Source organism: Metopolophium dirhodum, chromosome 5 (genome assembly GCF_019925205.1).
Source record: "Metopolophium dirhodum isolate CAU chromosome 5, ASM1992520v1, whole genome shotgun sequence".
NCBI lineage: Eukaryota > Metazoa > Arthropoda > Insecta > Hemiptera > Aphididae > Metopolophium > Metopolophium dirhodum.
The window spans coordinates 33604042-33748220 of NC_083564.1; the positions used below are offsets into that span (position 1 = coordinate 33604042).

Sequence of the window (144179 nt, forward strand, 5' to 3'; positions counted from 1 at the left end):
CAATAATTTAAAAAATGTATCAATTGTACGCGCTAATCTTTTACATATTAATTTATCAAAAACTATTTATAACATTTCGTTACTATTACATAAAAAAAAAAAATAATAAAATTACTCACAAAATGTTATTTAATGTAATTTAGAAAAATCTTTGAACGTTGAGTTTCATGGATATGCAATGAATATTATGCATGATAGGTCTCCACCGTTATTCTTGCAAATTCCTTTCAATCAAAGGAGAAGCCATTGACTCTTTATCATATTTTTGTATTCTCATTCAATGCGCTGGATATGGGCCCCGGTTTGGGGGGTTAGAAAATAGACACTTTATTTATGGATAAATCCAAGTTCATTCAAAGACACGTCATTTACCACTGTGGATTGTGGTCTCCAGGTCTACTTCTTTCATAATTTACTTTGGACAACATGGTTTACCAAATTGCGTGTGATTGTCGTAGTTAGCGGAAGGTCGCCCAAAACTAAGGCTCTGTCAAACAGAACCCGTTATTAACGTCGCGGTATTTTCGTCGCGTTATTAACGCTACTGCTAACGTTGCATACGTCACACAGAAACCAAAGCGTCGCGTCATAATAGGTTGATAGGTTGATAGTAGTTGGTATTATAGCTGGATATAGTACGTTTGCAAGGTATAGACGGTAAAGTCTACATTAAAAATATGTTCAGTATGGAAGTTCAGACGGAGAAGAACTTTTACTTTTATATGCATAGCTAAAAGTCAACAAAAGAGGAAGCAAATTTAGGTTCATGAAATAAATAAAAAAAGAAAAAATTATGACAAATACCACCGTTTATGTCGTGAACTGGAGTCACATGAAGACCGTTTTTATTTGTTTTTTACGATACCGTTAAGTATCCATAGTTTAATAATTGTAAAAATGTAATAATATTTAAATAGCAACGCGTATGTATTAAAAACAACACCGATAACAGTACTGAAATTACTGTTTTATCGATAAGACACAAACTGTTGGTAGGTAGTTTATAATGGATATACATTTCGAAAAAGTTCTAATGCAATAATAAAAACAAAACGAAAATGACGTTTTTGGATGCTTATAAGTTATAATATATATTATATATTATATATAATGTTGTTACGACAGTATGACATGTCATTTATTTTTAACGTTATATATAGTGGGTATACCTACAACTATATCATGTTACGTGTAATTTATTAAATTGCTAAAGTTATGTTTCGTTAGTTTGGTCGATAAAATATTATGTGTCTTTGTAGAACAAACAGATCACACTTGTTGATCTTATTAGTGTGACAATGCGACATTATTAATAACGTATTAAACGTAAGTACCTACCTATACCTACTATATTAAAGTCGAAAATATTTTTAAAAAATTTTTTAATTTTGCTTATTCGATCGAGTGGGCTAAATTCGAAAACACGAACTTTTTAATATAAAAAAGAAATTTAATTTGTTTCCGACTCTGACGTCCGACCGCAGCCTCTATTTTATATTGTTTACACAAAAATAAAACAATGTGTTTTTTGTCGAGTGACTGATTTTATGGGCAATTACACAAATGCGGCCCAATAGATCGGAAATCGGTTTGATTGTATTACGGCGAGGAATCAATATAATATTATACTGCTACGAAGTCGATGTTTTTTTTCGATACGACATCGGAGTATAATAACGATGACGGCGACCGTCACCAGTCACCACCGATATTATATGATTTCCACGCTTAAATATGCTCGCCGCCGGAGTGGCAGTGGTTTTTCCCCCGTGAAATTTTACCTCCACCCCTTTGCTGGTGAATTTGTAGGTATACTATCTGTAAAATATATATAGGGACCCTACAGTGAGTTTTGATCAACGGTAAAAAAAATGCTAGCGAATGATTGCCTCCCCCTCCGCACATTTATGGCCGAAATTCTCTAGAGAATAATTATTAATAATAATACAATTGTATCTCCACGTAACATATTTCTCTAGTATAGATAACAATATCATCTCAAGTAAAAATTCACTTGTATTGTTCTCTGCGATAATATTGGAGTTTGAATGTGGAATGAATATTATTAAGTGAGTGGGGGTGGGGGAGGGGCCGTTAAAATATCACTGGAGTACAATATGATTACGATTACGATTGCGCTTATGAATATCATCATTGTCTATACCGAATTCATCGTTCGATCGTGTTTTGTTTGAGAATTTGTGTGTGTATAGTTTCTATAATTTTATGATGCTGGTTTTAATGTGTTCGTTCACTTGGTCGATCTGCAGAAAACGAATTCCCGTGAAATATAAATCTAGGCATATGATTCAAGCGGAGTAAAATTACGGTCGCACAATACTTATATAATATATGTCTCGCTGGTTCGGTGTTGTGTGTAGGTATTATAATATATATATGTTATTTTTATTATCATCCATCCTACAGCATCAAGGTTATTAGCTTGCAAAAAAAAAAAAATAGTTACATATAAATAATATAATAGTTTCCTTAGATTAAGTTGTACATATTATCAATAAGTTTTAGAAATGTGATGGTTTTGTTGGTGTTGTCTCGGATTGGGCTGAGGGCGCTATAATAATATATTTTTATCGAAGACATTTGTGTTCAAAGACGAACAAAATTATTTATTTTCATTGTTTTTCGTAAGATGGAGCAAATAATATTAAGTCGAGCAAAAATTCGTGTAGTGAAAACAAATCTGTTGTTCGTGCCGTGTTGGCCTAAGTACAGTGTTCGCACCTTTTAGCTTGTCTCCGGTTAGTCTTTTCTCATTTATATTTATTTTGCGCCATGATGGATTGAGTTATTTTGAACGCTTGCCATTTGTTGAACACTGAAATAACGGTTGTGTACACGCGTCTAGAAATATTTTTAATGATGCACTTCATTAATATAATCCGATTGAACGTGTAACTGCCAAGTGTTTTAGCGATGACAAAATTCACGGTCGATTTATCAATTGTACAATATATTTGGCAAACATATACAATTTAGTAAAGCGAAGATTATTGATTATCTTCAAAATTACAACTGGCAATCATAATAAACGATTATATATTTTAAATTTAATTGTATTAATTTAATTGCTTAAAGTAAAATTCAAGTACGAGATTCATTTCTATGTAGGGATAAGAATATTTTTACTTTATTTTTAAATCGTGTTATATAAGTCTTCAACGTTTAAGTTTAAACAACAGTTCGGTCTAATTACGATCATTAGATTCTTTTTTCAAAATTTTCTTGTACTTTAAAAAAAAAAATAGTAATATTAAATCATATTTTTCAACTAGAGCTCCCTATTTCACGTGTAAACGTTTTCATGTGTTCACGTGTTCACGTGAAATTAAGGTTCAATTTATATAACCCGTTGCTTAAAATTGCACGTGTATTTACAATTTTATTCACGTGACTCTATGATTTGGATAATCCCGTGAATACGTGAATTTATATAATCACGTTCATCTATGAGACATGTATAGTATGTATAGTATTATGGTGTAAACTAGGCCTAACATTTAGTATAACTGTTTGGTACGCTCAGTAAATAATAATATTAATAATTAATGTTAATAATTTAATGTTTATTAATATATATATATATATATATATAGAACTACATGAAATAAACTTAAGCAAATATATAATGTAATAATAAATAGTGAATAAATAAATAGTAATCTAAGAAATCATAATAAATAGATAAAAAAAAATAATAAACTAAAAACACATCTTATTGATAATTTTTAATTATTTTTTATAATTTAATAATAGGCTTACGTCCATGTGATGCCCATCTTAACTCAAAAATATATTTAGTGCAACAGTTCTCGATTTTGATATAAAAATATCAGCATGTTTACATTTTTAGTCAGTAAACAGGTCCTTTTCGAAGTAACTTTGTTTCCAGCTGTAGAAAAACATCTCTCGGAGCTGACTGACGTGGCAGGAATAGCCAAATATTGCTTCGTTAATTCTGCAAGAGCTGGATATTTATTCTGTCTTAATTTCCACCATTCAAATGAATTTAGATCGAATCGTAATTGAGGTTCAGCTATATAATTTTGAAATTGAATACTTATTTCATTATTGTCTATAATTATATTTCCATACAAAAATTCAAGATCGCTCCTTTGAACTGGTGGTTCTTGTTCCAAATTAATGTTTTGGGTTCTAAATTTTTCCAGTAAATCCTTTACAACCTTTCGAATTTCTCCTCTTGCACCAATCGGTTCAAACTCTAAATCTTTATACCGAGGATCTAGAAAAGACGCGATTTGTTTGACAGAGACAGAACTTGTTTCATTCCAGTCAAGTTTAAATCGTTCTTTAATTTCGTGTATAATTATACGTTTAAAATACGTGACATTTTGATCATCATTTTCTTTTTCTTTTAAATGATTTTCCATTAATTGGGTGAGTAATGGTCTAACTATTGACGCTGGAGAATAGTTCTCAGAACAAAATAGATTAGTCACAATATAAAGTGGCTTAAGAAGATTTACGAGAATTTCTATTTTGAACCATTGTGATTCTGTAGTTTCTAATTTCTGAGCAATATATAAAGACGTAACTATTCTGTCTGTTAATACATTTAAAATTGAGGTTCTATTTTGTAAAAGGCGGTCTAGCATTAAGTATATTGAGTTCCATCGTGTCTTACAACATTGTACGAGTGACTGATGAGGAATTCTTAGCTGTTCTTGTTTTTTAAATAATGACTGTTTAGCTACATCTGAGTGTTTGAAATGCCTAACTAAAGCACTGCATAGTTTTTTTTTTTTTTTTGGGTAACCCTCGGCAACATAGGCCATTGGGTGTGGGGGAGGGCACTGTAGGTTTTTAAATTGGGTAGGTTGGTACACGTGTGTGTTGTGTTTTTGGCAGAATTTCTAATGGGGCACCCGTAGGTTTCTGCCATGCCCCGGGTGAGGGGATGGCGGCACTTGTTCTCCGGACACCGTGACTTGCACGGAGAAAAATGCCGCCCGGTGGTCGAGGATCGAACTCGAACCGGCTGTGCCGAATCCGTCACGTTAGACCGCTCGGCCACCTCGTCCCCCACTGCATAGTTTTATGAATTCTGAAAATGTTTCATTTTTTAGTACAGTACTAATAGCTAATTGTAGACTGTGAGCTGCACATGTCACATCCATGTTTTCATTGTCTATAGTAAGAGGTAGTAACTTGATAGCATTTACTACATTTTTTGCGTTATCTGTGGTAACAGTTGAAACTTTACCATTGATTTCCCAGTCATCGAATATATATGTTAATTTTTGTGCTAGATTTACTGCTGTATGTCTTTCTTCCATCTCTTACGTGGTTAAAGTAAATGATTTTGATAACCATTGGTTATTTATTATGTGAGCAGTTAATGATATATATGAGTTTTGTGCCATTGAAGACCAACCATCAGTGGTACAAACTAAACTTTTCACATTTCTTAATTTATTTTTTATTTTGTCCTCAACTTTTGATTTCAATGAATGCAGCCTTTTTTTTATTGCCTCATGTCTGTTTATTTTATAATTAGGCTCTACAACAGCCATGAATTGACAAACCCCAGGACTCGAGCAAAACGATATAGGTAACTGATTCATTGCAATCAATGAAACCAGTGCCTGGTGAATTTCTTCTGTTCTTTCATAATTACATTCTCGATCAACACCAGACCCACATTTTTTAGGAATACAACGACGTTTTCTAGATTTATATTTTTCGATATTTTCAGAATTTGAAGCAGGTGGTGTAAGATCATTAACTAGAATTGTATCATCGTCCTTATTGGTAAAAGTTGCATTATTCAGTGCAAAATCTACTTCTTCTAAATCATTAGATACACGTTTCAACCCCAATTTCGATCTACAAAATGTATTGATTTATATTATAAATATTCATAGATTATGAAAATTTGACTAAAATAGAATATTATGCTAATGTATACTAGGATGGTCCTTATTTATCAAATTTTAAATTTTTGATGCAGGACCCTCCCATTTTTTTAAGAGTTATGAGAAAATAATTTGTGGTGAATTTGGTTAGGTAAGGTTAGGTAAGCTTTGGTTAGGTTAGGTTAGGTACCTCCTTCCCTCTTTTACCCAACAAATAAAATTTTATTGACAATTATAGAGAAAAAACCAAAATAATTGAAAACTAACAATGCCCGTAAACAGTATCATAATATTTTCAAAATTGTATGGTGTATAGAAAAAGAGAATATAAATATTCAGTCAAATTTTCATGTATCTAAAGTAATTCGTTTTTGAATTATAACAAAATAACAAAATCGCTACATGAGAAATCGAGTGAATATCCAATATTGTAAAAATATGAACTTCAAACGCTCATAAAAATTTAATTTGATCGCTTGTGGACATTTTTTTTTTTTGATAAAGGTAGAAAAACTAATGAGAAAACTTTTATTACATTTTCAAATCTTAGATTTAAAAAGAAAAATTTTTATGAATTCTAACTCAAAATAATTTGCTAGATTTCGCGATTTTTCCGTATTTTTTCAAGATTTGAACTTTAATGCTTATAAAAAAAAATTGTGACTAAGCATTTTTAATATTTTTTAAATCGCATTGTAACAATATAATATGAGCTTTTTATTAAATTTGCAAGCTTTTTTACTCAACAAATAAAGTTCTATTGCCATTTATATAAAAAATATATAAAATTGGAAACTGTAAATGTTTCTAATCAGTTCAAAACAAATTTTTATGTATAGAAAAGGCTAATATAAACATGTTTCAACGGGATTTGATTATTTCATATTTGCATACATCGATGTCAATATTTAGGACATCAAGTTTTTAAGAAAATGAACAATTATTTTATTTGAATAAATAATGAAAAATATAATTTATTAATTACCTCTTTCCTATAGATTCTTCTGGTGGTTTAATACTATGAACATTTTGTAAATGTCTTATTAAAGACCCTGTAGTGCCACCCACACAAGAATATTCATTATTACTTTCACTGTCACATAAATCGCAAAAGGTTAGGTTAGGTTAGGCGATCACCTTCACGTTTGGCATAATCCCATACCCAACTTTTTCTTTTCACCATTTTGTCAAGAAAACTTTTATTTTTTAATGAATACGATCACTTGATGGTTGCACGCAAACTAAACGAGTCGTATACTCGTATACTACTTTAAGGTCTTATTATCATCAAGGTATCGATGAAGTAGTTAGGTATATAACTTGTAACGATCAGTAAAAATTATGCTATCACACATGAGTTCTATTTTCGCAACCGCGGACACCGTTAATTATCACGAGCACATAAAGATTTCCCGACACACCACTAACTATCCCAACAACCAGATAAGATAAGACAAACGCAACGGGTACAACAGATTTCTACGAGTACTCACGTCTTCGTTTACATTGGTTAAATTCATAATAAAAGATCATGATTCATGAAGCTAATAAATAAAATTATAAATACATTTGTTCGCCTGTTCACGTGTTCACTTAAATTTGATTCAGATACGTGTTCACGAGATTAAGCTTTCGTTGATTCACGTGTATTAATCATACGTGATTTAATTTGTTTCATTCACGTGATCACGGTGTACGTGAACACGTATATTCATATTCACGTACAAAAATGAGACCCCCATTTTCAACACGTTATTTTTATTTCAATATTAATGATAATATTTTAGTAAATTGAGTATTAAATGTGTAATCAAACGTCGCTAAGCATATTGTACCACAGTATTAAATAATTATAATGTTCCATATATTTTTAAGTGCACACCTAGTAACCAATTTTTGATTAATTTTACGTACAATTAAGAGATATTTAAATATTCTCAGCACTTAAACTATTCATATCAATAATAATAATTATTATTAAATTTAAAATGTAAACTGAAATAATGGTGTTTCATACTTTTTAGATAATCCTATAATTATAATAAACTGGTATATATGATTTTTTATGATTTTATGGTATTCAATTTACTATTTAGGTATGAATTTACTATACCTAGCTATTAGGCTGCAGGTATATCTAAATCTAATTTCGATATAATATTCTATAAAAAAATATAAAATGTGATAAAATAAATAACAAATTATAATATTGTTAAAAACCATAAAACGGTAAGTAACTGCGTAGTCGAAAGCGTCCGACGACCTAACCATCACAAATAGTATTATTATTATTTACAGCGGTTCAATATTGCAAAACAAATCACTTTTGTAAAAGATTTTGTACGTATTTGTGTGTACGTATCATAGTAATATTGAAAATCGATTATAATATAATATCATTTGTTAATTATATACCGCGCAGTCTGCCCTCGCGTGTGACCATCGGAGTTCAAGGGGAAAGAAAACAATTTGATTTATTAAAAATGTCTAGATATCAAAAACGAAAAACCAATCAAGTGTGGCGGCGTTTGAAGGAGAATTTCCATATTAAATATAATATTAAGAATTTCGAGACATCAAGGAAAGTCCGAATGTACCAATATTCGGTCGTATCACCGTGTTCTGGTTTTTCTGCACACGGCAGTATTATATAGGTATAATACGTATAGTGATTCGCGGAAAATACATTAGCTCACGGAATCTCTGCGGTAACACACATATTTCACGAAGGCCGGAATAACATGACAAGAATTTTCCGCGATCGATAAATAACTATTATAGAAATATAATATCGCTTTCCGAAATTGTGTTTCATTTTCTTCGCGGAGCGGGTGAGCCCTTATTTTTGATATCGACCACTATAAATTATACGTATACAATATATATATATACAAAGACTTAGAAAAACCGCGCGACATCGTCGCATACCGTATACCTGCGTATTAATAATATAAGAAAAATGGTTATGACTTACCTGCCGAGTTGTACAACATTATATCGTATTATAGAGCTCTCCTCGCAATATACAATTATTCTGTTCTTAGCCACAGCAGTGCTATATTGGCCATTACGATGTGAACAACAACTGTGATTAAAATATATATGAAATCACGTCGACGTCCGTCAAAAAAGTTATATGAATAATATTAATAATAAATCAATATTATGGGGTGGAAGTATTATACACACACAGTTATTTTCCGTATACGCTCGTTCCGTTTCAACCTCCCGCAATTATTTTTGTCAATCAATATTTATATATATATATATATTTAAATCTTTTTTACAAAACTCCGTGCTAATAAATTTGTTACTCGCGTACTACTGCACCGTCAAAACTCTAACCATGGTTTTGACCTAAATTGTGTTTTCAACCCTCGGTGTTTTACCTTTGGCCGTAATGTCGAGAAAAATCCATTCAGAAATTCGGCTCCGCCTCGTCTTCGACGCACGCAATGCCGTCACACGGAACGAGCTATATACCTATATATTACATGGAGAGAGGTATACACAGTCGTTTCACGCTGTAAATGTACAATAAATATTTATGGTATACATTTTGCGGGATACGTTCGATTCGTGGTTAATGTTTTTTGTACGGCAGTTAATTTTCCGAAAAAAGTAACAAATTTGTAGCTTGGCTGCGATGTCACGTGGAGTATTTATAATGCAAGGGGTGGTTCTTTTAACTTCATATCGAAAAGTATTAAAACATTTTAAAAATATACATATATTATTTTATTTTTTAAATATAATTTGAAGTCGTTACGAAACATCATTTTTTATTACCTATTTGTATTATTGTTTTTGTATGGTTATAACTGTTGAAGGGCTTAAATTTTTAAACGATAATATACATATGTTTGATTTTGTATCCCAAATCAAAATATTTTTCAAACACTTCAGTGTATAAAAATTAAATTTCGAATTATTAGATAATTATTTTAGTGATAGGTTATACCCATTTCAAATATATTAGATAAACGGAGCATTATAGATTATAATATAAACCGAAACTTTAAAAGACTCTTTTAAGACATCAAAACTAAATACTTATCAGTATCTTGTTATAAGTTCATACGGTTTTAACTAGTTAACTATGTGTTCATTAACACACGTTAGAAATTCGATTTTTATGTAGGTATTGAAATTCTTAAAAAATATTCTGCTTTGGTATTAAGAGTATAATGTAAAATTATGTACTGCAAGACGTGTATGCTGTCATCTGAAAAAGTAAAACATAAAAATAATAATGATAGAAATAGTAATAATACCTAAGTTATAATTGTTATTAAAAATGTAGTTTTACAATGACTTCAAATCATGTATTAAAAATGTTTCCAGAAACGTTTATACTTTTCGATGAAATGAGTGTTTACTTTTAAAAGAAACACTTTGTGTAGACGTTAATATAAAATATTCACTAAGAATTTACCCTTTATCGACATTTTAATATCATGGATAAAAAAAATAAATATAAACAAGTGCTGTTATACTATACTTCCGAGAAAAAGACAAAAAGTGATATCAAATTACAATACAGCAATACAATCAAATATTTAATAAGTCCGACACGTAATTTGTCATCTATATACAATATACATATTGTATATCGTAAATTATATTTGTATAGAATGTTTACAATAGTATATAATATATATGATTTTGTTTTTTTTTAATATCGCAATATAATATTATATTATCATCTACATAATATAATAATAGTGTTTTTTAAATGGAAATAGTTTCATCAGTAAGATATGCTCAACTGGGATATGTCATGTTACATAAATTGTTACAATATAATATAATATTATAATCTATAATTATAATTAATGAATAATAGTAATAATTAACAATTAGCGCGAAAAGCACGTAGTTACAAGTTGAATACAAACACTCGACGTCCGTTTCCTTATTGTATTTGGTCGTTGAAGGGGGAGGCAGTATTATGTAATGACGGGATATTGTATCGTACGGGGGTTCTCGTTGGGGCTTTTGGGGAGGAGTGTGGGTAGGTGTGAAAATTTGATGTCCACGGCGGCGTTATGTATCGTTACATCGTATACGTATAATATGTACAAGGCACCCCGTCGTTTAATTGATCGTCGCGTGTTTGCCGTCGGTCTGGTCGTTAGAAAACGCCCGAGAATGACCTCGAACGAGTATTTTTTTTCAAAAAATATACACCTATATGGTATTACGTTCACGCACGAGCAGTCGTCACGCGTCCGGCGCCCATTCGTGCGGCATGAAACGGACGACGAGCGGCATCACGACCAACATCATCAGCAGCGTCGTGTCCAGAGACTTGGGCGGCGGTGCGGGGTTGCAGCCGTCCGCGTCGTCGCAACTCTGCAAACAGCCGTCGACATACCTGATAAAAAAAAAAAAATTTACACATATAGGTACATCCGTGTATAATATATACCTGCTAAGAGTCCTGAACACATAAACGATTAAATTGAATAAAAAAAAAACAAGACATGGCCGTTTGGCGTCACCGAAATGGCGGATTTAACGGGCAGGTCGTTTCGTAGGTAAACGCAGACTAATATGCGCGGCCCTACCTATATATGTTATTCTGGAGCTCACCTTGATATTACAGCGAAAAGGTTTTGTGCGAGGTAGCCGATGTGTCGCGTGGCACACGAATATGAATTTTGCACAAATCGCCACTTAAGGTTTTGCCGACCATCGTTTCAATCTTAAATCCGAGGCCGGGCAAGTTAATGATATTTTATACTGGGTAAACTTAGGTTGACCGAAAAAATTTAAAAAAATGTAGGGTTTATACCTATAGATTAGGTACCAATTTATTATTTTATTCAGTTAAGCCAATAGTTGTATAGAAACCACCAAAATGTTCTATGCTGAGTTGAGTTGATTTTTGTTAGGTTTAACAATAGCCGATAGATATATTTTAAAATAAATGTCTGTATACCATATAACATATGGTGCCAAAACGAGATAGTAGGTAGATAAAATGTAGCACGCTACTTGATATTTTTTCTATGCAAGGAAAATCTACGAATCATAAATATGATTTGGGAGGGGGGCAGGGTTACCATGGTAACAATAAAAATGTTATGAGATTTACGAAAATCGGTCGGAAAAAAATAAAGTTGCAGCCAGCTCAAAAATATATTAATGTTAAAATAAATTATTCTTATTGAACAATTCTGACTATAAATATGACAAGAGGTAAATTTGAGGATTATATTATTAATCTTCTATTACGTAGCGTACTATCGTCAATAATTAATAGTTTTGTTATATAATTATTTATAAATTAATTAATAATGGATTTGATTGGTAGTTACTCTTATTTATTAAGTTAGTATCATTAAAAATCAATTAAGTTAAACGTTTAGTTTTAAATGCAAAAAGTTAAGTTAAACATTTTAAATTAAACCATTAACATTTTTAACTAGTTTATGCTAGTTATTTAAATAATTAAATCCACCACCGATGAGTATATATGATATACCTGCCTAATATATTATACATATCGAAAGCCATTGAAAAATACGACGCCCCAATTCAAAACTGCAACAACTCAAAATATTGGGTTATTGGGTAGGTGTAATGTGTTTTCTATATTATTGTTTCTCTAAGTAACGTAATGTTAATTATAATATTGAAAATGCTCTTTCGTGGTCAATAATATAACTATATTTTATTGCATTTTTGAACTGAAATCGTCATATAAGATGGTCTATAAGATGTGTACAAAACTCGGATTTGTTATATCTCAAGTTGTTGCAGTTTTGAACTGGGGCGTCGAATATTACTATTCCTCTATTTTAATTTTGCGATCTGTTGACGATTAATATTGTAACCTAACCTCAAGCACTATGGAATATATTACTCTCGCTCCAATTCTTATGGGTACAGAACGTTTCGCAGCAATCATCCGCACAGAGTTTCGATATTATATATTTTTTTTTATTAAAACGACCGGACATTCGTATTATGATAAATTATCTGTACTGATCACATTGATTAATTATTTTTATCATATTTTATTGTATTCCGCGGCCTATTCATACGAACAACGTGCAAATAACCGTGCACTACATCGGACCCAGTCGATCACACGAAATCGTTGTTTTTGTGGGAATACGTTGTGAAAATGTGCACATTTCCAAATTAATCCTAATTAGTCCAGACCGTTAAAAACGTACGCAGGTGGAATAACTTATTATATTATGACGTACTATCTGCGGGTGAAGTACAAAAAGTATGCCGAAGTAGTCGTCCTAAATGTGCCAACGATCAGATGTAAGTACTATATATGAATAGTGATTCTATAGGGTTTGAACGTACAACACGTTGCGTCATCACCTTTTCGTCACTTTATTTGAAATTATATTAGGTGTTTACTATATTAATATAATATTCATATATTATTCTCCAATTTCAAATAAATGTTTATTCATTTGAAGGAAAACAATAGGTACGAGTTTTTATTTTTATATATTTGTACTGTTAAACCAAAGATTATTGCTATTCGAATACTGATCGACTGACTGATTGATGTCGTCACGGTACGACGAACTTTGATTTGTGCATGACGTAACAATAACATCAAAATGGAAACGAAATACGAAAACGCTACCGTATAGTACGAGAGACGCGAAAAATATGCCTCGTCGTTGGTCGCGAATCGTAATACAGTATTATAATATTATGCTACAACAAAACACAGTCTATTGTACTGGAGCGAGCAAACGAATTCGTCTATACCTCTATTGTAAGAAGCCAGGAAATCGAGTCGGCGAACAAGTACCACGGTGACTGGCGTCGCACAAAAGAAAAAATAAGTATAATAAACCAGGGAAAATGCGTGATTCGTGTACGAAAAAAAAAATGAGACCGGAGGAAAATCGATAGAAAACTTATGTCTCCATTCTTTGGCCGGAGTGAGATTGCGGGAAAAATAGAAATTAATGAAACATTAAGCAGTAATTTCATGAATTCGAACGGGAACGACGGCGGTGTTAAGGGAGAATACGCAAAACTAGCTGGACAGAACACTCCAAATAAGCGCAAACACAACTGTTTGAATATTTAATCAAAATTAGTATTCAGACTTTTAAGATATTTACATAAATCAACTCTGCAGCGTATAAATTGGTTATCTCTAGCTCTGACAATAAAAAACAAACAAAAAACAACGATTTTTATATAATTTGTAGGATAGTTATTATTGTTTTGAATTCGGAAAAACAAAAAAAAATTCTATATTATATTTTAATAATATTATGGTTCTCTGATATAAAATAATAATTAACCAAAACCATACTGGAAAATATTAACATGTTATTATTATAAATAATACTTGTTATAGGTAATAAGTTATTACTAATAACTATAGTTTTAATCAACAAATAACATTGTCCTCCCTTATTCTTTGTGTTAAGGCCATAAAAAAAACGGTATTAAAATGTATTTCTCTTTCGATGTCCCTTAAGTTGATTTCCTTTTACTATTTTATTATTAAATCGTTTTGCTCTTTATTGTAGCAATATTACCAAAAAAGTTTACAACGGGCATGTAATACATTTTAAACAATATTTTGCTCAATCGGTTATCGATTAGAAACAAAAAGAATCAACGACTAACGCAAACGCACCTTATTGCGCTTCTTTCAAATAAATCGGTTTGCGCAGTAATATTTATTAGTTGTATAATTTTATTATACATACAGGGTGATTTTCCGAGCATAATCGACCCCATTCTTTTTTCATCAATCAGAATTTGAATAAAAATGTGGGTTGGCGTGATCGGTGAATCTCTCTGAGATATTTTCCTTCTATATTATAAAATTAAATCCTTACTTGTCATCGAAATAGAATCCTCCACAATGCGACATCCGAATAATTTCTGTGTCTGTGGTCAAGGTGCCGCTATCCAATGCACATCCTCTAACCGTAACGTGCTGTCCGGTAGCTTCTAAAAAAAAGTAATATAATTTTACTTCACTATAGTATAATATATAGTGCACGCCTAGAAAAAGACCGTCACAATTCAAAACATATATGGTTTAGAGAAACACCAAAGTAAAGTTCTTAAGTGAATGAAAGACACGTGCCTCAAGTGAATGGAAATGGCAGTAGAAAACGATAAGACACCAAGAAAGTTTGTCATTTGACCTGACTGAGTACAATCTATAGTAAGTGCAAGACTATTGCAATTTCAGGCGTGGTAGTTTTGTATTCGAGCAATCCGGTCAAATTACATTTTTGTATAAATATGTAAGAATACCAAAAATATAAATATGTTGGTCTTGAATCGTTACTGCTATTAGATAAATTAAATAATAATAATATTTAGTATGGAAATAAATTGCTTTGAAAATTCCTGAAAATTCGTAAAAAAGCAACACCGGCATGGTACAGTTTATAGTTCTCTACATTTTACCCGGCCCGTTTCGAGATGTCAAAATATGTAATACGTTTTTCAATAACGATGAATTTCGAGTTTTAGTGTCAGTTTTGAATTTCGAGCATCAATCGTGTGACAAGTAATATAATATAAGTATACATTATACGGGACAAATGTTATGTAAGTTAATTCTCTTTGGACCATAATTTATAATAATATTATGATGTAATCGTAAAAACAAATCAAGAAATATCATGTTTCATTGTTTATTATCTTTATAAACGTCGTACACAATAAATTTAAAAGAAATATGGGCCACTTAAATATACCAATCTCGTCGTCAAATCATAATATGCAAACCGTCGAGTGATTGCGGCGACTGGCAAAATCAAGAAATAAAAAGCACTCAGAAGCTCATGATGGTCATGCTCGACTCGTATCGTTCTGAATATTTATACCGAGGCAAAAGAACGCGAAATAAAGTAATTGTCTGTTTCACAAAAAATATTAAAAGACATCGTATAAGCAGTCTTATTCCACCGTCATTCATCAGCAGATATAACGTCATATACCACTATACCGTCGAAGAGTAATTCGTTTATATATTTTTTCTACCTATATTTATTTTTTATTACACGACGAAACATCGAAACAGGATATTTTAATTATTTTTTTTTCGGGGGGAGGTAGATAACACACGATATTATGATGTACGTAATAATAGTAATATGATATTATCGTATCGCGACATCACATTATGGAGGAAAAAAATTGAGCACTATGATAAGAGGCGTACGTATAAAACACTCACTGTAGTAACCGGTGAGCTTGATGCACGCGGTAGCCGGAAACAGACCGTTGCGGCCTTTCCGCCCACCCATGCACGGCGACTCCAAAAGTCCCGAGCTGAAGTTGTTGTGGAACGGATCGTCGCAAGCGCGGTTCTGCCATTCCAGGGAAACGCACTTGAAGCAATCGATACCGGCGTCTGAAAACGATAGAATGGCGTGCCGATTAGACATCATAATTATAATAATAATAATAATAATAATAATAGAATTTCGGTTATCTGCTGCTGCGCCCGTACACGATAATAATAATTATACTGCGCGTGAGTTATCGTGTTGTCGACTCGGAATTCGAAACGAATACCTATATAGTAGGACTACCTATACTGACGCTGCTTCTGCTTATTATATGTATCTGTGTACCGGTCTTACGCACAACGGTGACCTGTATTATAAAGGTTAATACTGGAGCTTCGACATAATGTACGAGAAGAGGAGGGAAATATTTTTGAGAGAATGTCGTATATTATGCACCTTTTAGTCATACACGCATTGTCAAACAAACAAGTTATAACACTGTATGTTATTTACCATTATAGTAATATATTATGAGAAAACGTAAAACGTATTAACTATTGGTCGTCAGACAATATCGTATGAAAAGAATAGTAAAAATAATACGAAATTATCTTAAAAATATTCCCGTCTTAAAATGTTGATAATAAGTCATTTGAAAGGTTACCTAACATAAATATTAACCTAAATGCCAATGTTACAATTTCGTGAAGTATATACATTTTGGTAAATTGCTATTATTGCCAATAAGTAAGAATAAATATGTACTTATTAGAATTGGACATAGATGTGTGTGTATCGCGTAGATGAGTATTCCTTCTTCAAAGAACACCCACGTCCATAAATCGTTTGTTAAAATAATGCGTTTAACGTGGCCAAGAACCACTCAGCTGGCTATACTCGTATAGACGAATACCTATTATAGTACTAGTGAAAAACCACACAAAGATATGAGCTTTGATCTTGCAATATCGCTTTTATTTTTTTCGTATCAATAAAAACCTTATTATTGTTTAAAAATACATTTTTTTCAAACTTGTAAACTTTTTTTACAAACTTGATATCAAAAATATAAAACAATATTGCACATTGAAAGTTTTGTCAATGTGATTATTTACCTATAAACATAGCCTCGGTTAGGCTAGCTCGGTTCTTTTCTTCACCAAATCGTTGAACTGTATTTCGTAATTTCGCAAATAACTCCCAAAGGTATACTGACTACATATAATAGTATAATACCCACTTATAAGTAACTTAAAATTGGTATTTCAATAAACTATCTAAACATTTTAGTTTTGAATTTTCTTAAAACAATTGGATTAAAATGATCAGCTGTTAAAAAGTTAATGACACGTTTCATTCTCTAGGAAAAAAACGATTTGAGATGATAGGTTTAAGTGGCGTGACGAAGGACTTTATTCGAGGCACGCGCCTCAGTTTAAATACGGGTGTCCTGGAGACTGGGATCATCTCGCATATAATTTGAGACTTAAGTACACACTAATTAAATGTTTCTCAGTTACCATACGCAAATACTTAACTATACTATTATAAACACCTATTTATAATTATTAACATAAATTACTGTGCCTCCACCGTAAGTTAATAAAATACCTACACCTATTTATTGGTTGTACTCGGTGATTAAATCTAAAAAATAAAATCATATAGGTAGCTACTATACGCGTAACGATAGCCGAACCGTTTTTATAAAAAACGCACCTAATTATTATTGCAGTAAATTATTTTATATTTAGCGCCAAACTATAGTTTTTGGATTAATTTGTCATATGCAGAAACAAACGCGGGATATATCATGTCACAGCAGGAATTACGAGGTTTAATAATATAAATAAAAGAGGTGAGCGAAAAGCATGTTTTGTACGTTTAATGTGTATATGATGTACCCGCAAACGTCGAAAATAGAATATAATTCAATATCCCTTTTTTTCTCGTTTTTTTTTTTTACAAAATATCGCGAAAAATCCATTTGCACGGGAAACCATTATGTATACCTTTTCACACCCTTTTTGTTATGTAAAATATATCATTTCACTAATACGTATTCAATGATGCTATACAGATAAATATGATATTATTATTTTTTTTCATAAAATTTGATACAATGCTATCGTGTCATGTATTTATGGCGCTTGAATATTTAAAAAAAAAGTTAGAGTTCAGCTTATATTATATAGATGGTATATGTTAATGTTCTGTACATAATATTTTATTATACACCAGCCTATTCACCAGCAGGTACTCTATCAGAATAATGTGCAGGATAAATATGAAGATAAATCCCGTTCTATATAAAGCTCGGAAATAAAACTTTTTTTTAAAAACTCTAATTAAACGTTTCTCGGCCGTCAGCTGTACTTATTGTATATAGCTATCGACTTATTATTGTACGATATAAAATAAACTTGTAGACTTTTTATTAGTTATTTTTCCTCTATACCAGTTATTATTAATAAAACCCGACTGCGGCTGAAATTCGAATTTTTTTTTCCAGGCGTGTTATTATTAACTTTGCACTTATGTGTATAAAGATAAACATCATCGGTAGGTTCACCGACGTATTGTATATATAAGAAGTAGCGAGCGTAACATATTGTTTTAAAAAATAACACACGCGAGAAATTTATATAATGTATACAAAATAATATTAACTTTTTACCGAATCGTCAAAATAGTTTAGACAAACATTTACATAATAATACAGTATAACATCACGATGATATTGCTTAAATTAATTTTTTTTCTCGACGTGTTAAAATTTGTATCTGCATTGAACAACTCGATTATAATCTTAGAATTTTTTTTTTTACTTTCAATAAACGCTTTCATTTTTACCCACCCAATCGTATACTCAAATTTCATAGCTGATGTTCAACCAATAACCATACTGCTATGATTTAATATATTGCGATATAGGCATTATTATAATTATTTATAAACCTTCTGTATCGGTTTACAATTACTGCATGTAATATTATACGAGCGATGAAAATTGACTTTCGTTCGTAAATAAGTTTTACAAAGTTAATTATATCCATCGATGTATGTTTATAAACATATCAGTTACTATAATAGTATATTTTAAGTGGATTAACGTTTATCCTGGTCTTGTGTACCCCTGCACCGTAACTTCAGATAATGCAAAATAAATATAAATTTACGATAATTTTGAACACCGTATACGCATAATATATTATACAAACACATTGTTATTATTTTTTAATAAAAGTTTTCACTCGCTCTGCACGTAGAGACAAATTATATCATATTATGTGCATATTATGAGCGGATATAATATAGGTACACTTTATCGAAGTACAATTTCCATGATTGGCAAACATTTTTTTTTTTTTTGTTCTTTTAATAATATTTAATATCAATATGCAGTGCAAACTTATAGACGATTTACTGTGTTTCATACTTTCATGATTAATGAAATCATCAATATGACTTTTAGAAAATGTTTGCTATAATATTATATTTAATATTTATACAACATGGGAGATAGTGCATAAAAAAATCTCTCGTTCTGAGTTATGGGGGGGGGGGGGGCTTCTATATACCCCCATAATACGCCACTGACATAATATTATATAGTATGCGATATGTTCACGCTGCATATTTAGTAATTACTTCAACAAAGAGAGCAGATTTTATTTAGAAATCATTATAATACTGTTACGGTCTCACAAAATACCTACTTGATGCGAAATATACGTCCGAATAACTAACCCACGATAATGTCGTGTTAAATATAATAATTATTGTACAATTTTTATTACCACCTTACTTTGAACGTCATCCCGTCAGCAAAACGGTAGACCCACGTTGTTTTCAAATTATTTTAATAGTTTAATTGGAATCGGTGGCTTAACATATTATTTTTTCCATATCTGTCGGGTTATCAGACTTTTTTACCGGACGACGATTCACACCATATTCGGAACGTCGACCGATTTCACGCCTTTTGTTTATCCCTCGGAGGTTTAATGTTATTATCCCAAATAAATCGTACGCGTTTATTTTCGTCCCGTCACTGCAGATATCCGAACGACGGATCGTTTGTTTTAAGGTTTAACACTCGGTAGGTATACATAATTTAGAAAGATTTACGACTCATCATGCATCGCGCACAGATAATATAAACAAATTACAACCAACTGAAATGAGAAACTATGAAAATACACCGGGAGTTGCCAAAAATAAAAAAACCAAAAACCGAAAAACGAAAAAAAAATTATACTCATGTCGTAAACTCCTATAAGTAGGTATTAATATATTTCATCTTCCTATTGGTCGCGTAATTGACTGATTCGCTGCCGTGACGTTTGTCTCATACGAATAGCGATTTGTACGATATTGTGCATATTGATTGACACAGATGCTTGACACCATCAACGCACCCCGTCGACATATTATTTGTTTCGTTCCATTTATCGTTTTAGGGTTTAACACTCGGTAGGTATACATAATTTAGAAAGATTTACGACTCATCATGCATCGCGCACAGATAATATAAACAAATTACAACCAACTGAAATGAAAAACTATGAAAATACACCGGGGGTTGCCAAAAATAAAAAAAAACCAAGAACGAAGAATGAAAAAAAAATTATACTCATGTCGTAAACTCCTATAAGTAGGTATTAATATATTTTCTCTTCCAATTGGTGGTATAATTGACTGATTCGCCGAGACGTTTGTCTCATACGAATAGCGATTTGTACGATATTGTGCAGATTGATTGACACAGATGCTTGACACCATCAACGCACCCCGTCGACATATTATTTGTTTCGTTCCATTTATCGTTGTCGATGTAATATATTTTATTTTAGTCTGTACGTCCACTTAATGAAAATAAATAGCAGATTTTATTTGAGTTGCACCCTTCAGCAGTGAAATATTTGATGGGAGAGGTCTATGAGTGGATTGCCACCATTATAGGAGAGTTAAACTTGTGGTTATTTGTATGTATTATTATGGCACCAGTATAGGCTATACAATAATATAATAATAAATTGTCAGAATACTGGCATTAAATAATTAAACCGTGGCATTGAATATATGTCATTAAAATCAATAAGTCTATCGATGTGGGCTTGGAAGAGAAGAGCCGTCCGTTTCAAGAACTTTATTTGAAAAAAAATTAAATCTTACCCTCTGGTCGATCTTCATATTATACGCCATGGACGGGTTGTACTATATGCAGCGACAGCAGTCCGTTTAAATTACTTTCCCCGACCACCGCTTTCGCAGCAGGTGTCAGAACATGCCAACAATTATTATAATCTCAACGTAAAAAAGTGTTGTACCACCGTCGTCATCACACGAATTCGGCGAATAGGTATACCTACAGTGAAATTTGGCTATCTATTTTCGGACCGCGCGCGTAATAATATCGGGCGTTAAAAAAAAAAAAATGTACATTTAAATAACATAAAAAAAGAAAAGCCCCACGCGTCGCCGGACAAGGGTTAAGGTCTTGGCAACAATTTCGATTACGTACTGGCATGAACACAATACTGACGGATTCGAGTATACACGCGAGCATCGGTGTAACTTCGTTCGAAGATTTATTATGTCATTATATATAGTTTTACGGACAGTGCCGTCGGAAATAGTAGATCGATATATTATTACTATTGGTATATTCGATGTGTGTGTGTGTGTGTGTGTGTGTGTGTCGTATAATATGTACATATAGGTAGTCATTTTTGTTGTTCGTTAAATTAATTTGAGTTTTCGACGAGTGCGGATGACGTAAAACATTCCGTGATAACAATATTTAAGTATTTACCTGCTGCTACGGGACGAGCAAATTAAATAATAAAAAAGAGGGGGAAACGGTAAAATATATTAATATAACTTAATATTACGACGACCGGGTATTTTCTTTTTTTTTTAATCACCTGGGAATACAAGTGGCATTAAAATTCACAACCGTGAAAAAATAATGACTCAACTCTAAAATACCAAAAAAGTCTTGGGAATTAATAATCCATTTGCAGGGTTAAAATATTATTTTGTGAATTGTATTTCATTTTGATATATGAATGATAATTATTATCAACGCGACGGCCAAACATTACTCCAGTAATAGAACAATGCGACATCTCAGAATAGTGACACTATTAATTGCTCGTTCTTCAAATAATAATCAAAGACGTTTTGGCATTAATCGTATTGAAACAGTAGCTACGCAACTGTTATATTCCAAATACGATTATATAGACTTTGCTAATTGCGATTTCCCCCAATAGGTAGTATAAGATAATTAGAAAATTGTGTTTTTTAAGTATTTGACGATGCGAATTTTTATAATATTAACAAATTATATATCATATATAGGTAGGGCACCTGGGACCAGGCTGAATGACCAGGATTTTGACACTCGCAAATATTCTGTCTATATTATTTAATATTATGCATTTAGCCCATTACAATAATATTTAACAATCATTGGTGTGCGACGACATTAAAAATATATAACATGCGACCGGAATAATACCACGGTTAGAGTCGTTTATAATATTATAGAACCGTATGGGTATACTTAGGTAGGTACAAGTGTGTGTGACGAGTGTGTGCATACAATATAATATAGGTATATATTATTATGGTGGCTTACTGGCGTCGGCTATGCAAGACAGGGTGCAGATGAGAGCGGTGACGAATGACGTGATGCTGTTGGCCGAGAGCATTTCATAATAATAATATTATTATCGTCGTGAGATCGCTAACTACAATAATAATAATATTATATTGTTATTATCATAATACAATGTCGTATAGAGTATAATATTATATTATGCGTTGCGCGTGTGGCGAGGGGAGACGGCGCTTGGCGCTTGCGACCACTGCGTCCGGCGGCGAAAACGGTACTGAAGTCGGCGGCGAGCGGCGACGACGGATTTCGCGTGCAAAGGCGCACGGCGCGTGCGACTGTGCCGCGTAACGCCGGCGCGGCGATTTCGGCGTACGCGCCACGCGAAACCGCCGCGTCGCGCCACTTACGCCGCCACTGCCTTTCGCAACGCAACCGCCAGGCCTTTGCGTGCGGTTTGCGTATTATGCATTATAATAATATGTGTGTGTGTGTGTGCGAGTGTTTACAGAGGTGACTTTGTGCATACCATGTGTGCGTGTGTGTGTGTGTGTACGCGTGTGTGTGCGTGTGCGTGTGCGTACGCTCGCGGGACTCAACAGTTAATAAGTAAAACGCACACGCCATGTGCGCCCGCCAACGCTGCCGCTGTCAGTGATCAATAAAAACCTGACGCGGCGACGGCTACCACGGTAGTGGTGGTGGTGGCGGTGGCGATGGTGGCGGTTACGTTATCTGTTTTATCGTTTGTCCGGCCACGTATATATATATATACGTATGATAAATAATATAATACATTACGAAAGGGTGTGCGTAGGTCTGCGTATGTATATATATATATATAGGCTTCGACGACCTTTGTGCGCCGACGACCGTACCTATAATATGTCCACCACCTATACCACGAACGTCTCCATCGTATTATTATTATTATTATATTAAACTGGCCTCTGCGAGAGTCGGCTGCTTTCCGCTTTTGCTTGCCCCAGACGACCGACTTTGGACAGAGAGAGAGAGAGAGGGTGAGAGAGAGAGAGAGAGAGATGTTATACTATTCCTATATGTATTACAATCGACCCGATGGAAGCAGTATCGTTATGACATAATATAATATTACGTACAAATGGTAAAACGATTTTCAAAAAAGTTTCTTTGTAGTAAATATTGTGTTATTAAAAAGTATTATAGCTGATCCAGCACGTCGTTGATCGCAAAAAATTAAGTAATGTCAGACGATTTACCGTGTCTTAAGCTCCGTTAAATGTAAGCTACACGTGTTTTTAACACAGTCATTTGCAGGGTGGTTTTGGCTAAATATAAAATACAGTTTTAAAATTATACAAGTACAATAATTGTACAATAATAACTATTTAATTTTCTGTACCCGCAATGGTAATCCTATACAAACAAATAAAATATAAGTTTTTCACGAATCAACAAATCCTTGTGTAAAAAAAAAACAAACCCTTCTTTAAAATGGTCAATTTAAAAAAAATAGCTTTGAGGTGCATATCCTACATTACCTATGTACCAAATTTCAAAAACATTAGTGCGATAAACTTCTGAACTGCTTACACACACACACGCACAAACACACATTTTATTAATATAGATAAACGGTTTTAGACAAAATCTTAAACAAACGAATCGTATAATATTATGTATATATAAATAGAGTTTCTACTTTTTTCTATTTTTTTTTTTTTGAAACGAGAAATAAACTCACAAATTTCGACCAAATCTAGATTGTTCGATTTAAACCTCAGCTTAGTAGTGTTTGTTAAAAAATAAAATAAAATGAAATAAGTTTGCGTATACTTAGATTCGTCCCCTTGTGTACGATGTTCGAACCAACCTGCAAGCGCAGGTGAATCGGTGAATGTAAAACACTACATAATACCATTTATAAAGGCGTCTCGGAGGTGCCGTAGTAGGTACTTCGGTCGGCGGCCTCCCTATCCACAAATGTCTATCCCCCGCGTCAGCCTCATCCCTTCCTCTCGGCGTTACCGGCTACGTATGAGTGCATTTTCGTATAAAAGGTTGTGATAGGCAGCATGATAGTGCCTCGTAAGACGATTATCGAACCTTCCGCCGAGAAAAGTTTGTCGAGAGTGCGAAAAATAAAGAACGATTGAAAGAACAAAAAAAGATCGGACAAGACACAAATATAATATATAAAACAACATTATATCGTTTCCCTTACCTCACAAGACACTTAATATGTCATTATAGAGAACGGTGTGTTGTGATTTTAAATTATTCGAAAGCGACGATACAATAATAATATGTATAAGTCATCGTTTGTCACCGAAGCAAAGTTCTCCAAACGATTCTGAGATTAGCTAAAAACACACATTATATGTAGATAATATATTATACTTTGCAGACATGTTTTGTTTGAAAATCGAAACGGTTTGACGGTTTTCTGTAGTTTTTCCTCGCAAAAACCACCTACTTCGATAAATCGAAAAACGAACTCTTCTAAATGCCGACTCGAGTCCTATATTTATTATTACATAATATTACACGGAGGACTTCGTAAAACTTTACGAGCACAGCGCTCCTTCTACTCCGTCGCAGTAACCACCATAATTTATTGCTCGCTGAATAGGATAATAATATAATTGAAACTTTTAAAACTCGCGATTCTCTTTCACTCAGAATACAAAATACGAACGACAGGTGTGACATCCGTCTCCTTTTCTATTCGAATTGCCTATATATAATACCTACGCCATTCGTTGTATATATTTCCATTTTTTTTTATCTATATTATTCCGAATCGATCGCATAATATAAAATAAATATTCGAGCCCACGATTCTTTCGTTGCAGTAAACCATACGCAGCGATGCGTATATTGTATTCTGATGGCATCGTAAAATGTGCACATATATAATAATATAGTATAGTTAATCATCCTTTTCGATGTCTCTGTGGAAAACCGAATCCTCGCTCGAAATAAAATACGTTCTGCTGCCTATACAGCACGAGCACAACGGCCTTGACGACGTATATATCATATATACATAGGTACATATATACACACGCACATACATAATATATTCATACGTACATACATATACAAGGTGTAACAGGAATACTTAGACGTATGACAAAAATTGTTAAAATTATATGATTAGTAAATAATTTAAGAAATATACAAATATACAAATTCCCCAAAAAAAATATTTTGAAAAAAGTTATTACGTTCCAAATTCTTTAATCAAAAAAATATTGATATTTTAAAAAATTCTAAAAATTAATCTACTTGACTTAAATAAATGTTTTTACTATCAAAATTGTTCTCATAATCAGATTCACAAATTGGCTATTTTGAATATATCCAAAAAAATGTAAATATTTATTAGAACATAAGTTATTTCAAAAGTCAGTTCTATCTGTTACACCCTGTACACATACATGCATACGCACATACAAATTATATACATACACGCATGCATAATGTAACTGTGCACTATTGTACTTTTGTGTGTGTTGTCTACTGGGTATTATAAATCATAATACGTAGATATATACGCTCAGCAGTAGTCGCAGATTGATATATTATGCTAATCATATTATAATAATACTAAAACAGCTGCGATTGCAGTCGTACCGGAAAATTTGAAAAATTATGATTTGCTCCGACGGCGAGCACATGACGACGACGTATATGGTACAATAATAGTATAATATTATATACAGGCCGGCCCGCCGTGTTTGGCCACGTCCTTCCGTTCGACCGGACACGGAAAAGCGGGAAAACGCGCCGTCCCGTCCTGTATTACTACAATAGCGACAACAGGATATAATAATAATATATACAATATAAATGCATATGATTTTTGCGTGCGCGTGGGACGGAACAATAAATCAAGCGAAAATGTTCTCCGTATTGATGGGTTTTGTATAAACACGCGTATATATTGTTATACGGTCGTGTTTGCAAAGGCTTTGAGCTACGCCTGTGTTGTACGCATGACATATATATATATATATATATATGTATATGTATATGTATATACAGGGTGATTCACCATGCACGCTCACCTCCTTTTTTTTCTTCAATAATACAGTTATTCAAAATCTTATTCTTTAAACTTTTAAATGCCTACTTTGAGACCATATTTTCAAATTCGTGAGATTTTCTCGCACTACTTAAATGTCCTGTGGAGATACAAACTTCTGTTTTTTTTAAATGAGAACACCCCTATTCAACTATATAATTTATACGGTAGATAATTTTTCTGAAATTTTTTATGTATCAAAAACAAAATTCGTACGAGTAGTTTTCGAATTATTTAACTTTATGTTCTAAGGAAAAAAGGTTAGGTTATGATTTAAAACTGTATTTTTTACTCATTACTATTAATCTATCAATATTAATAATTAATATTTTATAATAATGGCCCAAGTATAGTAAATACTATACTCTATTCAGAATAAGCCAGGGGGCCACGGTCAAAACTGGTTTTGTAACGTAAATCTGGTGTTTTCTTATTGAATAGACTATAGATCCAATTTTACGTCTAATTTATATTTATGTTAAACTATTTTTGAAGACTATTATCCTTAGTACAAACATTTTATTAACTAAGAAACTACTCATTCGAATTGTAAAAGTGGTACATCAAAACGTTCAAAAAAAATATCCACTAATTAATTTGCAGTGAAAAAGGAGGTTCTCATTTGAAAAACAAAAGTTTATATCGCTACAGGACGACACTCCTTAAGTAGTATAAAAAATTCATGAATTTGAAAATATGGTCTGAGTATATATTTAAAAATTCCAAAAATCAGAATTTGAATAAATTTATTATCATAGGAAAAAATGGGGGTGAGCATGCTTGGTGAATCACCCTGTATGTTATATGTTTGCAGATGTCTATATTAGGTTCCTATAGGAAATCTGACGCGCTAAGTTAAACAGCCAAAACGCGAATCCTTTTAGGATTTTCATTTGTATTCGTAATATGTATACATACAGTAATAAGGGATTATTAAAATTGCATTTTTGCGGTATGTCCGATCATAAAGAGATTTGTGTATGGATATAGTAAATAATGTCATATAATACTATAGTTAATTATAGTGGTGTATACTGTACATGCGTGGGCGCGAGGCTCTCGTTTTCGACGTCGAAGACATTTGTGGCGCCACTGCCAGACGGTTATGGCATAACATAATATATTATCTACTATGGAATTTAGATAGTTACGAACGCTTACCTAAATAAATTATTTACTAACATTAAAAATATTTAAAATAATTATATTTTAATATAACTTATAACTAACTAATGACTTGGCGGAGTCCTGAAGCCGTTTAACAACTGTACTTGGCCGCTTATGATTTTGTACCTATATAGATAACTTTTTAATCAGTTTTCCTATACGAAATCTAAATTAATTATTCTTCAAAATGTAAAAGAATGGAATCTTTTTGACTTTATAAAAATAAATGGAATTTTTAATTAAGCTGTCACAGTGCACGAAAAAATCATAATAGGAGGGAGGGTGATGGGGCCTCCGTGGGCTTTTTTTTTTAATATTCCTCAAACTTATCTGGACCCGCATCCCCCCTCATACAAAATTCCTACGCACTCCACTGATCATGAACAATATCACATGCACATCACTGACGGGAGTTTGACTTTGATAAAATTCATTGATAAATTTAAAATTTGTATTCGGTGGTATATTTTTGCTTGGGGTAGTTTGTCTAAGACCATGAGGATAATTTGTCGATCACTCAGGTGGCAGTTTATATCTATATATTGTATAATATTATACTTACCGCGGTGGGATTTGGCTTGCCCTCAGCTTCCGTGACTCAAGTAATCCTCTTCGGAGAGAGACTATATTATTATTATAATCAACCCGGTCGAATCGTAATCCTATAATAACGTATCGTACACATAGTCAACTGATTTTCAAAAACGTACCATTATTCTTATCATGGTCATATATTATTATAAACGGTCTTAAACAAATCAAAAACAAACGAATCCAATATTATGATCATAATATGTTCTCTGTTTTCTTTTTTTTCTAAAACAAAATAAACTCACGAATTCCAACATGTCCGGAACAAGGCGTCTTTGCGAAAGCTTTGAGTGACGCGTACGTGAGTATAGAATATATTATGTTTATATTATATAAAAACCAACGCGCTAAGCTATAATAACAGTTGAAACGCGAATCTTTTAAAGGATTTTTTTAGGATTTACCGTAATGTGTACACGGTGGTGTGGCAATAAGGATTTCACGTTTGCATATTTGCGAGGATTTTGGTGCACTCATATATTATTTATAATATATAATATTTTATTTTTGGTACCAATAACCACATATAATGTAGGTATCAATTATTTAGGTATACATATTATATTAGCCGTAGAGCTTCATTTGTAAGTAACTGTAGGTTGGTTTTTGGAATTTGTAAGTTCCTTGGAGCTAAGTTGTGACCGAAATTAACTTAATGGAAGGGTCTAAATCTCCCCTCCCCACTTAGTTCATATTACACAGGACAAATTGTAAGTTTCAAAGCTTAATTTGTAAGTTTGTTTATGGAATTTGAAAGTTCTCCACAGCTAAGTTGTGATTAAAATAAACTTTATTTACTTACGTTTAATTTCTTACATATTATTCTCTACAACTTACAATTTTTCCGGTCTAATTTGGACAAGGTGCGGCCCCCATTACTCACTTCACACACGTACTCGTAAATGAGTATTCAGTGTTGAACACATTCACTCCCAACACTTTTCAAATTTTGTGATATATTTTCTAGTTGTTTTCTCAAATTATTATTATCGTTGGAAATACTAAGTCTCAAAATGTTGACTTGATTGTTTTAATCAAAACCTGGAAAAAAATGTAATACTAATTCAGAAGTATGATGATATCACTTTTATCTGCGATATGTGCACCCTTCCCGTATCTTAAATTTATTTGATCGGATTGTTTGCTACTTTTCTAATCTTGTATAATACTGTAATCGTAACGCGCATCATTTTTCAATAATAATTGTTCATACTCACACTGAGGTTTCTAATTATATAATTGATTCATTGGTGGCGTACGAGTTATCTTTAGGTTATTGTAGGTATTAATGTACTATCTATGACAAAAAGAAAAAAAATTTAATCAGATAAACAAATACAGTAGGTACACAAAACATGACATGATAAAACCAGTAGTTACATAGCAAAAATTGTTTATAATGCTGAAACGCAAATGAAAAACAAAATATTTTCTTTTTCTTTTGTTCATTTAATACGTAAGTTAATCTGTTTAAAATTTAAAAATACAACTTTTTTATTTTTAATGAAGTTACTATACTATGTATTTTACAGTTTTACAACAATTTTATTATTTTAACTATCTACTTTATATAGACAATATTGTATATTTTCCATAGGACCCCTAACAGATAGTAATTGATTATACATTTCTTAGTAATTGATTGTTTTGATAAATGTTTAATAACTGTTTTCAAAATTAGTTTAATAGATTACTCTAAAATAATTATTGATAAAATACGTCATATATTTAGTTTTTTAATAGATGGAAATTACTAATGAGTAAAAATATAATACAGTAAATAATAATCAATGGTTAATTTAATAATCTTTTGTTAGAAATCAGTTCTTAATTATTTATCATCGATTTTTTCAAAGGCCTCATGCCATCGTGTTATATTATTTTTTGTAAACAACAGCTTTAAAAAAAGTCTATTGACAAACAATACAAAGTACACTCGTCACTCATGGGTGTCATCAGTCTATGGATGAAATTTCATATTTTTAATACACTTTTAGTTGAGTACCTATACATATACTAGTATACCTTATACATCTGCAGTTTTCTCTAATATTATATTATTATTATCATAGGGTTTGTTTTAATTTAATAACACTTACTTTTGGTCGAATTTTTTTTTGGTCTTCTAAGGTTCAAAACATAATGCAATTATATATCTTTAGAATGAAACCACATTTCAAATATAAACTAGATATTTTAAACATATTTCACAAAAAATGGACGCAGAAAGTTCATTTTTTTTTAATAAATTCAGTTTAATTTTTAAACACTATCATGTCACTATAGCTTAAAGTATGATTAAAGTGTATTACACAAAGTTTTAGGTAGTCCAATCTATGGTATTAACGTCAGCGTTTGCGATTCATTAGGTTAAAAACTTGAGACGAGTAATAATATATTTTTAGAGCTTATTTATAAGAAACTTATCGTAACTTTAAGACCGAAACTTTTTCAGAGACTCTTGTAGCAGAACCAGAATAGTTATAAACATTTCCAATGTATACTTTAATAAAAATAAACTTTTGACTTCGGCATGTTTATGAAAAACTTTGATAGAGAAATAACATTTAAGTATAAATATTCAAATACAAATTATATAAAATTTTTGAGTAAATTATTGAACATTAACTTTACGTTTAGACATTTTTTTTTAACGGCTACGGCTGCGTCTTAAATAAGAGATAATGAGATAATGAATTAAGGGATTTTCACTGTGTAAAATAACATTAAAAACTATCACCCAAACCTTAAGCGGATAACGTCCATAACGAACACTATATATTATATTAATGTATTACACATTTGTCTAGTTCTAGTTCTTTTTTTTTTTATAGATCTCTAAAGCCCGGCGACTATGGCCATTAGCTGATTGTGAGGTTTTATGATTGTAGATAGTAGGGTTTGTAACGGTAGGGTTTTTACACGTGTGTGTCATGTTTGGCAGAAATTTTGATTGGGCACCCGTAGGTATCTGCCATGCCCGGGTGGGGGATGGCAGCACTTGTTCTCCGGACACCGTGACTTATCCGAAGAAAAATGCCTCCCGCGGCCGAGGAATCGAACTCGGGTCGGCTGCGTCACAGCCGACGCCTTAGTCCGCTCGGCCACTCCGTCCCCCAAGTTCTAGTTCATATAGTAATACTACTGCAATTCACAACAATATGCAATCATAAATATTATAATTAATAGTCATTATACGTATGCAATAGGCATATTGTGTTATGTTTCTAAATTGCACAAATACACAGTTGATTAATACGGCAACAGAACCATTTGTATAAATATGTTTATGATTAGGAAGTATTAATATTGTTCTGTTATTATAATAAATTGCACGATGAATTAAAATTCCACGTACTACATAATTTAAAACGTATCATATTTCATTTATAGATATTATTTAATTATTATATATTTCTACTATGCAATATTATAAACCAATCAACTACACAAATTATAGCTGTGGAATAAAAAACAATATCTAAGTCAATCTTTCAGGTCCATAGATAGTGACCGGTATAGCAGTTTGAGAACCCGTGATGTTAAAGGTCATTCCACCATGCATTTGAAGTTTCATTTGACTTTAACACTCGATATACAGAGTTCTATTTATATGTCTGACACTTCTAACTTGTCCGAAATAACTTGTCAAATACAAATATTGATCACATAATAATGACTTGTCGAGTACTTTTAAAATTAAGACTCTAATCGAAAAAAATATCAATATTGAGTTGAATAAAATCGAAAGCATTTTAAATTGAACTGCCAAACGTTTTAAATTTATTCTGTATAGAAATATAGTTCACTGTTTATATTTTTTAATCTTAACATTCATATTTTTTTAAACTCCTTGCCGATGGGACGGAAGTGAGTATGGATTTTGAAAATAATTACTATAAAATATCACGAAAAGTGTAATGCCTGCCTTGAGAACACTCGATAATAATTAATTATTTTTGGACAGAACTTGCGTGTCGTGGTAAGTAAACTGTATTCTGTAAGACGTTATAATTTATAATACACGTCAGCGGTAAGAAATAATTAATTAAATTTAGTTCACCCGACTCAATATGCGTGCATAATAATTAATAAGTACATTAAAAACATTAACACTGAAATCGACACATTTGTAAAATGTATACAAAATTTAAATCATTATGTTTGTAACAAAATAAATCGATGAACGGTTTTACAGACGAAAATGTATCAATTCCGAGTGAAGTGGAATTATGTTTACAATAAAATAATATTTCATTCGAGACAATAATTTATTCAATTATACTGGAGACTGAGTGGGGTGCAGCTGGACATGGAGTCCATTTACATAGCTTTCTCGTCAACCACCTTCTGAGCATATAAAAAAAACATTTTCATTATTTTCGTTAACATTATGTACGACGAAGCCTGAACATTATTTTTCAAATAAGAAAATAAAACTATTTTATTAAAACAAAAAAATTGGCCATAATAATATAATATACCTGAGTAGACATTGGCGCTCGTAGGATTATTTCAGGGGTGGGGGAGGGACAAAATGAAACTAGATTCTTAAAACGTATTATTCGGTACGAACATAAAATGATTGAATAAATACGAGTATATGGATTCAAAACATTTATAATTTTTTTTTGCATTCTTGATTATTTTCTAGGGAGGAAATGTCCCCCCTGCCACCAACCCCCCAATGAGCGCCCTTGTTAGTAGATACTATATTATAGTATTATAATATTATATTAGTAGCGGTTGATATGACTACATTATCGTCTGCAAGTATAATATTTTATGTAAGTATATCGTGTAGGCGTATTACAATATTTGATTCATTAATAATATTATGATTATGAAGTATTAAGATACTTTTCCCAAACTATGTTCCTACACCTCCTCATACCTAATACTTTATACACATCTTTGTGTAATATAAGTAAGTACTTACACGTAAAAATAATTAAAATCTTTATATTTTTTGTACATATAATTATATAATTATTTATTATTGTGCATAAAGTAAAATATATTAAAAATTCTATACCTACGCCCGTATTCCATGTTATTATAAATTATAAAATATAATATCAACTGTAGGAAATAAGTGAACGGAGTTATGAGAGGATTAAAACAATAGAAGTTAAAAAAATAAATAGCCTCCGCTTAAAAAAACTGCCAACCAGGAAAACAGTCTTCTGTTTGCTTCCCTCTAAACACAGCCCTGTATACGTTTTCCAGTAAGAAAACAAAAATAATAAAACGTTGGTACGTTTTTCGCAAGACTGTCTCGTTGCGAAAATTGCGTTCTTCAAATGGTTTTTTCCCTCGACCGTTGAGTAATCACTTTTTATTTTATCTTTCGTCAAGGACCAGAACATGGGTAACTTCACCTAATGCACAAACATTGGATTTAGTGTATTTACGTTTTCACGATTTGTGTTTTATAACTTCGTTGGTTGTGTGCTTTTATTTTCTATTTGTTTTGCTCACCTATGTGTGAATTAATTTGGCACACGTTACGCCGGTATACAGGGTGATTATTTTATCAGTTAACACTTATTATCACGAACAATTTAAATATTTTTGAAAATATTTTTCTTAGATGATTTAAAATCATCATTATAAAACAATTTCGACAAAAAAATAAAGAAACGTGTTTTACTATTTTTTTTTCATTATTGTTTAGTTTTTTCTATATTTTCTTCAACGATAGCGTACATTTTCAATTTTATAATACTCTGTAGTAGAATATTGTCTTTAGAATATTTCAGTTTATTTATGAATTGAATTTCAAACGGAGTAGTTCATAAATCATTTGTAAATCTATACGTATTTAAAGTTTAGATGAGCCCGAGTGTGGACTGACATTATTTTGGTATGTGCCGGCACAGCTTTACCAGTGTATCACATTTGGGAAGTCCACTCCGTTCGTAAAAACTTTAGATACTTTTAGAAACTCTTAATACATAAAATAAAACAAATTCATTGCTCGTTCAAAATTCCACTTCCGTACAATTACTGCAATTAAATTCTCAAAAAAATATTTTTTTTTTGAAATATGAATTCAAAAATGTATGTTGTCGTTCAAAAAAGGCATAACAATTAAAAAGTAATAAGTATTAAATTAAAAATGATAAAAACACAGTTTTTTTCAAAAATTTATTTTTTTATCACCCAATTTTTAATTTATATGTATAACTTGTCGTATTCATACGGTTGTTTTGCATACCTAGTGGCAATATAATATTCAGTATAGCGACAATATAAATACGATTGTGCGTGCGTGACCGAATACGCGATGTGCCTTATTTAAATGTTAAGTTATATATATTTAAGTATAGACGGCGCATAAAATCGTGAAAATAGAAAATTATTAAATTATTCATAATATACCTATACCTATTAGGTATAAACCTATTCTTTATTTTATATCAATATCGATTCATTATAACGGTACATTTTTTTTTTAAAATCCTAATATCATCACTATACTCACCATAATAGTTACAGAGTAGACGTAATGTAATTTAATGTTTATAATAATTTAAACTAAAAAAATAATAAAATATCAGTGAATATCGATTTCATTTTTTTTTTACACCAAGTCACAAAGCACCTAATTAATTTTTATAACTTATAAATATGTTATTAGATGCATGCAACTTATTTACTAATGAAATAAAGATTAAATAGATAAATAAATAAATAAATATTATAGTCTTGTAACGTTCAACTACCTATTCATAGAATAATTTTAAATGATTTTGAACAAAATATATCTCAGTTATTATACATAATTTGCATTTTGCATTCCAAACTGCATATCAATAGACTAAACATCTCTGGAAATTTTATAACTGTAGAAATATTTTTACAGAGATCCCACGCTGTACATTGTTCTAAGAAATCACTTGGGAGATTCCACACTGCATTACTAAATAATCAATACATGTCTTACACAAATAACTTGTTTATTGTATAATATATATATACCAAGGTATATATTTACCAGGTAGATGAATGTATAACATTATCTAGATTATTTAAGGAAGCTTATTTTATCATAAATATGTAACACTAACTATCGTATAATATTATATATTATGAACCGTTGACATAAATAAAGCGATTTTTTGATCAGAGCCGTGTGGCATCGACGAAAAGTTTAAGATTTTTCATTTTAAATTTAAAACAGCTGGTGTTTGGTCACATAATTTACTCACAATTTTTTTTTTGCTAGTTCTCGTGATTTCTCCGAAAAACTACCATATTATAATACTGCAGAAGAAAAATAGTATCCGTCTAAAACACAATCCGTGTTTCGAAATCGGTAATCTATGGAGGTACGGCGTGAAACGTTTCGGGCAATTTTACAGCCTAAATAAAATAATATGTCATTCCGCTGAAAAAAGCTGTCCAATCGCCGAATTTTCCAAGTGGTAGTAGGTAAATAATATAATATAGTGGCGAGATTGAACGACAGTCACACTCAGCACTCATATGTGTACAGTATGGACCGCAGTCCGATGCTAATATTATTATTATAACAAATATTATTTTTACGTATTTTCAATTGAAATACATATATCACATATAGAATGAATGAAATGTTTTAGTAATTTAATATATTTGATGAATTCATCGCTTGACTATACATAGTAAACACGTATATATATATAGGTACCTTCTATTTTATATCGACCAGCGACTAAAGTTAAATATTAGAATTGACTTGTCAAACAAAATAATATGTGATGATAGATATGCACCCGAGAGTGACATTCCAGAAAATTAGTTTCTCACAAGATATATCATTATTTTATGTTCGTGTATAATCAGAGCCAACAAATGACAGACTTTTCATAATCTATTTGACATGATAATGTGGTTTATATACATCGACTACGCGCACATATAATATTAATCGTTTTCTGTGCAAAATGGATAAATCTAAAACAACAATTATGTCTTCTTTATATTTTACGCGGTACAATATTAACGATATTTCTTGTTTCGAAAAGAATAATATATTCTATTTACAAGATTATGATACAGATGAACGGAGTTTGCTGAGGAGGCTTATATTATGTATTCAGAAACACTTAATAATATTATATTATATTTATACTGGTTGTTATATACAATAGTGCATATTGCTATTTTGTTGTATAAAATCGAGACTGTTTAATTCAAAATTCTTACACCGTTTTAAAAGAATATCTTGTTTATTATATTTTACTATATTCGTATTTTAATTGGCTTAACTTAGTTTTTAGTTGTTTTTTTGGTTAGTTTTATGGGCATTATAGCTCTTAACTTAACTGCGTAGAATATATTTAGTAGGTAACTAAGTTAAAGCATCCATTTTAAACTTTTTCTATCAATTTAACATACATTAATTTGAAAAATATCATTAACTTGCCCAGCCTTGCATATTAATACATATATTATATTCTTATATGACCAATCAAATGTATTAATATAGGATAAAATTTAATATTATATTATACATTGATTATAGTATAAGTTATAGCAGTTCAGCCAAAATACATTTCATGCATGTGTTATTATTTAAAATAATATTAAACATTACAACTATGGTAATTTTATTTTTATATCTCACTGTCTTCACATGATATGTATAACTATGGATGTAACGTGCGAGTGTCTAGATATTATATTAAAAAACTCAAAACTATTCATTTTTTATTTAGCTTTGTAATTTGAAGTAACTTAGAGGTTGGAATTTCATCGTATAAAACAATATAGCTGTGCGCAAAATATATTTAATTATATTTAAGGAGGAACTTAGTATATTTTTCTATATATTTCAAACTTTATAGTATTCTCAATATTATTTTAAATAAAATAGTGAAGTTAATAATATTGCAGCACTTACCATGGTTTCGCCACGAACTTTTCTATAAAATTGTTTGTTATTGTTATTTTATATTAAAAAGAAACACTGTATAAAGTTTAAATTTAAATGCTACTTAGTGTACAACAATATTGTGTTTTACAAGTTTTATTATTATAATGAAAATTACTTATTGCTTTCACAATGTTAAAATTACAAACATTAAAATAAACTGAAATCATGATTAAATCATTTTATTATTTTATTAGCAATTAATTTTGAGTACTGGAAAGGCTGCCCAATATTATTATTTATTAAATTTAGACAGTAACGAACACTATTAAATTTCAAATATATCACTGTACCTTCCTACTTCAAAATATAAAACTACTAAAGTAGTATACTTCTGCTTGACTTATTCATTAAATATCTACAAAAATTAATGTAAAGCATGTTAGTGCAACATTTATGAAAAGGTTTCAAAATAAAATATACTTTTTCTTTGAGCAATCATAACATCATAAACCTATTTCATCAAAATTAAATAAATAAAAGAAAAAGATATTGCATACGAGTCTCCGAAAAATTGTATGAATTTTCAACAGGAACCGACGACTGACACATTTGATTGTCCTGTATGAACTAAATATATTTACATAGCTTAATGTAAAACATCGCATCACCGAATAGTGTATATAGTGCATTAATACATCACAAAGAATAGATTAACTACTGAGTGTATATTTTGGCAAAAAGGATATTTTGTTGATAAATGTAATAAGATATTCATGCGTACTTAAAGTACGTCATAAATTTGCAAAAGAAAATTTAATATAAATTTATATAATTGAAATTATGCGTAAATATTAATAATGTATAATTGTTCTCATATTATATAAATCCAGCTGGTCCATTAACAATTCATTCAAATTATATTTATATCTCATCGTTCACATTATCACAAACGCGTAATAAATATAATAGGTTTGTGCTTTCAAAAGCGAATAGTGGGATATTTAATTAAACTATCGAAAGTATTTATTATTATACAATGACGGATGAACGTCATGTAATAAAAAAAAAACCACAAAATATAAATTAACAATTATTTGAATTCTATAAAAGATTATAAATATATATATTGTTTATAGCTAATGTTAAATTTTCCATTATAAAAATAACAAACAAAATAATTAAATTGAAACATAGAAATTATATAAATCGATGGAGCATTTACATGTTTGTAGGTATATTTCCTACATGCTACATGTCGACTTAAGCTGCAGCATATATCACAAAAAATTTAGGTTAAGATTTAGAACACTTAAAAACGTTCTAGTATTAAATATGCTAACATTTTCTCTTAAAACGATCATCTAACAAATCTTGGCCCAAGTTATAATATCTAGTTTAAGAACTAATAATATAAAATAATTATTAAAATATTGCAATTTGGATTGCGAAATGTATAATAATAATATGAATGTAATTTTATATTGTCAAAGATGTCTTTAATAGTCAAAAAGTTAAAGATGAGATAACATGTATTTTAACTCTAACTTACCTTAGCTTTCTCCAGTTGATTTTTAAAATATAATACAAGTTAAAATCATGTCTATAATAGTATAATACATATTATCTAAGACATAGTTAAAACGAATTAATAAATTATCGATATACACTAAATTTAAATGAAAATAAACAAATTAAATATATTCCTTGACTTAGTAATTTAGTTGACACAAATATGTAAATACCTATACCATTACAGCTGCAGATGTGCAATAAAAATAAATATCAGGATGATTCGTCTAACAAAATGAATTGTTCGGAAATCTGATTTTAGCGGTTGGTGCTTTGTAGCGGTAATAATATATAACTGTGTCAAAAGTTCCTCCGAGCCCATATCAGTGTCAAAACAATGCCGACAACCGTCGAAAAACCGTCGATGGAATTCAATCTAATAGTATATGGGTTTAATACTATATGCTCCACTCAAAATCTCTTTATCGAATGTTACGAATTCGAAGAGACGCCTCTACCAAGTACAGATATTGTGAAGGGTGGTAGGTAATCGGTGAGTGGGCGGAAATGGGATAAACAAAAATTACGTTCGCATCTGACAATATAATTACCATCAAGTTAACCGCCATGATTACAATTTGCAAGAACTTGTAACGCTGCAGAGCAAGCTGTCGACATCGCTTTGCGTAAATCGAAAATCATTAATATTCACTCAAAACGCATAGGTTATACGTACAATATAATATAATATAATCGTGCGTAATACCACCGTTGATTATAAATTATAATTAACGGTAATACGCATTGAACGCCAGGGCCCAAGGGTTATTATATAATATATAATATATATGTATTATTTCGTGAGGCTGTGAGGGTGAATATGTATAATATTACTGGTGTACCAGTATACGTAGATCAGCACCTTACACGTTTGTATCAGACCTAAGTGGAAAAAAAGCACCCCTAGAGAAACCTACCACACAATAGATAAAGCTATAAAACAATGTGTTTTAAGCTTTTAGAAATTGCGTTTTGACCTCATTCCGACAATGCCACATTAATCAGGTATAAATATTTTGTGTAAATATAAAAAACAAAACGATGATAAATTCAACTCAGACAGATCCTTTTAGATTTTTCTAAATAAAAAAAAAATTGTATTTTTAATTTTTCTATTATTTTGAATACTATTATACAATTGCTGTAATATAAACTTCAAATCACCAAATACATAATATTATATATTTATAATCACAGAAACTATTTTTTCATTACTATCAAAAATCATATAAACTTAAGCATCTGTCTGGTTGACGTGCGAGAATGAGAAAAAATGTCCTTGTCAGAAAATCTAAACAATCTAAATGTCATGAAATAACTGATGGAGTTTTGTCTTGAATCCATTGTATAATATTTATATTTCATAACAAAAAATAACATAATGTCAAAGGTATTAGTATAAAACTCCACATCTATAATTACTTAAGAGGACGTTACACCTAGATTTGTTGTTTCCGTCGTAAAGTAGCAAGTTGTACGCTCAACAGAAAACGTTTAGCTTCGTTAGTCTAAAAATTAAAGTGAATTGACCTCTTATAAAATTTAAAGGTAAGATTTATTATCTAAGCAATCTCATTGGTTTTAATTATATTTTAATTTTGAAGTGAGTTGTGAGTATTTTAAAATTGTAAATTGTTTGTACATTTTAAAATACTCCTAAAGAGTGCCTAGATAATAATCTTACCTTTAAATTGTATAAGACTTCAATTCACTCTAATTTTTAAACAAACGGAGTTTACGTGTTCTGCTTAGCGTACAATTTGCTATGTTACGCACTTGTAAGACGGAGACAAAAAATATCGGTGTAACGTCCTCTTAAGTAATAACAACAATGACCTACGTTTTAATTGTATGCAATATACACATAATAATATAGTTGCTATATGCATTTAAATTTAGTTATTTTTTATCTATATAGAATATACTTTGAGATTTTTTTTAAATATTTTGTTAACAAAGTGTAGCGCAATAATAGGAGGTACGCCTGTGTTTTTAATCAAAATAGAAAAAACACAACTACATATTATGTTTTAATTATATTTTCAACTACCTCAAAAAAGGGTAAAAGGTAAATAATAACCAACATAACAATAAAAATCACGTTAAGTTTAAAGCAAATAAGTGTCTTTAACAAATGTACATGAAAAATAATATGAAAACAATTATGTTCCGTTGTATGTTTATTATTAATATAATAAAATTATGTGATAAGATACTATTAAAAATTAAAAAACGTAGTGTTGTTCAGTCGTTGTTCAGCCGGTCCACAAATATAACAAAGGACCCAATCAAATAATTACTCAGGGACCAGGGTTAGGACAACATTTTAATTTTTTTTTAATTATTATTCTAAGTTAAATTACCTTAATGGCTTAATTATATAAAAATTGTGTAATATTGTAATACTATTTATAAAGTTTAATTTTAACCAAAATATTCATATTGAACGATAAATGATATAAAACAATATTCAAACATGAATAAAAAAATGTATAAATACTACTTGGTTGTTAATTTTATCTTTGCGTATGTTGTAAATGATCTACCACCTGCAGTGGCGTCGGAGAAGGGGGGAGAGAGGGGGGCATTAACCCCTCAGATATAATTCAAGGAGGGCAAAAGTATATACTTTTGACACCCCGTCCCTACTACATTCAAGTTATAGGGTATACAGTCGTAAATTAGATACGTTTAATTTATACGTTTACGTATTCAAAATTGGTCTCAATACTAATCGATAATACATATTTAGATTTATTATTTTATTATTCTATATTTAGGTTTAGGAATAAAACTGGTAACATATAAAATGACTTATTTTTTTTTAAATTCATTCATCAAGTATAACATTTTTTACTGCAATATAAATATAGTAGAAGATTAAATGTTAATATAATATTAACTTGTTTATATTAAAATATTTGTGTCTACGGTATCTTGCTACTTTGATAGCTTGGTGTAGTATCTACATGTCTAAATATCCAATTTCCGGCTCATAATGTGTCTAAAGTAAATCCAAAACTGCATGTATATTCAAAGTTTTACACCCAAATTTACCTGAAGCATTGACGCCAGTAAAAAGTACTAAAAACCTTTAAAACTTAAATTCAAAAAGCCACTAAATCTAATCGTAATATCAAGCTGTGAGTAGTGACATGCAAATGAAACTATTATCCGAAAGAGATGTCAGTTGAGAATTGCTTTTAACACACATGAGTCATGACTCGTGAGTAATTTAATTACTATTGGTACATTTTATATAAAATACTATACCTCTTAATCTTTATATTCGACTTGTATACAATTTGGTTTTTGAATTGTGAAAAAAATCATATTGTTTGATTGTAAATTAAATTATATTTAAAAGTCACGGATCCGTTGCATATGGATATGGTGGGGTGATTGTGACAGTTCCAGTACTTATGTCATATATTTTTCGACTTAACGTCGTCACGTTAATTCGGACACATTATTTTAGATAATACATTACAATGCAGGCGGTATCTTTCATATTATATTTCACATTAATAGCTATGATAAACTAAAAGCTATTGTTATTATATTAGTCGTCATGACGACACACAGTTAAAATAGTTTTATATATAGAGTGAAAAAGCATACAAAATTAATATAGTATAGTTTGTTAAAGTATATTAGTACGACCTCCTTATACGTAACGTCTATATTGAAACGAAAATTTCAATATTTAACTAACCATATAATTTATAATTAGTACCAATACTAAAAACTTTTCATAAAATTAACCCATTTTTAATAATAATATTTTGATAGCGAGTAATGTAGGTTTAATATTAAACATTCTCTGTGAGTATAATATTATACATATTATACTCATGATAAAGAAAACATAATATGCCTAGATTAATTTAACGATGTTATATCATTATTAGTTATAAAACCAACTAACACTAGTACAACTTTACGAAGCTTTCTGATTATCTGTATAATAAATCGTTAAAATGGTAACCATTGAATATTCGAAATAAAAAGAGATTAATGTATAGTTAATACATTCATGACAATAGTCATACTTCAGTCAATATTGTTCAATGATTTACTTCTATACAATGAAATTAATTTTTTTTTGTCTCAAAAATTGAATTTTTAATGCGTCATAATAATGTCATGTGTTTTTATAATTTTATTGTACTGTAGTCTAAAATAATAATAAAAAAAACAGAAATATCATTTATAACTTATTCATAACTCATAAACATTATAATTAAATATAACGTAACATCGTATACAAGAGAAAATAATATAATCCCTTATTTTCTTCCCTTATAAGTTATAACTCATTAACAGTGTATTTATAATAAGAGGATGTCAGCGCACTATTTGTTTTCTCTCTCTGGCCCACGCGCAACATAGACAAAACGCATTTGCGCAGAATCGTTTTTCTATGTTTTTAAGTAATCTTAGAGTAAAATCACCCATTACAAAAAAGATAGAGAATAATATTTTTGAGGGAATGACATATCGATTTCTCGAAATATTGTTTCAAAACAATTAAAACATCATTTAAATTTGCAAAATTTTTTTGTTTATTTTGAAACTTGAATACAAAGTCAAATAACAATAAAATATAAAATCAATAAGTCATTCCCTCTAAAATATTATTATCTATCTTTTCTGTAATGGGTGATTTTACTCTAAGATTACTTGAAAACATAGAAAAAACGATTCTCCACAAATGTGTTTTGTCTATGTTGCGCATGGGTCTAAAAAGAGAGAAAACAAATAGTGCGCTGACATCCTCATAATATGCATTTGTTACAAATAACTTTCACATCGTGAACTAAAATGGTCTAACCAACTACTTATATCGCAAGTAATACACCCTAATGTTTCATCATGCAGCGCATAATATTATTCCAAGTTGATATTGCAGTTAATACCGGAAAATAAACCCTTGAAAGTGGTGTAGTTAAATAGCCTATTTAATGCGCCGTGTCATCATTATTAATATTAATATGTTATTGTCTGTAAAATACATTTAAAAAATAATATATCATTGGTACACGTCAGTAATTTTCTATTACCGGGAAAATAGACTCGATGGTTGTACAAACGCTGAGAGGAAAAAGCGTAGGAATCTTGTGGAAAGCGTGCATATCTAAATCCAATGGTCTATTTCGTACAGAAAGCTGGTAATATTTTCCATGTTTTGTTTTTTATATCAAATTGTATAATTTTATTGAAACAATACTATGTGTTTGATTTTTGAAAATAGTTATAAGTTAATTTTTAAATTTGAGTAGATTAATTATTATAACTAGGTATATCTAGGCAAAGATATCAAGTTATATTAATAATCCAAAATCAAAACGAAATACAATTTTACTCTATAAAAATGTTTATTTAATTGCTCATTAAAGTTTCCAAAATTGTTTTCATGTTTGAATTATAATAATACAATCGTTATGATTTTTATACCTATAAACCATGTAAAGGCACTTATAAAACAGAATTAAATTGTAATTAGTATAACACATTTCTAAATGCTCATAATAAAATACACCTATTTATTTAATTTTGGGCGTTACTAAAAATAATAAATATATATATATTTTTTTTAAACAGCTTTTATAATTTTACTGAACAATAGTCTGCTCAGCTTTATAAATTGTTAATAGTTATTGCATATGCCAACGGGTAGCATACGAGTATACTTATCTATCTATGTATTACACTTATTATGGATTTTCTAAATGTTACAAAATAATTCCTACCATAGATAGCAAATACTTATATTCACGGTAATATATTCATGTGATTTGTCTTTTATCTGATTGTCTTCCAAAGGTAATTCTTTTATATTTACCAACCTATATACTGTAAAATAATAATAATAACAATACCTACACCGAATGTATTAAATCATTTTACTAAAGTCTCGGAGAGCAAAATTCAAACAGATATATATTAAGTATAAATCGAACATATTCACGTGTAATGTTAAACATATTATAATAATATGTACATATTTGTTTTGTTTTTTATTTTGGTGCGTTGTCGAAAATTGGGAATATATTCTAACTATATTATACAACAATAGTGAGTACCTATATCATCTCTAATATATACATGCAACATCGGCATCTGAAATTCCGCTAGGGATTTGATATCGGAGGTTCAATAACCCTCCTGGGAACGCACGCGAGATCGTAACAATTCAGTGCCGGTCTCCTTGCTTCCTTATTGGATTACACGCGCGCTCGTGCCCCCGAGCACGAATATGCTTCAGCGTTCGGGCATTCAGTGACGCCATTACCACAATAATAGTCAAAAGAGAAAACAATTCTCATCTTGTTGGTGAATTCGACGTGACTCTAATATCATAATAATATCATCGTGCGTTGTATATTTATATATAGGTATATACGCATACAGTATACGTAGAGTTATTATTTACCATAATACGACTGTATTATGTTTAAAAGCGAGTGATGGACAACTGCACAAGATCTGTAACAGATAGGTATACTGAACTAGGCTATTTGTTTTAATATAGATACGTATTCCTCGGAGATTGTATTTTTCAAAACAAAAAATTAAAAATAGGTAGTTTATAAAAAATAAATACGTTAAAAATATTTTATAGGTGGTACGCGGTATGGCTCTTTGTATAATTATGAGTTCATAAAATGTGAACCGGCTGGCAGTATCGTCATAGAAAATAGTTTTTTATTTTAAATTAATTTTTCGTTGTACGTTATTTAGAATTAGAATGATTTGTATTTTAGATTTTGAGTGGAGTGATGATAACGATGTGTGAGTTTTTTGTGTCTGGAGAAACTTTTTAACTAGAAAAATATTTCAATTTTCTATTTTAATATTTTTCTGGTAGGAAAGTGAATCTAGATGGTACTTTGAGAGGGTCAAAAATAAAAAACTTAGTACTTTATACTTTATAAGTAGAATGATTTGAGGGCTTCTACCACCAACCACCTAGCCACCTCGCCACCCTTCACCATCACAATTTTTATCCGCTACTATAACCATCTGTAATTATAACCCCCCCCCCCTCCCCAATATATATACCTCACCACCCATTTGTCCACGTAACCTAAATTAGTTAACATCAATTTGCATAAATGTAATATTTACATAAATTTGCATAATTCAATATTTTATACAACATAACATTACATAATAATATTATAATATTATATACGCGCATGTGCAAAAGTACATGTGTGTTTATTTCAAACAAATAATATGAAATAATGTAAAATAATATAAAACGTATTCTTTAAAATATTATAAAACTCCATACGTACACAAAAACTATAAGTATATTATTTAGCCTTGAGTTCTACATACATGTGTTAACTTGCACATACACCCACGCACAAACTGTCTAAAAGACCCTCAGACCTTTTTCATTATCTGCAGCATTATATGTTTAATAAATAATAAGGATTCTTAATAACCCATCCTTGATAATGTTACGACTTGCACACAATCCTACATACAATAAATTGCTCACAATCTGCTCCACCAGTTAAAGGTGCATATTATATGTTTCAATTCAGTCAATATTGCGATGGAACCTCGGGGCTCAGTTTTAGGGCCTACCCTCTGGAATGTCACATACAACGATCTGTTAAAGACGAAGTGCCTCCCGGGGCGCATTTGGTCAGCTTCGCTGACGACCTACTGTAGTCTGAGTGGAAAAGACGGATGAACTCTTATAGGACTTCTTAAACCCTGTACTCGAGAACATAGACAGGTCGAGGCCTTCAGCTTGCACACGACAAGACTTAGGTAGTCATGCTAACCAAAAGATGAGCTCCTTGGCTCAGCATCGGGGGTTACCCAATAGCCCTCAGTAAACGTCTCAGATACTTGGGAGTTATACTCGACTCACGGCTCTCCTTCGGGAAACGAAGCTGATGCTTTTCTCGTAGCCGGAATGTCACCTTATCGCTACGATGAGGGACAGGATCAAGATCAAGGTGTCTCAGGATCCCTTACCTGGGTGACCCCCCCTCCTCCCACCAAATCCAGAATCAGGAAGGAAGAGAGGAAAACTACAATCAACGAGTGTCACAGGAGGTGGATCCTTTCCAAAAAGACTCCCTAGACCCACCGACTCATTCCCAACATCGCAAGATGGGAAATCTGAACGGTTCCGAGAGTCCCGTGGACGTAACACATGACCGGAGGACTGAGCGTCTGGCGGACGCCTAACATAAGGCTCGTTAGCGCCACAAGTTCAAATAGTACTTCGATTTTCAACTTTAGTAACATTCTCTTAACACTTTCTAGTGGTAAAATTAATATGGTTGGTGCATTTGAGAGATCAAAATTGAAAATCCTTAGAAGTGTTCAAACACGTAGGGAATAACAAAAAAAAAAAAAATTAAGGAAAAACAGAGCCAATATTTAAGTATTTCTAACTGACGTAATTTTATTTACTATATAACTATAATTAAATTTATCTTAACTTGTTAATTTTCCGTTGGGGTCATCAGTCACGGATAAATAATAATATATAGATAGGTATATAATTAATAGTTATTACTTTTTCAGCATTGGTTAGAAATTGGAATAAGATATATAATATTTATATTCGTTTATGGCTTTTGAGATTTTAATTTGGTAAGAAATAACAATGAAATCACCGAAAGCGGCGTTGCCGTATTAATATTATATTATAGTCTATACTCTATTGTCATAATAGCCGATAGGTTATATAGTAACACAGCGCGCAAGTAATATTAATATTAATAATATTCACAACGTCCTCGCTTATTAACACCATAGAACAATACAATATGGGTTAGGTTTAATATTATGTTTCTTTGTTGTCTCGTAAATCGAGATCGATAGTTTACGTGTTAAATTTCGATAGTACGGTTAAAATTGTGTTTTTCAACGGAAGTCTTTGCAAAACATTAAAAACATTGTTTACATTTTAAACATTAAAATATATTATATCACCCACACATACACTCCCACGCTTGTATAATACCTAAGTTTTTTTTTCTATTCTCAAAGGTTGTGTGAAAAAATAGTAAATATCCGATAGTCGTAATTGATTACGGAAACATCGATTTATTATGTGGTAACAAACATCGGTAGTTTGTGAAATGATAATATTGTTTTCATAACAAAATTGAAAACATTATTTCCTTATCAGTTATCATTGTCACACGACTTGTTGTTTATAAACATTGGACATTCGCCATTCGCGGGTTTTCGATTTTGGACACGATTTGCGAGAGTTAAAAACGAACCTCATCGGCAATATGGATTTCGAGGAATCATTCATCAACGCTCAGGATTTTGACAGCCTCGTCCAAGTGGTAGGATACGCGTGTTTTATCTATCGACTCGGGTCGTTGGATGGTCGTCGTTGTCGACATAATTATATTAAAATTTATAATATTAAACAAGATGATGGTTCGATTATATTACAGGAACAAGCACAGGAGATGAAAGAGAGCACTACGACGACTCCGCCTCCAGTGGCCAACAAACGGGGACGCAAGCCAGGAAAGAAGTCCAGCGACAAAGTGGACATCAGAGCCAAACTAGGTTAGGTTCTAACCTCTGTGTAACCTAAACGTTAGTCTTTGTTATATACTGTTTTTTTTTTTTTTCATACAACGTTAGAGAGGAGCCGTCAAAGCGCCCGGGAGTGTCGGGCAAGAAAGAAGTTACGCTACCAATATTTGGAAGAGTTGGTGACAGACCGCGAAAAGGCGGTTGTATCTCTGCGACAGGAACTGGATAAAGTATATTATTATTATTATTATAATTACTATTTTACATACATCATTGGTGTGAGTGTCTTGTAAAATAATTATTCATTAATTGTCACAGTACAGAATGTGGTGCGGTGAGGTTGATGAAGGCAGGATTCCAGAAGGTTTGCCAGGGCTCTTGGACGAATTGGGTGCTGTAAAACAAGAATCTGCAGGCGGTGTACTTATCATGTAACATTTCATTATTATTTTTTATTGTTTGTGCCATTGTTTCCATTACATAATATGGGTTTGTTTAATTTTTTTTAAAAGATTCTCAATGTATTATGTTTAAATGTTTATTATTACAAGTATATGATATTGTTTTGTTTACAAATATTTGATATTAACTAATAAAAAATATGATTTACTCATTTGCTGTTTTTTTTTTGAAGAGGACACCTTTAGGTGAACAATCTGATTACAACTGGCAAAACTGCAGGAATTTATGTCTTATGATTAAGTCACAATGTGACATACTTACATCATAGATATTAGTAATACTAATATTGTACTATGTTATGTAAATATTTCTATGTTATGATCTTATAAAATATGAACTATAAGCACTGTGTCAAATGTCAATGTCAATGTCATACTCCCAAATCACAATCATAAATCATAATAATAATAAATAATAATAATAATAGATAATAGGAAAATATGCAATGCTATCAAAATAAACTCATGGACTAAACGCATTTTTATTTTTTCCTATTTTCAAATTGTGGTTTCTTGATAACATGGCAATCACAATTTCACAAACCATATTATAGGTTTTTAAAATTTAACTTCAGAATAAAATGAATAAATAATTATTTATTTTTTAAAAGCTTCATGGTTTTGTAGTTAGTGTTCTATTCCATAGAATTACAATAGATAATATTGCCGCTATATACAAGAATATTTCAAAACTTGAAATCAAAATGAACAGCTTGAAAAATATGTTTAGACCTACGAAACCAATTTCTAAAAATGTTTCATTTAAACCAGACGAACTCATATCCAACAGTCAAAAGGTTAGTTTACAATATTTCAACTACTTACTCACTCTTTTCATTTACAAATATATAATAAACAAACACATTAATTGTACAGTTGATGTTGGAACTTGGTATTATCAGACAAAGTGCCAACGGATTATACCACTTACTGCCTCTTGCTCAGCGATCATTAGATAAATTGATTTTCATTATAAATAAAAATATGATGGATATTGGCGCTCAGAAGATTTCTATGCCCGTATTGATACACAGTAACTTGTGGAAGAAAACAGGTTTGTTGTACTCATTAGTTTTCATTAGTTTGAATAGAAGTACCAATACTATACATTCTAGCTGATAAATGTTGATGTTAGTACTAATTTTAATTTGCAAACTACCAAACTCTATAAAAAAATAAGTACCTATTAATATAACTGAGAAAGTGAGAACATTACTTGGTATTATATAATTGTCTTAATAGTGTATAAATTATATTATTCATATTCAATTCACAATATTGATGATAACAATTTTAAATAAAGACCAAAATGATTTAAATTTCTATTTTTCATTGAATATTACAGGTGCATTAGCCTGATTTTAATTGCTTCAAATTGTTACAAATTTAAACACACAAACATTTTATAAGTTATAGAAAAATAACAAGTAATTTATTTTTGTAATAAATTAAAAATGTCATGAACAGATAATTTTACTTAATACTGTATTGTATTGGTATACTATTGGTATATTTTTTCAAAACTATTGAATCCTTGAAATTTGCCATATATGTTTTTAGATACTTGGACTTGGACAATATCTATAATGTACTTATTAAATTTGATTTTACATTCTCAACTAGTCATAAAAATGTATATTTTTAACATTTGATTAATTTGTTTTAAGGTCGGTTAAACAAAAATATTGAAGATTTATACTTAGTGAATGATCGTAAAAGCAAAGAGTTCCTACTAAGTCCGGTAATACATATATATGATTAACTATATATTATATTAGTGATTTGCAATATATATTTGTACAGACTCATGAAGAGGTCGTTACTGATTTATTTAGTTCAGATCCTAAGACGTACAAGCAGTTACCTTTGATGCTGTATCAAGTTGGCACAAAATTCAGAGATGAGATTAGACCTAAATTGGGCATTATCAGATCCAAAGAGTTTCTTATGAAAGATTTATATTCATTTGATAGAGATCAAACAAGTGCTACATTTACGTACAACAAAGTTTGTGAAGCCTATGAAAAGATATTTAAGCACATTGGTGTTAAATTCATAAGAGGTAGAGGGAATATTGTAAATAAAATTATGCAAAACATTAATATTATGAATTTGGTTTTAGTTGAAGGTGCTTCAGGAATGATGGGCGGAAATCAATCCCATGAATTTCATTATCCGGCCGAAGTTGGAGACGATACATTATTACAGTGTAAGAAATGTGGTTTTGGAATGAACAAAGAAATGTCACCAGAGTCTGTCCAATGTCCAAAATGCTCTAGTACTGATATTAAATTTACAAAGGCTATCGAAGTAGGCCACACTTTTCACCTAGGTACATTTTATTCAAGCGCCTTGTCTGCCACATATTCGGACACAGACGGCACCATGAAACCTCCATATATGTGTAGCTATGGTTTGGGTGTTTCCCGAATAATCGGTGCATCTGTGGAATGTTTGAGCACACAAGATGTAATTCAATGGCCACGGTCAATATCTCCATATACCATTTGTATAATACCAGCCAAAGAAGGCAGTATCGAGGAAAACGCTTCTCTGAATAACATACACTCACTCTACAATCATTTTACTGAAATATTTGGAGATGATATTATTGTTGACGATCGAACCCATATGACTATTGGCAAGCGATTAGTTGAAGCAAAGAAATTAGGATTTCCATTTGTAGTCGTTATTGGAAAGAAAATAAACGAGACCCCTTCTTTGTATGAATTGTATGAAGCTAATACAAATAAATCAGAACATTATGAACTAAGTAATTTAATTAATTATTTAAAGCAACAATGTTTAGACAAAATATGAGTATTATTTAGTTTAAAGATACCTAATTACTATATTAGTTTTAGCAATAACTTGTGATAATTGTCTATTTTTTTTAAGTGCATAAACAATTTGTTTTATTTTATTTTATATGTTTATATAACTTAATCTAAATGGTACACTTCCATTTTGTACATTAATATTGGAAATTATGATATATTTTATTCAGATATGCAATAAGCAAGTTTTAAAACTTAAAACAAATAATAATTAAATATTTAAATAATAAAGGATATGAATAGTATTGAAAAATTCTATAAAAATGTATTTTTGTATTTCCAATAAATAATATGGTTTATTGAGCGGTTTGAGAGTAAATACATCTATTATCAATATTGTAAAAGAGAAGTTAAACTATGCCTATATAGAAGTCAATTTTCGATATTTTATTTACTAAACTCAATAATTCAAATTCCAAAAGTAAAATATCACAAGTTTTAGATCTAAATATTGGACATTGAAAATAAAATATCGAAAATCGACTTCTAGCCTAGATAAACTTCTCTTCAGTTTGTATAATAGGTGTTCATACTGTAATGTCACTCAATAAGCTATATTATTGGAAAAACCGAAACTAAGTTTCAATGTTTCACTAAAATTCGCATTTGTAATTAGTGTGGGTGCACTCCACTATTTATTTTATACACTGTCACTTACACTTATGATCACCTACTACACACATTTACACGACCCACATCCACACAAATAAAAAATTGCCTATATTGATCTCCTTAAAATCAGTCTGTATTCATACCCCTTAATATTACTCAAAACACACAAAATTAATACTTTATGTCTTTACCAAAATGTTTGGTGAATATGTTGACCGGTATCAATTGATTCAAGTACCACTGTTTGTGAACACACATTTCATGCATAAGTCAATATTCGACAAAATAGTTATGCAAATGTCAAAAATTGTTCAGCTTGTTAATATTCATTGGACACAGTCAACTTTAGTACTTTACAGTAACATGTATAATATGTTTTTTAAGAAAGAAAATTATTTTAATACATTAGAAATATTGTTGATGTCACAAATTATTCTGTTTTGCCTTTTTAGAGTAGTTTGTAAAATATTGGCCGAATAAAAAAAAAATTAATAAATAAACCAATGGAACTATGCAATTTGATTTTGTTAGTTTTTTTTTTATTCAAACAAAATAGTATATTTACAATCTGTAATATTTTATTGGTATACAATTAGTAAATTTGATATTGTGAGATTAATATAACAACATGAAAATCATGTGATTTAGGGGGCCCTCTGACTAGAGGGATTTTGTTAATTAAAAGAAAATTAACATAGATAAATTATATAAAAAAGAATCTAGTTAAGTAAAATGTTGCATAATATCATATGGCATTTTTAATTTCTAAATGCTTAGTGTGGTAATAAGTAAATGTTATTTATTATGAGCTTGAAATGTAAAGCATACAATTGAGGAAAAATCAAACTAGAAGAATATCTGTTTAACAATAAGATGGCAGAACAACACGCATGTCACAATAGGTTGTGATGACAAATGGTTTAATCATAAAAGTAATTCTTATAAGAAACTCATTTGGTTAGAAAAAATCTACAATGTTATAACTAAAGACCGAATTTATATTCTCTTAAAATACCTAAAATATGATGCTAATATTCTCTAAAAAACCTTCAAATATTCTCATTATATTCTCTTAAAAATTTAAAAAATACGCAAAAATAATCATTATTTGCTTTAATATGCATTTTTAAATTTTTATTGTCAACATTATTTTAATAGTGAGGTATTGATCAGGTATTAAAAGTTGCGTATTCTAATGGAATACTATTACACTTTAATAAGAGTTAAAAATGATAAAAAAAAAAAATTGTCATGTTCAAAAAAAAAATTTCTGGGTACCCTAATATTAAAATTAAAAATAAATACAAATTTTTTCTCACAATCTACGAAATATTCCAAAACATGCTAAATGGGTTAAATATTCTCTAGCCCGTGAAATATTCTCAAAATAAACTTTTTTCTACGCATTCAGAATTGAACAAATCGTCCACATTTTTTACTCTCACAAGACTGCATAGACCCAGTAACGATATGTAAAAAGATATAAGTTTAGTTATAAGTTTACAAAATATCCATTTTATTCAAGTTGAATTTCAGAAAATTATTATATGAATGGTCGAACCAAGTAACAACAAAAAGCCCCAAAAAACTTTTAAGAGACTCAATAGTTGGTAACGCTCCGGAAAATGCCAGATGCATACCCTTTTGTGTTAACAAATTAAGTGTATACATTTTAAATATAATAGATTCAATATTTATTAACGAATAAGTAATAAGTAACAACTATAATTATGAAATTTTTTTGCCCAATAAAAGGCTCATATTACAAAATTATTTATTATGATTTACGTTAGTAAACTAAAAAAATATTACTTAATGATATATAGTAGGTACTTACATACATTGAAGTGTAAAACTGGAACTAATATAGTTTCTGATTTTTAAAACTAAATTTTTAGAATTATAAACGTTTGAATAACACAAAAGATGTAAAGTAAACATATGTTTTATTATAAACAATATCTGATTACTCCTATAGGAATTGAAAACAAATTTCTCTAACATTTGTCAGCCCTGAATCTCTGATGGATCTTTTGTGGACAAATTAAGTTAATATTCAGCTCAATAAAAAAACTAAAACACAATTAGAAACAATTCAACTGAATTAATTACCAATTTACAACAGACAAGATTGACCTTATAAATTATGATATAATTTTTTAACCATCAACCAACTCTTAGTTAGTTTTACCAATTTAATCAATTTGTTTGTGTCAAGAATGAAAGTTTCCCACAGAGTAATAAGAAATAGTTTCCCGCGATCAATATATTGTGATTCTATGGATAAAATATGAAAATTTTTTACGTTTATTGTTGATAATAGATAACAAAATAACTACACAGTTCAAACGTTCAAAATAGTATCATAATATATAAGAATAATTATGGTCGTCGAAATCAAAAATTACATTAAACCTGTTCATTACCAGCATACTAGTATTGCTTTCGTGCCAAACACATTTATTTTTTAACAACTTCAAAACTATTTTAGATGATGTACTTATCACATATTAAACCATATTATATAATAATATGTACGAATAATAGAATAAATAGTATATTTTTTGACATTTTACTAAAATTTATTTTTTATTTATGTTACCTGTAATTTGAAAATATTATAATAACTTTTTAGTGTATCTATAATGTACATTTAATAAAAATCAAAATCTCTGGTTATTACAATCAATGAAAAGTTAAGATGACAATAAATGTAGGTATAACAAATAGGTACAATGTTTAATATGTAAAAAAATATGTATATAATTTAAAGTTTAAAAATATAGTAGGTAAACTTCTTATCAAGTAGATTTAGCACAAAAATACACAAACAGTATAATATTTGTAATTTTCTTTTGATACAAAAATAATTGACAAAATAGAGAGCTTTTTTGTTTCATTCCTGTTTCTTACACAAATAAATACTTAAATATTCTTATTTTAAGTATCTTATAACTAACAAAAATATATTTTAAATACTTAAAATTTTAACATGGCAGATATTGGGCTGCAAATTCATACTTTGCAACTACACAATATTATATATTATTTAAATTAGAATAATAATAACAGTTAATGAGCAAACATGTATACGCGTAAAATATAATTAACAGTTGGGTTAATAATAATAATTTATTCGACAGTGTCATTTTTATCCTAGAATAATAATAACAGACACGATTGTTCAGCAACAGTTGTTAGCCACTACAACAATCATATTGTTATACTTGGAGTTAAGACATAAAAAAAAAATATAGAGTTGTAAAGAAAAGAATGATGATTTCGACAGAAACATTTTTTTAACACTCGAGAGAGAAAAAAACAAAACAATACAAAACATGTTTGTGCGTTAACATTTAGAGATCGTCGGATCGCGCGGAGGCCGCATCTTGCGATCGGCCAGCACAGTCCATGCATCCGAGAACAGTTTATCGTCGTTGGCCACCAAAAACGACATGTAGCACATCTGCTTGACGGACAGGTCGGCGGAACGGGAACATACATGGCCATGCAGGACGTTGGCGCGTTCCAGGTCCAACCATCTGGTAACAATAATCCGGGGCGTAGCACTCGATATCTAACAGGTGTGATGTGGTGGTGCGTGTGTGGAGGTGGTGATAGTGGTTAAAGGTCGGTGGATAGGGTTAAGTGGTTGTGGAGGTGGTGGTGGTGGTTACCTTTTCAGCGACAGCGGTCGGTCGGGTGACACGGTCACTCCGGTCGGACCCCACAGCCAGAACTCGAGGAGCGCCTTGCATTTGGACAAAGAGTTGGGCCGGCCCTGCCGCAGAACCTGCGACAGACACACCGTCATCTCCCACGTGGGCGCCAGCAGTCTGAGCACCTTGAGCATGATCTCGCAGAGCGTGTCATCCGCTCCCTGCAAAAGCACGGAGATTATAGAATATATATTATACGTTAGAAATTAGAAAAAATATGTCTATAACATAGAAGAACGTCGTACGATGAGTATAATATTATATACTTCTCGACAGATGGGTGACTGGGTAGATATTGAAAGGCCCCCCTCTCGATACCTCGTCTTACCACCCTTGATCCGTCATCGAGTCATAAATAAAGTATAGTTACTCAATTTTATCATACATGACGCATATGTTTATACCAGCCAGTGAAAAGATAATTTGGCTTACAAATATTGTTAGGTATATCTTTTATTTTGTTGGGAGGGAGGGGGGGGGGGGGGGGGGTAAGCTGTTACTGTGACAGCAATTTTATGCGTAGGTACCTGTGAATCGGTTTCCAGCTGAACCACGGCTACGGTCGGGTCGGCACCGAAACAGTTTCTGGTCACCACAAACGGTTCCAGGCTGTACCGGTCCACGTCCGACGCCTGCAGGCCGATCAACAGGTTCACAGTTTCCACTAGGATGAGACCAGCTTCCTTGGTGATGTCCGCGTACTTGGCGTTGTATTCCTTGCAATACGATTCCACCGCCTCCACCCGATGTGCATTCCACAGCGTCACGTAAGCTGCAATGTATCGTCGTTCAGTTTTTATAAGCGTTCACAAAATATTTTTTAAAAAAACCAACGCTATCCGACGGGCACGAGACACCCACGAGACGATAGATCGATTCAATATACAATTATCACCCCCTACCCCTCCTATCCACATAGCGACATATTATAATATTAAATGTATACACACCTTCTTCGTTTTCGGCGCCCGGACAGTATTCCTTTTCCACGTGCGTCACGAACTCCGTCACTTTGGTCATGGTGAAATGGTTGTTCAGTACATTGTTCAGCTCAACAGGTTCACTGGAAATGCTCAACACCACCGGCACGTCGTACCATTTGCCGTTGTAGAACGCGCAACCGGCTTTTTGCAACCGGCTGGTCGAGTCCACTCGAAAACTGGACCATTCCAAGTTTTTCGTCTTCAACGCCATCAACTCTTTGGGCACTTTCGGACAGCTCGTCGCCTATATAATTAATATATGAAAAACAAGGACGGATTTAGTATATATTTTATAAAATCACACCCGAAAGTGGTTATAGGAGAAATAACTACCTAGTAGAAATTAGTATTTTATTTGTATATAAGTGTTGCCATTTGTTAATCGGGCAGATCAGGTACAAGCATGTATCAAATCTAATTTTCACACATTACCTACCAAGGTGGCCGAGTTGCACTTACTGGGGAGAGTTACACCCAAAAGGAGTTGAACGATCACAATTTTTTTAAGAGTTGTCATTTTGTACGGACTTCAAGGTGCACGGGGATCAGATAGTTATATATATGACTGTGTTAAATCGTGATGACTTGACTTCTGCAGACTTACGCATATACAAATATAGCAATTATACCATATACGTCGGAAGATCCTAGCGACACACCCACAGTACCTATCAATATTATTATTATTACGCAGCGATAGTAGTACCTGGTCTAAGAGTTTGGTTAGGGCTTCGTGATTGGCGATGACGACGGCGTCGTAACTCTCTTCGAGACTCTTGTGTCCCGGCTGAGTGTTCCTAATGCTGTCTTCGGCTCCAAACTAAAAAAATTAAAACATATTTTAAATTTAAATTTTCGGCGTTCGAATGATTATTTTTGTTTTGTGGTATGCCTAAATCAAAAGCCAACAGATAATTTATATTTTTGTAAAACCATTTTTTAGAACTATTATATTCTTAGTAAAGGTACGCATTTTAATAACTCAAAACTCATCGTTCAAATATTGATGTAGATACATATATCAAAAAAAAAAAAAAATAATAATAATAATAATAATTTACGATACAATAATGTTTGTTCTCATTTGAAAAAAATTAGTTTATTTTGCCACTGGGCACTCGTCAAATAGAATAAAAATCAAAATCAAGGAAAACATGGCCCTAAAGTATACTGTATAGTATATATACTTAAAAATTCCAAAAATTGGAATTCAAATCAAAAACGGAGGGTGAGCACGTTTGATGAATCAGCCTGTACAATATTATTAGAATAATATACTGCATCGTAACTTACGTCGTCGCCAAACTGGATGGTCGGATATATCTCTGACTCGGTCTCGCTACCGTAATACTGCATGGATGTCAGTCGCGCCATTTCCGGCGAACTGTGGTCACACTCTGGTGCCGAAAAATTTACCGGTTCGTAAGTTTCGTCGGACGCGCTGGAATCGCACGTTTTCGGCGCTTCGGGGTAATCTGTGATGTCCGTGGACTGGACGGACGACTTAAACGGCAGCTTTGCAACAGGCGGAAGACTTCTCGGCGGCGGCGGTGGTTTTGTAGGTCGTACTGAAACATTATTTCAAACGATATTAATATTATGCAGTTCGAGTGAACGGGACAACATATTATAGTTTGTCAAAAGATAATAATGCGAGTGGCACACCGCACAGTGAAATTAACGTATTATCAGTAAATGAACAGCGAAAACCATATAGGTAAGTCAATTGACAATCATTTCGCATATATACGCAGAACGATTATTGAACATAGAGTACAAACAGAATGATGAAAGAAGAACTAACGTTAATTGGAAAGTTGATTTAATGTTGTCTTATATAGAATGAAAAAATAATAAGCAAATAGGCAATATACTAAAACTATAAATTAAAAAAATTGAAATACCTAAATTGTATATTTCATAGAAACTTCGACATAGAATACATATTACTATTAAATTAAATTAAATCCAATTTGCAGCATAATATCGTATACCTACTTGCCGTGGTTGACCTAAATATTAAAGGTTATGTTTTAAGAAATGTCCAATTTTTCAAAAAAAATAATATCCGAGTTATTTGGCCAAAAAATAGAAAGGCATAATATGCGTTAATAATTTAAATTGAGTTGACATTTAACAAAGCAGAGTGAGGACTAAATGATTTCTGGTTTTTCTTCGAAAAGATAAACAATAATCAAAAAAATATTTAGTTACGATCATTACGAATTAGGTCAACGGCTGATTTCATTGTTATAATTTTAAATTACTAATTATAGGTACCCCGTACGCGTGTACAATTATCTAATATACATAAATTATAAAGCTGATATAGTGATATGTGATATATGCAATACTGCAGGCATACACCTCAGTTATAGGCCTAACCTAAGTTATGAGAATGATTTTTTTTATTTAGAAAATATGATATTACGATACTATGAATATAAAATAATAGCAATTACCTACTTAGGAAAATAGCTCATGTGGATATAATATAATAGGTAGGACAGGTAGGTACATATTATTAAAATTTATTATACTTTGATTAAAAATGTATTAAACGAAAATGAATAAAAACTTTGTGCACGAATATAATCAGAAAAGGTCAGGTGATAACCAACAGATTATAAAATATGTGTTGGTGATGATAGCGGTGCAGGTAAAAACGAATAGTGCAACAGGATTTCTAAATAATTAACGACGTGCAGTGGTATTTGATCAAAATCACGTTAATTGATTAGACATACGAACGGTAAACATCCAACTTGAAAACCGGATGTAGATAAACAAAAAAAAAATCGTAAAATGGCAAATCACGCTTACCAGGATGATGGTTGGACGGCGCTTTGGCGGACGGATCTTTTACGTACAGCAGTCCGTCGACAGCGTAGTTGTGTATGATTTCCACGCCCGACTTGTTGATGTCCAGCGGATGAATGATTTCCAGCTTGGGCCTGGTAGTCGGTAGCTGCGGTGTGGCGACCGTCGATTCCCGACTGGGTATCCTCAGGAATTTCTTGATCTTAAGACCCACTTTGGTGGCCTTGCCGTACTTTTTCTTCTCGCACGCCGGCCGTTTTCCGGGTAACGGGAGTGTGGACGATTCGCGCCCTTGGTCGCCACTGCAGGTGACAGTGGCGACCGCCGCAGATGGTCGTTCCCTGTTTCCACAGTGTTGCGACTGTTCTTTTTCAATCTGTTCGCAGTATTCGGCCAACAGCTTGCGGTTACTGATTGTCACGTCATCGGGTCTGAACTCGTCGTCGGAAAATGAACTGTTGGTGCTGTGGTAAACGAGATCGGTGCATTTGGCCGATGTCAACGACGGCGGCGGCGGAGGCGGTTTCGGGGCTTGGCGTTTGATACTCCTGGGACATTCGGGAGGGCTGTTGCTGGTTATTGAAGTCTAAAACAAAAATGTTTAATTTACGTTAAAAATACGTAAAATAATATTGACAGGTAAAAAAAACGAACAAGGATACAAGTGTTGGAGTCGAATTAACATTGGAAACTATTAAAAAATTTAATTAACACTATATAAATCTGTATATATATCTGACTGACCTTTTTGTTGGGCGTCCTGGGAGGTGTGGTAGAGGTATCACGCAAGGGCGACGAATTGTCTTTGAAATTGTGGAGGAACGATCGGTTCACCGGGGTTGACGTCGGATCGCCGGGCTCGTCGGAGTCCGCTTTCCCGTCGGGCTCGCCGGCCATTTCTCTGCTGGTCAACAACGACGAATCTGGCGACGGATCCACAGGAGCGCCACTACCGATCAGTTTCAACGGCTCCGGTTTCTGGGACGAAGCAACGGCCAACTTCAGTTTGAAGTGCATCGTGCCCATTCGAGGTACATTACTTCTAGTTTTGTACGGCGCCGCACCACCACCCGCCGTGTCGGCGTCTGACTCTCTCGTCGACGAGATGACTTCGGTAGTTTCCTCTGCACCCTTAGATATTTCAACGGGTGCTATCGTTTCCGGCTGGCGGATGAGCTTCGCTCTTGGGATTTCCGTATTCGTCAATGTTAACGTTGGCGGAGGTGGCGGCGGCGGCGTCGGTTTTGCCTCTTCCTCTTCCGCCGGTAAACTGCACCGTCTTATGTTTAAATACGGTTCGTTGGAATTGGCCACCAGCGAGCTTCTAGATAAAGTCGGTTTTTTCATTGCCTCAGTCTTTCTCAGTTGAATGTTTTCAGTATCTTTTTTCTCGATTTTTGGCGCCTCCTCGCAGGCTGATGTGGCTGCTGCGGCCGCCGCGGTGGCAGTAGCAGCCGTGGCAATCTCTTTGTTCTTTAGGAAGTTGAACACAAGCGATTTGGGTGGGTCTCCGCAGAACGGCTGAACGGTTACCATCGGCGGTGACTTGTTTTGCACCATTGGTTTTTTTACGGGTGACTTGATGTTTGTCGCCGCCGTTACCGCTACGTTCGCAGTTTTTCCAACATTATTACTACCGACAACGACCTTTTCGGCCACGAAATCGGGTTTGCTGTTTAGGTTTGTGTTGGCTTCGGTCAGTCTTTTGAGCTCTTCGTCGTCACCAGAGTCAACGAATTCCGAACCGTTTTCCTCGTCCGACGAATATTCTTCGTCGGTCGAGTACTCTTCGCCGCCATATCCGATGACTTCCATCTCGACGTTCGAAAACGACACATTCCGGGATTTGTCACACGAACCGTTTACCTTCAATATACTCTGCGGAGGAAAAACATATATTATATTATATTATATTATGTATAGATTTAAGTATAAAAACGCACGTACAAACACTTAGGGCCGTACGAGTGCGTATTTAGCGAGAAATCGCATTTACCTGGGCTGGAGATATTTCCGGTAGTGGTTTGTAGTCAATAAGTACCCGTTTGGGCTTCTCGGGGTGCTCCTCTTTCGGACGAAAACAGTTGGAGCACAGTTCTTTTTTCCAAGCATTCTGTTTGAATCTTGGACACACATTTTCCGGTGACATTCTGCTTCATCAATTGGTTTTAAAGCGGACGACGACGATACATACAAATTTTGCAGATTTTTTACTTGCCATAATCCTGCAAAAATGAAAAACATTTTGTAAAATAAACTGTATACTATTACATAATATTGAAGCCGTGACTAATTATACATAATACTATATATTATATTATTTAGTCATGATAATACCGTGGATTGATAATAATAACGAAGTCTCAAAAACCACTTAAATATATACATAATATTATAGGTATATAATTATATTATACCTAATATTATAAGCTATACCTACTTTACATACGATTATATTCATTTATCTACAAATAAACAAAAATGACTTAATCACTAAAACCAGAATATTAATATCAACACACCCATAAGTCATAACTCGTTTTTATAAGTCAATAAAATATATTAGTTCGTGTAGGATTCTATAGAATAATATTAAAATACCCTGAAATAAATATTAGAAAGTAAAATTTTAAAGGTGAACATTTTAAGTGATATTACGGTGAACTGTATAGTGTTTAATAGTTTTATAGTTCTTTTAACATTATACATCACTCAATTACTGAATTTTCTAAGATTCTTATATTACTTATATATATATATATATATTTAATTGCTTCAATATAGAATCACTCTATACCTATAATGGTTAGTACAATGTAAGAATTTGTTTTAATTTGTATTGTTGTAAATAATTATCACTTATATGTATAGAATAATAATGGAACATCGGTTAATACGCTTAATATAGATTATGGAACAAAAAAGTTAACGATAATATTTTTAATGAAAAAACGTTTTAACAATTTAGTTAACAAGTATCATAATATGGACAATGGTCGATGGATAAAAAATATTTATAAATCGTATAAGCAAGGATCAAAATAAAATAGAAAATAATATTTCATTATAAACGCACAAAAGAATGATACAAATCTTTAGCGTGAAGTTGTACCTATATTATATTTACAGAATGTGATTGCATTTTAACATTTATATTATATCAACACACAAATCTCGACAGCTGATACATACATTTTTGTACCTACACGTTTTTAAAGTATAATATGGTTTGTATTTTATAGTGAGAGTTTTTTTTAGAATTTATGAATAACTTAACATTTATTATCGGAATAAACACTTATGAAAACACTATTATTTGAAAATGTTCAATCCTCTTACTTATTATACCTTCTATCATAGCGTTAAACTTTATAAAACCGAAAAAGTAAGTAATTGTTTCATATTTTTATTGTTAATATTCATTACATTGTTTCTATAATATTAGTAAAAAAAGTCGTTCAAATATTATTTTAATCGAGTTGACTCGTCTATTTGAAACTTTGTATTACGTTACACGTATTCAAAGGTACCACACAGCCATTTTAAAGTGGTAACGTATCGTGACTATAACGGGACAGTTAAAAACGAGCACAAAAAATTATTGTTATTGGTACGGGGCGAGTGTCGTCTTTATAACAAATGACGACGACGAAAAATGAGTGCTTTTAAAATAACGCCTAGTCATTCAGTTCAATAAAAATCATATAAAAATACACTATTAGCAGCAGCAGAAGCAGCAGCTAACTGCTGCAGAAGTTAAATAGAGCGCCGCGGCGTGGCAGACAGATTTCGCCTTGAATATAATATCCTACGCATGCTTTTATCTATACATATTATATATATATACTATATGTGTAGTATATAATATAATAATAAATAATAACAAAAATATCATAAACTAATATAATTCGTTTTCTTTATTTACAATTTTTCGAGAACACAGTCGGTCGACGAAATCCAACGCACTCTAGCGTTTTATTGCAGTGTAGGTATTATACACTCAAACGCTATAATATTATGATATATAAAATATAATAAATTTAGAAGATAAATTTCAGACGTCGACGACGACGGCGTTTCTAGAGACGCCGAGAAAGTCGATCCGCTAAAAATAATACGATATCCGCGTGTAATGCTGCAGTGTATATTGCACGTGAACGAGGGGGAAAGGACTATGATAAATATAAAAAAAAATTCCGGTTCGCGATTGACATTTGAGTGGCGGCGGCGGCGAACGGTTCTGCGGAATCGAAAGGGCAAAACGAGTGAATTAAAAAGCCGGCATCGATGTGTATAATAATAACATAGCGTGTACGACAGACGGAAACTGATATAGAGAGACGCAGCGCCGTCAACGTAATGACTGAAGTCTCTCCCCGCGCGACTACTGAAGGCGTATCCGTTATAAAGGTACTTATATTAATATTATTAAAAAAATCATCGACGGGCTCGTTCGATTGTTGTAATATAATATCAACGACAACAGATTCGGACAAAATATTATAGTCGCCGAAATATAATAAATAATAATATAATCAAATAAATATCGTAGACGTTCGGGAGCGGGCCGCGCCGCCGCGTCTGCAGCAGCCGGCCGTGTCACGGCCCAACAATACGAGTAACCTTGTGGCGAAGCACTACACCGACGGGACCGCTATCGTCGTATTGGTAGTGTCTATACGTAGTATATTATACATTAAAATATGTACACGAAATGAATCGATCGGACACAATAGAGCAAAAAAAAAATCGACTGTTCAGGATCGGCAGCGATCGAGACACGAGCACAAAAACCCGGTAGCGAATTAGCTTGGAATACATCGAACTCTGCAGCATAACAGATCGCGGGAGACGACTTATTTTTTAATTTTTTATACGTAGATCCGCCGTGTACGCAACAAACCGCAAAGCCCGCAGACGGCAATTACGTTGTAGCACATGGAGATATAATATATAATATATACACTTAATATGGTGGTCGTGCACGGACCGACTGTCAGCTGAAAATCCGATATCGTGGGTGTGTCGCCGCCCCGGAGACTCGAGGGGAGAATATTTGAAATCCGGACGGGTGACGTGACGAGCGTTTTTCGACGAGATCGATCACTGGTTTGCCGACAATCGAATAATACAATGTAAAAACAATAAATTGTCCCCCGCACGGTGTTTGTTATTCCAGACGCAAAATGTATGAAACCCGTATACCTACTGTACTATTATTACTATTATTATTATTATTATTATTATTATTATTATAAATTTATAACCACTAGCCAGCCCTTCCGATGTTCCACATAATATTATAAAAACATTAAAAACGACAAAACACAACACGTCGTGTCGTGTAGCCACTTGTAGTCCCATGTCGATTCCCGCTCAACCGACCGACTGTCTCTCGGAAATATTTCTCCGAAAAATAATGTAAAACGAAGTAAAACGTATAATTATTACAATCACTATCACATTTCAACTGCACATAGTACACGAAACGAGGATGAAAATCGATCGAAACACAAAGAAACAAGAAATCAAGAGGACCTTGAATCATCAACAACTGTTTAATGTATTATATATTATTAGTTATTAGTGTTATTACATAGTGGCCGTTCATGGTTAGACTTTTATGTCTCTCGAGGAACCTTCAACGACTTACTCGAACGAGTAGACTGCTATTATAACATAATTAATTCGACCTATACACTGTACCAATTTCGACTAAAAATGTTAATCTAGACGAATATTTTTTGTTGGTCGGCGTTAACGAAATTTTTTTTTTAAATCTCAGTAAAAATATAAAATGTATTACAAAACTACAATAATAAACAGCTTAAACGAATCTGCACATAATATACAATAAAAACACAAAATCCTATGCGATGGCATATACCTATACCTATTGTATATATTATTAATTTTGTATGTACCTATACTACTGCAGAATACTGCAACAACCTGCATTGAGGCAGTGAAGGAGAAACATTTAAATACAAGTTATTGTACACAGTTGTTTTTCACAATGTATTAAAATAATGAAAGTATACTAGTGTATATTGATAAAATATACATACATGTTTTCCTCACTCATCGAAGGCCCGTCCGTCGTATAATGTATAATCGTCTAAATGCGAGTATTGTCCGAATACCGATTTGAAACCAAATTAAAAACAACGAAAAAACAGATTAATTGTGTTAGTGTTGACTAATCGCCGTTATTATAAAATCACGTTAAAATCATCGACAATTATTATAACACGTCTGATATCAGACGCGCGTACGCCTATATAATACAATAATAATATATTATACGGTTAAAACGAGATTGCAAAGTGGGATCGCGTTGGGTTAGGTATGCATTAGAATAACTCCACGGGTGATTAGGATAAATGTCCATATAAAATATAACATAATAATAATATGCACCTATATATTAAGTATAATGTGCGACGTCGAAAATATAATATTATCAAAATCGGTTGGTATTAATGTATTATGACCAAACACGTATCAATGTATCATATATTTTACATAACCACTTACTAGGTGACCAACGGCAAAGAAACTGTATACGCGTCTTATGTTATATAGCTGCAGTATAATATCTAATAATATCTAATTAATATAGTGTACGCGTTCGAAACCGTTTAATGACGTCGTCGTCGTCGTCGTCGTCGCGTAATGGCCTGCAGAGAACGTTAATTGGAGTTAAACCCGTGCGGATCATAAATTCCGACGGCGACGTCGTCGTCGGTTTAAGCGATTTCCGAAGCGTTTTCTCGTGCGCGAGCGACCATCGCCGATGCAATAATTATTATTAGTGTCGCAATAATAATTATACACTGCAGCAGCGGTAAGTCTCTGAACGTGTGCCAATAACGAACGCGGCGGCGATCGCGACCTACGGGCGTAACGGTTTTGCGATCATACGCGCGCTGGTAACGACGGACAAAAAAAAAAATGTCTATAACACATCTGCAAGATTCCGCGGACATTTGAAAAATAAGGCAATCCGGTTCGCCCGCGACGGCGTCTCTCGCTTATAGGCATATACTGTATATCCCAATAAACATTTAACGATGTATAATTGATATACGCACCACACATAACTGCGCACTGCCATTATATTATACGTTATATATTATATAGGTACCTACGCCGGATGCGATTTAATTGCGAGTTCCTATTATCTGTTATGTACGCTGCACATCAATAGTCGTATTGTAGGTATACGGGGGGAGAGCCGGGTGCTTCAGTGTTTTTATACACGCGACGGACACGTATAATAATATATTATATTATTGTAATACACCGGGCAAAAAATGCTGCACGCGATGACAACGAATTCCGAAACGACCGTGTCAAATATTACGTGCGCGAGCGGTGTTCCAGCGGATCGCGTAAAACGTTTTCCGCAGATATATATATAATACAGTGTACCGACCCGAGAAAAACTGCACGCGAAACGTCTCATATATACCTATATTGCGTCATCGTGAAAAACCGACTATAATATGGTCATCAATTGATTACGATTGCCTACGCGCCGACGACGATTATCCCGAAAATGTGTCTGGCCGGCCAGCCATGCGGATCGGTCCGATCTCAGGTTCTCACACACACACACACACACACACACATCGCTTGCGCATCGTTACAATTATTATTATAGCCACCGAGTATATTATTAGGTATAGTGTAGCCGACTCGATTTTCGTTTCATTCGATACGGCGGAGATTATATAGTGTTATGTAGCGTTTTTTTTTTTTACCGCCAAGTCTAAAAATTAACCTGACGACGACGGTAAGCAATAAAATATTTAATGGTCAACGATACATTATAATAGTATTATACTTTCCAAAGTCGATTATTAAAAGAGTGGGTACATAATATATACAACACATCAAAATACTCGCATGGGTAGCGCGCGAGAAGAGCGTCAAACAATTTAGTAAGGTATATTAATGCGATATCACTATAATATATGTATATATAATATCATAATACGGTTATTACATAAATCGTATTTAAGGAGGAGACGCGGCGGCGGCCGTGGGAACGGCGACGGACACTTAAAACGGAGATAATATTCCAAGGAAGACGGTGAGGGTATCATACCTTCTATATTTTATAAGTTATAGTGGTCTCGAGCCAGCCGCCGATAACCACGACACGTCGACACGTCTTGTATCGTCTATAGTGTGACGAGCATACGCGTAAAACCACAAAAATCTTGTCGCTTATAACGTTATGGGGGTACAGCTGTGCAGCTAAGGTTAGGTGGCATCGGCCGCTGCTGCAACAAATCGAGTAATACGACATCTCGCAATAATATATTATATTGTCTATGCTCGAACAGGTGGTCGTGAGTGGTACCATCTAAATACGACCACGGGCAGTGGGCACTGCATGCAGTGATTCATTTCTATATCTGTGGGTGCATACAATTATTATTACCTACTATATTATAAATTATTATATAATGTATAATAGTGTAATAATACTGATACAAGTGTCAAATAATACAACCCAGCCGCACGTAATAATATTCCATTTCGGAGAAGGAGGAGGAGAGAACACTGTAAAATTACGTCCGACTACCGTTTCCGATACGAATGGGTAATTAACGATAATAACAACAATTATATCACCGTCGTGATAATAAGTCTGAGGAGGGATGAGATATGTATTGTACCGTCGAAAACGATTTTGAACACTTAATGAAAGAATTGACGAGTTTTTTTTTAATTTTTTATAACGTAAATATAGGGTAAATAGGTACTCGAGTGTTACTTCAGGAGACCATCGGTTCGGGAGTTGGTAACACGAAAATGTAATCTACGGTACCAGCCAATCGGTTCGTTTCATAATAACTGCAATAACGATAACGATGTATAACATTTTAATGCGAGGTAAACGATTCAACGGAATAAACCATGTCCACAATGTATAGAGAAGATATCTTCTCTACATCGTGAAGTTCGTCAATTCGTTATCAAATAAAAATACTATATTTTAGAGTCTACGTCATAATTTATGGAGAAGATAACAGAATAATAATATAATGTTACAGTAAGTATTATCACCCGTCGGCTATTATCATGCAGACATGGAATGCAGAGCTCGTGTCGTTAGAAATAAACGAACCATTCGTAAAAAGCCGATCTGCAACATGTCAACATTATCTAAATTTTTTATTTTATTGTAATACGCTATATCAATACATACAAAATTGATAATTTGTTAATTGTTATTTCAAAGAGCGCCTGTACACACGGACCAGAGGGCCAAACTCGCATCAATTGGTAGAGGTATACAACAAAATATAAATATTATTATACATATAGGTAATATGGTTACTGGTTACAAGTTCAACGACTTCGAATTGAATTTCTCTTTCAGACGTTACTAAATGCATACCTGCAGCAACTCTTTATAGAGATAGGAGATACTAACATCACACACGGGGAAAAAAGATCAGATAAAATACAAAAAGATTTTTGATCATTGAATTGCACTACGTAAAGGTGCCAGCAGCTAATATTATATGTCTATAATGGAGCATCATATATACAATATACGAGCGTCTGTTCGTATTTCGTTCGGATTTAATTGTATAACAATGGACCGTTCTTTGTTAATACATTATTACTTCATAAGAGTTATAACTATATTATTATCTATATTAAAATAAAGGTATATATTTTGTGTATTCTGCATAATAGATTTAATAGAATATTCAAACGATAGGACCTTATTGATAATTAAGCACTTTTGAGTCCAATAATTAATAAATTAGTATATCATTATGTTTTAATTGAAAACAATTGAACGAATTGTGAATGCTCTTATTAATTCGAATAAAAAGTTAAGCTACGAATATAATTACGATTTCATTATTAAACTCACCACTAAAATACACGTAAATCTAAACATAAAAAATAATTAAGATGTATACATTATCATTTATAATATAGTATTAATAATTTTTGTTTCTCATGATGTCTGAAACATTTATAATGTAGACTGCGTTAGAGTATCGCAGAAATCTTGCTAGTCAGCTAATTTATCAAAATAAAACTTTCAGTAACAATTTTCATAAAATAACTCTGAACTTGTTTTCGAAAACATCGAGCAAAAACAAAAAAACAATAAAACTAACGAAATATAATATTATGGTGGGTATTCGCTAAGAGTTATAATTAATTTTAATAATTTTTACGCAGACATTTTCACATGCGAGACACAAGACACGTCTTGATCCATTGTTTTGATTTTACGTTAGGAAACCTGTCTGAAGCACCCGATTTTTTCAATGAAAATCTTGTCATTCACAATACAATTGTTAGAAAGCCGACGAAAGTGACCGGCTCGTGGCTAGTTTCCTTGGCCGGTGACTGGTTGTGTACCTCTAACCAAGTTACAATTAATTTAGCCGCCTTTGTGTTTCCTGTTACATACATAGGTATACGCACTACGCAGTTGTGTCAAGTTTGGCGGGATTACCGTGAAGGTTGAAGGTAAGTATACAACTGTAATAGTACATTTTCGTGTTTGCAAAATCTTTGATGATCATCATTATCCGGTCCCGATTTATGGTCATCAAATTGTCGCGGTTTACTTTCCTTTGATTAATTCAAACGGATACTTCAGAAAACGAGTTATGTCCTGAAAATTGGAATTTTCACTTTTATAATTAGATGAGTTATTCGATTAGCATGTTACGATGTTGCGAACATAAAAATGAAAGCTCGGTGTAGGTAAATAATATACTCACCTAACAATACTTAGGTAAATAATAAAACAATCATTGTTAAATTAATTGTTTTTTTTTTTAATTTATATAAATTATGCTAAGTTAGTATACCTGAGGTTTAAAATTTAATTATACATTTTAGAATTAATAATTCTATTGAAAGTGAATAGCTACATAAGTTTCTTTAGTAGATGGAACAAATATTGAGGTCAAGTAAAAATGAAGAAAGTAAAATGTAAAAACTAGTTGGGTTCAGAAAATAATAAGGTAGGTACTTAGTACTTACTAGCTGTAATATAAACATTAATGCAAGTACACCCGTGTTATGTAGAGGTTCATACAACATATTTAGATAATATTATTTATATTTGTCACACGCTAAATGTTTTTTAGTTCCACCGAAACGAGATAAGAAAAAAATGAAATTATCTATACACAATTTAATTAGGTACTGTCATTTTAAAACAATAATAAATTATTACTCAATATTCATTCTAAGATCGAAGACATATTCCGAGAAATTCAGTTTTGCCAATTATAGAGTAATACGATATTATATTAATACCAATAATATTATAACGTGTATACAATAATATGATGCATTATATCATTCACCAAACCCATTTTTTCGCCTACACTTGGAAAATAATATCAAGATGACACCTATGTTATAACGCACATAATCGCGTGTCTAATATAATAATCACTAGCATAGAATTTTACACCAATGGGCGTTTACTGTAAATTAATTCCTGCTATGCTATACAAGACCACAGATCACAATATTAATATTAAGTTGTATTAATAGGTATTTGTCTATAAAATACATTTTTCATTGTATATTATTAACGTAAACGTCGTATGATGTAATTTTTAACACCTCTCTAACGTGGGAATGCGTCATCCACGAACGTCATTTGATTCCAAGTATAGTACACGAAGTTTGGGCTGTTAAAATATCTCATCATATACTTTAAACGAGCCAAACTCGTTAAACCGAACAAATGCGTATATAAAATACAAGCGCAACTTTGCTAAAGCGTACTAATGATCAAGCTAAACTTTATCGTAAGCGTACGTATTTAAATATCTTCGCTTCGCGTTAATGTTTGAAGTCCACCTGTACACAATATATTATAATACCGGACCAAACCGAAGACGGTTTGCCGGAAAACGCGATTATACGTCATAATACATTATAATGAACTCAACTGAAATTGTTATACAGCTGTTGCTCGTTAACGGCTGAAAGTTTCCTATAAAACGTCAAGACGTCACGTATCGACGATGACGAATTGTCGCCAAGAGCATTCCAGTGGGTACAAATTATTATCAATAAATAATGATGATGATAATAAGAATATACTGTCGTCGGGCAGTCGGGCGGACGATAAAGTTTTTTAAGCTCACGTGTTATATGTAGGTCGTCGCGACGGAAGAATGCGGTTTCGTTGTTTCGTTAATAGAAAATAATGTAAAAAAGTATAATAACAATTAATAAATAATATAATATATGCGCCTATACAGCCAGCTACAATATATACCTAGTCTACGTTTTCCAAGAATCGTTCCGGGAATAGTTGTCACGTCGTTATTTTATGTACGCTGCGCGATCTAATATAAAATATAATAGCGTACGAGTATCACAAACGTTTCGACTAGTCTATTATGTACAGTATTTATACATGCATAATAACACGATAATGTACATAATAATATCGTATATTGCTAACGTTTTATGAAAACGTTTTTACCTCCTCTGCCCGCCAACCTTTGTACGATTGACTATTTTACGCACATATATACAGGCGCAGACCGTATAGAATAATAATATATAATGTTAGGCACACTATAATATAATATTATAACAACTATACAGTCTAAACATAAACGCTAGTTATTTCTACAATCCAGATCCACACACACACTCACCGGCAGTGGCGCGGCGGCATCGGTGTCGGTTTATGACTTGTACGTAATACCATAGCTGCAGCAGCACGCTGAGTTAACCCAGTGAACGAGAATGTTCCGTTATACATATAAACCGGTACCATTCGCGAGTATACATGTATATGTATAACCGCAGCAAACACTGTAAATCTCTAAAAGGACCATTATTCCGGATTGTCACGGTGAACAATACCTATATATATATAATATAACGTGATGTATATATAATGATCTGTTACAAGTGTATCTATAATATGTTATGTATATTTTTCGTGGTGTGTCCCCCAGCAATTCGGTGGACAGGTCGTTATATTTGTTTAGCGTATATAAAAAAATAAAATATCGTTATTCGTTTTTCTATATACACCACCACGTCGATCCGCGGTATAAAATGTGAATAGAAAACAACAACAGAAATAAAAGCGAAAATCAAAACGTAAATGGCAAATCAATCTTAGCATCTTCGCCCAGCGTCGTCGATCGTGCGCTGCGATGTATAAATATAATTACACACACGAATACACAATACGAACACACACATGTTATTGTAATTTTTCTAAAGCGAGTACATAATATATATATTATATACACGAGAGAAACCATAAAAGTACGCACGGTTTGCACTCAATTATATCTTATTGTTCTTAGCGTTCTCGGGCTGCGTAAGCTATATAATATTATACTTTATTAAATCATTATTATACGACGAACCAACGGATTCCAAAGCTGCAGTAGTGCAGTGTTGCGTATTGCGTTCGTCTGCGCCGTCGCCGCGGCAACAAAGGAAAAAACGATTCACCCTCCGAGTACGATTCGTATTATAGGGGGAAAAGACTTGAACGCGCACATTTGGGGTGAAAGCAGCCAGCGCCGCCGCCGTCGTCTCCACGCCAGACCGTCCCGCCGGTCCTACCGTAACATGAGAAAAAAGCCTTTTCCAGACACATGTACACCCATAAACACTATATTTACTACATATATAGTACACCTATAGTCGACGCATTGCTCCTCCAAATATTTACAGTTAGGTTTTCGTCGGGTGGTTGTCGGTTGGACGCTTTTAGTTAAAATACCATGCGTTGTTTACGATTCACCCGGTAGTCACCAGAATCGGAAAAAGCCGAGTGGATTACCCGGTTGGTCAGAAAATGTGCATAGCGTGAACTGTAACTATAAAAATAAAGACCATATAAAAAAAACTAATAGATTAAAATACATTTTACGATTATTTAACGATCTCGACTAAAGTATACAAATAATAACCAACATAATATAACCTATAGGTATAGTTTCAGTTAACATGTAGTAACTGTGCAATTACTACGCCACTACGCAAATAAAATAAATTATACATGCAGTTAACACAATAGCACCGTATTAAAATTTTGTAAATCTATATTATAAACAAATAACTTATAGTTATAGATAACATCATGGTACACAATCCTCGATAACATTAAAAAAAAATCGTTAGGACTTTATACTAACCTATTGTTGAGCACCGAACTAAAAAAGAATATACTCGTGCAGGTTCTGAATATTAATTGACTTGGTAAATAAAGAATTTTTTGAAACCCGATGAAAATATTAATTAATAGTATAATTCTATATATATATCTTGTACGTTCAATAAATATACACCCTACAATATCAATATGTACCATAAACAATCATTTCATTTCTACATTTTTAATATAAAACTTACTGAATTTCTTAATGAGACAATACAACTTTTAATTTTAGACTTACAAATAGAAAATGAACCTACATAAATAATATACCTACTTACAATTTCGTAAGAAAAGAATAATTGTATAATATTATTATAATTAATAATGATATAATTATTTTTCTTCAAAATAATTATTCATTTATTTCGTTAGTTAACAAAAAGAAATATTTATCCATGTAAGGTAGTACCAAAACTCTAAACACAACGACAGACATGTTAACAATATACATTTAAGCATGTATCTATATAATAAAGTATAAACTATCTCTGTTTGCCTACATTGTGTGTACTTAATAATGCGTGTACAATGTACACTTTACCTACTATAAATCTTTCTATTTGGATGGACTATAATTCGCTACAGTAATTGTTTATACAGTCCATTAAATGTATTACCCGAAGTATTACCTATATGCTCTCCTAAACTCTCTTTCAGCCATTCGTCAGGTTAGGTTAACTGATAAAATAATATATCATATGCATATATTTAAGTGATAAAAAATAAATTTTAATTTAAATTCTATCAAACTTTTTAGTTTAGAATTTGTACAAAAACAAGAAACTTATAGTATGTACGATGAAAACAATAAAGTTTATTTACTAACCTCAATGGCACGAAAGAAATAACAATTACTTCTAAAATTAATTTTTCTTAAAAAATAAATTGAAAATACCTATTCGAATGAAGAAATCGGATATTGATTATTTTTTCTATAGTATTTAATATCATATAGTATTGCAATACTGTATTTTGAATTTCTAAAACCACAAATAAGAGAAAAATACGATCTCATTTCGTAATGATGTTTTACGAGACAAAAAAAAATCATGAATAGTGTGTAATTTAAAAATAAAATAGTAGCTCGTTAAAACTCGTGTAAAGCACGCAATAAACATGATTAGACAATTATTACGGATTGTGGTATATAACAGCTAACACGATTCTCAATTGGTTCAATGATCCAAGTGTCACGAAAATTGGCTCGATCACGTATATACCTATGCTGTTCCTGTACGCATTGCCTTCGTGAAATGTTTGGAGCACCCTGTACACGTTGCACGAACTATACATTGAAAATATTAGTACTGACACGAATTAACACACAAAAATGAACGTGGAGTTAACTTCCCCACACGCACACGTCATGCAGCTCATATTGAGCACATCGTTCGCACGACCTAACTCTTACGTGTTATTACTATATATTATTATAAAATTCATATTTTCTTAAGATGAAAACACGGCGAGAAATCTCTCATACGGAGCACATTAAGGCCCATTATTAAATGTAAACGATTTTGAATGAGATCGATACACGCAATAAGCAAATAGATTGTTCCATGTTTGTATTATATAATAAGTACCTATACAAAAAACCGACCTCGTCAACATCATGTGAAGCTATATGACAATTTAGGGCCAATATAGGTACTTGAGCGCATTAAGTCAATCCTCCACGGATAAAAATAAACTAGTGTACCTACCTACCCATAATTTTTTTAAATTATTGATTGTCATTTGTCGGCATTCGACGTCTTTCACTTAGCTATAGAGAGTGTTATAAATAGTGTGGAGTGAAGTTATAGTCACTCAAGTCCATGTATAGGCACACATCATACACTCGGTGTCCTTATTTAAAAACTAGTTAAAAAGTACTAGATGCACATCTAAAAATTAATTTAAAAGTCAAAATCAAAGTAAAAATTTCATTGGTGGAGGGAGTAAAACAGTTAACATAATCTCAAATATCTCTAGCCGGCAGCCACACATGCTGATTAATCATATTATTGTTAAATACAAATATTTTACATAATATTATAGTAAAAATTAAAATAACCATATACGTATATTATATATTACACTAGTTACCGCACAGTTTTCTTTGATAACACGGACCTTAGATAACAGCTTTCGAGATTAAGAATATTATTATAGCTGTAGGCTTTAATACAAACAATACTACAACATATCCAATCAGCTACAGTAATCATTTTACTACTAATAATATAGATGCTTCTTCCGGAATATACATCATTAATTATTAGCTACACTGCCTTAATATTTATATAATATGAACAATTATGAATATAATATCAACTATTCGTTTTCGCACATGCTATAATATAAATATATAATTTACACATAGGACATAGGTTCTTACTATAAAACGTGGAATACCATTGTTGTACATATTTCGTTTGACAAACATGCATTATACACATGATACACGTATATAACGCACCAACTATTATGCACCTCAGGGCTCAGACTGCAAGTGCCTGCACTCGCCACTCGGCAACAATGTTTTGTCATAAAATGTGAAAATAACACTCATGACACTTAACAAATATTGACTTTTAAGCTTAACTCGTAAGTGCATATTATAGTCATTGAGTAAACAGTATTTTTTTATCATGCGTTCTAAGTGTCAACAATTTAAAAATAAAAAGTTAAATACCTATATAGGTATATATTATATAATATAAATACCTACCTTTCCCTAAACTGGTTAATTATAATCTCAATAGTTAATAAAATTATTATTTTTTTAGAAATATACCATTATGTGAATTCAAGAAATATTTAATTAATTTATTAGATTAGTCCATCTATCCCGGGAGAACCCTTTGGCGTCAGGCAAGAGTCAGGTGAGTGTAGAGCTGAGTTAACATAACAGGTGACCTAACCTATGGTTTGACAAGTATAGTACTGCCGCCGATCCGTGATAGTCACAGGTTATAATACAAAAATAATGATCTGCGCCAATATTTGGTTGTACTATCGTTTTCATTGTTAAAAAGTGCACAAGATTGAAAAAAAACAAAATTTAGGGTGCCCGGTAAACTAGAAATATTTATACTACAAGACGAATTAACAATGTATTTATGTATTTTATTCATAATAAAATACCAAACCGTCAAATCTCTCAATTTATTGATTTGAACAATCATAAAATATTGAAAACATATTATATGAAAAAAACCATGCTAGAACTGTTAAATTAAACTAAATTAAATTAAACTTTAGGTAATATTATCATGAGTTATGACAGATGTCAAATACTCAAATATGAGTATGTGCCAATATAGTACTGTATTTTATATTGGCATTTACATTAATTTACATAATTACTTATATAACTACTATTCTAACAAACACATACCATTTTAATCAAACGATATTTTAAATTTTTCGATCGTATTATTAGTTTAGTAAAAACTAAAATGTATGTAAGTAGGTACACAAATTATGTTTAATACTATGAAAACGGCAATCATTTGAAACATTATTTTTAATTTGATTAAACAATTTGATACTTTAATCGATACCCCATTGATTCCTATTAATAGTTAATTGAATTACCTACCTATATATAGAAAATTAAAAAATACATCTAATTGGTGGGCAATAATCACAACCGTATGAACACCAATATTAAAAATATACGTATATCTTTAATCGGGTCTTTAATAGTGATAAAAACTGACGTAGGTATTATTAGAATACAAACAAACAATAAACCAACGACTGCTATGAATTACGAAGGGCATGTGTAAACCATCATTGGACTGTCAGATGGACACAATAATACAAGTACAGATACAATTTCACGACAATATTGTTTGAGGATATTTGTCATTATTCATTATAAGTACAATAATAATTATTGTACACACGACTTTATATTATTTTTTATTATCAACACTGTCCATCGGTCTAGAGGCGACGGTTAGCTATCGGCACGAACGACGACTCTGTAAATCTACTCTGTATCGAACAAACACATCTTTATTGTTAAAACCCCGAAATGTTTAAAAAATTCTCACCGCACCCGACTTATGCAGACCCACAACAATGCGACGATACGTCCTCATGCCTACACGTTACGTTACATCGTTATCTCTAATAAAAATCACCTTACCTCTCCCTCGTATACTCTCATTTCACGTTCCGATAATGTGTATGTGCACCGTCTCATTGGCAATAATAATAATATAACGACAACAACAATAAACCGTAAACAGTATAACACGCCGTGTAACACACCTCCATACAATATATTATTATTTATTAGTTATTACTTATTACACACATACAATCGCCGGGTGGTACGTATTATAGTATGATAATAGGTAATAGGTTACACCTACCTATATATTAAATATAATAATATAATATACAATAATATATTAATATCATTATAACGCAGCGTGAGAGACCGAATAATCCACCGCCAAGGGCTGGGGGTTTCGTGTTGAAAAAATTAAGACGCGGAAGAGGGGTAGGAAAAAACCGTCTAATCGAATCATCCGATTAACGGGCGGCTTGTTTGCATGTTCGTCATAATCATATTATAATATTATACAGGACGTATCGTTATGATTTCTTTTTTTTATAATCGGTATTATTTTTCATTATCACGAGTACGCTTTTTTCCATAGGTTTCTCATATAATATTATGTAGAAACGACGGCGGCAGCAGCACCAGAATGCGGTCAAACGGGTTTTGCGCGCCACCGCCGCCCTATCGGTAGACGAGCGGCGGCGGTGGCGGGAAAACAACGTGCGGGTGGTACGCCAAACGGTCCCGTGAGAAATAGTAAAACGACGTCTGCCCGCGACGTCCCCCAAACCCATTCATACCCCACCACCACCCACCGATTGCCATCGCAGATGCGGAATTTGGTCGTTAATATTTTTCCCGAAAATCAAATCGACGAGTATATTATAGCACGTAAGTAGGTAGGTACTCACTCGTGTATAACTCTGCCGGGCGGCGAATCCTCGGGTGTTCGACGAGAATCGATTTGTTTTGTGAGAGAGAGAGAGAGAGAGGGACGGCGATAAACAAAACCGTCAATATTACAATATGAAAATACTACGCGTACATAATATTATTACTGTCGTTAAAAACACGCGATATCGGCTGAAAACAATAACAAAAACACGTTGGGACGACGACCGACAACTACACGACCAACCGTAGTGAGTGCAAACGCGTACTGACCGAAACTGGCGAGCGGGCGAAACGTGAACGGTCTTGCCGCGACGCGCCAGCTGTTATTGCACGACGATTCGGCCGCCATCTAGCGGTCCGCGTGACGTCGTACGTACGAACCGGTTCGCACAAACCTCGCGGTATTATCATAGAATTAAGAATTAACCATAATAACATTAATAATCAAATTGTTTAACCACAGCTCTGCACTTCTGTCACTCGGTTATAAAAATTGCACGTTTTCGCGTGCCAAATAATTGCATGTGATTTTTCAAAAATAATTCTGCACATTAGTAATTATAATGACGTGCAATTAAGATTGTATTATAAATTCTTACTGTCGTATCCGAAACTGCCACCCATTCCCACGAACAATAGTCTTATAATAGGCGACTTCTGGTGCATCTTACCTCGACGCGTCGCCCAGCGGCCGACACGTAATTTTCGCGGATATTATAACGGACGACGCGTTTCTTCGGCCCGGAACAGCTGTGGCGATGACGATCACTGGTTTTCAAATTATACACCCATTTTACATTAATAATATTAGCATCTATTCTGTGATATTAGCTCAATGATTCTTCTGGTTTCGTTTTGCCGGAACGTCGGCACACTGCGCAGGCACAATATTGATTCAACCGTTTTCCCTAGACGGAAAAATAATAAAAACGTCAAAAATCGCTTGCCACACGGTCGATGTACATATTATAGTTGACCGCGGTAACCAGAATATTCTCGACGGACGCGTTCGCGTGCGTCCATCTCGAAAGTTGCCGCCTGAATACTACAATTTTATCAAAATATTTTGTCTTATGATTTGGTGGTTCGATTTTTTCGTCCCTCGATATACCTAAATAGTAAAAGATGTAAAATATACATACTAAAAGTCCTCCTGTATTGCTGATTTCATCATATCCTAAGTTCTAGCACGATCCGACATTCTCACTGGTTCGTTTTATCCGGATTTCAACCCTCTCAATACTTCCTACGGTACAATATCAACTGTATAATTAATAAAAAAAAATTATTGTTGGGTCGTAATTGGTATAATGTTTAAAGTTTGAAGAGCGTTTTAAATTCCACTACCACAATATTATTATATTTTATACGCACCGCGGAGTCGGAGTGTATATAATATACTATATTATAATTGTGTAGAACTCCTGCAGCTCACTTCTACGTCTAAAGTCTAAGTTCTATAGTTGTATACTTAGAATTATAGTAGCATTATACATTATAATTATTTATATGGCTTCTCAAAAAAATAGTCTGAAATATATATTATTTCAATGTATAATAGGTAATGTATATAATGTATAATGTTAAATTAAATAATTGTAATTCAATAATAATATATTAATATTTAGTAATAAAACATTGCGTAGTTAGTTTGATTGTATTCTTTACCATTTGTGTGAATTTTTATACATCGTCTGGTGAACTTTAGGTGAACTTAGTGAACTAAGGACTCTTAAATTTTGTGTCTCTTTTACTGTTAAGGAGAAAATATTTTCTTTCCCATTTAAATATGCTTACGACTGTCAGTAATCAGTATTCGAATACTTTTTTAAAAAGTTTATTAATTCACTATACTTATAGTTATAGGTAAAGCTATCGCAAATTACACAACGCTTTCCAACACAATTAATTTTGTTTAATCCATTGTTAAATTAATTAAAATGAAACACAACACGGTATCTACCTATAACACGAGAATCACAATTACATTTATAGTCAAAATATAAAATTAAAATTAGAGAAAACCTCATTTGATTTACCATAAAAATAATAATTAAAAATATTAATATTTTGTCTGCGTTCAGATAAAATTTGTCCACGGGCGATACGGTGACCCTTGATACTATACTATTGTTATTTATTTATATTTTTCATTATTAAAATATTTTTTACCGTATAAAACTGAATTTTGAAGAGCCTGAGATAAACAGTTCAAGTTTGTGAATTTGTACTAAGGATGCGGTAAAATATACATGTAATAAGATACCTATAATATAATATAAAATAAGTTTTTATTAGGTATAATGTTATAGATATTTAAAAAAATTACGTTAAACCTTAAAGGCTTAACTAAGCATATTTGCTTAACATATTTCAAGTTACCTTATGCCTTAATTTACCCTATAGATAATTCAACATAGAATAAAATAAAATACATTACAATACATCAATACAAGTACACATGTTCAAAAAATGGTGTGCAAATTGTTAAGTTTACTTACTTATTCGTCCATGTAGTTACCCGCAGGCCGTAAGCAATATGTACCTATATTCATATTATTCCAGAACTTTATTAGTTGTATGTCATGTACGAGTACAATGTACGTAGGCACTATTACCTACTATTAGTTATTAGTTTATTACTATACTTTTTATTTTTTGTTACTATCAATGGTTTTTATATAGCATGACTAATTTATAAAATATAGTTTTTATTGTACAATAAATGATCGAAAAAACAGTGACTATTAAAATATCATCAAAACAAATACTCACTATAAAACATTCACCGTCTATTGAAGTTATAGGTAATCGATGCAAATTAAGAAATGAGATGATTTTTTTTTAACGATTTAATGTCATATCATGTTATGTTTTCCTTTGTCATATCGGATGTTTCACCTCTACAATTTAAATTAGTTACGCCTTATGAGTAAACCAATTTGTTTTAAATTAATTTAAAATCGTTAATTATATAATAATATGGGTACTATGTTTAATATTACTATAGTAGGCATATAATATAAAATCAATGGTAAATTATATAGAATACTAAGTATATGATTTAAAAAGTAATATAGGAAAATAAAATATTAATAAATAATATTTTATAATTTTATTTCTCAAAACCAATTATTTTCAAATTAATTGTTGAGTAATTATTGAATGCCTTATTCATGGAAAACTAAATATATTGACTATACTTTAACTATTATATACGTTTAATACTTTAATTATACACAGTAACACATTATTTAAATCTATTAAAAACAAGTTTAATTTAATACTTGTATAAACTATTATTTTGTTAATTGATCACACATCTACACTAAATATGAAATACTTTTAAAATGTTAAAATGTTTAACATATTTTATATTTTGTAGTACTTGTAAATTGTAATATTATGTTTTATAAAAATAATTAAGTACTAATTAAATCTAATAAAACAAACAATAGTACCTAATTCATTTTTGTTAACTGTATAATAATAACATCTAAATTGATAATTAATACTTACCTATGTATTTCTGCTTTATGGTAAGTATACAATACCGAGAATTATTTATCAATGAAATTGAGAAATTCCTTATAACTTAAAAAAATATACTTTAAATTTAATGGATGAATGTGTGAATGTGTTATAGTTTGAATACTGATCAAATACGACTTACTCAATGTTATAAAACGTTGAATGTGAACTGGCTAAATGACAGTACAAGTTTGGTACTTAAATTTAACCATAAGGGCAACCGAAAGTAATGAAATTCATTGCCAGTAATGCGGGTTTAGGGGTCAGTGTGTTGAATGAAAGTTAAACTGGTAGAAGTGAATTGTTGTCCGTATCGTATATGTCTATAGTGTATACATACATACAGTTACAGTATACCTATACCTATGTACGAGTATACCTACTAAATTTTACACTACACATCGCGTGCATCCATCTATCATTCGGTGAAAGGGATAAATAAATTGTTTTGAGATCACATTTCTAAAAAAATTTTCTAAATAGTAATAAAACATCGCGTATACGTTTTGTTTGTACATACATTGTTTTCGAATAGTAAATGACTATCGTATTCGTATACACGATTAATTTAACGATCCAAACTTGGTTCTATACCATATCAACATCTGCTGTTGTAGATGTGTATATAGCGTATACCATGTTTATAATTTATAACTATTGTATCATATTATACCTATATCCGATACGGCGGCACTCTTCTTCCGCGATTCTTGGGGCGCGATACTTAATTTAAGCTCGTGTAATTCGAAATACTTTACACGCATATACAATATGCGCGTTTACACAAAGAAAGTATAATATTAGTCACAAGTGAAATATCCATAGTGGGTTTGTTAAAATTTGTTTTTTGTTTAAATGTTTAAGTTTTCGAATCACGTCATCTTTATGACTTTATGACTTAATAATATGTACTGAGTATTAGTAATTTCGTTTTACAACGCGCGAGAGATAATAAATCGTTTCGGATAGAAATAACGCACTCAAAAGAAGTATTAATTATATCATTAGTCATTTTCATAATAAACGTTACTGCGTCGAAACTCGCACTGTGTACAATTATACAACTATATAGTAATACATTATTATTTATTAGACATTTTTCAAATTTTATAATTCAAAATCGTAAAACTATTATTTTTATTTTACCGTCGATAAATAAATTATAATATAAGGTATGGATGATTATGTACCCAAATATATATAATTACCTAATAAAATTGGCTTTACATATAGGCTAAAATATTTTAAATTACTTTTAATTATAATCATTCTGTATAGACATTATATACATATGAGAGTATAATAAATTGATGTACCGTGTAAATATTGATGTACGATCTTTAATACAATTTAGCCATTTAGGTTGTGTAAGAGTTTATATATAAACTATTCAGTGTGTTTAATGCATACTGTTCAGTGTAATACTATTTAGTTTCACAATAATTTCAACAATTTATAATCAAATAGTTCAAACACTAACGTAGTTTCTAACAAAAATTATATTTTTTGTTTTCATCAATAGGTATGTCAGTATACCTATAATAGTAAATCTAATATATTTTTTTAAAATGCACACATTTTTGTATCTTGGTAGTTTAGCCAAAATATGATTTATCTTGAATAATATCGTAACTCGATAATCACTAACATACGATTGCTATATTTTTAATTGACAATAATTATTATCTATTATTATTATTATTATTATTATTATATTTCAGACCTTTAAAAATAACATGACAATTTAATATGAGACAAATAAATATATGATATGAAATATTAATTGATACAACGACCACTACCTACTACCTACACCAGTTATTATTGTACATTTTAGCTCATCAATTTGGAATGTATAACATTGATTATAATTTTTTTCTGTCTGGTTGCTCGCCAATCTACTATAGTATTATAATTATTCAAGTATTGAAACCGAAGACGTTAATTAGTAATTAATGTAAAAACCAAGAGCACTTAACTTCCATGCAGTTTTTATATTATTTCTCATAGTAAATCAGTAAAACATCAATCAGAAATAAAACCCTCGCCGACTGCAGACATTTTTGAGTTTCCGACTAATAATAAATTGCACTTCAATAACGTTAAAAACATTACCAGAAATGTATTCCCTTCAAAATATTCCTAAAAGAGTGTAAATTGTTAGTTATTTAATAATTGTAATTAAAAATAAAATGTATTATTTATTCGTTCAAAAATGCATTTAAAAAAAAAACAAAAAACAAAAACTTTGTCTAATAATAATGTATACATTATATATGTAATGTATACATAATAATATCATATATAATAATGTATACATTTTACAATAGGTATACATTGTAATATTATTATTATTAAAACCTAAATATGGGACAATATAATATCATATAAAATATATTAGTGGGACGGAGAGGCCGAGCGGTTAGGTTAGGAACGCAGCCGGCGCCGGTTCGATTCCTTGGTCACGGGCGGCATTTTTCTTCGGGCGAGTCACGGTGTCCGGAGAACAAGTGCCGCCATCCCCCACCCGGACATGGCAGATACCTACGGGTGCCCAATCAAAAATTCTGCCAAACACAAACACTCACGTGTATAAAAGCCCACCACTTCAAAACCCTACCACGACCACAATACAACCCTACTAACAGCTAATAAAAAAAAAATATATATTATGTATAATTTATTTTCCGATGCCATTTGAATAATATCACATTACCGGCATTATGTGATTTTATTATCATATCTAGTTTAGGACGTTTAGTTATAATTATTTGAAACTATCTGTTTCATTTCAATACGTAGGCAGTAGGTACATACTACATTATGTACCTATCATTTATTTAAATTGATTATCTTGACGATATTTTTAATAACTCTAATATAGCTATCATTCATTCAAATAAAGCTAAAATAGGTAAAATACTACATTTATTTATATATACCACGAACACGAGACACTTATATATTTACCTGCACTTAGTACCCATAAAGTTTTTACGTATTTATTTGTTGTTCTCTATTCATTTTGACAAGCAGAACCATTATAGCAACTTGGCACGAATAACTTATATGTATAGGTATTAGGTATATATATATATAGATACACTACCCTGATAATGTGAAAAGTAATTTTACTATCATGACTGTATTATAAAAGTATATATGGACATAATATTAATTTTGTTTTCGTTTAACGGCTACATGATTATATTTTCCTCCGGTATTGGTATAATACAATAATATAAGTATATTTTGTTTATTTTCAAAATACACGCGCGTATACTGATGGAAACGAATACAAACAGTTTGACAGAAAATTTATAATTTCGTATTTTCCAAAGTGAGAAGTTTGCTAAGCTGTAAAGTACATTTATTTTTGCCGTAATATTTGTTTATATGTCCAAAAATAAAGAATCGTTGAACGTAAAATTAGTTTGTATAGTGTTAAATTTGTGTTAGAGTGAAAGTTGTGGGGAGTCTAAAGAACATATTAATCTGTCGTGCGTCAAATTATGCTTCTCGCAAGTAAATCCAATTAGTTATTTGCTTTATAGTCATAGTTAAAAAAGTATTTTCAACAAACAGAAATAATGTTAAATGGTTGCAAGTAATTTGTTAAATCTTTGTAAGGGGCTATTCGTAATACGATAACTTTTTGTAACTTGTAAGAAACATTATACTTCTACAGTTCTACTACGTGCCATTTGTATTGTCAGTATAACGTAGATTGTGAGAGTTAAACAAAGCTTACAAATAAAAAAATTACCTACTCTACATTATAATTTATATTAGTAATTATAACTTTACTAATTAAAAATCTACGATTGAGATTAACCTCAAACTATTAATGATTGTGTTGAAATGTGTTATTATTATAATACTGACGTCTATAATTCATTGCATTTAAGAATAATAAATTACTAGCACAAATATGAGGTTAGGTCACAAGTTTTTATCGAAAAAATAATTTCTAAGATAACACTTTGAAAGTGTATATAAAATCGAAGCAATCGAAAATAAGAACATTAATTACATAATTTGTTGTTTAGTACATACTTAAATCTGTTGTTCTGCGTAGTAAATAATAAAAAATTGTAATTTAGTAATTTATATTTTAGCCAAATTTAAATACGAATTTGGAATCTACCTACTCAATTTTAGATTCTGAGCGAAGCGATGAATGTATTGATTTTACAATGATGCATGTTTTTTTTAAATTTTTTTTGCGTCTGTCATCACCTTTTAGGACAGTAAAAGTGTTTGGATTTTCTTCAACAGTAACTTTTCTGATAGGAAAGTGAATCTAGTTGGTACTTTGGGGGGTCAACAGTAAAAATGTCCCAGTAATTTCAAAAACGACGTGAAAAACAAAAGAAAAATTAAGAGTCGCTTAAAAACGAGAATTTTTACGCAAAATCTGTATTCGAGAAAATCGATTTTGGTTTTTGGTGTAACACTAAAACAAATGACCGTAGAACGGACATGAAATTTTGACTGAATGTTTATATTAGCATTTTCTATACACCGTAACTTTTTCCAAATATTTTGACTTATTTTGAGCTGTTTATGGACATTTTCAGTTTCCATTTTTTTTAGTTTTTAGTTTATCAATAAAATGTTATCTGTTGGGTAAAAAAGCTTGAAAATTGAATAGAAAGCTCCTAGGTTATTGTTTCAACGGCAGATGAAAAAAATTAAAAATCCTTAGTCACAGTTTTTATTTATAAGCATTAAAAGTTCAAATTTTGACAAAATACAGAAAAATCACGAAAATTAGCAAATTATTTTGAGTTGAGAATTCATAAAAATTTTCTCTTTAAATCTAAGATTTGAAAATGATTACTTATAAGTTTGTCTACCTTTATCAAAAAAAAAATGTCTAGAAGAAACTTAAATTAAATTTTTATGAGCGTCTGAAATTTATATTTTTACAACATTTGATATTTACTCGATTTCTCATGTAACAATTTTCTTATTTTATTGTAATTAAAAAACGAATGACTGTAGATACTTGAAAATTTCACTGAATGTTTATATTAGTATTTTCTATACACCATAAAATGTTGAAAATATTTTGACTCTTTTCGAGCTGTTTACGGACATTGTCAGTTTTCAATTTTTTTAGTTTTTTTTTCTATAAATATCAATAAATTTTTATTTGTTGTGTAAAAAAGCGTGAAAATTTAATATAAGGCTCCTGATATATCGTTCTAATCGCAGTTGAAAAATATTAAAAATACATTGTCACAATTTTTTTTTATATGCATTTAAAGTTCAAATTTTGACAACATTTATCAAATTTATAATTTATTAATTATTTTGTAGTTAAAAATGTATAAAATGTTTAACTTTTATTGCTAAGGATTGAAAATGTAAAACAAGGCTCCACGTAAATAGGTTATATTATATAAATTACTTTATTCACAATAATATCATCAAATATACTTGGTAATATCATAGGCTGACTGACCGTTTTCGCTCAGAATCGTTTTTCTTATACAATGATATTATATCATTGAATTCAAATTTAACACCATCCATTACAGTGACCCACTCGTAACCTACTGTACAGCAGAGCGACATCCACTTACTCACCTTTTTTTTTGATTATGTACAAATTATACTTTTATACGGTACTATAATAATTGTAGGTAAGTCTAAAAAAGAAAAATTACATAAGGCTACAACAAGTAGGTAGGTACTAGCTTTGTACGATGTGTAATATGCATTACAAAAAAATATATTTACAAATATTTATAATAATATATAATATACTATTTAACTATCTGTATTATACTATTGTCCGATTTTGCCGAGAAAAAATAGAACAATAAACGAACATGATGATATTTATGATATAGGGAGACTGTGTTGCCAACCAAATTTATCAATAATAACTATATTATGTATCTGATTTTTTCTAACCAATGGCAACCAAAAATGAATGAAAACATTTAATTTTCGTATTTTAATGACACAATACCTATTATGAAGGACGAATTCCGGAATAAAAAGTAGACTAGATCACTCTTTGCAAAGTCTTCTACGGCTATAATACCTGCCTATGAAAATCCCGTCCAAATCGGCTCGGTTGTTTTGAAGATTAATTATAAGTCCGGCCAGACACTTCAATTTTATTTATTTGTACATAGAATATAATATTATATAGATTTAAAATAATTTTTTTTAAGAATACCTATACGTGGATATTAATAATTTCCAAATTGATAAATAATTATAATAAACATGCATGTATACCTAATTTATCCACGGTCATTACGATTCATGAAACAACTTATAGTTTTCACACGATTGCGGTCAAACATTATATTAATATGTAATTAACATGTCTAGCATCAGAACAAACGCAGGTCCAACACTCATATTATAATTAAAGTTTGAAAAAAATCGAATGTTATTTATAAAATATAATATATTATCATAACATACAAGAACAACGGCGGTGCGCACTTTTTAGTCGCATGCTAACGTTACAATATATTATTATGATAATTATTATTTTTCCTACCACCGGTTACAAACGATCTTCCATATTATGATTGGTACGCAGTCGGTTTAATATGCCTACACCGTATAGGTTATATCGTGTTTATTATTATTATGTAATATAATAATCCTAGCAAGCAGTCTATATTATTATTTACGACGAACCCTGTTAAGTGTTAACTGCACCCGATGTCGCTCTCGCATTATATTATAATTATAATCTTTGTGTACACGTAAAGAAAATAACACACCCTGTCGTAACAATAACACACTGACACACGCCACTGTTTTATATTTAAAACTCGAGCAGATACCGTCCTACCCAGCACTCGTGCAACGAAAGGATATAACGGCGACGAGTCCTTGACAAGTGCAGTGTGTGGGTACCATAAAAATACGCATTCTCTCGTCGTGTGTACGAAATCTGTTTCTGTCTTATATTATAGTCAGCGGGGGAGCGAAGGCTCTTGACGCGGTAGCCGGCTGGTTAGGTTATATTATTCTTATTTTTAGGGAGCAGTATAGCGTGTGACGTACGTGAACGACGACGACGTACGCATAATATTGTAAATCATAATAATATTTTGTGGGTCCAAAAATAAAAATAATATTATCTGTTTAAAATCAATGGGTTTTCTTCTCTCATGTGAAGTCTACTCGACTACTCGTTACACTCGCGGATGTATAGATAGGACATGAGACAGATACACCACCGCAAAACCCTGCCGCGCGTACATAATACGTGGCTTCTACAAAGTTCATAAAAAGGTCACGTCTCCCCCTCCGAAATCCGATACTCGATCGTCGAAGATAAATATTATAAACATTACTTCCAAACGACTATAATACGTATACGTTTAATATATACATATCATGGAAATCGCACAATGATTGCAATATTGTGGTTAAAGTAACAACATTGTTAGGTCGTTAGAATAATAAATTCCTACTTTGATTTTTCCAATAGTTATAGTTTGAACAAAATATCTTAATAATATATACATATTACATATATTAATACATTTTTATCTAACACATATATATATATATATATATATATATATATATATGATAAATTAATAACGTTTACATTAACAGAACGAAATCATAAAGAAACGCATAAGTATAATAAATGTTTATAGAATTATTAATCTTCAGAATAACAAATACAATTATTTTTCTCTTCGTTTATAATAAACGTTTAAACGGTAGACGGATCTCATATTTTAATAATATATTATTAAATAGGATACCTATATTGTATCGGAAAAATACTTTCTGTGTTTTTCATTTTAAACAGAAAATATATTTCATTTGACAATAAAATATTATAATAACTAGAAAAATATTTCTTCTTTGGTCTCTGTCCAGTACGCCAGTACGCTTTATGCCTTAATTGAATTATATATTATATAATATTATGTCGTATTGTTTCGAGGTCCTCTAAATAACTTTATAATAATTGGCATGACGATTACACAAATTCCATTTTTAATTTTTTTAAATACATAAAGTGTAAAGATGCTTTTGGTATATACTTTGAGCTCAAGAGTGTTTACAATGTATTGTTTCGTTCACTTTGGTTAATGGTAAACTGTAAATTAATTAAATCGTCTACAACTTTTAATCAATACATATATTATAATAACTATAACTGCATTAGAACCTTGTATATAATCCCCAATATTTTTGTCACGAATAGAGATTTTATTTATCGAATGGTTTGTATAAAAGTGTTTATCGTTTTGCAAGTTGTGAAAATTTGAACCATTAGATTTGACGAGGGGGTTGTATGTCATAAATATTATTGATTAAAATATTTTGTTTTAGACTTATAGAGTTATAAATCATAACCTATTACACCTATCACTTATACACAGAAGCCATATGCAGGAAGCAGGAAGTTTACCTTACCTATACTTGTTATTTGTACGAGAATTGCTACAACACTGTTGAGCACGGCTGAAGAGAACTTATCCTTATATAGAACAATATAAACACGAGTTCTGTACAAAACCTTACATCTCCCTGATGACACATCAAGATAAATGACAAAAGCAAAGAACACTTTCATCACTTTATGTATATGAAAATGAATTTGAATAAAATATAAAAATAGAAGACTTACCGTATTTATTTTCACACTCACGCCGTATATTATGTATGTGTAATATTGTTATAATAAATTCAAAAATCGTTGCACTGCTTTTTTTGTCACCGAAATATTCTAACACCACAAGCGTAAAGTGTCAACGGACCGCAATCGCATAAAGTATATAAACATGTAAATCGTAAATGGGTTGATGGAAATTTACGAAAAATTTATATCCGAGTATGTGGTATAATAAAACTGTATAATACCCTTATCCAAGACCAGATAAATTCAGTGGGTTCGTATATGGTGGACGGAAGGTCCACTATAGAATGGTTCCCCAATGATTTTTATGTCGTACGACCACGCCTTTTACGATTTGTGACCAAACATTACGACTTCTCTTTTAAAGTTTTTTTTTGTTGAGGGTGAAAACCTTTTATATAAGAAATTCTCCTCACACTGCAGTTGTTGTCCTACAGTGCGAGGAGAAAATAATGTTCCAACACATTTTAGCTCACACAATTTTTTTTCTATTTACAATAGCGTCGCATTAAAGTTTTAAAACGAAAAAGGAGAAACTATAGAAAAATGATACACCTAAGCATACGAGAATTATACGACGAATTGAGTACAACGACTAAATTTAAAATATAGAACTATATATGTATATAAACCAAATGCTGCAGACTTCTGACTAAAAGTTCAAAGCACAAACATATATTTTGTTTCTAGTACCATATGTATTGTACGTATACATACATCAACTATATTAATAATAAGCTTTTAGTTGATCATTAAAAAATAAATTATACCCTTGAAAATTAATTTAACGAAGTGCGTATATTGCCAATATAATATAGGTATAATGTTTATATAGCAGAGGTACTTTCCCTGAAATAGAATAATACGATCACCTATATAATATTATAATGCAGTACCATATTGTTTTATATAGTATACAAATTTAGCATATTATTTGTTTTATTTAGGCATAGTATAGTATGATTTATCGATCGGATTTAAATCTACATATTGTCATTATGCATGTTGTATAATAGCGTTTAGAATCGATGATAAACAAACAAACAAGTGAAACAATTAGTATTCAAGGATTTATTTTGCGTTATTACAATCGTATTTTATAAATTATTTATTTGTTTTAAAATGTACTTAAAATACTTTCTTATAATTGAGTTATAACGTTTATCATTTACATCAGTGGTGAAAAACCTTCAGAGGGAGGGGGGTAGGTTGCCAAAAATTTAACTCCTAATTAAAATGGTCTTGTACGCGATACCGTCGTGATTAACGTGGTGAATAATTTGTCATTTGATAATTTTTAAGTTATTACGCCTTTTGATCACGCCGCTATTATTTTTTGTTTTATTTAATTACAATCTTTAATAGTTATATGTAATACAATATGAGTATAAATTTGATCAGAGAAAATATCCATTGATATTACACTACAAATATAATGTATACATAAATAACAATAACATAACATTATAGTACGCTATCTACATTCTACATAATATATTTACATACCGAGTAAAAGAATTGTTTTTTTTAGTATGAATAATGATTAGGTTTAAAAGGTCTCTGGACAATTTTCTTTTCAGCTGACGGGTTGTATCGACAAAAGGTCGAGAAACGATAAATTTGATATGAGAGGTATTGAACGATGATGTAGTTTTTTTATGGACTCATTTGTGTTAATTTGTAAAACAGAAGTTCGTATATCTCCACAGGATCCTCCTTAAGTAGTACAACAAATCTCAAGAATTTGAAAATAATATGATTTTTAAGAATGTTTAAAAATGCCAACTATCGGATTTTGAATAACTGCAATATTCAAAAGAGGGTGATCATGTTTGATGAATACTCTGTATAACATTTTCGATCAAAATGGTTGCGCACCATTGGTTTACACTTTACACCATTATGATCGTACATTTTAGTTTATTGTAAGTAGGTATAGAGTCTATACTATAAACTTTTGTAAAAATATTTTAAACATTTTGCAATACACTATACAGTAAGTACCGCTTAATAGTATCACCGAATGTGACCAAACGTACAATGTTGACTGCTCGCATTCTGCAGCTGGACTAGTTTTGGTTGTTGTTACCTTTAACATAATTAGTGTCAATTTATCACATATTATTACTTATATTATTAAAGTTGAAAGCAAGACTGTGTTTGTGTACGTTTATTTAAATTTTTTAAGCGAGATAAGCATTTTTTATATTATAATATTTTACATAGGTAAATATCGTAAGAAAACCAACGCTTAAACACAGAAATGTTCTCACTTTGTAGTTTTTAATAGGTCAATTTATACGCTCATGTTAAAGCTAATATAGAAGATAACATTTATCCGCTGAATGCAACTTTGTTTTGTCGTATGAAAAACTTTGTAAAACGCAAACAACACAATATAGCGTCCTCTTAATTTGATAACATCGGTGCAGGTAAAATATGTTTTTCAAACTACTCTTTACTATTATACTTACAAATTTAGAGAAAATAAAATACATTTACATATAATTGAGTATAAATAAGTTAAATAAATAAATAAACTAGGAGTCAATACTAATTTTTTTACTGGGCAACGCTCCGATAATAGGGGTACATCGATTAATATTGATAATGTATTATAAATATATATGTCAAGATTATAATTAGATATGATTTGGACTATTTAAATCTCTACAAACGATAAAATTATTGTACATAAAAGTGATTCAATTATATGGTTAGCTGAAAAACAAGCTTTCAAAATATAAATCCACGTGACACTCTTAAATTAGGTCCAAAGTCTATTGATTTGATATACCGACTTAACAGTTTTATATAATATTAATAAATAGGTATTTATTTATGATTGTTCAATTATGAATATTGGCATTACTCATTAACTTACATAACTACAATTTCAAATCAATAGTTAACCAAAACGTAATTATTTTTTCAAATTGTTAGTTACTGTCTTGTCAGAAATTCGGTCTCTACTATATTTGATAAATACACCATATTTAATTTTAACATATTATATTGTCGTTCATTTTTTTTAAATATTATCCTTACCTAAATATATGCCGAATTTCTGAAGAAAAATACTGCTTCTATTATTATAGTTTTACAAGATGATAAATTATTATCTCTAAAAATTAATAATTATAAATATAACGCCATTTAATAGTATGTTGAGTGATGAGTGATGACCATCTCGTATACGACCGTTAAAATTGCGCCACGCTGTGCCTGAAAATTCTAAACAATACAATTACAATACAATTCTAAACAATTTGCCACGTGACCAGTGAAAACTAATTGACATTTTTACGAGTCGTGCGGTACAATATTATAATTATTATTTGTACCAGAAAACCTTTCATTCATATTTGATAATAAATAACAACGACGCGTCTATTATATATTCGATTAAAACACGTTTATTGGTATAAGACATAGTTATAAAATATGTGTATTTTTTGGAATTTTGGATAGCTGTACAACAATCATTGTGTAAGAATCGTGATTGTCGACGAATAAAATATATTATTTTATTATTCACCTAAATGTTCGGTTTGAACACGTAAATGATGATGTTAGAAAAAAAATGCCCAAAAATTAAATTTCTGAATAAATTTTATATTTCGTTACAACATCCAATAAAAGTACAGCATAATATTATTATACTATACATTGCTTGTAGCAAGGGCTGAAATTACTGAATTTCGGATATTTTTATAAAAATTCTTTTTTGAAATTTAACATAACTATGGTGGTATACCATGGACGACACACTTTATTGAAACCTTTGTCAGACTTTACACTTTCATGAGGTTCCTATCGTATATCGTATTCGAGGAGGTATATCATACACGGAGAATACCTACACGGAAGTCAAATTTGATGTTATTACGAAATAATTCGTGTCGTTAGCCGCCGCTGTTGGGTAGTATTTTTTCGGTGCAATAAATAAACGCATTACGTAGGTTTACGATTTACATAAAGATATTAATGAACAATATATTATATTGTGGAATATAAGTTATAATGTGTTATTGTATAATACAATACTATTGACAAAACCAATAATAGCAAAACGGATGTTTTAAGCGGATTCGCGAATTCGTGGGAGGGAAAAATATTATACCGTACCCAAGACAGTAAGACACCTATATATTATGCCTTCAGCAAAACACGAAATCATAATGATATGAGGTACAATATTATAAGCTGATACCATGTTAATATTGTATGTCATCGAGTTGGTGAGGGGAAAAACTGTGTTTCCGGACTCAAGATCATCGGGCCACACGCAGAAGAATGCGGGTCAAACGACTCCATATAGCATATGGTTGGCCGTGAAAGCTTAATGGGAAAAAAACTAAAAAGAACAACAACCGCGCCGAACAAAAAGTGGACGGTATCCAAAATCGTTATGTGATCGCTTGTGAAACAACGCACAAAACTACATCACTACACGTTAAACAAGACGTCGTAAAAAAAATGTCTTACAAAAATATAACGGGCAATCCAGACGCGTGTTAGTTTTTTTATTCTATCACACGCCGTACAATAATATAATATTTTATATATATACAATATTATGTATAAGTATTTTACTGCTATACAGTGTCATTATGTGCCATAAACAAAGCCGCCTCTATGTGTGTTTAGACTTTTATATTGTACGACGTATCGTGCGGTATTATTATTATTATTATTATTATTATTATTATTGCATTTTTTCTTGCTTTGTTTTTTGTACAAGACCATCAACATCGAGCACGCAGCACGCCGCGTTGTTTACTTGTTTCTGTTTTTTCTTCCACTCTATGATCTTTACGCCCCCCCTCCCACCATCACCACCACTTATTTATTATTATACACCCATAGATTGATCGATAATAATGTAAGCACAAAATGCTGTTCTTTGTTCAAAAAAAATCTCACATTTTTAAAAAATTTTGCAGTATACAGGTGATTCTTTTCAACACTTATTTTATCGATGTTTGACACGTCATGTCAATAAATATTATTTACTATTCTATATTGCTATAATTGTTTTTAATTTTTACTTTTTTGAGTCAAAGCATACCTACATTTTTAATTACATAGAAAAAGCAAAATATTGTTCTCATTATTTCAAATTTTGATTGAGTAGTTGGTTATAACTTATAACTTTTAAAGTTTTTGATGAGCAGAGATTATATTAAAACAGAGGTATACTTCAAAAATATTGGTGTACTTTTGCTTATCTAAACTTTAAATATCTACTTATAAAGTTCTAACTTATAACTAACTAAAAACTACTCGTTTAAAATTCAGTTTTTATATTGTATTGAAATTTTCAGTCAACTATTCTGCTTAAGAATATACATAATTAGATTTGAATTAGAAACGAATGAAATTCTGTCACTTCAACTAAAAAAATTGTAACGATAAAAAATTATTAAATATTTTCGAAGAAATTTGTGTTTACCTATAATAAGAGATACCTACAACTTTGCTACATTATTATTTTACATAAAGAAAATATGTATTTTGTATTAAAAGTTACAACCGAGGAGCGAACAACAGGTGTAATATTATAATATATTACAGCCGGGTTTGAGTGTTGAGAGTGTATTTCCACTTATTTTCACAACAATATAGTTATTAGAACTTTTCGAATAATTTCGCAAATTAAAATGTGAGTGGTTTGTGTGCCGTACCTACTTGTGTTTTAACAAAGCAAAATAATAAAATGTCACTCTGGTTATACAATGATAAGTGTTTAGTCGGGAAACATAATAAGTCTGGTATAAGTTCTGTGAATGTAAAAATACGTTTAGTTCTATACAGCGGCTTACAACTGTATTCAAAAATCACGAACACCGTTACGGGATGGACAATGGAATAAAGGCGAAGTTAATAAAACTTTATTATTTATACCGCCGCCAAGTTTAAATCTTATAAGACAAGTGACAATTATCCGACAGTCACATATAACTCTCCACACTTAAGTTTTTCGTTTAATCGTGAAAGCTGCAGCAGTGTTATAGTGATAATATTGCAAAACAAATTGAACTGTAGAATCAATCAGACTCTGAAAGACGGTAAGTTTTTTCAAGTATATTATAGTAAAGTTATACAGATAAATTAAATTTCCAGTAACTGGAAATTGAACTTGTTGAACTGTGTCTACAACTGTAATTTATCATTCTTCGCTTCTTCGGTGATAAGTCTTAAACGGTTTCTGATAAATGTGTCCGAGGGAATAATCAACGTCCGCACGACACCATCATCGTTTACTAGAAAATATTTAATCAACAATAAATTATTATTACTATTTAATGACCGTGGCAATAAAATATAAAATAAACAAAATTTAATGTTAATACGGATCGGACAAATATTACGAAAAGTGACGAACGGTATTGTGCAAGCTTTTTTTAAAAAAATTATATTATAACTATTTAAAACTTAATACTTATGAAACTCATGTAAATAAAATGTATTGTATTTGGCTGTCACGTGGTGTGCTGGTGTGCATACTGTTACTAATAATTACAATTTTTCCAATTTTTATATATTATTTAAAATATTAACTGGCTATTAGTGTTGAAATGTGTTTTACAATTTCCACTAAAAATTCTCAGTCGACTTTTGTTAAAATTTTGTTTTTATATTAAATGTATTGTATAGTTTGAAGTATCTTCCACTATTATACTATTTATACACTGAACACTTTTTGTTTTTATTATTGTTCACCATAATACGGTTCTTTAATTTTTAGCTTACAGTTTAACATTATTTTAATTTTATGTTTTCTGAAAATGTAGCTGTATATATTTTAATACATGGAATTTCGAACAAATAGTTTATTATTTACGAGCAGTCCCCGATAAGATGGTAAGGAAAGTTGAGAGGTGCGTATGGTTTATATTATTATGTATATATATATAGAGCGTATACCCCTCGAAATTTTGCCATTCTAATCCTCTCATCGAAACTTCGAATGCTCATCAATAATAAACTATTGTTCGATATCCAATATTTACGTAAACATTTTCAGAATACCATATAATATTAAAAATAAATGGGTTGCCGGTGGCGTTTGAAAAGATAATACATAATAATAACGATGACTATGATAAAAAAAATAAATATAAATAACTTGGCCAAATTATGAGCAAGAGTATGTTTTATTTCTCGAGACAATGAGAAAATAAAATTAGGGACATAATATAAAGGCTAGAAAAATTGGACCGAGTACCAGGTATAGTATGATGATATTATAATATCTATTATATAAATATATAATATGTATTAGACTATAGTGGAAGGTAATAGGTATATAATATATCTATTAAATGTATATTATACTTTGAGCTGCAGGTAGAATACCGTATTGAAATGGGCAACCCGTTGAGTTTTACATAATTTTCGTTTTGTATAAAAACTTCTGCGGCGAAACTTATAAACTAATATTGTATGACATAATGCAACATAATGAAATACAGTATAAAAAGGACGAACTTTTCATATTTGTTTTATTATCTCGATCGTATATTATAAAGAATATCGGCAATGATCAATGTTGGTAAAAAAAACTCTGCGGGTAAAGTTTATACGGGTATTATATATTATATTATAATATTACCTATGTAATTTAAAAGTCATAAATTTCAATAAATAGTACATTCGATGGATTTTTTCAATATATTATATTGTATGAGTTAATATGTAATAATAAAAATAAAAATATATTATATTATACTATTGATCATGGATTATGATTTATGAATAATGATTAGCCTCTAAATCATGGGGTGTACGTGTAATTTGTCTGTAGGTCATATTTTATTAAGTACATAGTTAAATTGTTTTTATTTTTACATCAATAATACATCATCTTAATCTTTTGGCGTTGACAAATTCGTTTACCGTATATTTATTGAAATTTATAATTTTAAACAATGTTATATACCTATTTATAATGTAATGTGTAATCTTTTTAAGCTCTAATCATCGGTTCGTCATGGAGATTGTTTTACCTAACAAAAAGATGAATCTAAAATATATATTCTATAGCGTTGCACAGCCATACAGGATTTTTTCGACCGCCGTCAAAGTACCTATAGTAGATTGTTATATTATGTACTTTATCCGTTTTAGACCACTATATAGTACCAACAGGTACCACCTAAACCAAACGTCGACTGTACCTAATCGCGCGCTTTTCCGCAACCGAATAAATTGCAATTTTTCAGTATTGTAGTATTTTATATACATTTATATATATATAATAATATGTACCTACTTATTGCAGATAACTCGCGACGAACCGCATATGCGCGAACGTCACGCTCTGGTTTTCATTACCAATAGCAACGCCGTGAGATAGGGTGTACCGAACAATGGTGTTAAGGCCGATCGCGGTTATCAGGTACCTACAACACTATGCAGCAGTAGGTATACTTACTTAACAATAATTACATAAAATAAATACAAACATAGTAAAGTACGCACAAAAGCGAACATTTTTTTCCGTCATCCATTCAATACAATATTATATTATATTATTATGGTGTAATTATTATCGATCGTCTGCAACTTAAAATAATGACATTTGTCTAGGAATTTCAAACCAGATATGGCTTTATACATTTTTGAACAGCGTATATGCATTTTTCTTAAACGCTATCTGTTGGAAGTGGTACGACATTCACATTATCAAATAATAATTTATACGATTGACAACTATTAATGTATTGCATTTAAACTTTTGGCGTTCGTTATTTAGTCGCACACCCACACTACGCACCCGCACCCGCACTACTATTTTAAACAAATATTATGTTATTATATAATTACGTTTTCTACAGGAATTCACTATGGGACACAAATTAGTAGAACAAATAAAATATAACCATTCAAGTGCGCTGGGGTAAATCCAAACAATTTATAACCAGATTAATCCCATCCTGCCCCTGAAACTTTGAACTAGACCCTGGTATACGAGCACGCTGCACACCGTATAAATGTAAAATAGCGTTTTAAGGAACATGAACAAATTTCGGAAAATTGTTCGTTAAAAATACGGTTATGCAGTCGTGCGAACTAGAACATTTTAAATTGATGTGTATATATTGTAATATATAGTAATATAATAATAATGTTATAAATAACAGACAAAGTAAAATATTATTATTAACATTATTATTCGTTGTATAAAACGTTTACTTTATACACCCAATCGACCTCCAACGCCGTATGGTATATAATATGAAATATGGCTAATATAATATGCATTTTCTTTGAGCTTACAAAAATGTTAGTAATTAGATTGAACTATATAAATATTGGCTTCACGTTTCCGAGGTTATTACTGCAGTCGGAAAATTTTACTATACACAGTATATTGGATGTATAAATGGATGTAGGTATATCTGTGATCAATAGACTCAAAAATTACTGGACCGATTTGTACGCGGTTATTTGCAAAATGATCAGCGTTGTCAGGGGCAGGTTTTAAGCTATTGAAATCTTCGATTCGACCAGTAGAAAAAAAAGTTAGGTGTCTACATTTTTTATTTTCTATTTAATTTATATAGGTGATAAGAACGAAACGCTGTCCTATATATGGTCCCATATCACTTGAGAACAGCTGTACCGATTTTGGTTCATTTTTGTTTTTAGATGTTCATAAGTAATAGGCCAAATGAGTATTTTACGAAAAGAAAAATTTGAAAAGCGTGGAAGAAATGCTCAAACAAGGATTTTGAAAATCATAATGAAAATAATACATTTTTTTTTCTTTTTAAATGGTTGCCATTGGTTATTCGGGCAGATGAGGTAAAAGCATGCATAAAATCGTCGCGTATATCTTAAAACAATAATAAAAACAATAATTTTCATATAGATATATCATGAAAGCTTAGAGAGTATAACGTTCGTACTAAACCAAATATGCAATCCGAATTCACAAGTGAATTGTCCATCTCGGTCGAGTTATAATTATATAGTGCACCGACGCTGATTTGCCTGTGAATTGCGGTACACTAAATCTAAGATAAACCTTTATCATAGAGCTATATTTTATATTATTTTCATTTTTTCAATGTTAAATTTGGGCTATACATCTGGTTATACATCTGATGTAGGTTTATCCGAAATTAATAAGCTCAAAAACTACTGGACCGATTTCAATAAAAATTATATCAATAGATTCCTCGGGACTTGGAAGTTGGAGTGTGTTTATAGCTTGTTTTTTCAACTATAGGTAGTAATCTTTGGGTAACAACGAGCAAGACAGCTAATAATATATAAATGCGAAAAGTGTTTTTTTAGGGGTTGGCTCTGGATACCACAAGGAAAAAATTTAGGGGGAGGGTTGGCTTTTGGTTCCAAATCGTCCAATCGTAATGTGTTTTTTTTTAATTTATAGATGACATCGCGGAGCCGGTTTTGACCATTGTATTATCGGTCCAACTCCCGTAGACGGAATATTGAGGGATAAAATATGAATATACTAGTAGCGCTATCTGTCCAGAACATGTTTTCAAAAAGTTCGTATAGACCTCGTAAAGTTTCAGAAATAACAGAAAGCTTAGATAGAGTTTGAACCACGTTAAAAAATATACCAATAGTCTATATCTAATACGTCACAGCTAGGGGGATTGCCATCTCGGTCGAATTAATCCACAAAGTGAGATACTGCACTGATGCCGATGCCTGTTTTACTCATGGCCAGTTGTATGTTGTAGTTCGCGTGCGTATACACTCAGAAAAAAAATTGCATATAAATATTTATATTTATATTTATGTACCTGACCAAATAACTAATTATATTGTTTCCAAAGAAATATTAGAAAGTCAATAACTTAAAATATGTATTCAATGTTTAACATTTTTAAACTTAAAAATAAATATATGGCTTAAAACGGTTGAAGTCAGGTTAAAAAAAAATAGTGTATATTTACATTTTTACACAAACAACTATCAAATAATTATATAGTAGGTAACCATTTGTAGTAATTATAGTAACCGTTTTTCAGTTTGATACAAAATGGAGTTTTAGCTAATATAATTATTTATCCGAAGGCAATATTATAGGTATTGTTTCGTTCAAACTATTTTCACACAAAAAACAACCTCAATGCTCAATATAGCATAATGATAGTATTATTCTATTGGCACCGACAATACGGGCGGGACAATTAGTACTTACTATATTACACGGAATATAATTTCGTGATAAACGTTTTTTACAACGGTGATTAAAAAATATAGACGGAGCACGTGTGGCGCCGATAAATAATATAATAACAATAAAAAAAGAACAGCCGATTCCAAGTAATAACCGCACTATATTATACTGTCAGCAGTTACACGGATGGAATACAATTCACAAACAAGTGGATTGAGTACATATACCGTTAATTATTACGATCTGCGTTACGGTATTGCGATAGGTTCGCAAAAGACAAAAACTGAAAACAATATTAGGTATAGGTACCAATTGAAGTTTATCACTTACCTACGTATACGCGTTTATGATATACCATATATTATGTACCTGCACCGGTATCTTGCCGGTCACACAATCGATTCGATGATGGATTTAATAGACTAACTTTCGTTTGGATTTCGACTATTCTATAATAGTTAGAATGATGTTATTCAGCATCGAATAATTTTGTGTAATGACCAGGACTGAGAATTTAATGTACTAAAAAAGCACGAATATGCATGCATTAAAAATTCTAGAAATAAGTGAAATCGAGCAAAAATAAATAAATAATACTATAGTACACAGTTATTTTTCGGCTTGAAAGGTGCCAATAAATTATGCACGCATTGTTTTGAAAAACATAAAAAATTTGTTCAAACAAATGAAATTTTAAAATCGATAGACTTATTTTTGAACAATAGTTAGGTATAGATAAATTAATTTATAAACTTTGTATAGGTTATTATTATTCCTCAAATGTGCAAGAAAAAATAAAGTGATATAACCACAAACGTATAAGATAATATGCGAACATACGTAAAATAATATTTCGTATATTTAAAACGGTAATATGGAATCAAATTTGTTCGGAATTAAATTCATCGACGTGCTAAATGTAGAAATTCACAGCTCTGTAGGTAATGGATATTGTTGAGATGAAAGAATTATTGCATGTCCGTACAGTACCTATACGTGTAGGCACCTACATAGTTTGCAGTTGTAGGCGGACCTGACAATGTGTAAAAACGAAATTGAAAAAAAAAAACACGCGTAACGGTGTTTCGCCGTCGCCGTTGTTGGCCAGAGAAAAGACGTTACACAATAATATTATCACAATATGAAAGAGGAAATATAAAAAAAAAAAAACATCGGAATCGAATGAAAAAAAACAGCATTAGGTATAGTTAGTAATTATCATTGAAAAAAATTGCGAGTCTTGTAGCCGTCGTATATAATAATATATATTACATAACGTAGTCCGTATAAAAGTCCTTTATAAACCGACATAATTCATAGAGCACCCTAACCCGATCAAAACCAGAATAAAAGGTGAGACCTAAAAACCGAAAAATTACCCATTATTTTATTTCGGTTCTAACCACTCAGCGATCAAAATTAATTGTTTTTTTTTTCACAAATTAAGTTCACGGTACCGATGCGTAACATTATTATGATAGTATACGATATAGTTACCTATCCTTTTTTTTTTTAAGAAAATATAATAATTAAGTTTATAATTATCATTTGTCTTTGCTGTTGGGACGTGATTGAATGTTTTTTTTTCCAATTTACTCGTATGGTGTAATATTTTTATCCGTTTCACAATATTTAAGCATACTGCAGATCAAAGACGTCGGCATTTGGCGCCACGGCATTGTGCGTTTCAAAGACACTGAATGCATCAAAGTCAACCACTCATCCAATGTATAGCACTCCGTATTATGTATACACTTGCGGTTTGTACTGCGGAAATTCATCAAAACTATATGAAATCCGTCAACAGAATCTATACACAGAAATAATTAACCACTCGGTAAAAGTTTGATTTCACAGAAACGACGAGAGCTGCACTGACGCAGACAAACCGCACAAACGAATATTTAAGTTTCCTATGTGGGCCGCGGTGGGTGCGGGGGACGTGGATCCATATGGTCGCGGAAAATCTATGATTCACCCCATCGAGGCAATAATCGTCGAAAATAAACTGCAGCGGACAGAATGCGTATTTCGTCAAGTCCACGCGTGGGGGTACATGTTTTGAGGGGGGTTGGGGTGGAATCTATATATATTTATTTCGACCGAAGGGTCGCGACGTATTATTAACTCGTTTTCGTTTAAAACTAATATTTTATATTTTTACCATAGCTGCGCGAAGGCCTACGTATAATGTACGATCGCGAGTGCACGTGGTGCGTACGTAACCGCTACGCACGTAACCGCTGAACGAAACCGTGTTTTCTTAATTTTACCTATATGTACCCATCAACGTGTACCTATATAGAATGTGGGTACCACAACGTTTGTTTCGAACAATTAAAACCGCGGGCTCGGGTAACACAATAAACGTAAAATAAAAACGTCCTAATATCGTTGTATTTTTTTTCCAGCCACCTACGCAACAACCACACTGTCAAGCGCGAACAGTGTTTCGCACCGTTCGTAGATATTATATAATGCGACATAATCGGGTGACACGTTTTTTAAAAATTTTTTGTTCGTCGACTCGCGTCAATCCTTCACACTGCCGTGACTTAATTCGTATTTATTATTTCGTTTGTACCTAAGCTAGTAGACAGTCACAACAAGTGTAATATTATTTAAAAAATATATTACACGTGTACAATACGTCATAATCATAATAATATTTTCATATTATATCATTACAACGCTGCACTGCACAGTGTGTGCCATTCGTGTGCGTACAGCTTTCTGACATAACCCCCGAAACGACACGGAATTGATATTGATGCGCCGCATTAATGCTCAACGACTGTCGAATATTGTAACCGCATTACCGCAAACAGTATACAATGTATGGTTATTATAGGTAGGTACTATTAATTATCGTGTGAAATTGATATTTATTAAACTTTAATTTATATTACCTACCTATAATATACGTTAGCATACAGAACGCGTGTCGTGTACAATGTATATTTATGTATACAACTATACAATAGATTATTATTATCATTTACGTGAACGTTGTACAATGTGCATATTATATTATTATAACTACGCGACTCTATCGTATATGATATTGCGTACAAGGTAATTAGGTAAATACGTGTCCACGTAGATTTCTCTACCCCCCCGCATTAAAAATGTTACAATTTAAATACGCTGTTAGTATGACTTATGTCTTATGTATTTGCACACGATTTTTGTAAATTGCACGCTTTAGTGGAGGCTAGGAAAATGCGCACAAAAAATAAAATGAACATTATCGACTCTCAGGATTGTAACGAAAGATCACCCCGCGTAGTTCATTACAAATTAAGAATTCAAGTCGAAGTTCGGCTGGCAACTCGCTCTATTTTGGGACGAATCTATAAATAGATGTATAGGTACATAAAAAAAAGTTGGTCGTATAGACGTGTATTATGTAATGTACTAACTATAGTATTTCGATAAAAAAAAATATCAATTAATAGCGTACTGCGTAGGTACATCTAACAACGTCAATGTTAAAGTTAATATTACTTTAATCTATGGGTTAATCAAGATTAATCAGCTGTTGGTGTAAATTAATCAAAAAGAAAAGAAAATATTTATCAGCGGAACAAAAATATTTCAGCACTTATGTTCCGCGTGCGGAAGGATATTACATTAGGTATGTATGATATAATAGTATACATTTGATAGTCCATGCTGTCCATAGTAACAAAAATAAAATAATATAATTCGTAAAAATACTCTGTATAAATACATAATGTGCCAAACAACACTTAAAAATATATAAAATCTACCTATGGTGAGAAAGTATAGATCCACACAATTATTGAAGGATCTGAATTAAGAAAGTGGAAGAGCTACAAAAACAGTAAATAAATAGATACACATATTTTATCAATTATCATTATTATTATTGTTATTATTATTATTATGATTATTATTGTTACGACATACGAAGATATAAACTTGTAAGCGTGAACAATAACACATACCAGAATTCATTTTTGTGTAATATAAAAAGGAAGTAAACGTTAATTTTTTGTTGCAATAATATCAAAGTAAACTAATAAATATTACGGACAATATTATAATAGTATACAGTCTGTCCAATTGAAATAGATTTTTTTGTTTAAATTTAAGTATAACAACGGACTCGTATTTAAAGCATTTGAGAAATTGTAAGGCATATGTTATCAAAACTCCATTGTGCTGAGTACCTCTTATAATATTATGTACGATCAATGATCATGTTGGAATTTTAAATCAAATATAAACAAATGACTCCGAGTTATAGTGAGGTAAGTGAGGTAACTATAATATATGATATATATATTTTTTACAATTAGTAGAAGTGCCACAATTCGTATCACTATAACTCGACGACATCATCATGATAAAAAAAGAAATTATTTTATTCTGAAATCTGTCTAGATGTCAAAACATGTTCAATGGTGTCCATTCATTTATGATTTTATAATTCTTTTTCTAGTGAAAAGTCAGGACTCATAATAAATTAAAAAACAGAATTTGAAAATTGAAAAAAATACTTTTATAATGTATTACGACTTGTTAAAAAAAAAAATTATAAAATATTAAGATTTTAGAGTGGTTTTCCAATGTGCTCAGCAATATTTTAGAAATGGTTTTAATTTTAAGTTAAAAAAACCTTTTTCTGTTGAATATGGTATTATATATTTTATAATAATCTCATCGAAAATTCGTCTCGGAAAATGAACAAAATAATACCATAATCCAAAGGAGTATTTTTAAAGTGATAAGCTGCATTATAGTTAACTGGCTCTTATAATGTCGATGTTTGTTTTATGAGTCGATAATAAACAACAGTTGATGCTTCCAGAGATCGTAAAAATATCAAATATGAGCACATGTAAATTAGGTAGAGGCGGCTCTAAGTTTTCGTGATAACAATAGTTTTTTTGGTTATTCATCCGATATTTTTATTTTATTTCATAAAATATTTTTTTCGTTTCTCAGCTTACCTAATTGCATTTTTGCAGTATAGCTAAAATCTAAACAACTATAGAACCTCGTCCAATTCTAAACCCGTGTCCGTAACAGTTGAGTCAAAAACAATGACCCCGATGATTTTATTCGCAACTGGTATGCTGTAATTTTTTAAGCGTGGGGGGGGGGGTTGCAATTTGAAACATCTTGTACTAACAGTTAAGGTACAAAAGTAAATTTAACTAACTCATGTTTAATTTTAATGTAGGTAGACGGAGAGCTAATGAAATCACTTGCTATTATAGGTACCCGAAGAAAATACGTTCGATTTGTCGCAGTTTTCTTCGCGAGACAGGTAACAATTATCCACAGGAAAACACAGCGGGTTTCGATTTTCCCACACTATATATTATTAATACAATAGGTACACTTTAATGAACGCTTGTTGTGGTTAAGTTTTCCCTATTTTATATTATAATTTATATTACTATATTATTGATTACCGTGTTTTCGAAACCGCGTTTTCGACGGAATCTTGACAACTGTGACAGTAAAATGTAACATTATAATTTATAATAAGATTATAATATATAAGTTCACGGTACGCTTATTGTACAGTGCCCAAGTTTACACCGATGTTCGCTTGAACAGGTCAGGTTGTATATTATAATAATAATTATATTGCGTACATGTAATGAGTGTGTAATTTTTTATCCCCTCTCCGTTATACGTGTGCACACGCATGGATTGGTAAAGATAATTGATTATTTCCCATATACGATTGTAAGTACTTACTTCAGATAGACAGGCTTTTACAAATGTATGACTATATATATATATACAAGATGATTTATCAAGTAGGCTCGCCCTTCTTTTATCCTTTAAAAATGCATCTATTGAATTTCATATTTTTTTGAATCTTTAAGTACCACTTGAGAAACAACATTTTCAAATACTTGGGTTTTTTTTTTACAATATATTGTATGACGCGTATTCTGTGTTAATTCAAGCTTCTTCTTTTTTCCTTATCAAATGTCAACCATACGATAATATACTGTTAATTGTTAATCTGATGATTTTAAATGTTCGAAGTAGGTATCTAAATCAAAATGTAAACTAGTCGTTTTGGAGTTATTTAACGTAATGTAATATTAGGATAATAGTCCTTAATAACGATTTTAATATTAAATTAAATTTTAACAGATGTTATATTTAGATCTCAGTTTTTACAAATTATAAAATATTAATAAATTAAAATTAGGTAAAAACTATAATTTCTAATTTTTAGTCCCCTTATTATTTTAAAACATATTACCATGAAGTATAATATATTTGTTATACATTCTTATTTCTTAGTAGGTACTTACATTTTAATAACTCAGAATCTACTTGTTTGATTTTTGATGTACATACTTTCTTACGCATATTCTAAAAAATTATTTCTTGAAGTCTTCAAAATTTACAATACTTTTTATTTGTAGTTCTCATTTAATATTGCTCTAATATTGCATAATTTTAACATTTGAGAATGTTGTACTTTAGTATACTTAAAATTGTTAATTGATTCATTGTTATAAGAAAACATAGAGGTGACAAAGCTTAGCGAATCATATAATTATAATTAAGTAAAACAAACGTTGCACAATATAATATAATGTAGAGCGTGCACTCTCGTATAATAATATATATTGTATTCTATTATACTATACGTAATACTATACTATTATAGTGTATTATAATATTAATCGCAGAAGACTAAGTGTGCTTTACCGATATTTATCATCGTACTTCGGTTCTTTTTCCTCTCGAAGGGGCGTAAAAAATAGCGTAAATCTTATATGAAGAAAAACGAGGAAAAAAATAACCAAGAGAGAACTCTACACGATAGTTTACGATTACACTGTACCTTACTCGATTTCTAACGTACAGAATTTTTTATTTCATTTCGCTTTACGTGAAAATTATTTATTTATAAAAAAACGCAAATCTATTACCGTTTTTTCCTGTAGCAATGTTGCACACTTGCGATCGATATTGTTATTTTTTTGCCTTCAAGTTTCAATTTGCTATACTTGTCTGTAACCTTTTAACATTTCCCACTAACAAATATTTTTCGGTCTATTACGTGCACATTTGAATTTTAAGGTAAAATGTACGTACAGAATAAATGCGAAATTAAGAAAAAAATTAAATCCAACGATTGGGCTGATGAATAATAATTACAAAATATTAAATATCACAAATTTTTTATGTTGAATATTAGGAAAATATTATAATAATAATGTTATACATAATATAGGTAGATATGTATAATATAGACATACCCATAAGATAATATAACGCTGTATAGACTGTAGTTTTAGTCTATATAAAATAAAACGTTTTAAAAATGAACTAATGAATGTCGAGGCAGTATGGCTCTATTTACATTTCACATCATGTTACAAAAAGTAATGTTTAAATTTAGTACTATATTACGCATGATTTATCGTACCCCAGTACTTCGGTAGTATACTTTTCGTTCAGATATTATTGATATATTGCTAAAATATGATTCATGCCCGAAGCATAATAATTATACTACCGAGTTAAAATTTTACTAGAAAACAAAATTGTCACCTGCAGAAATTTAGTTATCTACGTAGATACCTACGAAATCCGCAATACTGCAGTACCTACACACGTAGGTATATCAAATTATATATTATACGAGTAAATACTGCTTATTTACGTGATGTTATTAAATCGTTTCGCACCCAGCACCATATTATATATTAGGTTTAATAATAATATAATATAATACGGTGCAAATAATAGATGTCATTGCGCGCGTGTTTCATGAAATAGATAAATTTTCTTCCTTAGACAATGATACGACGAAAATATTACAATATTCGTCGCGTAAGAACTCGTTTTTTTTTTTACCTTTTCACCGACGACTCGCGTTTTTCCCGCGTATTTTTTTATTTCATTTTATTTTTTTAATTTAAACGTTCGCTCACATGATTTATATCCGTTTGTATTGTGCGGCACCGAACGACTGCAGCTGGATACGCGCGCGGCACAAACATGCGCTGATAATATACGACCGGCGGCGGTGCGATTTTTCAATCAGTAATAACCGAATAGGCAATACTGCTGCACTCATAAATCTACATGGCTGTGCGAGCTTTTAGTCAATATACGGTTGGTCCAAAAAGGCGTAAAATAAAGTGTGAAAAAAGTGTGAAAAACGAGAACGAGAACGCCCTGCAGCCGTGACGATCGCATATTGAGTTCGCGGGGCGAAACGGTTTTGGAAAATATTATTACAGTTCGAAATCACTCGTAAACTTGCTGTGCGCGAAACTGAAATACCAGTGAGGGGGGGGGGGGCAACGAGAGAATACTGTAGACAGTACGTTTCTATATATTATAATCTCAAGGCACGTATTTACGAGGGGGATCAATCCCCCCCCACCCATAGGCCGTATATAATATGCAGTCCTAACTTAAGACCTCTAACTTTAAAGGTGGGGCTAATGGATAAAATCATACCCCCCCAAAGACAAAACCTAAATACGCCACTGCAAGGCACTAAAAACGTTGGTGCAAATTATTAGTAGCGCCGATGAAGTCTCTATAATCACTGTGGCCCTATAGGAGTTGGCACGCTCTGTTTTGGAATGTGCATCTGTATCGAGGGATCCAAACATCTGCATCGAAACATCCCATTTACAGTCCTTTTTTAAGGCGTGAACAGCTGTGCAAACAGACAAATCTTGTATAGTTTGCTGGGTACAATATTTTATTAAAAATAGGTTACATATTATATCTACCACATGACTATTCTGTTGTTGTTGCTCCTCTGAAATATTGTCCTCACTAGCCGATAGAAAAGTTCAAGCAAAGTTAGGTTTTCTTTAGAAAATTACTTTTAGATTAAATACACTCTCCGCGTTGGATTAATTTTAAAGTTCCTTCTTTTTCTTTTCACCATTACATTCTTTTTTTTGTTCCAATTTACCGTTCAAAGTAGTACAAACTATATACTGCTAATCACCACATTTCATTAAAGATGATGCTGGTTGCCAATATAGAACTCTTCTATTATCTGCTTAACACTATACCTATACTATCTCGAATTTTTCCATTATTAGTATATTTTTTATTAATATTTTTTCTTATTTAAGTTTATTTGTCATTGTCATCTTTGTATAATTGTAACTATTGGGGATCTATCGGAGTTCGTACTTTTCATAAATAAATAATGTGTAACTTATAATGTGGGTTGTAATAATAATTTGACACCATCCAATTTTGGATATTAAAAAACAATTGAAAAAAATAATATAAATATGATTTGCGACTTTATGCGTATTTTCTGCATTGAAAAGTACTTTAAATGTTTTCTTAATAAAAGTGGTAAATATCGTTTTGACTGAAAATAAATATTCATCCTCACTGTCCTTGAACTGCTTGCATAAACGTCTACCGAGTGCTATTATTAGAAAAAATGAACTATAAAAGGTACGTAGAAAAATCACCATCGATCGCTATGAATATAATATTAAATGGGACTATATTATATATTATATATAAGGCATAAGCAGTTAACACTTAACAACAAACAAAAACCCAATACATTTTTATAATGTCATCAGTCACAAAATAGTAGCAGTATTATTTTTTAAACGATGTGAAAACATTTTTTTTTATTTTATTGTATGTTAAATTATGTTATAGTCTCTACCATCGGTTATTCGTACCAGAATTTTATTTCACCTACGAATTACGATAATTTGGTCTCGTCCATGATTTATAATGTACCTAACTATACTGCACAGTAATTAATAATATATTATTATACCTGCTGACTATTTTATCGAATAACACTCATTGTTTCAAAAAATATTCTTGAAAATACTTTTTCACATCATCTAAAGTTGCAATAACACAAGATTATATTTTTTATTATATTTTATTTTTAATTATTTTTAATGAAAACAAGCAGCATGTTTTTTGTAATAATAGGTACAACGATGCATAAGAATTAAAAATAAGAATTTTGGACGATTAGTATATGAGTTAAAATTTTTTTAAGTTTATATGAGTGGATTGGAGTGGAGTACCTACCCCTGTACAACTACTCTCAGCTAAACTTTTAATACTTATAAAGTTAGAACTCATCAACTATATTTTGACTAGTCGTCCGAAATGTTATTTTTATAAATACATAAAATTACTTCGAACATTACTCTGCGTATGAATATGAATTCAAAATGCACGTGGTCATTCAAAAAGTAAAAACTTAATAAATTATAACGAACAAAATTTAAAAATTATAATATAATTTCAAAAACGTTGTTTTGGTGATTTAAAATTACGCTTATTACGTTAAAAGTTTTAGATATAATAATTATTTTACGTTAAATAAATATTTACATAATATGGTGATTAATATATCGTATGCGGGACGTACCCGTACCATCAAAGTATTCGTATATGGCAATATAATATAATACGAACACATTAAACTGTTCAAATCATAGTTTATTCATTTTATTATTAAAATAATATAATATTTTCTTGTTTAGGGCCTAAGCCGACTGCGACGTGCTGCGTACGATTATTAGGTACGGCGTGGCTTGTAACACTCGCCATGAGGTTCGTAGGTACAATAGTAATACCATACGGTTTTCTTATTTATTTAATAATACAATTCACCGGATAACCTATTTCTTAAGACACACGTGCGAATATGATATTTTATGTAAGGTCTTTACACCATCGTGCCTGCACGGTGAGCTACGCTGACGGTATATTAATATAGTCCAAGCGACGGCGACTACAACTCGCAAATAACACACACCCGGTTGAGGAATTTTGGACCGAAAAAAAAAAATAATAACTGTCGTATCGATCGTGCACACATCATAATAATAATAATATATATAGGTATACGGGCTGTAATATAATATTAGATGGTTGTACCCATAGGCTGTGAGAAGGATTTGGCTAGAGTTTATTTTTACGATCATATATTTTCACGTTTTTGGTTTTTACGACGGGCGCTTCTTCTATAATATTCTTTTACTGCTTACTTATTTAGGCGCATTTAGCCTTTGGGGGGGGGGGGCGCAGTGCGGGAAGATGGACGGTTTTCGTTAATAACTCCACGCCACGATTTTCATAATATAAATGATATTATAATTTACGATCAGTGGTCGTTGGGCGGCGGTTAACGGGTTCGACTCCCATAGTAATATAATATAGGTCACCTGTAATAATATGAGAGGCTATGCAATATGGCTAAACAGTGGATACGCGTATAACCTCTATGGCTCTATTGTGTACCTATGCGTAGTCGTAGTGGTTGTGAAAAATGTCGAAATGCGGCGCACCAACGGCGGTCGACGATGCGGTTTAATATTTAATATAGGTACTATAATAATCGGCTATTATATTATTATGTTTTGTAAACAATTCGATAAGGAAATAATTCGTTACCACGGTTGTATCTTGTATGCCAACCTACCTATGATATTTTGTAAAAACGGATGCGCACCCACCACTTGAAGTGTACAGACGAGACGCACGGACAGGACACAACAGGACAAGTCAAAATCAATAGAAAAATGGCATCCCTTTTACCTACGTACTGACACTGTATATTCAATATCATCATTCGTTGGTCATCACCGGATACCGCGTTGTTGGTATACAGTTAAGAAACAAAAATTCCACTACATACGTGTATATGTGTATTATATTTATATGTACCTATATTATATTATATAATATGGGTACATAGCCGATTGCCGGGTACCCGACGTTGGTTTTAGCATTTAAATGTTAATATAGACACCCGATGTGTGGATATCTGACAATATTACATAGGTATACAGTCTAACGAGACATACACTTATGTGTCACCGCACGTTGATGCAGGATATTATGTTGTAATATATGTATATTATACTTTACACTTCGTAAATTTTAGATGTTTCACGTCCCGCAGAGAAAATAAAAATAAACAAGAAATTGTATTTCCAGTATCTATGTGAGCAATGAAAAGCGTTTTTCAGACATAGAAAACAGGTCCGTCACATAAGTATCCCGACTTGAAAATTCAAAAAATATTAGCATCTGGTGTGACGTCACACTAACACCCAGGGAACAAAATACAAAATTGCTAAGTGCGTTGTAGGAAAGAAAATGTTTCCATAAACATTAGACATAATAGTACCTACTTAATTTGGAATATAAATTTTGAAGTACGTTGGTGTGACAGACTTGACGAAAACATCTGAAGGACGTACAGTACAGTGCCTTAGTAACTTGGAGACTATGGCAATAGTTTTCAAACAGTGGTAATTATTTGCAGGCTATGATGAATTCTTTGGTATATTCTACTATTCAATGAAAAATTAAAAGTTTTGATTTTAATAATTCTTGTAAATTACCATATATTTATTAATTTTGATAAAAATCGTATGGTACCTATTATTATTATTGATGTATTAGACGTTCGTTTATCTAAAAATATAAAATTACATTAAAAAAAAATATTATACTATTATTATCTTGGAAATGTATATTTACTATTATTTAGCTAAATTATTTTAGCACAAAATAGTTTTAGGCTCTTATAATATAATAAACGTCTAAGATACCATAAACACTGGCTGTTAACATATTTTATTTATTCGGTTTGAAATATTTTAAGATAAAGATATAAAATGAAAAAATTTAAAAAACCGAATTTTATAATCAAACTTTGGATTAATATTACGGTAAAGGTTCTGATCGGGACGTATTCACGGTGGGATTAGGGGTCATACCCTCCTTATAACGTGAAAAGTGTATAAATGTATTTATTACATAATAATATGTAATTATTATGATAAACCCCTCCACTCGTCATATTAAATTCCTGTTTACAGCACTGGTTCTGACTGTATTGTACATTTGTACTGCAGCAGCTGCAGGTACTTCAAAAGTATCTTTGAACCTATACGATTGTATAATAACTGAACAACTAATAATAATAACCAATAAGTGTACTCTGTACACTGTAAACATAATGACCTGGGATTATCTAGGGGGTTACTGGTAAAAAAAAAAGTCTAAAAAATTTTTCTCAGACTTTCACTATAATATGACACGAAATAATAGTGCGTTATTATTGTATTACTAGCGTACCTATATTATATTACCTACATCCGACACGCATAATATTATATACATCTTTTCCGCCTTAGTCATATTATAATATTCTTTATCACGAGTGCCGATCGATCGGTTATATTGTGGTGTTACAAATTGTTCACGTCTCGTTCAATTAATATTAGTCAGTCATAATATTATACGTATAGGTAGGTAGGCAGGTACACATAATATAATATAATATGGAACAGCCGCCACCGTCCTTATTCGAAACTAATTCGAGTCGAGTGAAAATGCGTTATCGACAAACCGAAAATAACCGTTTACGGATGAAAAACAAATTACTGACCGTTTTGTAATAATATTATATTATTTATCATTGTGCGTTACGGTTTGATAGGTAATTGTTTGTTCTAGTGTGGGATGACGTTATAAAAATATCATAACATTATATACCTAGTAAAGCAATAATAATACAATATGTATACAATGTACGTTTCTTTCGCCCATAACATAAAAATAACATCAGTTTTAAAATCAAAAAATATAAAAATACCGAAGTCCGAGAATAATAATAAAATATAAAAATAATTAATAAAAACAGATGAACAGAGAACAAAATTACACGTGTTCTGTGGTTGTTCCTTTATTTGTGATTAATCGTTTTAAATCGATTTAGAAATATTTTTCCGATGTGCGAGAAAACTTACTTGACCAGGAGTTAAATCAGTCAATGTATTATACTGGGTGATTCATCGAGTGTTCTCACATATTTTTTTTTGATTTAATGTATTTATTCAAATTCTGAATGTTGAAAATGTATTTACACGTCTTAAGGACCATCATGTTATACCATGATGGTATACCAGGTGATTCACCGAGTATGCTCACATAATTTTTTTATTTAATAAATTTATTCAAATTCTGAATGTTGAAAATGTATTTATACGTCTTAAGGACCACCCCGTGTTATTTACAAATTATAAGATGTTAACAAATATATAATAATATATTATTAATCGCGATAATTTTCAAATCATCAAAGCTACCATAACTTCCAAACTGAGATATTTCATGTACGACGGGACAATTAATCATTATCCTTATAAAATATTATATAAAGTTAACTAATTCTACCACTACTCGTTCGAATTTCTATTGTAGAGACATCAACATTTTTGAAAAAATATCACGTGCATCAATACATTTACTGGACAAAAATGGGTGGTTCTCGTTTTGAGAAAAAATTAAGTTTGTATCGCCATACGGTTAAATCCTTAAAATGGTATAAAAAAAAATTAATTGAAAATATAATATTATGATTATTCTTATAACGAATTTAATTTAAATGCATTATTAATGGATAAGAGGGGGGGGGTACTGTGGCTGTTCGGTGAACCACCCTGTACATCACTAGGCACTCACATACTGACAACGTATTTAAACCACACATAATATTATGCGCATTCAAAACGGAAACCACTACGGGGACTACTATGTTATAAGTGTATAATAATATAATATTATAATATCGTTGTTTCGTTTACAAAATGTATAATGGGTTTTTCACCATTTTAAAGTCAAAAAATAGGGCAGGTCGTCCGACGGTCTATAATAAATCAACTCGCCCACCTTGTTCTTTTAACATTTTGTCTTGGATTATGTTTTGTTAGCGTTATAATAACTTAGACGTCCGTAACCGTTGTCAACCTACACTTGTTTATGGCGTCCTATAATATTCATGTTATATAATACAATAATTATTATAATGTGTACTATAGTAGTTAGTGCTTTGCAATTTAACTTGTACAATTTCAACGTGTCAATAACACCGGTACCTATATATTTAATATTTATATATATTAATTCTTTGCATTAAACAACAAAAAATTGAAGTTTGATATGTATTTTTCGTCTTTTGATAAAAACCTTTCGACGATTCGCGTACCTATACCTTTTTTACGGACGACTTGACTTTATCTGTACACAGTTTTATAAGCAAAATCATGCTTGTCCTTTTGTTTGTTTTTTAAATTTTAAATTGTATCTAAGCACAAACGTGGAACTAATAAAATAATATGTTAGTAGGTACCTAAGTAAAATAAAAAAAAATTGAATATTTGAACATTATAATATTTACATTTTTTTTTGTTTCACCAGAATCGCGGGCAAAGAACCCAAAAATATTATAATATTATTATCATTGTTGGTAAAGAGAAATAATGATTGGTAAATAAAAACCAAATAATCGATTACGTTAGGAATTCATGGATACATCACACAAAAACACAATATTATTAAAATTAATATTATCGTAATGATTGTCGACTGTATAGTGCAATGCGCCACAGCTAGTGTGTGGTGGGTAATAAACTTATTAATATCATCATAGTAAGTTGTTGATCACACATTATTATAATAATTATTGTAACTTCTAAGTACAATCTGTCAACTGTTCCAGTAATATTAATAATATGATTACGACGTAAATGCATAGGTATACACATAATATTACAATAATAGTGTTGTTATTATTATTAATTATTATTACGTTTGAGTTGCGCAAATCGATAAAACGCTGCGGCGTTCCGTTCGGGACGTTAATAATTGATTATACGCGTATTATAATAATATTATAATGCATGTAAATCACCGACAGATATCATACCATAAGGGGACGTCTAAGGTCATCTAAATATTATCGAAAACGCCTAAGGTAAATGGGATGTAACTATTGTAACTGTGTAAGGCGAGCGTAGATACACTACGTCTAAGTATAATATAATGTTTAATATAAATTATTACAATGTGTACACTACCTGTGTATGCGACGCCAAACGGATGGGATTCACATATAATATAAAGGGTTATCGGGGACAATACGGAAAGCATTATTTTGAACACGACGGGAGTGTTATGATAGCATTACGATAATGATTTAGGATACTTAATATTGTAATATTATATAATTGTTTGGATATAGCTTCTAACCTAGATATACCCATAATCTGTATTATATTTATACGGTGGCGCAAATATATAGGTGCAAATTCTTAGACGGCGTGATTCATCAGTCCCTTGATATTTTTTAAGAGCTTAGTGTAACCGCGTGGTAAAAACTCTGGAGAAACGTATTAAGTGTTTGAGTACCTATGCATAAAATTATAGTAAGTATATGTCAGTCATGTATTATTGTTTGAGCGGGCTTAGCCCCCAAGCCTCCACCTATTAAATCACATATTTAACCTATTTAATCACTACCTATATATAAACCTATCTTTGAATAGGGATGTCAATTTGTAGTAAATTAATTAATTTTCTAGCTCGTCGTAGGACATAGTTTTTCTAATATAAAGTTTGTACCTAACAATAAATTCAACTTTTAAACTTTTATGCATTTTTTTAAAAATATTTTTGAAACGAAGTTTTTTATGGCACGATGCTGGCTGGCCGGGAAAAAACGTTCCTGACGAAATACTAAATAATATATTTAACAGTTATTTTAATTTTTAGGAATTTTCAAACGTTGATTATTCGGGATTTATTTGGAATTTAAATCAGAAATCTTAAAATGTGGACCGACCGAACTCAAATAGACATTCTAACGAATTCAGATCAGTTTTCTGAAATATTATCGCATTATTAGATCGATTGGTAGGATGGAACAAAAAAAAAAGGGAGCGGTAAGTTGTAGTGACGGTTGTAGATTGCGTATATTGGTAATATAATAATTATTGATAATATATCACTGCACTAGTGCACTACGTATATTATGCGTTTATAATTATTATAATTAATAAAATATATAAGTAATAAGTATATAATATAAGCATTGAATTGTATGTAGGTAATAATATATAATATTTTGTCACGCCTGCATGGCTGCATAGAAAGTTTGATTTTCGACCGCGGTTGAAGCGTTGGAAAGCGACCTTTTCCCGTCCAGCGGCCGAAAAGTGGGAATCCCCATAGTGCCGGTCGAAAAAGTGGAAATCTTCAAAAGTGCTGGGCGCGTATATCACGCGTATTCCATGCACAATCAGAAACTGAAATCTATACCACGGTCCTAACAAAGCATAAACTTTTGGTTACATCTTTTATACATATTCTCATATATAATCTCCTTGCATGACGCGTAGACATTTTAATTTCATGAAATTGTTTTCGTAGAATAATCTGATTGTTGCATATATTCCTATACAGTTCATTACCTTTGATTGCATTTTTTTGTGCGTCGCGTTTGGTATAGACTATAGGTAATAGAAAACGGGTATAACGCGAGGATTTTAAACAGCGTAATGACATCTGCATACTATGCATTTATAATTATTATAATTTATAAATTATAACAATTTGGTGACTTTAACATCAGTTTTAATGATAAGAAATCGGAAACTTTTAAAACTTTCCTTATGGACACATTCAATTCACATATGATAAACAGTCCAGCAGAATCTACAGCAAGAGATGACACAATTATCGATGCAGTATTTGCAAGATATTTGGAAAAAATTACATCACAAACATACGTATAACATTTCAGTTATCACAGGTCTGTAATTGCGATTATTTAATATGAATAATATAATAAAAATTAAATACCTAGTAATAATAATCATTTTCATTTTCATTTATTTTTCACATTTACTTAAATACATTTATACTTACCATTGATATTTACTTTTATTTTGAACGGTTCCACTAAAATGTATTTGTAATCTATAATATTGAAAAGAAAAGAAAAGTTGGAAAAGAAAGTGCCTCGACAGCACTAACTTTTTTATTTTTTATTTTTAGGTCATTTTGCTGCCTATTATAAGCTAATTTTACCTTGAATATTGCATTACACGGAATTTTTGAAAGTTTTGATCGATTGAAAATGTTTCACACACATTTTGAGTTATTTTTTTATTTTACACTGCAGGCTGTATAACTGGCTGTCAACTGTTATTTTATAATTAGTGTAAGCACCCACCTAAATAAATATAGTGAAACTCCCTTTGTAACGAACTTCCATTTAACAACATTTTATGTTTAACGAAATATTTTTGAGAACCAAACCAAATTACAACGAAATTTATTCAATTCTATTTAACGAAATTCTCTATAATTCATATACGATTTTTTTTTTTTTTTTGCTACATGAGTTATTAATATGGAATAGTTTCAATGTATTATTTATCTGTTTACTAAATAATACAAACATTAACTTATAATATATAGTTCCTACGTCCTTCTCTTCATAAAACTAGTACTTTTTATAATTTTAAAATTTTGATTTTTAGATATTAAAAAAAATAAATATAAAATGCATATACCTATATTATTATTTTGGTGCATTTGTTGAAATTTGAAGTACAATTTCTGTGACTTACAAACTCACATTTCTGTATACATATCAACTCTTTGACCGATAATTATTATTATTGTTGCAGTTTCGATGTACTCTCGAGGTAACAATATATTTTTTACACTCGTTTTCGACGGACCACGGATTATGATGGGTTTGGTGCTGGTCAATATGCTGAACCAACGGTGGAATAATGCGATAACCATAACACACATCGTGAGTAGGTAGTTATACCTACGTAATAATAATATAACCGCTTGATAAATATTGTTAGAATAACATTTGACAATCGGTTAACGATTAAATTTAATCAAAAACAAACACTCGGCAGACGCACGTTGATTTTATTGCGAATATAACGCGAATTTTTGTGTTTGCGCTTCCACAATGTTACAATATGAATTATAATAATTACTATCATATTATTGACATTCTTCTTCTTATCGTACGAATTTCGTACAAAAGATTCCGCGTTGTTTGTTCACCGCTCCGAAAGTAATAAAACGCTATTAGACGACAATAAACACACTATATTTTATACAGTTGTATACATCGTTATCCGTTATGAGGTCGAATAGAAATGAGTCGGAAGTAAATATTCAATTGCGCCGTATATGAGAAATATCTCTTATATCGTTATATCATATATATATATATAAACATTATGCGTATCATGGTGCGCTACAGGGTGAATCATTTAACAACAAACATTTTGGAAAAGAACTAACTTTAAAAAATCGTTATATCATATATATATATATATCAACATTATGCGTATCATGGTGCGCTACAGGGTGAATCATTTAACAACAAACATTTTGGAAAAGAACTAACTTTAAAAAATAACCCAAAATATTTTTTAACTTCTTCAATTTTTATTTGGAGTGTTTACAAAATAACATTTAAAAAAAATATTTTTTTTCGATTTTTTTCGCTTATAATTTTTTAATATTTTCGTTTTGATTTTAGTTTTTCAAAGCACAATAGTTAACTGGTTATAACTGATCGTTAAAAATTCGACTCTTATACCTTTATATTATGCAAAACTACCGGGAACATTAAATTCAAAATTAATGGTTGTCGTTCAAGAAAGTAAAACTACTAAAACTTATAAAAACATAAATATAAAAATATTTTTTTTCATAAACGTTTGTTATGCTTTCAAATCAAATATAAAAATATGTTACAAAACACTAATACTATTCGAGATTATGAGTCTCTACTGTTAAAAATAATCACCCAGTATAATATATTAATATTATAGAGAACGCATAGACGTCAGATGATGTAAATTTAATAGTAAAAACCGTACACGACCTTCACCGCATATTAAAAAAAAAAACTAAATCAAAGTCCTTACAAACTTCCTAACGGCATTATAATATTTAAAATTATTTTTTTCTCGTTAAAATTTCTCATTACAAAAATTTGATTCTATATGATACATGAGCCTTTTGATGTAACCCATTAAAATTAAATTCTCAATTTGTATCTATACAAATGTTTGCGTGCAGCGTACATCAAGGGCGGTGATCTATATGATTTACATGCTGTTTTGTTATCCAGCAGGAAATTTCTAAAAAATTTCTCAACATTTTTCTTAAATACACAATTAAATTTTGATAGGTACATAATATAATACCATACATACATATCACACAATTACATACTGTTTTCTAAAATTTTAACATCGTATGACGTTGTAGTTTATATTTTATTATTATAACGCATTATATATTACGGTTGTAAGTGATTATCTTCATATCCATATTGTATTAATTGTAAGTTGGCTATCAAATTGTATAAGCTGGTCCTAACTAATTATCCTAATGTATTATATACCTAATATATTATATTTTATTATACACCTATATAATATATTATGCTGCTAGATAGTCGATATGTATAATATATATATGTATAAATTATTTTTATTTTTTGTTAAATAACCAGCGGCAAGATAGACCATTAGGTGGTTATTTTTTAGGAAGTTTTTAAGTATGGGGATGGTACGGTTGGTCAGAACACGTGTGTTGTATGTTTAACGAAGATTTGTCACTAGAACTCGGTTGGTCACCCATCCGGGAACTAATGGAACCGACTGAAGCTTGACTTCAGAACATGTAATATGACTGAATTCAACCAACATTGACATTTCAATTATGACACCGTAATGCGATGATACGTCATATTATTATTAATATTATTATTATATCACTCGATTTTTCGATTTTCGCGACGTTCAGAGCCGTCGTAGTAATAAAGGTTAGGCCAGGTCGGGTCGGAATTCGGCGGCGGACCTCGCGCGGGTGAAACGGCGGTCGTTTTCGAGCGTCGTCCGCATAGAATTACAATAAACCACTACCTAGGTACCTATCTGCGAGCGTGTCTTGTACATGGTATAATATTATTATAATGTGCATTTAGGTATATATTATTATAATAGCCTCGGGGCGACACAGCTGACGCGGCGTGCGTGCGTATTACTCGGTCGCACGACGGGCGAAAAATGTTTATCGATTGTATATTAAACTTTGCCGTAATTCGTATTATTATTGTTATATATTATTATGTACGTACAAAGTGTGCGCCGATTCAGCACTTATACGGCAATACACTTTATGGGCCCGGCCTCGGTATAAAATATAATATAATAATAATATACGGTATATTACGGTATAATAAAAATAAGAGACCGCCGGGACCTTTTGCACGATCGTATGAAGTTGGCAATATAATGATAATATATTGTAATATTATAGAGCTCTCCGAGTTTTCGTCGATGTGCTCAAATGTAGAGGCATTTTGCATAGGCCGATACTTTTTAAACACTGCTATCATCATCATCACCTCATAAGTATATTAACATTTTTAAAAAGTATGTATTGTCGTTTTTGAAAAAAATATATTTATTTTCTATGAATTATAATACAACAACGAGATTACCCAACGTTTTTTTTTTTTGAATTTTTTGCATGAACACCCTCGTTTTTAATCACATGTTCCAAATCATAAATTTTTTCCGAGATTTTCGATACATACCTACAAATTAAGAATTCTGAATGAGTTATAGTACTATATGACTATATGAGTCGTTCATAAATTAGAGATTATATTTAGTTGTAACGTTATAACCACAAAGGTATACCACAAAAAATGTCGGTTCACTACTCTGCTCATCAAAGCTTTTAGTACTTCTAACTAACTGCTTATTTTAAATCGATTTTTATAAATCAATAATTTTCGGAAACATAATACTCAGCTCAAGAATATGAAATTAATAATAATTGTTGTTATTAAAAAAGGTAATAAACATAAAAAAAAAATACATAAACTGTAAGACTAGTAAAATATAAGTTTTCATTAAAATATTTGAGTTACAATAGTTATGTAAAACAATATTTTGAAAAACATTAATTATTTTTGAGATGAGTGTTTACTTTTAGGCCAATCATCTACATATTAATTCTATGTACAGCTGGATGTATTTTATATTATAATACATAAATGTATATTTTACTCTACGTGGTACCAACTGCGAGTTTTTTGTGATGAAAACAAAATCTTGACACAGTGACGAGCGCCTTTATATTATGTGTAAAATATTCCGAATCTGGAAAACTGTCGAAACCACAAAAACCATAATATCGTTTTTGTATTTACGCTTTATGCGATTTAAGGGGTACACACATTTTATAAACCGTTTTTTCAGTTGTATTGACTTACCGCATTATTTAGATGACATTTGTTATACACATCGCCATTAAAGATAGCAAATTTCCCCCCTTTGTTTATTTCCAATAAAGAGGCAAAAGTTAAATGCTGAGTGTATCATCAGATTGTCTCAAATATATTTTAATGCATGCATATCGGTTTTAGTTTTGTAGCTGCAGCAGTGAAGCTTTTTTCAAGTTTTTTACTGTACCAATTACTTTATGGAATGGCAGGTTTGATTTAAATATAACTAGAGGAACTGCATATTATGCATGACTTACTGCATAATGCATACTGCATACTGTAGCTCGTACCTATCATAATATTGTGGAATCGCGATCGAAGTATCTGTGAGAAGTTATTTCGATCCACGAATTTTGTTATTATTAGTAATACCGAAGTTTACAATTTTTATACGGATCATAAATATTATCATCACACAGTTTGCTAATAGTTTTTAAGGTCTTTACAATTTCACATTTTATAAACAACCAAAAAACCGTCGAAATTATTATGCTCAATTACGTTTGATTACAGTTGATTAGTGATACATAAAATATAAGATATAACCTGTTTACCATACATACAGTATATAAAAAAATATCATACAATATATTTTAACACTTTCGATTTTATAATATTATTATTATTATCGTATAGATACCAACTATATTATTTGTAATAATGCCAAGAAAGCTGAAATGTTAAAACAATCGCGGTGTTTTGTGTAACGGTCGAATAAAATTAAATCATTTATTCTTGGCTACATTTATTGTTCGTAGTCATTATATTATTATAATATTACAATGTGTATGCTGTACACACTTACTGCGTTTATCTACGTGTTCTTCGTATACGTACTAAATACATGTTATTATAATGATAGGCAAATCGTATAAAATGGTAAAATTCTCGATTATTTCTCGAAGGTGTTATACATACATAATATTATTTAGGTAAACAGTGGGGTGAATAGAACATTTTTTTTGGGTGAGGCTCGGAAATTAACCATACTTACCACCACCACCCCTTTTTGATATAATCAGTAGGCAGGTACTTATTAAAGTTTTATTTTTTTTTTAACTTATTCCAACTGAAATTAACATTAATTTATATTCAAGTAACTAAATATTTTTGAATAGTTTAAATAGGTCAACTTCATTGTAGTTAATGTAGTAATGATACAATAATTATTTTTCGTTCTTTTTTTGTAATACTCTGTTGCACTCAAACGTTCTCATTATTCCGACTGCAGAAATGACATGAAACCTAAACAGCTAAACATAATAAAAAATTCAAAAATGTTAAGTCGTAGAATGTGGACTAAATCGGTTATTTACTTATATGTTATTGTAAATAATAATATGCTAAATAGTAAATACAGACAGTCGTCTATAGAATAGACTTAGAAGCATAATATATATAACCCATATTGTTTGTCAGTTATATCATGGACCATATGGCTATAGTATAGTAAACTATAACCTACAATTTCATTTGCTGTTCGGCAAGTTAAATGTGTATTACATTTTATTAGTTATTAGTTTATTACTTAATAGTTAATTATCTCAAACTCGCTGATCTACTGTCGTACGCCCACCCGGGATCCACCCACCTGTTTTTTTTGAGGCACAACAGCATCAAAAAACAGCCTTCGCCACGCCACTGCTGATATTATGTATGTACAGAAAACAGGAGTTATTTCGTGGGAAAATCGTACAGCAATACACATAATAGTTATTACACAACATTATAATTATTTAAAATAATAAATATACACCTACTGTGGGATTATTGTACTTAGAGTTCGACTCGTTTTAATACTGAAGCAGATTGTCGACCGTATCCAAGGCCGTATCTAGAACATTTTTCGGGGGGGGGGGGGGGTCCAAAACATGTTTATTGTAATTTATTGAATTTAGGTTTTGATTTTTGGTTGAAAATAAGACATATAGAAGATGTTTTGGGGGGTCCAGGGGGTCTGGACACCCCCCTCAGATACGGCCTTGACCGTATCGATACCGTGTATAATAGGTAGATTCATACTTAAAAATATCAGTATCATATTATACCTATATATTATTTCGAACAAAATATTATGTAACGATCGGCCGAGCGGTCGTATTTTCGAACGTTCGCACTATTGTAATAACGTGCGCTAATGGTATATTTCACATTATACATAGTCAGGTAAAACAATTAAAACACGCTCGTGTTATTCTGCAGCGCAAATAAAAACCGTTTACAAAATACGTACCTACCATAGGCATATTATGCGTATAATAGGTGCCTATTAGTTTACGTGCGGATAATGAAGTCCGATATATACGCCGTTAGATGTCATGATAAGAATACATTCATTATTGCGCAAAAACGGAATTCTCTATACGAATTGATTCCGCTGCACTATGCTCATAATAAAAAATAACAATACTATATGTTTACGAGCATATAGGTCTGTGAACATAAAATATAAATTTGAATATTTCCTTCTCCATTGTTTTTAATCAGAACGGTCATCCATTCCCCCCCCCCCCCCACAAAAAAAGAAAATATCTATAACGGGAGTTAAAATAGTGTACCACCCGAGTTAAAGAAAAAAAAAACTATGAACGAAAACGTACGTTCCGCAGTAGTTGAAATCGCGGTCTTTATATCCGTCGTTGCACGACCGTCTCGTTCGTATGATATAATATTATTATAAATTATTATATAGCTGAGCGATGTGTATAAATGCCCGTCAAGTCACCACAGTTTCGACTACCGTCGTGTAATAATAATTATATGCACATCGCCTGCAGGTGCGCCATAGTCTTACAATGACAAATGGGAGGTGCCAAGTGACATGGTAATAATATATAGGTACGCGGTGTTCAATTTGCAAGCGGTTTACTGCTGTAAAAGGTCTCGGGACGGCGCCGTGCGGGGGGCAATAAATTCGCAGAGTATCCGAGATAAGTGAAATATTAGAAAATATACAAAACAAGACATATAATATGGGACGTTAAGACGTCCGTGGTGTACAATGATAATTGTTCAAGAGGATCTATAATAGGTGTGGGTATTTTAATAAGTTTTTAGTTTCTAAAGAATGCCATAATATAAGAGACTGTTTTCAAACGGCTACTCTACACATACAACGTTCCGATTATATTATTTTGATTTGGGTATGGTGGAGACTTAACCCCCATCAGCCAAAAAAAAAAAATTGTACAATTCTTCTCAAACAAAACACGAGTGATTTACTATACAATTTAAATGTGTATATCAATTTCTCATGAATTTCTCAAGTACAGGGTTATACCATATTTATAAAAACACATCTGCAGGAGTTACCTTCAGCCCGCAGCTCCCCCTGGAAATTTGAACCACTGGTTACAAACTCTACCGGAGTATATCTACTTTATATTAATTTTGATTTCCTTTAATACTATAGCACTACATAAATATATAATAGATATTTTTTACTACGATGTTTCGTACCAATTCTATCATTATTTTATTTGCAAAGGTCAAGCGGCCATTGAAAATATTATTGACATTAAAGATATTATTATTATTGATATTTATATTATTTTTATACCTATACCGGACATTAAATTTACTATAGATTAAATAAATAGTTTTTATTCTAATTTTATTACCGATACACGCGCTAGTATAAATTGTAATTAATAGAAAATATAATTCATCAATATAGCTGCTTGCAGGACGATTGTAATAAATTATAATAAGCAAGCTTAATCGGTTTAAGTGTTATTATATAGGATATACACAAAATGATGATGGACTTCATGATAAAAATAATATTGTTTTAGTATTTAATTATAATGATTAATGATATAATGAAGAAATGGGTGAACTTTGCTAGCCTGTTGTAGACTAGGTATCTAATAAACAAAACATTTACGTGATGATAAAGCTTTTCGTTTAAATAATTAAAGTGAAAATCCTTAAAGTAAATTATTTTAATTTGCAGAAAGGTCATTCAAACGAAATGTCAAGAGGTGTTTAAGATTATTTTAATTTCTTAAAATTTATACTCAATTACAGCGTCAGTTTTTTTTTTGCGATGGTTATTAATTTATAATTTATTATACCAGTTACGTGTTATAACATATCATTTTCCAATTAGAATTTGTTGAAGGAACACATAAACATAAGTATAGCGAAACATAATCACAAAAACAAGTATATAATATTTAATATTTATTAAGACTTTACGTTATAGATTAATGATTTGATGAAATAATATAATGACTTACTGGTGTCAGACGTTAGTGTATAGTATAGATTACGCCAAATAAAAAATAATGCAGTGCACTACTATTGTTAATTTTAAGAGATTCTACGTCTGATTGCAATATTTTTTAGAAACTTAGATGTAATTATTATTATTTTACTTTCTATAATATTTCGGTTATGCAAGTAAATCATCTTTCATTATTTCACTGTTTCATATTCTGATGTAAATAGTGAAAACTAAAATTATTCAAAGATGATAATATACGTATAAGAAATATTTTATAATTGACTCAGTTATTAAATGTTTGTAAAGGCAAGTGTACTCGTTTAAAAGTAAAGATTGAGGAGTATGTTTTTAGTTCAATACCTCAAATGTTTTTTTATTCACGGTAAAATGTAAAATTAATTTATACGTAAGTACGCGTAGAACAGCTAATTTTCAAACTTAAATCAAAAATCCATACGATGCTCAACCTAATTGTTATCGTACAATAAATGTAGCGAATATTATTGAATTGTAATACACAATTTTCGATTTTTAAGAGTATTCGAGATACAGCAATAATAGTCGTCGGAAAATGTGTTCGACTATACAACGAGTATTACTGCTTATATATAATCAACGTAAAGTCTATTCTCTTGTGAATTGCAGACATATGTTTTCTCGAAATTCGTTAAATAAATACGCGTGTGAGATATTTTCCGAATAAAATATCAATAAAATTTACTGTTTTGTGTCAAAGTCGATTATCGTCACAAAACTCGACTTCGCCGCCCAGAAAAAAATAACGATCGCTCGTACGTCGTCGATTTAATAACTTGGACGCGTCAGTGTATTTTTTTAACGTCTAGTCAAAAAATTTATACGTCGAGATATCAAACTCTGGAATAATATTTAAAACAAAATACGAATTTATTTCATATTGATAAAACGCGGAAGTCCTATAAAAATATTTAGATCGTGACTAATCGTCTGGCGGGTATTGCAATCATGTAAAGAAAACGCGTGCTAGCAGCTGTGACTATACAATATAAAATGGTATAACTTACTAATATAATATTATACAAGACTGCTGCTATTATAAATTATAATAGATATTACTACAACGACGACGAAATCTTAAATCTGTTTTTCATGACACAATATTATACATTATTATACGTTGTAAAGATTAACTGGCTATATCGATTTTCTGAATAAAAATGTTTGAAGTACTTATAAATCGATATAATATTTTTTACGAAAAAATAGATTTTTTCTGCTTTTTATCATGCAGTTGGTGGATTATATTTCTATAACAACGCACTCGTATTTTTATTTCATATTCGGAAGCAGAATGCATTTTAGATACAATTTAAAAATGTTAATAATATATAACGGTGGTTGCATTTAGCATTAGCATTTTATTGATAAGTAACGAATTTTATATTTTTATCACATCCAGATGATTTAAGAAATGATTTCCATCTGAATGGTATAATTGTGTCATCTTCACTAATTTATCCAATACATCTACCTATTTTTTTTTCTAAAAATAAAATGTCCAAGTTAAGAACTACTCGCCTCACTACTTTTTGAGTTATACAAGTACAGAGTACTTGATAATAGTTTGTCGTTTTATAAAATATACGATTTTTATCGAACAAACTTCATCACATTTACTCATCTGACACGGCTAAATTATTAGATATTTTTTTTAAAAACAATATTAATTATTGCAGTGGAAAAAGGAGTTAGCGGAAACCCGTAGCATGCCGCGGTCATTGGTTTGTCGTCGATTTTCCGACGGTATGACCACTGACTGCGGTTTCCGGTATACCGCAGCATTTTCGACTGGGCCAGATCGGTCGCCGCCTGGTATTCGACATACGTCACGACAGCGCAAATGTGAGTAGGCCTACCGGCTACCACCCCTTGCTCCTTGCTAACCTTCTGGTTAGGTTAGCCTAACCTAACCTAACTTAACCTTCCGACTAACCTCTTAACCTTCGCCCCGCTCCTCGCTGCTTTCCGTTATGTTTGGACGCGGCGCAGCAGGCCCAACCACAGACGTGTATATTGACATGTCACAACATGTTATCATACATGTCATCTTGGGCCCAACCGACTGAAAACGGTAAACAATAGATCGTCAGCGCTCTATGTGTCAACGTGCAACGACCTCGTGTGCGTTTCCGGTTTCTCGAACTTTTTCGGTCGATTCGGTTCGGTGGTGGCGCCGGCCGGTTCCCGCTGCAGTCGGAACTGTAGTTCGGTTTACGACCGAACGGAAGTAAACGATTATAGTATTTTACGCTCGTAGATCATCCGTTCTTGATTGTTATGATAATAACAATATTTAAATATAGTAAATACACTTAATTCTAAATTAGATTCAATACTCTAATTCATTTACCCATCATCCTATCCTGCCAAGTGAGGAAATCGGAGTTTGGCCAAAATATAAAGTGCACGTTGACACGACACATATTATTAATGAGTGGTATTTTTTTCGACGGATCTTTTACGTGCAAAATATTTTATATTCCATCTCTTTCGTTAAGTAGATTATTATTTTCATATACAAGACAGAATTGTACGTATACACAATTTAACTGTACCTACATAAATAATTCAATCGAAATTCAACTTCTTCAGACAGTTCAGACTACCTACACTTTTTGTGCACTTATGTTTTTAAAACTTCAAACATAAAAACATTTTTGCCAAATGTTTAAATGGTTTAATTCTCGACCATATCGATATTTCAATATTCGTCTTTCGGTACTCGCATAGGTACTCAATATTTTTTATATTTTTTGAAAACCTCGAATACGTTTACGTTTTACACTATTTAGATTTAACGGAAATTATATCAAACGGATTTTAACGGAAATTTAACTATATATTAATATTTAATAAATATTACTTATTGTTATACAAGACACATTATCCATTTTCTATTATATCCATTACCAGTTTATTTCATTCGAGCAAAAAATACGTTATTTTTTGAAAACGAGTGTCTGTAAATTAATTGCAAACACGAGTATTAAATATTTTTTATATTTAATAATTTTTAATATTCCACACTTATGCTATAACATGACTACATAATAATGGTCCATTTAAATAGCAACCCTACTGGCTAATTCTCTAAGTAGATTTTTGTGTTTATGTAGACCATAGCCTATTCCAAAAACGTAGTGTCATAAAAAATTATTTCTATTACTTTACCTATACCTACTTAAGAACCTTCTGACATATTATTAGTTACAATTTAATAGTCCACCTCACGGACCTTTTTATGTGAGATTTTAGTATTGAACATAAAATGTGCCATGCAAATTAGTATAATAATATACAACGATACTTACATAGTACGAAGTCTCACAAGGAGCAAAAAAAAATCGTTCTACTATAGAGAATTTTATTGAATATAAGGATTAAATAAATTTGGTACTCAAAAATGTCTCGTCAACACAATATTTTGTTAAATGGAAGTTTGTTTCACTGTTGTAGTATATATTATATCAATCATTTTTCTGTTTTTTCGTTTTTTACTTCGTTGACGACGGATCCATCGTTCGTGGATAATCGGCTACTTCGATTTGACGTCGCATTGCGCCCGCTTCTGATTAAGCACCCTCCAGTCTCGCTGTAGTTCTATTTACCATGGAAATCCGTCATCAGATTTCGTTTGGATGAAATGGCAAGTACTGGCCACAGGGCCACTCTGCGGATCGTATTTCCGCGGTTTCCATTCGTCAGGTGGTGTCCCGCGGTATACTATATAAAACTTCGACAATTCGGTCGGTTTCTACAAACTGGTAAACCTATATTATTGCAGCCATGGTGGATAAGTAGAAAATGACTGACCAAAAGTATAGATTTCAAAAAGTGATAATTCGGTCGACGAGTTCGGGAATAACAACAATATGGTTCGTATTTCAATTCGTTGTCCATCACCATCGACTCAAACACAATTATGTTCATATAGCAACCTGCAGGTACATACGATGGTACAATTACATTTTGACGTTTGTCTTTTGTCTCAAAAGTAACCTCTATACTTCTTGTATTTGGTTGTTTTAAATTTTGTGGGGAGCCATGAATGTACTGGTTTTGCAATGATGTGTGCTTAATTTATTTTTTATGTGTCTGCCTTTTAGAGCAATTAATATTTTCAACAGCAATCTTCAACTTCCAGATAGCAAATTGGATCTATTCGATGGCTGGAGAGGATAAAAGTCCCTGTACTTTTTTTAGTAATCGCGGGGAAAACGAAATAAAATTACGGAAACACAAGATTATTAATTACGCAACACCATTTTTTTTTTTTTTTGACAAAATTGATATATTATTTTATTCTATATTAACTATTATGAAGTATAATATATCATCAGGTATTAGTATAACGATTTTCAGACGGCAACATAATATACATATAGGTAACTGTATTGCAATAGTTATTTCGATTTAAAATGTATTTTAAAATTATGACAAACTAACAAAGTACCTAATGATAAATAAAATAAAAAAATTAATTTCCTACTAATTTTTATTATAAAAACAGATCAAACTATAGGTACATACAAAAACACGAACATTTAAATAGAAAATTACTGTACAACCGAAATTATCACCTTGTTTTTAATATCGGCGATTGGCCGTGAGTGTGTACAACTCGCGGGTTTTCGTGATTGTGTTCGGATAAAAAGATTCGAGTGGTACATATTAATACCATTACTCTCGTCTGTGGAATTTTGAGATACGCCGAACGTTTTGCACTGTATAGACGCGATAAATAACAATTATCTCGATTTGTATACGATATATCCTGCAACTGAACGACCGCAGTCGTAAATATAAGGTTTGCACCGGTAAACACGAATCGCAATAAACACACTCGTAATAATAATAATAATAACGATAATTAATACTATATACCTATCATGCTGCTATGATGCCGTTAGGACAAGATCGTCATTTTATTTTTAAAAAGGCATAATATTATTATTATTGTGTAATAAAAAACATTACATTCTGAAACTGTAATAATATAATAAATAAATATAAACTGTAATATTACTTGTAGATGTAATAATAATATTATAGTATAGGTCACAAATGCGCAGGTCACGTTATAAAAAATGATGTCGATGTTTTTGATTTATTGACAGCGTAAATAAATCGAAAACATTGTCATTAAGTAAATTATTATCTTTCACGGTCATTTTAATTGAGTTATCAGAAATATTTGATAATTGTATAACATAATATGTACATGTTCGATGTATACGTTAATATATTGTAGTACCCATTAAAACAGAATCTGACGCCATTAATCGATAATAAATAATAATAATATTAAATAAAATATTATTGTATGTAGATTTCAGGTACATAGTAGGTATAAAATGTAAATTTGTTTTCTATAATAACATTATAGCTGTTATTTTGATTTGTAAATTACATATTATATTATTACTTACATAGAGGATGGTTTTGAGAATTTTTAATTTTTCCACCGATTACCCGTAGGTTGAACAAATCCACAGCGCTAGATTTTCAAAAAAGTTCTTTCTTGACGTCTTTATTTCTTAGAAAACAAAAAACTGGCGCAGAGAATTCGTACATTTCCTAAGACAAGAAGATTATTTTTTATTATCAATATAGCCAAACTGTTATACGTAAAGTTTAAAATGTCAACATTATTAGCTCATTACTAGTTAGGTACTACAATAATTATTGTCTTCAAATTAGAAGTTAGAACCATTATAGAAATGCAGAAGAGGTAGGTACAACGAAGTTAATCTAATAAAAAATCATACTGTTGAAGAGTTCTATTTTTGAAAACATAAAAAACCAAAATAATGTCCAATTATTTATAATTTAATTTTTTTCTAATATAATATTATGGTATGCAATATTAAATATAATCTTATTTACTTTCCAAACAAATATCGAGTAAGATATGACGCGCACTTTAACTTTCTTAAAAACTATTATTAAAGTTACCTACGTATGGAATATTATTTAGAAGTAAAGCCAAATTAAATTGAATAGTGACATAGTGTTGTATATATTCACGATTACAATTTATAATTCATGTGTTTTGGATTCATAAAAATAAGGATCGATGTTCTTTAATAATACCAATTTGTCTATAGTACATTATACATAGTGGCTATATTGCCTATTGGCTATTTGGTTTTCTGCGTTAACAAGAAAGTAATACGAGATCATATAATATGATTAAATTAATGAATAGATCCATTATTATATGAGAGATATAATATGTGCTTATAAGGAAAATGCCTGGAATTCAACGCTATTATTTTCCTCGGCATATTAATTTGTTCGATATTCGAACGCACTAATTATTAATAATAACGCGTTGCGACGGCTTGCGCTACAATAGTAGGTTAAGGAGACTTATTACAGAGATGGTATACTAAGGTATAGAGAGTCAAAAGAGTGAAAGAAAGAGAAAGATAGAGAGAGAGGGAGAGAGAGAGAGAGTGAGAGAGAATATTATATAGTTGTGGTTGAAAATTATACGGTGCGAGTTTTCATGGGGCGCATAATATAATATTTACAGGATGCCATAAAAAGAATAAAGGTATAATATCTATACTACAAAATAATAACGATACAGACATACGGTGATATTTGAGTTTTAAATTGAATACTCTCCGCTGGGGGTTTTATTTCGGGTGTAGTTTATTAGTACATTTATCGTACAAAACTAATGACTAAAAATCGTTATTGGAGCATTCGCGTAGGTCGAGTTCTGAAATTCGTTAACACGAGTGGGCTGCAGTGAGCCCGAGACAATAATATACGTAATGTAATATACGATTGACGGATACGGACTGAAATGAAATGTCTAATTGGTGTTCTTACAAGTGGGCGTTGTTCGAGTTAGTTTCATGTCGTCGTATATATATCGTGTATGTATATTAATAATAACAATAGTATGAACACATCATCGTCGCACGAAAAATTGGCGTAAGTGAAGATTTACAAAACATATTGTGTCGAGACTTATGCGGTTTAGCGATATACTTCACAACGTACGCAACACAATAAACACAATATTATACAGCGTGAGCACCGTTAATGGGTTTTTGTTTATTTTTCCAGCACACGTCCTGGGTAAATGTTTGGACCCGGTTGAGCCGCCACAATAACGCATCGGCAATAACAATTGGCTTTCTTGAAACAACAATGGATTTACGGGATCCAGTTTTGAAAACAACGTCTCTCGACAGTGGACACTTGTCGTACTCGGCCGCAGCGATTCGTCGTTTTCACTTTTTAAATCTCGAGTACATACAACCACTGTGCAAGTCGCCACGAGTTTTTGCAATATTTTTCAATACGAGTTGGGTTCGGATCGTAGAGAATTCTCGACATTATAATATAATATTATTAGGTACGGGGCATGTCGCCTCTGTGGCTTGTGTCACGGGCGGAATTACGTTTTAAGTGTTAACACGTAACGTTTTGTTTTATTATATTTTAACCATTCTTCGTGTTATGTGTAGGATATTATAATATCTAAATTCAATAATTTGTACAATGTACTGTTTACGGTTGAGTTTATCTTCGTTCGTCGAGATTTAACCAGACGATTAGAATTAGAATTTTTTTGTGAAATAGGTTATCTAATTACTAATTAAATTCCCTGTCGACGATTTTATTAGTCGACTGCAACTGTCTCTGTACTTAATATACCTGTTTGCTTGTTGATATTTATTTATAATTTGCATTTTATCATTAAGTATATTATACTTTATATGAAACCGATACGGAACGATTTAATATCGTGGTATTTCCTTTAATCCTCCTCGATAGGCAACCAAACGTACGCGCCGGAAGTGACATAATATTATTATCATCCAATACACACAGCACACGGCGTAGTATGATCATATTTTCCGAATTGTTATTGTTTCAATGCTTCAAAAACGCATATTTACGCATATTTAATAAATCATATAGTTTTACAATATTAACGATTTCGCAACACGTCAAGCGAAGTTATATGCCGCAATAATTGGCGGATGGCTACAACTGGTAGGTGTATAATTTTATAATTAAACAATACACGGAAAATATATGCGCACGACGGTAAACGTCAATACAATTTTATGTTTTTCCATACAAAAAAATAAATATTGTTATTTACTTTAGGGCGTAAACAGTTACAAACGCGTTCCGATTTCCACGAATAATAATTGTAAAAAAATTATATTATAAAAACTCTCTAATAATCTGTAGTTTAAATATTGAGCGAATATACGTTTTACGCATTTGTGATACCTATATTATTATTATGTCATTTGTACCGAAAAAACGTAAACATAATATTATATATTTTTTTTAGTATACATACTTGCAGTATAGTTGTATTGAACCAAATTTAACGTGAGATTAATAAATCCGTTTCGATAATAACTATTCGACATGTTTAGTTATGTTGTAATAATATAAATTAATTATTATCAATTTCCAAATTTTTATATGAATACGCAGAGACAGTACCTACTACTACAGTAGATATCTACGAAAAAGTATGTTACTTGTTTCAAGACGTGAACTATGTCGAAAATATTGAGAACAGCATTATATGAGATAGCCAAAGCCCAACTTAGGGAGCCCCGAGCCCTGACATAGGGGTCCCATATATTACTGCAATACATATCTATACGTTTTAGTTATACCAATCGACATTAAATAATTACTCATAGACTTAGGTATGGAACGATTTCTTTAAAATCATAAAAATAAATTGAATATAAATAATAACGACATTGTATAAAAAAACAGAATTTATAATTTAGGTCGACGGCCTTCATCAAAAAATTAGGCCCAGGCCCCACAAAAAGTAGGGCTCTGGACTCTGGAGATACTGAAAAAATTTTAAACTTAAGGGGGCTGGAAGCGCTCTGTTTTTAAGGAGTCAACGATAGGCAATTAGCTGAAGTCGCGTAGTGTAGTTGTGTGAGTAGTAAATAAACATTTGTGTAAGTGTCCAGAGCGCCACCCTACTAATACCCGCATATTCATCGACGGTGGGATATTCATTACAATTTCCGGGACACAACTAGCCACTTTAATCTTTTTTCTGTGCAACTAGCGGTTCGCACGCGCATGTAAAAGTCATTGCATTTGATGAAATAAAATATTTTGTTCCAACGAGGAACTAATTTTAATCAATGTAGACCTAAAATCCAGACGAAAATACGTCGACTCAAAATTATTGGATTTAAATTCTGTAAAAACTTTTGAGTTGATCGACCTTATTTCTAGGTTATTGTGGAAGTCGATTTTCACACTAAAGTAATTCCAAAAATATAAAAAAATTTAAAAACTAAACTAAGATTTTAAGAACAATTTTTAAAGAAATATCAAAAATCGATTTCCACAATAACCTATAAAAAAGGTCGATCAACTCAAATCTTTTTACAGAATTGAAATTTGATTATTTTAAGTATGCGTAATCTTGTAAGGCTTTTAGGTCTAAAACGTGAAATAAATACGTTGCTTCCAATCCCTTTAATTGGAGTATTAAAAATTGTGATAATGTATTATAGTAATATTATACGGTACGTCGATGTAGTCTTCTGAAATAAACAAATAATATTATGTTATGGAGATACCTTACTATAGTAATAATATTAATTATTACATAAATCACCACGTGCAACATTCTCCGCCTTTGGTGCAACCCACCCCACATACACAGAGTAGGTACCTACAACACCTATATTGTGATATCTCCGAGAGCAGCAAAACGTCCGTTTGTGCTTTGCAGGTATAATAATAATAATATATTAACTGAAAACACAAACAAATGGGAAATTTATAGTGCGCATGTCATATAATAATATATTATACACCACCTAGTATGTTGTATAGTATTTTACGGAGACGTTAATAAATTCGTTTCGTACCTACAGATCATACACGACTACGATATACACGTTTCCACAGTCCAATCGTACGCGTATTATTGCAATGATGTGTGTTGGTGGCGATTTTAATCAAATAAGTAGTGATAAATTATAGCGCTCGCCATTTTTTTTTTCGTTTTTACTCGTCATTTTTTCGACGATGATTTTCAACCACGTTCCCGTGATACTTAAGTGATTCATATACCGGTACTATAATATACGCCTCGGACGAAATAATAATATAGTGCGTAGATCTTACATCGATCATTGCCGTATAATCTTGTACTGAATTTGTTGACGGTTACAAAACGGACCGTTGAAAGAAGACAACCGAAGACTTATAACATCACGGTTGTCCGCTTCCCGTGCGATACGACGACGATAAACCTCGTTTTTATATTATAATTTATATTATTATGTGTGATGCATTGGATTTTTCGTTTTTATTCTGATGAGTGATGACACCCGAGTTACGGGAAAGAGTTGAACAGTGTTGATAACATATGCACAGCTATTTACAATAATCATAATATGCAACTCTAATATTTTTTTAAATAACGAGCAAGTTATCGAAATAAAAACCTTCGTTTGATCGGAGTCAGTATTTGGTTTCGCGAACGGAGTGAAACGTTTTGACCCGAACGGAAACGAAGAAATCAATACGTCACAGGTGGTTTAATAATAATAATAATTTCTATTGATCTTTAAACAGTAATAATTAAAATAATAATTTCTATTGATCTTTAAACAGTAATAATTAAAATAATAATTTCTATTGATCTTTAAACAGTAATAATTAAAATAATAATTTCTATATTGGCACTGGCGTACGGTTGGTGCAGTACTTCTTCAGTCCTCACAACTATTGCAAATTTGCACCCACTATAAAGATGCAGTGTCCCGAGGGTAAATTTACTCATCAATCTTTATACTTACGCGATCGCAATTCGCAACGATTGTTAGAATTCTGCGGAAATCTATAAATCGATTTCAACGGATACGCGTCTTAGACTATATGAAATTATATGATTTAATAATAATAATAAATAACCAAAGTTCATTGTTGATGCAGCGACTCGGATAAATTTTCAAGCGTGGCACGGTATGAATAATGAATAATATGTACCTACATATTATTACAGTAAACAAGAATAAGGCAAATAATCTCAACAGACTTAAACGACTTTAGCATGTACATTGTACATACACAATTTTAAATGACACCCCTATAATAATGCATTATATAATAAATTAACGGCTATAATTGAGTAGGAAATCATTTTAATTACCTACTACTTAAGAGAATAAATAGGCCGCCAGCAACGTATACGTAACTTACAAATGTCGCAGGTTTCAAACATAAATAAGAATTATACATTTAAAAAAATATAAATGTATTATTAATACGCATAATCTGAAACATTTTTGTACAATATTCTACTTTTGTAGTAACTATAGTAATTTTGGGATCAGCACCTATTGGTAGACTCAATGGTGCCGAAGTTTTTAAAATTTGGTCGGCAATTTCAAAACTTCGTGGCCTCGATATCTTAATTATTTAATATAGAGGTATCTACCTTAATATACATTTACTCATAATCATGGCTTAAACATACTCATGCTCATAATAAAGTTATGATGTAAATATAATTTGACCTACCAGCTAAATTTTTCAAAAAAGAGGTCGGCGTTAGCGTGGACTTCGGCGCCACTGTTGGTAGTGCTGAAGCGTTTTGAATTTATGACGTGTTACAATATATATTGTAAATATGCTACTAAATCTAGAAATGATCATTATAATAAAACTGTATAAAATAAGTTTGTAAATTTTAAATTTAGACTTGATTAATCGTAATTATGTGTCGTTATGTGATTTAACACTGATTTCACTGAAACCGGTATCGTTTTAAGAACATTCACAGATTTTTATTTATCAAAACTATTGTATAAAGTATCTATGTGTATTTAATTGTATAACTATACTGGTTACTATATAAACCAGAAAAAAATAAACAATACTATTATTATTTATTTATTGTAACAAATTAATATTCGGAATCACTCATTATGTGTTTTGGACTCACTCGCCACGGTCGTACCTAATATTCGTAAAAAAAAATGTCTGTTGTTTCTGTACATTTCTCATAGTAAAATAATATTATCGATATATTAATATTATACGCACTTAGATTTTTGATTTACAATGGCCAGCAATAGTCGTTTAACACGCCGCTCAAACACGTCGAATACTTCTGATATAGGACATTATGTGTGCTGAGATGAATACCCATGTGGAAACCGAAAAATTTCTGCTGTCTTACAGCGTTACAAATGACGGTTGCTCGGTGATAAACACGCTTGATTTGCCAGTGCAGACCATCTAGTCAATTGACCGTAAACTCGAGGACGCAGAAACTTTCAGGCTCAAGCCCGAACATAATATTATCTCTACAGTTAATGCCATCTGAGAAGACCGTCTGCACCCACTACAAAACTGAGTCCGTTACTATCGACGCAGAAGCTTCTCTGGTGCAGATGACTACGATTCAAGGTGTAGAGAACGATTTAGGGTCGAGTGGACTGAGACGACTGAGATGGTCACACACGCAAAGACCACCGAAATGCATGTAGCAGTTTTATGGTGAAAATATGGTGGTCGATTACTGGTGGATAGACATACACGATTTGGCAGTCGATCGTGGCGTCGTTTGGGTTACCGTTCGAATAAAAACGCAGATATGAAGTGCCCAAGTGGGTTTCCGGTCGATGCCCGAGCCGAGGATTTACTCACCTGTGTACACAATAAGGACTGTTCCGCCGATGCCACAGCTGCGATCCAACAACCACTAAAAAACTTTGATTTTCTAACAGGTAATTAATTATATGCCACCGTTTTGACACATTGACACCATATACATCACAATTATAATATGTTAAAGGTATTACGGCACAGTATTGGAAAACAGACAGTCTTCTCATATGGCGTTAAGACGTACGTGGGAGAGAGAATATTATATTATGTTCGGGCTTGGACCTGAAAGTTTTTGCATCCTTGAATTCACGGTAGATTGGCTGGATGGCCTGAACCGTCAAATCAAGTGTGTTTATCACCGAGAAACCATAATTTATACCGCTGTAAGAAAGCAGAAATTTTTCGGTTTCCAAATGGGCATTCATCTCAGCACACATAAAGTTTTGCCTATATCAGAAGTATTCGACGCATTAAAGCGCGTGTTGAACGACTATCGCAGGCCGCTGTAAATCAAAAAATATAAGAGTGTATATAATATTAATGAAGCCAAAAATCTATATAGGTGGTACGCACACAAAGTGTACAGAAATAATATTAATTTGTTACAATAAATAAATTATAATAATTCTTTTTTTCTAGTTTATAGTAGCCAGTTTAGTTATTATTAAATGTAAACACACACTTTTTTACAGTAGTTTTAATAAATAAAAACCTTCGAATGTTCTTCAAATGATAACGGTTTCAACTCAAAAAGAATTATAATATCACATTGTGCACGTAATAAGGGTATCTGATAAACGTTTTCTGATAAGGAGTGGACTCAGTGGTGTGGGGTATGATAAGTGGGAAAAGGTATTGGATTCACCAGAATACCAGATTATCTGGGATGGGGAGAGGGAGTAACAGAACATACAAAAACACACTACTAACATGTTATTTATGTATTGCTTTACTTATGAGTTACTATAACCCATAACTAAAAATAAAATATAATAATATATATTATAATATTATATTCAATATGTCAGCTACTAAAAAAATTATAATTTATTAGTTAATAAAGTAATAAATTATAATAATAGTACCTACTCAAATTTTGTTTTTAGAATTTATTATAAAGGGGGCTGGAAGCGCTCTGTTTCTAAGGAGTCAACGATAGGCAATTAGTTTATCAGTTGAAGTCACGTAGTGCTGTTGTGTGAGTAGTAAATAAACATGTGTGTGAGTGTCCAGAGCGCAACCCCACTAATATCAGCATATTCAACAACGTTGGAATATTCATAACATTTCTGGGACACAACTAGCCACTTTAATCTTTTTTTCTATGCAACTAGCGGTTCGCACGTGCATGTAAAAGTCATTGCATTTGATGAAATAAAATATTTTGTTCCAACGAGGAACTAATTTTAATCAATGTAGACCTAAAATCCAGACGAAAATACGTCAACTCAAAATTATTGGATTTAAATTCTGTAAAAACATTTGAGTTGATCGACCTTTTTTTTTAGGTTATTGTGGAAGTCGATTTTAGAATAACTGTTTAACAAGATTTTAAGAACAATTTTTAAAGAAATATCAAAAATCGATTTCCACAATAACCTATAAAAAAGGTCGATCAACTCAAATCTTTTTACAGAACTGAAATTTGATTATTTTAAGTATGCGTAATCTTGTCAGGCTTTTAGGTCTAAAACGTGAAATAAATACGTTTCTTCCAATCCCCTTAATCTTGTAAATAAACCATGTTGGTCGCGATAGATTTTCGGGGATAAAATCGGGTCACCATCCTAAAAAGTTTGAGAACTACTGCTTTATAGTATTAAAGTTATACCAAGTTCGTCGTTTTTAGTTAATTCCACCTATAGTGGATTCATATAATCAATTAATACAAAATCTTAACCTAACCTAACCGTTCTAAAATCCGATGAATAAATAAAAACTAATTTAACCCTTTTTAAATAATCTTCTTCCCAAAGGTCTAATCTACGCACAAACATTCATTTATATATATATATACTAGCTGATCCCGCTGGCACTTCGTTGCCCGTTAAATGTACCAATTCTATATGATTCAAACTTTGTTCAATTCGTTATTTAACATTCGGTGTATGGTGTATGGTGTTCAAAATTTATCTTAACTTTTCTGTTGCCCGGAATAAAAATTCTGATTCACAGCAGTATATTATCAGGTAGGCAATCTACCTGCGGTAGATCGCGGACCCCGTGCTGTTTGTCATTTTTACTTAATTCCACCTACAGAGGATTAATATATAATCAATTAATACAAAAGCCTAACACAAGTCCAGAGGTGTTCCCAATATTTTTTTTGAGAGTATACTAAGACTAGTCGAGGTGAAGATCCATGATTTAGTAATAAACATGAATATTTAATAATATACAAATATTTTTACTGTGGTCTATAATTATAAAGGATGTGTTAAAAATATGAAAAAAAAATCAAACTTTTAAAAAAAGCTTGAAATTACCTTTATAAGTCAATAAAATATGAAAATATACAAATACTAAAAAATTTAATTAAATAAATTGTTAAAAAATAATTT

The 144179-nt window shown here is 31.3% G+C and overlaps 6 protein-coding genes and 1 pseudogene across 6 annotated transcripts in view; 2 read left to right on the forward strand and 5 right to left on the reverse strand.

Annotated features, from left to right (window-relative positions):
- Positions 1 to 3638: 3638 nt before the first annotated feature.
- Positions 3639 to 4814, reverse strand: LOC132944099 (E3 SUMO-protein ligase ZBED1-like). The gene has a single exon (XM_061013272.1). The coding sequence runs from the start codon at positions 4812 to 4814 to the stop codon at positions 3816 to 3818; it is 999 nt and encodes a 332-aa protein (XP_060869255.1). The 3' UTR covers positions 3639 to 3815.
- A 222-nt stretch (positions 4815 to 5036) lies between these two features.
- LOC132944100 (uncharacterized) lies at positions 5037 to 5603 on the reverse strand (annotated as a pseudogene).
- A 4894-nt stretch (positions 5604 to 10497) lies between these two features.
- LOC132944677 (uncharacterized) lies at positions 10498 to 23174 on the reverse strand. Its single transcript, XM_061014144.1, has 4 exons — positions 22800 to 23174; positions 16096 to 16272; positions 14738 to 14852; positions 10498 to 11271 (listed from the first exon to the last, which is right to left on the reverse strand). The coding sequence occupies exons 1-4, from the start codon at positions 22870 to 22872 to the stop codon at positions 11118 to 11120; spliced, it is 519 nt and encodes a 172-aa protein (XP_060870127.1). The 5' UTR covers positions 22873 to 23174; the 3' UTR covers positions 10498 to 11117.
- A 25021-nt stretch (positions 23175 to 48195) lies between these two features.
- LOC132945029 (REPTOR-binding partner) lies at positions 48196 to 49187 on the forward strand. The gene is made up of 4 exons (XM_061014640.1): positions 48196 to 48372; positions 48487 to 48604; positions 48683 to 48804; positions 48893 to 49187. The coding sequence occupies exons 1-4, from the start codon at positions 48316 to 48318 to the stop codon at positions 49007 to 49009; spliced, it is 414 nt and encodes a 137-aa protein (XP_060870623.1). The 5' UTR covers positions 48196 to 48315; the 3' UTR covers positions 49010 to 49187.
- A 382-nt stretch (positions 49188 to 49569) lies between these two features.
- On the forward strand, positions 49570 to 53001 carry LOC132944324 (probable proline--tRNA ligase, mitochondrial). The gene is made up of 5 exons (XM_061013606.1): positions 49570 to 49832; positions 49912 to 50089; positions 50703 to 50776; positions 50839 to 51097; positions 51158 to 53001. Exons 1-5 carry the CDS (start codon positions 49740 to 49742, stop codon positions 51853 to 51855), a joined length of 1302 nt encoding a protein of 433 aa, XP_060869589.1. The 5' UTR covers positions 49570 to 49739; the 3' UTR covers positions 51856 to 53001.
- Positions 53002 to 54768: 1767 nt separating this feature from the next.
- On the reverse strand, positions 54769 to 79451 carry LOC132944323 (uncharacterized). Its single transcript, XM_061013605.1, has 10 exons — positions 79196 to 79451; positions 62003 to 62231; positions 60751 to 61884; positions 60010 to 60592; positions 58480 to 58754; positions 57893 to 58006; positions 57154 to 57430; positions 56731 to 56975; positions 56162 to 56364; positions 54769 to 56026 (listed from the first exon to the last, which is right to left on the reverse strand). Exons 2-10 carry the CDS (start codon positions 62153 to 62155, stop codon positions 55834 to 55836), a joined length of 3177 nt encoding a protein of 1058 aa, XP_060869588.1. The 5' UTR covers positions 62156 to 62231; positions 79196 to 79451; the 3' UTR covers positions 54769 to 55833.
- Positions 79452 to 143931: 64480 nt separating this feature from the next.
- The window catches only part of LOC132945180 (E3 SUMO-protein ligase KIAA1586-like), a 1637-nt gene continuing 1389 nt past the window's right edge, over positions 143932 to 144179 (reverse strand). The window contains exon 2 of the mRNA XM_061014858.1: positions 143932 to 144179. This exon is cut by the window's right edge and continues 402 nt beyond it. Within this exon, the coding sequence (XP_060870841.1) occupies positions 144150 to 144179 (30 nt within the window). The 3' untranslated portion in view covers positions 143932 to 144149.

Coding starts and splice junctions, on each gene's coding strand:
- LOC132945029 (XM_061014640.1), top strand. CDS start 48,316: ATGGATTTCGAGGAATCATTCATCAACGCTCAGGATTTTGACAGCCTC. Junction 48,605..48,682: donor GGACATCAGAGCCAAACTAG/GTTAGGTTCTAA, acceptor ATACAACGTTAG/AGAGGAGCCGTCAAAGCGCC. Junction 48,805..48,892: donor TGCGACAGGAACTGGATAAA/GTATATTATTAT, acceptor TAATTGTCACAG/TACAGAATGTGGTGCGGTGA.
- LOC132944323 (XM_061013605.1), bottom strand. CDS start 62,155: ATGTCACCGGAAAATGTGTGTCCAAGATTCAAACAGAATGCTTGGAAA. Junction 61,885..62,002: donor CGGAAATATCTCCAGCCCAG/GTAAATGCGATT, acceptor TTTCCTCCGCAG/AGTATATTGAAGGTAAACGG. Junction 58,007..58,479: donor CCATCCAGTTTGGCGACGAC/GTAAGTTACGAT, acceptor TAATTTTTTTAG/TTTGGAGCCGAAGACAGCAT.
- LOC132944677 (XM_061014144.1), bottom strand. CDS start 22,872: ATGCTCTCGGCCAACAGCATCACGTCATTCGTCACCGCTCTCATCTGC. Junction 16,273..22,799: donor GTCTTGCATAGCCGACGCCA/GTAAGCCACCAT, acceptor TATCGTTTTCAG/ACGCCGGTATCGATTGCTTC. Junction 14,853..16,095: donor CAAGCTCACCGGTTACTACA/GTGAGTGTTTTA, acceptor ACTTTTTTTTAG/AAGCTACCGGACAGCACGTT.
- LOC132944324 (XM_061013606.1), top strand. CDS start 49,740: ATGAACAGCTTGAAAAATATGTTTAGACCTACGAAACCAATTTCTAAA. Junction 49,833..49,911: donor TCATATCCAACAGTCAAAAG/GTTAGTTTACAA, acceptor TTAATTGTACAG/TTGATGTTGGAACTTGGTAT. Junction 50,777..50,838: donor AAGAGTTCCTACTAAGTCCG/GTAATACATATA, acceptor ATATTTGTACAG/ACTCATGAAGAGGTCGTTAC.
- LOC132944099 (XM_061013272.1), bottom strand. CDS start 4,814: ATGGCCTATGTTGCCGAGGGTTACCCAAAAAAAAAAAAAAAACTATGC.